Consider the following 144179-nt stretch of genomic DNA (forward strand, 5'->3'; position numbering starts at 1 on the left):
TCTCAACCATTTGTGTCGCAAAGGCGGGTGAAAACACCCGATTTTATTTTTGGCGGGTGAGAGGCCCATTGAAATGAATGGGCGTGTAAGAGGCTTGGCAGGTGAGTGAGCTGTTTACAAGGCGGGTGACACCCGCCAAAAGCGTGTGAGTTGAGAGCTATGACTAAGGTTAACAAACCTGACATCTCCATATGCCCCTGGTCTGATCACTCCTTTATTGAATTCACTATAAATACACGCAGTGCGTGCAAAACGAGCATAGCGAAACAAAACTGGATTATGTCCAACAATATGAAGAGGATCAACCCGAAGTCAACGAAGGACTGGATCATTCCCGTGTCCCAGACGGATTTGTTGTCTTCAGGGAATTTGGAGGGTATGACTGACTCCCTTCTGGACGTCCTCGCTAAAGCTACTAATACTCTAGCTCCTTCAAAAAATAGGAAGGTTATTAACCATTCCGAAAACATTTCGTTCTCAGATGACCTTAAAATGTTAAGAGTGGGGGTTGGCCACCAGGGGGCGCACGAATGAGCCCTCTCTTCGTGTGAGCTCCGTCAAGCGGCCCCATGAAAGTGGAATGATCCCCCACCTCAGGACTCCCACACCGGAAGACTCAGGAAGACTCAGGTGATTCTATCTGCTGAAGGTCCCCGCGACACCCTGGGAAAAAGTCTGACGCAAATCAGACAAGATTTAATTAAGAAAGACCAAAGGAAACCTTTGCAGCTGGTGACTGCGCAACGGCCTCAGGAACCATGATGGGAACAGTGTGCTCCTTCTCGGAAGGCCCCCTTCAAAGTTACACAGCCTCTTCAACACGAAACATCCTGCAGGCACGGGTTTATTCTACATTAAAGACATCTCACCAGCCTCACCCAGAGATATAGACCCCTCCTGGCCTGCCTCGTGCATCATGGAAGACCTCCACACGGATGCCAGAAACGTCCGAACCGCCAGACGCTTTGCCCTATCTGGGACTTTATTTGAAGTGATGACTGGTCTCTGGATAGACAGCTAGATTAAGACTGGAACGTCGTGGCAGAGCCCCGGGCTGAATAAGCAACAAACGAAGACCCAAAACTCACAGACATGGCGCCAGTGGAAATGTGATAGGAAAGAAAGAGCGAGATTCACTGATGTTCACCACACTGCCTTGCGAGATACACAAGTGCCTTCAATGTGCGATCCTCGTCCAGGTGTCTCATGAGACAGACCCTTGTCAGCCACTACAAGCGTGCACACAGCGCCGAGCTCTCCCAGAAGCACCCTGAGCTTTCCCCCCAAAAAACATGAGTAATTGAAGCCATACACTGTAACCCTCCCTATCAAACCCAATTAGGGCCTTCTGGTCTGCTCGTACGGGCCGGCTTGGCATAAGTTTAGACTTAATAATGATATTTGCTATAAGGGGTGAGAAGGAGGACGACTGACGGTAGCTTGTCTCAGGCCAAAATACACATTAACTGTGATAGGTCCCCTTTTCCTGGAACCATTCTGAGGACATCTGAACCCAGGGAGGCGTATTCAGAGTGAAGGGCATTGGCAGCAAAGAAACGTAGACAACCCGGGGTCTTTGTGCGAGATGGTAACAATTCTGTTAAAACGCTGAACGATCACCTGACATCATTGCTACCCCCCCCCCCCTCAGTATTGTCCCGCTGCGATTGCTCACACACTGCAGAGGATACTCCCTCCTCCGTAGACGCTAAGAGGCCTCCACGGCTAAGCAGACATCCAGGACGCCCTGATTCTGCCAAATTGAGGCGACATTGCTCAAGAAAACCTGAGACCGGCCTATGCCATTGACACAGCCTCATTTCGACCTCAATCACGAACTATAACTGGATAACTGGTGCCCAGTTACGCAAGACGAGTGCCCGCAGAGACTGCACTAGAGTTACTCCCATAAATCCGCGGCCACGTCTAAACCCACCAGACACCCTGCCACCTTGAACACCACGAGCATGCCCGGGAGTCATAACACCCGAGAACCCCGAACCTGATTCCACAGAGAAGAAGGAGTCCTTATGCGGATAAAGAGGACCCAACAAGTAAATTTGGAAGGCACCTTAGCACTTGCAGTATTACAGGCCTCATGAGACTCTGAAGGCAGAACGTGTAAGCTCAGCTGGGAAGTGTAAGACGGTAGACCTCCCCTTCTCGTCGTTTCCAGACTCTCCCCACCTTCCCTGCTGCAACCTGGTGTCCGGAACACCCACTGCAAATTCAGCCTATATGAATATAAAGCTGAAACTAGATAGCCTACTCCCCAGCTTCTCTTCCTACTGAGAACCTGCACATGTCGGAAGCAGCAGGAACTGAATCTGCCACCACAAAAGGAGACATTGTGGCCCTCCTGAGTGAAATTAAGAATATGGGAGCCAACATAGGAGGAACGATTGATACAATAATGCAGCGCATCAACAACACAGAAGAAAGACTTGAAGGAGTTGAGAACAACCAGGCCTCCATAGACACTCTTGAGACACAGATGGAGCATAGAATAACTGAGTTGGAACAGAGGGAGGAGGACCTCAAACTCAAAATGGACGATTTGTAAAACCGGGAGAGACGAAATAACCTGCGCTTCTTTAGTATTCCGGAACATGAGAGCGAAACAGAAGGCAACCTCAAGAAGACGATCCATGATATCATTAAGCTATAGGTTGCTGATGATGCGATCGACGAACCAAAAACTGAAAGAATCCACAGAGCAGGAGGACCACCTTGTGGCCCGAGGTCGGTCATTGCCCGCTTCCACAACTATCAGGACAAGGCCAGGATACTGGATAAGGCGAGGAGTGGCAGACCGATTACTCGTGGAGGTGCACAGATAACGATTTTTCAAGATGTATCCTCACTGACTCTGGCCCTGAGGCGGATGTGCGGCCCCCTCATGAGGTGGCTGAAAGAACGCAACATCAGATACAGATGGGGCTATCCCTTCTCTCTCTCCTTTGAATATGGAGGCAGAAAAATACGGCCGAGGTCGGAAAAGGAAATTCGGACATGTACTTCCGAACTCATGGAACCACAAGGAGAGGGAGGTGACCGAGAAGAGGCGAGACAAGACGGAAGGGAGTGGCGCATACAAGGCCCTAGGAGAAGACGGGTGAAAGGGTCGAGAGCATTTCGGAGAGGCAATGTTTCCTCTGAGGGTGATAGCTAACTCTGCCTATACGCCACTGATTAATGGATTTACTACGGAAATAAGTGATCATTAAGAATACGATTTGCTAAGATGTTGCGGTTTTGATTCAGGGATGGGTGGGGGAACAGGGGTAGAGATAATGGGGGCTCAACTGTTATTGTGGTTATTATATGAAGGGGACCGTGAGGTAACAGTCTCTGCTGGTGGCCCGATGCTGGCCCGGTGCTTCCGACTGGGCTCGATCGGATGCCATCAACCGGGAAAATGGATGGGGGGCAGAGGGAGGTATGGAGGGGGAAGGGAGAGGGAGGGGAAGACAGCAAGAGCAGTATCCTCGTCAGTTCAGAAGGTGGGACATATTGTGCTGTCTATAGATCTGCCGAATGGTCGGTCATGGCCGGGAGGCCATCATACTATAGCAATTGAAAATGGCAGCAAGTCTTGATTCACGGACTGGGGACTCCCTCAAGGTAGGAACACTTAATGTGAAGGGTCTCAACTCACCAACTAAGAGATCCCTGGTGTGTCGAGAATTTCGTAGGGAAAAACCTGATGTCCTCCTCTTGCAGGAGACAAAATATAACAAAGGTGACGAGCTGCGAATCCTGCGGAGACGTATGGGGATTAGGTTCTGGGGATCCGGGCCGTTGAGGGAGGGGGATACTGATCAGGAAAGAAATAGAGTTTATAGTTGGCAAGGTTTGGTCCGATGTAGATGGACGTGCTCTGTTAGTAACTGGCTCTATCGGGAAAGTAAATGTAATGCTTGCTACTGTATATTCCCACAACTCTGGTCAAGTCCGATTTTGTTACGCTCACCTGGTATCCAGGTGGATGCCACTCAGCCCTCGTTGGAAGATTTGCACTCTCAAACCCTCTCCCGGTCCCTCGGTAAGGCCTCTGGTTAAAGATGGGTCTGCAATATAGGAGAGCTGGATTCAATACCAGATTGTCTTTATGTTTTCCCACCTCCCTTGGCCTCAACTCCTTCCTCCCCCTTGGGCCTTCTCCTCACCTTAATATTGTAAAAGGTAGATTCTCCATCCTGCTCCTCGTGGCAGGGGCGCGTAGATGTGGGGGGCGAGCAGCGACCAAGTTACTTCACTGGTGCAAGCCCCCCTGTGGGAATCCAGGCCTGCTGCGACTCCGTAGGTTTGCTGCTTTACAGTCTTTATATGCAGTTCTTATGTTCCTCTTAGTTCAAATAAAAATGTCTTGCTTCTTTCCTTTTATGTATGGAAAGGTATTTTGGTGTTGTCATGCAGTTTGAGGATGAGCATGGTGTGCGCGATGCAGTCCGGTGAGTAATGCGCGATGCGTGGCGCTGTTTCGCCTTTTATATTGCTAACCTGTGTCTTTTCTCTCCTTGCAGGTTGCGATGTTCCTCGCTGAGCGCCGTAACGTTCCAGCGATGATACTGACCAGGAGATGGCTACCAAGGTAAGAATTGTGTGGCTTTCTTCATTCAGGAGGAAACGTGAGTAAACGCTTATTAATGCTGTCTTTCTTTCTCCTATTTCCAGGTTATGGTATTCCAGGATGCATGCGGTGCCGGATGATGGAGTTCGTACCTTCAGGTGAGTGGAACTGAAGTCGGAGAAGGATTGAAGACAGGATACTGTTCCAGGTAAGTTTTGTAGTGTTCTTTCACTCTCTGCAGGTCCTTGGTTTCAGGTAAACTGCCATCAAAGAACTGGACACGTGAGCGTTACGCTGCCCACAGCAGAATAACACGAAGCGTGTTCTGCTGTTTGGGTGTGGTTTAAATAGTCTCAGGTAAAGTAGTCCAGGTAAAATAGTCCCAGGCCTGCCACACCCAAAAGACTAGACCGCATAGCTCAGCTCCTTGTAACTGAGCCATGTGTGTGCCTCCATGTTGGCTGAACCCCCCCAAGTTAAATAGTCCCAAGTAAATAGTCCCATTCTAATGTTGGTCTTCACTGCCCGGGGGCTGGATTACCTTCAGTTTCACGTCGGTGAGCATAATGAAAATGAAAGGTGAGTCTGCACCTTTCTCCTCCTCGATCTCCAGCTGTATTTCAAGCCGGAGATTGAGGGAAGTGTCGTTGGAAAGGGGAGATTCTCCCCTTTCCAACAACACCTTTTGTGAAAGCATTGCTGGGCGCAGAGAGGGTGCAGAGCGATCGATCCGTGCCCAGCAATGCCCACTAGACACCAGGGGTCTGTCTGAGAGGCGGGGGAGATGGGGGCTGCTTGCAGTAAGCAGCCCTCTCCCCACAGCCCCCAAAGCATGGGGGAACATATGTGGAAAACCCTGAGGGTAGATGGCTGATCATCTGCCCCCAGGGAGGGGGCCAAATTGAACAAAAAATAAAAATAAAATAATGCAACGGGGATGGGGGATTCTTTTACTCATGAAAGGGTGGTGGCCCTCCTCCTCCCGCACCAAGTGAAAAGATTTCTGCCCCCAGGCAGCAGTACATGAGGTGGCCCCCAATCCAATTGGAGGGGGGGAGGGCCACCAGGAATAAGTGTGCAGGCCCCCCAAAAGATGAGGCCTGCAGGTTAGGGCCCCCTGGGGGCAGATGGCTGATCATCTGCCCCCAGGGAAGGGGGCAAAAGAAAAAAAACAAAACCAAAAAAACTAAAGGGAGAATTGGGTGGGAGTAGATATGCCACTAGCCACTAGGGATATATTTTATGGAAAAGGGGGGTGGCCCTCTCCCCCTCACCCTAAGCAGAAATGTGGACACCCCTTGTAGCCGTCCCTGGGGACAGATATCTGCTCCTAGGAAGGGGCATCTGACCCCAGGGAGGGATGCATGAGATGCCCCCCTCTGATCTGCCCCCAGGGAGGGCTGAACAAGATGCCCCCCCTGCATTTGGTATAGATGGGAGAGGGTCACCCTCCATTACATTAGAAAAGTACCTGGCGGTTTAGGGTGCCCCTCAGCTCCACCTAAAGTGCAGCCTGCCATTTTCAATTTTTTTTCTTTGTTTACCAAACTTGCCTTAGCGCAGAGGGGCACACATGTGAGGTACCATTTTCATCGGGACACGTGTGGGAACGCGGGAAGGTAGGCCATGTGTTGTTGGCGGCGTGTTTCGGTGGGTGAGCTGAGTGAAATGTGTGGAAATTAGATTTTTTTCGTATAATTTCGGACTTTGCCGGGGTTTCTGGGTAATACATTTTGGCCCGGTTTGCACAAGTCAGACCTCTGTGGATTCCCACGGATGTCCTCTTTTCGGAAATGCATGGGGTTCCCTGTTTTCCTTGGTGACTTGGACACCCTAGGTCCATATCTGTATGGTGTGCCCGTCTGAAAAAATCGTGAAATTCAGCTGTCGGAAAAGACTTGGAGTTAGGGGTGTTTTAGGCTTCCCCTTAGCGCCCAGGTTGGTGCACCCACACATGTGAGGTACCGTTTTCATCGGGACACGTGTGGGAATACAGGAAGGTATATTTGTTGTGTTTGTGTGGTTTTCATAACAATTTGCCCTATTTGCGGGTGCCCTTTGTCACACAACCCTTTCATTTCCCAAATGTGCCCTACATTTAGTCGCTACTTTAGGCACCATACACTTTTGTAACCTGCACAAGTCACCTACCCTTCAAAAGGTCTGCCTGTGCTCTTTCAGAAAATAGTATGCTTGCCATTCCTCACCACATTGGTTTTCCTGATTTACACATGCTAAGTACGCCTGTTCAGGCTGCAAGCATAAAACTCCTGTGTACCATGGCTCAGTGTTTGGCTTGTGGTATTGATTGTTTTGTGAAACACTACAAAAAATGTGTGATTTCCTAACTGCAAGAGTCGGGGAATGTAGCGGAGCATTGTTTTTCTCAAAATTCATAGAAGCCATTGCCGTACCAAGCCAACCATGTCCATACCTTTTTTTTCTGTCATTTTCCCACGTTTTCCCCCAAACTATGGCATTTTCCCCTAGCTAGTTGTTGCCAGACCTGCACAAATCACCCCTTCCTAAACTTGGAATTTTGTCTTATTTTCAGAAATGTATGCCTTTCTGTCCTCCAATTCGGCTTTCCTACCCTTTTCTTCCATTCCGTCCATGCATGTCCAATTGGCCAAAATCGCCTACCTCTCACAAAACGGTTGATAATCACATCAAAATAATATTTTTTTGTTTCCAATTAACTTGTTCCTGAAAGCCAGGACATTGGGGAATTCAGCAGAGCAACCCATTTGTTCCTAGCTCTCACAAGGAAAAAAACACATGCTTCTTTGTACATCATTTTATTGGAATGTTTGCCCTTTATGGTTATTTTCTCACCCCCCCTTCAGCAACCTAGGATTCCTGGGTGGCGTTACGACCACCTACATGTGGGAACAAAAAGGGCCAAATTTGGCCGAGATATCTCATGTAATAAAAAAGTTACAAACATTGAATGGCGACATAACGAAATCACCAAAAAAGGCTCTGGCACTGGTGGGAAAAACCCATGGCACTTAAAGGGTTAATAGGACAGCTCAGGTTAACAGTCTTGTTTCAGCCTCTGCATATTATATATGGCTCCTCTGGCATATTTGTCAATTTCTCTCCTAAAAGGGCTGCAAAACGATTGCTCGAGCTATTATCTCATTGGAAATTGCCTACTGTAGCTCCCTTCTAGTAGGGGTGGGTAAAAGAGAACTTGCTAAACCTCAAGTAGTACAAAACAGCACTATTACAGCATTCATGGGGATGCGGGATATGCGCGTGTGGCTGAAGTGCGTAGAAGTCTGCTTTGGTTGCCCATTGCCTCTAGGATAGACTTCAGGTTACTCACGATTACCTACAAATCTCTGGCAGGCCTTTTCCTGCTCATATAGCCTGTAGACTTAAAAACAAACTTGAAATACACTCTCTTCGCTCAAGAAGTGTGAAACTGTTGCGAATACTGGAAGTCTCGCTTGAACTGGTAAAAAAGGGGGCTTTTTGGGTGGCTGCACCTGCCAAGTGGAATGCCCTGCCTCTCGAGCTAAGAAAGGGCCCCTCTCTGGATGTTTTAAGAAACAGCTTAAAACGTATCTTTTTAGATAATGTCCGTGGCTTGGCATTCCCTGTGCTACCCTCTAACACCTGCCACCTTCTGCTTTATCAGCGCCCGTATGCCCCCGGGTCACTTTGGATGCGCCTTACAAATAAGCTTAATTAAAAGAACATCTAACTTTTGACATGACAACAAAATTGGATGCCAAGAAGAATTCAAAGACAGTGTGCAGGGGACGGGAGTTACCACACCTTTGGGAACTTTACTTTCGTGTTTGTAATTGTACAGACCATGTGCCAGGACTCCGTTTCCTCTCCTGCACCCCTGAACACTACCTACCATCTCTAGATCCTCTTTCCATACTTTCCATGGCCCTCTAACAATTGCATCGTAGCGGTGTGCTCTGTGCTGCTTCTTTTGTACTGTGATGTTTTGTGTCCTGCCCCGTAAACATTCTGGTAAGGGTGGGGGTGGTCAGGGTCACTAGACTCTTAAGTTGTTTAAGGTTAGCATTATGCATTGCTCTGTGTGCAGCCCTCCCCTTCTCTCTTTTCTGCCAGCGCCTCAGTTCTTTCCCACATGGACACTACTCCCCCCACCCCCATTAGTTGATGTTTTCACTGTCTCCCTTCTGCCTAAAAATGTAGGTTATGTTTTGTGATCACACTAACGGGACAGTGCCATTCCTTCATGTTGATGCAGCGCACTAGGTGAAAAGAAGCAAGTTCTAAGATTAGTGGGGCCCTTTCTATAAGATTAGAAGACCTGTGGGGCCCCGGCATCAGTACAGAAACTGAAGTCAGTGTCTGGAAAGGCATCAGTCTTTCATAGTTCAGTGCATCACCATGTAGAGTTACATTAAGTTGTGATCAGTGAACCAAGCAACACATTTCTATGTTGTGTACAGTATATGAATGGTTGGAATTGTGATACATTGTGCAGCAACACTGTAGTTTCCTGATCTGTGAGTGACTCAAGCTTTTTTTTTATTGTAATTTTATAGTTTGATTTACAAACCTTTTAAAACAATATTTCATTCATTACACTTTTAGATTTTGATTTTTCAGGGAACAGTATCAGTATGATTTAGAGTTTCGTCTAGATACTCAATGAATTGACTACATAACATCACTTTTTCCCCTCCAAGACTTCGAAACCACCAGTCTTCTATATTCGATAAAGTGTGTCAGGAGGGTAGCGAGCATCCTTCTATAAGATCAGGTTGCCCTCTGCCCCCAACATTTGTATGGAGACAATATGGTTCCAAAATTGAACGATGGTTGTTGTCAAACTCCTGTTGTTCCCTGACAGGATGAGGTTCCATCTATCACTGCTATCTAGCTCAGGCCCCTTCATAGATATCATTTCTCGGAACCAATTTCTCTTATCCGTAAGTGCAGGGCAGATCATAATGATGTGATGTAGATTCTCCACCATCAGTTTGTTCTAGCAAAATCTGCAGAAAGCTGCTTCTTCCGAAATTTGTCTGTTTTTTGCCATGAGTTCTCGTGTGGGTAATAGATTCAAACGTAGTCTAAAAAAATAAGTCCCTAATTTTCCTATCCGGAAATTGTTTGAGATAAGACTGCAGTTCATTCATTGCACGAATGTCAATCTCACATGACAAATTCATCTGGTATTGGGATTTTCCAGCCATCGTACGAATCCAATCATTTCGCTGTATATTTTTTTTTTGCGTATTGCGGTCGCTTCATTAACATTTCAAGGGATATGGAGTTTGTAGCCATTATGGGACTCAATGCATTTTTCCACGTTGTTAGGACTGTATTGGCGACTGTGATATTCCGTTCTCCAAAGACTCGATATGCTGGGATATCGTCCTCATTAATCATCTGTCTGTATAATTCTACTTTTTTCCACTCAACTATTGATTGTAGGGATTGCAACGCAACCTCATGTCTGATTCTGATGATTGGAAAGGATTTTGGTAGAGCCAATATTTTCCGCCAAAACAGACCCTCTAGGCGGTCCGAAATAGATTGGTCAAGGTTTATTAGTGTCTCATTGCCATAGGTTAAAATGGGCGTCACTTTTTGTCGATAGAAAATGACAATCGGTTTTAATGAAAATTGACCAAATTTGCTATGTAGGAATAAGCCTTGTCTTGCCAATGACAAACTTTTAGCTCTTAAATGATTTGTCCAGGGTATTTCTACTTGCGATTGGTTCACTAGTAGACCCAGATATTTTATTGATGACACTTTGCTCAATTTTTTGTCGTTCATATAGAATTGGAAGTCTTTTTTTTTGGACTTTCTTTGCGTCAATTCCAAAATCTTTGTTTTATCAACATTTATCTCTAATTTATTTTCACTCATGTATTTTGCAAGCTCCCTTAAGCTTCTTTGGAGCCTTATCTCAGTTTTGTCCAAGATGACGATATCATCTGCATACATTAGATGGTGAATTAGATGGTTGTTCAATTTAGGTGGGTTTGCCCCAAAAAAGCGAGGAGCATCATGTAGATCTTTAGTGTAGAGCTTAAAAAGTGTTGCAGCAAGAGGGCAACCTTGTTTAAGACCATTCTCTGTGTTGATAGGTGCCGATAAATCGCCTTGTTGAGATAGTCTAATTCTAAATGTTGTGTTGTTGTATAGTTGGATAATTGGCTCCATTACCTTCGACGGGCAATTCCACTTTTTGAGTTTTTCCCATAGGGTGGATCTATTCACCATATCAAAAGCCACATGCAAGTCGATGAATGCTGCATAAATGTTGTAGTTGTTAGCCATCGCTTCATGTTTCAATAGATTCAGAATCATGAGATTTACATGTGTTCCCGTACCTTTTGTGAATCCAGTTTGTCTAATGTCGAATTTTTGACTTTCTTTGATCCATATATTAAGGTTGTTAAGCAGCAGAGTTGCGAATATTTTTCCAATCGGATCTAAAAGGGCGATCGGTATATAGTTCGATGGCAATTTTCTGTCCCCTGCTTTATATATGGGTATCAAGATGGCTTTCGTCCAGGTAAGCGGAATTTGTTTCCAGCATTCGATCGTGGTGAAGAGATGTAAGCAAAATCTGGCCCAGTCCTCAGGATATTTCTTTATGATGACATTGCTCAGGCCATCAGGGCCAGGCGCTCTTGATGTATTCAGCTGTTTTATTATTGCGATGATGGCTTCGAATGTCCAGGCATTTGTCCATGGGGACGTTTCTCTCTGATCTAGACCAATTAGCTGTTTATTCGTGGTCAGTTTGTAAATCGACTCATAATGACTAATCCATGCACCTTCAGAAATCCCTTGAATGATATTATGGTGCGTGTCTATTTGTGGATTTAGAAGATTCCACAGTCCTCTTGTGTTATGCGTCTTCAATTGTGTTAGCATGGCTTCTACATCTTGTTGCACAAGTAGAGCTTTTGCATTCTTTGTCCAATTTCTGTATCGCTGTTTGACTTTGCGGATCTCATTTTCTATGTTCGGACATTTCCTTGTTTTAAGTTCCAAAATCTTTCTCCGCATTTCTTTTTTCTTTTCTCTGAGTTGGGGATTGTATGCGTGAGTATGGATGTTCTTATTGCGGAGTTGATTGTGAGTCTTCCGCAGAAAGGTCGTCAAAATCCACTCATAGTTTATTAGTTTTCCGCCAGTCTGTGTGTTGGACAGATATGTTGTTATTATTTTCCTCATTTCATTGTCATTGATACGCAGTCTAGTGCCTGCCAAGTTGATTTCCAACGGAGGTAAGTTAATTTTATCTCCTGTACTATACGGCACTTTCAAGGTGATGCTGATAATATGATGATCACTGTTAACAGATCTTGCATTCGCTGGCGCTTGTAGTTTAGAGACTAGATTTGCCGAGATGTATATGTAATCTAGAATTTCTACTTGTTTTCCATTCGTCCAAGTAAAAGAGGTAGCACTGGAATTCAGCTTGTAGATGCAGTTAAGCTGCCTCATGGTGGTTTCCTTGGTCCAAATCCTTGCACTCGCGGATAATTGTGCTTTGTCCTTAAGTCTACCCTGCTTGTCGAATAGATGAATATTAAGATCTCCACAAACTATTATTTCGATCTCCTTAAGTTCCAAAACGAGATTATCTATCGCAGAGAACAGCATGTCAATAAAGTTGTCTGTTTCAATCGCTGCCTGGTTCCAATAGAGATTAAATATCGCTAACGTCTGAGGGGTTCCTCGATGTACGCGTCCTTCAATCGTGCTAGTGGATAGAATTTCTATAACGGTTTGTTGGATCCAAGGAGAAATATTGATACTATCCACCAGACGTATATTTTCTTCGATTTTAATCAGGGTAAGGAGACCAGAAGACGGGCGTCCTATTTTTCGTGTTATTGCTGGGTTCATGGAAACGATGTATCCATCGCATCCAGGCAAAGTATCAATCCATGTCTCCTGCAGACAGATGATGTTATGTTTCCATAGGTCATCCGTATTTGCACGGAAGAGGTGAAAGGACCCTCTAGAGTTCCAAGTACAGAGGGTCATTGTGGCAGTGGTCTGCTTCGTTGATGGTTAAGAGTAATCAGTTCTTGATGATGACACCGTCATGTAAGAGGATTCTGCCTCTCTCCAGAACGGTGTATTGACAGAATTCATTCTCGTTGTTAGCGTTGGCAGGTTTGGAGATTCAACTTCTCTCCAAGATGGTACCTTAGTTAGATTTGCTCGAGTGTATTTATAGATCACTCTTTCTGCTGACGAAGGCTTCCGGCTTCCTACAATGTGTGAACATCTCTTGAATCACCGCTCCTTGTTTCTCCTGCTTATCTGACCTTTTTTCATAGCTCTGTCGGGAACACAATCCATTTCTCTTAATTGTTGTTATCGCTGTACATGAGAACCCTAATGTCAGAAAATGGGAAGCCTCCTTGATTATCTTTTGTATATTCTCTGTATTGTGAAATTGCATGTGCACTACATCCAATTGCTTCTCATCCGTGAATTCCACCAGTTTGATATGACTTGTGTTAATCCATAGAAGTGTGGGAATCGCATGAAACAACCGTAGTGTGTTTGTTCGGTTCAAGATCAAATCATGATGATATTTATCTACTTTCAATTTTTCAATTTTTAGTTCTGTATCTTGTATTAGTTCCAAAGGATTAATAAAATTAGGTTGTCTCAATTGTGACCCTGCATCTTGGTCTATACTGTTTGCTCGCAGAGACCTCTGAATGCTTTGTGTTCTCTCTTGTGGCTGCGAGATAGAACATTCACTGTCTGAAATAGAATCAACGCTGAGAATTGATAGCTCTAACTCACTATCAGATATATCTTCACAAGTGAGCTGTGTTAGTGTAGAATCAATTGTATATCCTTCTTCATAAGAGTCAATGATTATAAGAGATTGTACATTGTTAGGCATACTAGCGTCCCAATTGCCTTCTTGATCTTCTTCAGAATAAGTAGACAGATTTAAGAGTGTAACTTGACTAGATGGATCGTCATTCTGTTGGGCTTCAGTTACATGCGATATCTCATTTCCAATCGTAGAGGACTCTACTGGGATCGTTTGTTCTTTGTCTATTTTATGTACCTCTGGGGGAATATTAGATTGCCCTCCATTCTTCCCCCCTTGTTGGGTAACTTTGATTACTCCAGGGGTTGTCAGATTCCGTAAAAATGCTCTAGAGCCATTTGATTTGTTTTTCCTTGAAGATTTAATTTTTTTTTTTTGGATTGCAATTGCTGCAGAATAGTAACATTGTTCTTTGATTTTTCGAAGATGGTAAACATTTCCAGCTGTTTTTCTTGTGTTACAGGCTTGTTCTCACTGGCTTGCGGTATAGATGTATTCGGCATGTTGGGTGCACCCTGGTCACTACTGACATGCAAGGGGTCTGTTGCTTGTGGGGTAGCTGTATTGATCTCATTTTCCTTGGGGCCTTGTAAATTCGTAGCCTTCTGCCCATTTGCCAAGATCTCCAGCAATCCTGCTGTTAATGTGGCCTTCTCTTCGTGTTCTCTTCTGGTTATTTCGAATAGTCTTGATTGCCATTGGGCGCTCGTTTCGGCCTCTTGATTTAGTCGAGTGCGTATGTTGTTTACAAAGGTCTCCAGATAAATTTGTTTCGTGTGGATTAAGGCAAGTAGTGTAGCTTGATCTTTTTGTGCGTCGTGATTGTTTTCTAATAACTTCATAAATGGGCTCAATGCCTGTGATGTTACCGCTAGGAGCAGATTTTGCAGGTCCACCATAGTCGTCGGAATTACTTCAATTGCTTTTGAAGGAGGTAAGTTCTGTTGGCATTGACAAAAGCGATTCGCGCCCGAGATCTGATCTGGTAATGTAACAGAATCTTCGGGTAGGTTATTGCTCTTTGTTATCCCCAGACTTTGATGCATCTTTGTCATAGTGTGGAGGTTTGTGTTTCGTGGCGTTGATGCTAGCCATGAGTGCTCTTCCTTGATTTTAGACTGTAGATTGAATACTTAATTTCTTTTATCCTGATTGATCATTAAATCTTCAATTTCTGTGATGTCCATTGACAATCGCATCTGGCGTTGGTCTTTCTTGTTTGGGTGGTGATCTGTAACATCTGCCTTCTTGTTAGCTTTGGAAAAAGCTTGTTCCCAGCGTTTTTTTGCTGCGATAGCTTTTTCCTTTTGTGAAACGGGCAGCCTACACATTTCTATCTGTATCTTATGGGGATGCTTAGAACGCAACCCGGTCATGGCAAATTCAGTGACTGATGGGGCTGCCTCATTCACCGCCGGGGGAAGTGAGTTGTTTGCCAAAATCTCAGATTGGCCTGGTGTGGAAATAGCTCCATGTGTCTGTCGTTGTGGAGAATGTTCATCTATGTTACTGGATCCCCTGCTTACCAGATCCAAAGTAGTATTGGACTTGATTTTAGATCTGGTCGCTGGTCCACTTGCAGCAGACATCATTTAATCTACTATATTTGTTGAATTTTCAAAAGGAGTGAAAAAAAAAAAAAAAAAAAAGATATATACCAGCAGATTCACTCATAAAATACTGCAACCGACAAATGTGCCTTAGTTCCACAGTCTCCTGCTTGAATAGGCAAAGTTTGACTATTCAGGAAATATCTCTGTAGGAATAATAAAGGTTCAGTCAGGATCAAAGGATCCAATCCCGCAGTCTCCTGACTGAAATATCACCGTTTCTTGTTCTTGAGTTACTCACAGGCTGTGCCCAATGTTTCTCAAGGACAATCGCTCATGAACAGTCCAGCACCCAAAAGAGGTTGGCAGACACGCAGACAGCGACGGCCACGGCCTCCCAGAGCAGATGAGCCCGCAGGATCCTCGGCGGCACCCGCTCTTAGAGTCGGACTGGAGCTCGCGCAGAGCACACAGCTGACTCTGCGTTACCTGGTCTGTGAGCCAGCACGGGAGCTCGCTCCGGGCGCACAGCTGTAGCAGGTGAGGAAAGAAGAGGAGAGGCAGGGGAAATGGAATGGGGAGGGGGGGAATACGCTGTAAGTGTCTGCTACCAGCGTGAGGTTGGATCTATAGTAAACTCCGTTAATCCCAGTTCGAAAAAGGGCAATGCGGATTTAATCGACGACCGGATCCAAATGGTCCAAGTACACAAGCAAGAGTAATCACGGGGCCATCCCCGCTCAGGCAGGCACGGCTAAACAGTTTACGTGGCTGACACTGCCAGTTGAAACAAGTGGAGGTGCAACAGTTATTCCAGGGGAGATGAGTGCCGGCGGATGGCAAGGGCGTACAACTCTGAGGCACAAAGTCAGTCGCTCAAGCTTTTTATGTTCAGCCTTCACTTTGAATTATCCCTTCCAATGTTGGCAAATAAGGCACAGTGAAAAGAAATTATTTGCTTAGAATCACACATTTTATGTGGTGAAGCGTGAATTTGAACCCCGTCTGTAGTCCAGGCCCTTGACTGTGCTCGCAGCTCGAGCTGGTATAAATGCGTGTTCGTTTTGGCGCTATAATGCACAGATACTGTGGCCATATCTGCTTACCCTCTGGGCTTAGCCTTGAGACTCTGTGTTCTTACGCTCTTTTCCGGGTCTCCGGGGAAGAGATTGGAGTCTCTGGGTTTTCCAGCCATCCCAGCGTCTCCACCAATGCCTCCATGTGATTGGCTACAAGAAGACTTCTAGTGTCCAATTACACAGAGGTATGGGCAGAGACACTGTAAGATTACTGCTTGCGGCCACTCGTGGGCATTACCAGGCCCCATCCTATATGTGATGAGACTGATGGGTATTGTGCGATCGCTTGTAACGCCACAAGCTTGAAATCGTTTTGCGAATAAGTGCCCATAACATTAAATGCCGCAGAGCAGCAGGCGGGTCTAAGTGAATCTCCAGTGACTCACACAGGAACATCACCTCTCCAGTGAAACACACAGGTGCAGAATCTCTCCAGTGACAGACACATCAACAGCACCTTCCTAGTGACAGAGAAAGGAGCAGCACCTCTACAGTGATCCACACAGGAACAGCACATGTCCAGTGAAACACCCAGGAACAGCCCCTCACCAGTGGCACACACAGGAACAGCGCCTCTCCATTGGCACACACTGGAAAAGCCCCTCTTCATGGAAAATCACAGGAACTTCACCTCTACAGTGATCCACACAGGAACAGCACATGTCCAGTGAAACACCCAGGAACAGCCCCTCACCAGTGGCACACACAGGAACAGCGCCTCTCCATTGGCACACACTGGAAAAGCCCCTCTTCAGTGAAAATCACAAGAACTTCACCTCTACAGTGATCCACACAGGAACAGCACATGTCCAGTGAAACACCCAGGAACAGCCCCTCACCAGTGGCACACACAGGAACAGCGCCTCTCCATTGGCACACACCGGAAAAGCCCCTCTTCAGGGAAAATCACAGGAACTTCACCTCTCCAGTGATCCACACAGGAACAGCACATGCCAAGTGAAACACACATGAACAGCATCTCTACAGTGACAGAAAAAATGAACCTCACCTCTCAGTGACACACACGGTAACAGCACCACTCCAGTGACACACACACAGGAACAGCAACTCTCCAATGGCACACACAGCAACAACACCTCTCTAGTGGCACAGACAGAAACAGCACCTGCACAGTGGCACTTACATGAACAGCACCTCTCCAGTGGCACACACAGGAACAGCGCCTCTTCAGTAGAAATGCACAGGAACTGCACCTCTCCAGTGACATACACAGGAACAGCACCTCTCAATAGGCACAGGAGCCTCACCACTCCAGTGTGCACACAGGAACAGCACCTCTCCAGTGACACACACAGGTGCAGACTGTTAGGCGGAAACCTGTGCAGTTCCCTCTGGGACCACTGCAAAAGATTTAGGACTACAGGTGTTGCGATGAACCCACTTGGTAGCAGTCTGTACCACACAGATTCAATTGGTAGCTGTGGCTGAGCAGTCAGACTTCTCTCAAGGAAAGTTGGTCAGTATAGGGAGTATACAAGATAGGGCAATTCTTCGCAGCAAAACAAGCAAACACGCAACGAGGCTCAGTGTAAAGATAGTAAGTTATTTATTTATAACAGAACGTCTATGAAAAACACTAAAGCAAACCACGGCAAACAAATCAAAACACATTACTCTGCGGAATGGAAAACGCTCAATCCCCCTGAACAAACTATTGACAACTCTAGGTTCTAACGGTACCACTTATTTTCAGACAGAGGTGTATACCTCAACCTAGATGACACTCAATATTAGTGAGGTTGGGAGAGAAAAGGCAGGCAGGTAATAAAGTCAACACGGTTCACACTGAAGCGGATAAAATGCAAGGCAGGAAGGCAATAATCACGATAGGTCGTAAAGTTCAGCGGCCAGGCCCACTCGGTGAGAGGCAAGGCACAATGTCCCAGAAAGTCTCTACTGATGATGCATTCAAGTCTATGTTAGCAAATTGTTTGGCGACAGATCGAACCAGTTCAGAACACAAAGAATGAGAAAAGCTTGGAGGCAACCCAACGGAACGGAGAGGAATCAGATACCTCACTCGAACCGATCGAAAAGGGAAGCCAGGCGGTTACGGTACCTTGTTGTGGAGGCAGCTCCGGCGGGGGCAGTTGTTCCTGGTGGTGGATGCACGATGGGTCTTGGCTAAGAGAAGAGATGCTCTCGTCGTCGAAGAAAAGGTAGTCCGGTGCACCACCAGGGAAGAAACCAGCCGCGGAGTGCTCCTTCACAAGGCACCACCTTTCGGTCGCGGTACAGGGGTAGTGGCTATCCGGTTGCCGGGTGCTCTGCACGGGCAATTCGACCACTGCGTCCTAGGGCGAATAAAAAGCACAAAGAAAGACTGGTTGTTCCCACCAGCCAGGGGAAGAGACTCTCCGGCAGGGAGATCTCCTCTGTCGTCGGGAGATTGTGAGACGGTTCTGCAGGGCTCCACCGGAGGTGTCGTCGTGCAGGTCGGCTCAATGTTACTCTCGTCGGATTCTTTAGGTCCTGTGGCGACTTCTGAAGATCCAGTCCCAAAAGCCCTGCTTTTATGCAGACGACCCCCATTCATTCAGCCTAGCTGTCAATCAACACATGCTAAGTGGTGAGCGGGAAGGCTCACCACCTGGGCCAATCACTTCAGAGTGCGACCTGAGTTGGCAAGGCAACTCGGTCCAGGGTGTCTAAACCCCCTCCCACACCCCTAAGGTAACCCAGACAGAATGGCACCACTTTGGAGGGTCTCTGTCCAGAGGCCCGCCAAAAGTGGAACAAAGGGCTCAACCTTCGGTTTAGGAGTCACAGAGACGAACACAGACGCCATTTTACAAACCGAGTTCTGGCAGAAAATACCACTCGATAAACCTATTTAAGATAAGTAGATCGGTGGTACGTTAGAGATTAATGAGGAAAAGTATCAATCTCTAACAATGGGACGAATCCCATAGGGTTATGCTCGGAGTCGAACATAACAAGTAGTTTCCACTGTCACCAGCCAAAACTCGACGAGGGGGGACGGGACAGTGCCCCCTCGAGTAACAGATCCAGGAGTAATCGAATTACCCCTACTAGCACGTCCACAATAAGATGGTTGGTACTAGTTCTGTTAGCAAATTTAGGTCTAGTAAAGCCAATGGTGACTTTACATGCCCGGGGAGACAGTAGTCAGTCCCCCGGGTATGGAGTCTATGGTGGGGGGACCCGCTAGGGCGCCCCCATGTCACGACACGTAGGGTGCAGTGTGACACACATAGAAAAACATATGAGACCCTATGGAGTAAAAGACCCCATAGCCCATCGAACACATTGACATATCAAAGGAATTACACACATACATGTCCAAGAGTGGGAGAAAAGAGTCTCACTCTTGGCAGGATGGAAAAAACAAACTCCAGAAATCCAGCAAAGCTGCTGGGGGACTCACTAGGTTAGGAAATTCAGCCTAAACAGAGAATTCTCCCTAACACTCGCCCCCCCAGACTAAGGGACAGGAGGATTTAATCCACTCCTGGATGAATCTCATACCTCTAGTCGATGACATACATCCTAGAGAGACCATCAGCATTTTGGTGGTGACACCCTGACCTGTGCTCAATTGTGAAATCAATCCCTTGCAGGCAGATCGACCATCTCAATAGTTTTGGGTTTTCCCCTTTCATTTGCATTAACCATCTCAAGGGTTGGTGGTCAGTCTGAATAACAAAAGTAGAACCATACAAGTACGGCCTAAACTTCTTCAGAGCCCACACGATAGCAAAGCACTCTCTTTCGATTGTTGCCCACCTTGTTTCAGGATCCTTCAGCTTGCGGCTGATGAAGCAAATGGGGTGCTCCCTACCTTTCCCATCCAGTTGACTGAGTACGGCACCTATCCCTACATTGGAAGCGTCTGTCTGCACAATGAAGTGTTGGCGGTAATCAGGAGCTCTGAGTACTGGGGCTTGGCAAAGAGCCTTTTTCAGGTTTTCAAAAGCCTGACTGCACTCCTCGTTCCATTTAACCTTTTTAGGAAATTTGGGCGAGGAGATGACATTCAGTGGAGAAGCTATGGTCCCATAGTTCTCTATGAAATTCCTGTAATACCCAGTGAGGCCTAGAAAGGCTCTCACCTGGGTCTGAGTAGTCGGTGTTGTCCAATTTTGTACAGCTTCGATCTTGCTGAACAAAGGCCTTATTTCTCCACCGCCTACCTCATGCCCAAGATAGACTACCTTACTCTGTCCAATTTGGCATTTACTCGCCTTTATGGTCAGATTGGCTCGTCCAAGAGCCTGCAAAACATCTCTCAGGTGGGTTACATGTTCTTCCCAGGAATTGCTGAACACTGCAATGTCATCCAAGTATGCCATGCAGAAGTCCTCCATCCCATTCAGAACCTGGTTTACCATCCGTTGAAACGTAGCAGGTGCATTCTTCAGTCCGAACGGCATTACCTTAAACTGGTATAAGCTGACGGGGGTAGAAAATGCAGTTTTCTCCTTGGCATGGTCGGTCAAGGCTATTTGCCAATAGCCTGACGTCAAGTCAAATGTGCTGAGGAACTTGGCGGCGCCAAGTTTATCCACCAACTCATCTGTTCTTGGCAAAGGGTGGGCATCAGTCGTGGTGACTGCGTTAAGAGCTCGGTAATCCAGGCAGAATCTAAGTTCTTTAGATCCGGCCTTTGGCACTAACACAACTGGGCTAGACCATGGACTAGTAGAGGGCTCTATTACCCCGAGATCAAGCATCTTGCTGGCCTCACCTTTGATGTGGGTTCGTACATTTTCTGACATGCAGTATCCTCTGCTTTTGACAGGCAGACAGTCACCAGTGAGTATGTCGTGCTGGCCCCAAGGGGTCAAGCCTGGTGAGAGCGAGAACAGAGAGGCAAACTGAGTTAACATAGACTTGCACTCCTCTTGTTGCTCGGGTGTCAGATTGGAGGAGAGATTCACTCCTTCAATTTTCTCATCTAAAGGTAAGCCTCTGAGGGGATCCGGAAGAGCTTCACTCTCTTCTTCTTCCTCGGATGATGCTAGAAGCAACGCTCCTACATCAGGTCGTGAGACATACGCTTTAAGTCGGTTGGTGTGAAAGACTGTCGGAGCCTCCTTGGGATTGCCCAAGTCCACCAGATAGTTAACCTCGCCGAGTTTACCCACTACTCGGTAGGGTCCCATCCATTTATCTTGCAAGGCCCTCTGCCTTGTTGGGATCATAACGAGAACGAGCTGGTCTTGAGCGAACTCAACCATGTTAGCCTTTTGATCGTGCCAGTGCTTGACCAATGCTTGTCCAGCTTTCAAGTTATCGCTTGCTTCTGTCATCAAGTGCGACATTCTCCTCCGGAGACCTATCACGTAGTCAGTCACTCTGACTGGCTTGGGGGAAGGAGCACTCTCCAACCCCTCCTTAATCAGGGCCAATGGACCTCTGACGGGATGACCATAGAGTAGTTCAAAGGGAGAGTAACCTACTCCCTCCTGAGGGACTTCTCTATAAGCAAAGAGAAGGCATGGCAATAGAAGGTCCCACTTACGCTTAAGGGGTTCTTCTAGAGCACCTATCATGCTCTTCATGGTTCGGTTGAACCGTTCTACCAACCCATTGGTTTGTGGGTGGTAAGCCGTTGAGAACTTGTAAGTTACTCCGCAGGTTTTCCACATGGCTTTCATGTAGTGGGACATAAAGTTTGACCCCCTGTCAGAGATTACTTCCTTAGGAAATCCGACCCTAGTAAAAATACCAAGGAGGGCCTTAGCCACAGCCGGAGCTGTAACAGTCCTCATAGGAATTGCCTCGGGATACCTAGTAGCATGGTCTACTACAACAAGTATAAACCTGTTGCCTGAGGAGGTTGGAGGATCAAGGGGACCAACGATATCAATCCCTACTCTCTCAAATGGGACTCCCACAATGGGGAGAGGCACTAACGGTGCCACATTCTTGGATCCAACCTTACCAGAGATCTGGCAGGTATGGCAGCTCCTGCAGTGTTTTTCTACTTCGGCCCCCATCTTTGGCCAATAAAAGTAGAGCGAGAGCCTTTCCTTAGTCTTCTTGAAACTCAAGTGACCAGCCAAAGGAATCTCGTGGGCTAACTGCAAGAACTGTGGTCTGTTTGCTTGGAGCACTACAAGGCGTTTGTAGTCTCCAGGTGCAGACTCGGTCGGTTCACTGTAGAAGAGGCCATCTTCCCAGTGCAACCTATGTTTCCCAGGCTCTTGCCCTTCAGCCTGAGCTTCTGCCTGATGACGAAGACCTTCCATAGTTGGACATTGTCTCTGTCCCTTAATGAAGTCCGCCCTGCTGGGTCCACCTTCTGCCAGTAACGACTGCAGCTCAGGATGGTCAACAGGATCCAGATCTCCAATGAGTTCTTGGCCTTCCATTAGCTCTTCCTCAGAGTCTAATTCTACCATACAGGGTTGTACCTCCCTCTCAGCCTCAGCTGGGGGTGGAGTTACGGGTGTGACGTTGGACGACCGCGGGGAAGTCCGTGTCGGCGGCATTGGAATGCGGGCTGCTGGTTTCGGGTTAGAAGTCTTAGGTTTCCTCTTTGCTTCTGTTTTCTTAGAGACAGCGGCCGCCAATTCCAATGGCGCAGGAGTGATTTCCTTCTTCATCATCTCCCCGAGAGTACCGCGCATGGTCCTCTCTCTTGCAGGTCTGGTTAGCTCCTGTAACCGTTTACTAGGAGGTCTGGGAGTATGCGATACAACTCCGAGAGTTTTCAAATCGTTACCCAACAGTACGCGTCTTGGTACCTCACTCTGTATGCTGACAGGTATCTTTACAGTCATGTCGTTACACTGGATGAGAACTGGTAATTGGGGAAGCATTTGCACAGGCCCTCCAGCTAACTTGGTGAGGCGTTTGGGTGCCTTAGCAACATCCTCAGCCTGAAAAAACGATTTATCCAACACAGTTATGCTGGCCCCAGTGTCCCTAATGGCAGGAGTCTCCTGACCATTCACCTGGACACTGTCCTTATAATACTCTTTAGTATTATCGGGGATAGAATTATAGACATCTAAATTCTGTTGTTCCCACAACCCCAGAGATACTAAAGAAACGCTGGCTGAGACTCCAATGGGTTCGTCAGCTAGCAGTAGAAAGTTTCCACTTGCCATTTGGACTTCCTCCTCTGGAGCGAAGGCTAAGGAGACAAGCTGGACCCCTGAAGGTTTACCCTTACATCTGGGATCTCCTTTCACATGGTCAGTCGAGCCGCAAACAAAGCATTTACCGAATGCTTTCTGGAATGGTGGCTTGTTCTGACCCCCTTCCGGTTTGGCACCAGAAGACACACTATTCTGCTGTGGTTTTCCCGGTGGCTTACCCTTCTGGTTTTGTTTGGGGCCCTCTTTGGAATGTGAGTTATTCGAATTCTCCTTTGAGTCTTTTTTAGGCTGTTTTCCCTCATCCTTTTTCTGAGTTGCCCCAGAATCCTTGTGAGTATCCCTGTTGGCAACCCACAAGTCAGCAGCCTTAGCTAGAGCCCTGGAATCCAATTCCTTCGAATCAGCCAAGTGCTGTCTGAGCTCAGGAGAACAGGCATCATAAATCGACTCCAACATAAAAAGATTTCGCATACCCTCGTAAGTGTCAACTCTGTAACCCTTAATCCATCCCTCTAAGTTTTTCAACCCTTCACTCACCCAGGTAGCCCAAGGGGTACCATCATGCTTTTTGAGGGTTCTAAACCTCTTAAGATACTGGGAAGGGGTCTTCCCGAATCTAGCTATCAAGGCTAGTTTCACACTTTCGTAATCCGTCTTATCCGCCTCCCCCAATTCCATTACCACATCAGTCGCAACAGGAGGGAGCCTAGAGAACAACCAGGGAAGCAACGCATTCCCGGTGATGTCCTGGAGCCCATGATTGTATTCAAACAGTTTCAACCAATCCATCACATCCAGTCTCGGTTCATACATACCCACTAATTCCTTCGGCATCCGGGGTCTTTTGGGACTGGAGCTCCTAGAGGAACCAGAGGAGAGAGAAGCACTTTCCATAGACAACTTTTTCATTTCTAACTCGTGATTAAGTTCTATTTCTCTGAGTCTCAACTCAGCTTGCTTCTGCTCAGCCTGGGCATTCATCCGTCTGAACTCGAGCTCTTGGTTGCGTTCAGATTGAGCCAAGAACCGTTTATATTCTAATTCGAGCTTCATTTTTTCAAGTTCAAAATAAGCAGGGTTACTTGTGGGACCTGGTATGGGCCCCGTAGGCACAGCTGGTAAGGCAGGTAGAGGAGCGGGAGAGACAGTTTCGTTAGCCTCGCCGTCCTCATCAGCCTCTTCATCGCTATCATCAGAATTACGATTCAGATCAACACCATTACTGTTATCTACAGATGCTGGAGAGTTTGGTTCCTCTGAACCAGTACCCAGACTTTGGTTCGCAAGCAATCTCTCTATCAGTTCTAACTTCTTGCCTTTTACAGAAAGATTCTCTTGTCTACAGAGAGCTCGCAGACTCTCAGTATTTTGACCTGACAAAGACTCTTGGCTGTAAACTTCCATCGTAGACATGTTTTTTGAAAGTTGCTTTTTGTGCAAAGTTTTGTGGTTAGTTGTCCTACAGCGTCGAAAAGCACTCTAAACTGTATACTCGATACTAATCCCACCGCTGTACACCAGTGTTAGGCGGAAACCTGTGCAGTTCCCTCTGGGACCACTGCAAAAGATTTAGGACTACAGGTGTTGCGATGAACCCACTTGGTAGCAGTCTGTACCACACAGATTCAATTGGTAGCTGTGGCTGAGCAGTCAGACTTCTCTCAAGAAAAGTTGGTCAGTATAGGGAGTATACAAGATAGGGCAATTCTTCGCAGCAAAACAAGCAAACACGCAACGAGGCTCAGTGTAAATATAGTAAGTTATTTATTTATAACAGAACGTCTATGAAAAACACTAAAGCAAACCACGGCAAACAAATCAAAACACAATTACTCTGCGGAATGGAAAACGCTCAATCCCCCTGAACAAACTATTGACAACTCTAGGTTCTAACGGTACCACTTATTTTCAGACAGAGGTCTATACCTCAACCTAGATGACACTCAATATTAGTGAGGTTGGGAGAGAAAAGGCAGGCAGGTAATAAAGTCAACACGGTTCACACTGAAGCGGATAAAATGCAAGGCAGGAAGGCAATAATCACGATAGGTCGTAAAGTTCAGCGGCCAGGCCCACTCGGTGAGAGGCAAGGCACAATGTCCCAGAAAGTCTCTACTGATGATGCATTCAAGTCTTTGTTAGCAAATTGTTTGGCGACAGATCGAACCAGTTCAGAACACAAAGAATGAGAAAAGCTTGGAGGCAACCCAACGGAACGGAGAGGAATCAGATACCTCACTCAAACCGATCGAAAAGGGAAGCCAGGCGGTTACGGTACCTTGTTGTGGAGGCAGCTCCGGCGGGGGCAGTTGTTCCTGGTGGTGGATGCACGATGGGTCTTGGCTAAGAGAAGAGATGCTCCCGTCGTCGAAGCAAAGGTAGTCCGGTGCACCACCAGGGAAGAAACCAGCCGCGGAGTGCTCCTTCACAAGGCACCACCTTTCGGTCGCGGTACAGGGGTAGTGGCTATCCGGTTGCCGGGTGCTCTGCACGGGCAATTCGACCACTGCGTCCTGGGGCGAATAAAAAGCACAAAGAAAGACTGGTTGTTCCCACCAGCCAGGGGAAGAGACTCTCCGGCAGGGAGATCTCCTCTGTCGTCGGGAGATTGTGAGACGGTTCTGCAGGGCTCCACCGGAGGTGTCGTCGTGCAGGTCGGCTCAATGTTACCCTCGTCGGATTCTTTAGGTCCTGTGGCGACTTCTGAAGATCCAGTCCCAAAAGCCCTGCTTTTATGCAGACGACCCCCATTCATTCAGCCTAGCTGTCAATCAACACATGCTAAGTGGTGAGCGGGAAGGCTCACCACCTGGGCCAATCACTCCAGAGTGCGACCTGAGTTTGCAAGGCAACTCGGTCCAGGGTGTCTAAACCCCCTCCCACACCCCTGAGGTGACCCAGACAGAATGGCACCACTTTGGAGGGTCTCTGTCCAGAGGCCCGCCAAAAGTGGAACAAAGGGCTCAACCTTCGGTTTAGGAGTCACAGAGACGAACACAGACGCCATTTTACAAACCAAGTTCTGGCAGAAAATACCACTCGATAAACCTATTTAAGATAAGTAGATCGGTGGTACGTTAGAGATTAATGAGGAAAAGTATCAATCTCTAACAATGGGATGAATCCCATAGGGTTATGCTCGGGGTCGAACATAACAAGTAGTTTCCACTGCCACCAGCCAAAACTCGACGAGGGGGGACGGGACAGTGCCCCCTCGAGTAACAGATCCAGGAGTAATCGAATTACCCCTACTAGCACGTCCACAATAAGATGGTTGGTACTAGTTTTGTTAGCAAATTTAGGTCTAGTAAAGCCAATGGTGACTTTACATGCCCGGGGAGACAGTAGTCAGTCCCCGGGTATGGAGTCTATGGTGGGGGGACCTGCTAGGGCGCCCCCGTGTCACGACACGTATGGTGCAGTGTGACACACATAGAAAAACATATGAGACCCTATGGAGTAAAAGACCCCATAGCCCATCGAACACATTGACATATCAAAGGAATTACACACATACAAGTCCAAGAGTGGGAGAAAAGAGTCTCACTCTTGGCAGGATGGAAAAAACAAACTCCAGAAATCCAGCAAAGCTGCTGGGGTACTCACTAGGTTAGGAAATTCAGCCTAAACAGAGAATTCTCCCTAACACAGACCTATCCAGTGACAAAGAAACATCACCTTTCCAGTGAAACACACAGGGACAGTACCTCCCCAGTGAGAGACACAGAAACATCACCTCTCCAGTGAATCACACAGGAATATCACCTCTCCAGTGAAACACACAGGTGCAGTTCCTCTCCAGTGACAGACACATTAACAGCACCTCCCTAGAAACAGATAAAGGAGCAGAACCTCTACAGTGATCTACACAGGAACAGCACATATCCAGTAAAATGCACATGAACAGCCCCTCTACAGTGACAGACAATTGAACCTCACCTCTCCAGTGACACACACGGTAACAGCACCACTCAAGTGACACACACACAGGAACAGCAACTCTCTAGTGGCACACACAGAAACAGCAACTCCACAGTGACATTTACATGAACAGCACCTCTCTAGTGACAAAGGAACAACACCTCTCCAGTGAAAAACACAGGATCATCACCTCTCCAGTGACAGACAAAGGAACAGCACCTCTCCAGTGGCACACACTGGAAAAGCCCCTCTTCAGTGAAAAAGCACAGGAACTGCACCTCTCCAGTGGCAGACAAAGGAACATCACCTCTCCTTGTTCTTCTGCTTCTGCCACACGGCCTCACTCTCCTTGACCTGCCGGGTGAGAGAGGCACAGGGATGGGGAGATCCCTGGCCAAAATGAAAGACTTTTCTTAAGCCAAGGCTATGCAAGCAAACTGATGACAGAATGTCTAATTGAAGCCTTTGTGAAGCCCTACCCAGACAAGCCCCGGGCAGAAAATAAAGTAAATTAGATATTGCTTATATGCGGACATGAAAAGCTCAAGTGAATACTTTAAGCTACTGATTGTTCTATGTGACCCTCCCATGTGTATTGCCCTTTTAAGATGTGTGTCCCTCCCATGTGTACTGATTGACCTTTTAAGATGGGCCATGACTTTGTCATGACCAAAGCTAATAAAAGGAGGCCCTGCAGGCACGTGCATCAGAACGGCTGCAGACTCTACTATGGAACTTCCGCTGTCTTCTTCTCACACATTGAGCCTCATGGTCTATACCGTGTGATCACGGTCCTGAACCCTGGCCTGCAGGCCCACACTGTGTGATCACGGTCCTGCAGGTCCCTGCTGGTCTGGGCCCCTCAGCCCAGCCTGGTGCCCTGGGTCCAGCCCAGGCACCTACCATCCAGGATGCTGCTGGTATCCAAGGTGCCACTGGCACCCAGACCGTGCCCCCATGGCCTCACAGGGTCCTACCCTGCAACACCAGTAAGTGCAGGTGACCACAGTACACTAACATGGTGCTGGGCCCGCAGCACCTGTGAGGCTGGCCGCGCGACTGCTGCCAGCACAATACTGATCAACTGCCTATTGCCAAGTCCTAGGAAAGGAAGCAGTTACAAACACTATATGATTTTAGAATGTAATTAACCTTTTGTAACAGTTGAATACATGCTAATGAATAAAAAGCCAGGGAACATTGTATAAGCAGCTTCCTCATGAAGTAAATAATAAATTAACTGCTTGTAGAAGGGAAATGCTTAGAACTGCTTGGGAACGGTTATTTAAACATTCCAACTGCCTGAGGAGTTCTTGGTAATAGTTAAGCGCATTTCTCTTTGCCCAGAAGAGAGGGAGAGAGACAGGGAGGAAGATGGAGAAAGATAGAAAGAGAGGAGGGGAGGGGGGGTGAGTTAGAGAGAGAAGGGAGAAAGAAAGAGTGGTAGAGAAAGAGGGGGAGGGAAGGGGGGGAGAGAGAAGGTAGTGAGAGGGCGGAAGGGAGCGAGAGATAGAGACAGAGAGAGATGGGAATGATAATTCCAAGCCTGTCGCGATGCTCCGGGCATTACAAGGTGACATATGTGCCCAGGAGGAGCTAACCAATAGCCGGCCTGTAAAAGCGGCATTTAGCTGATATCTGGCAAGGAGATTACTCTCACTCTTTCCCAAAGTGGTTCCTGAGGGGACAGGGGGTGAGGGGTGGAGCTCTAGGAGCCAAATAATGCGGACATGGTGGAGCTGCAGTAGTGACAGTCTCTGCGCATGCTCTGGAGAGTAGTGTCTCTTAGTCTTGTGATTAGTGTTTCTTGTTCTTGGTGATGTGTGTCTCCTGTTCTGTGCAGCCTCAGTGCAGTCCTGGGACCCTCCACAGCACCCAGTCTCCTGGGATCTTCCTCTCTTCCTTAGTGGGTTTGCTCTGAATCCTGCAAGAGGTCAGTGCAGAATAATCCATTCAGGATCTCTAAGGGAGGAATCCAACCAATATCACTGGAGGGGAATCCACCCAAGATCACTGGAGGGGAATCCTCCCGAGATCACCGGAGAGGAATCTACCCACGATCACTGAAGAGGAATCCACCCAAGATCGCAGGAGAGGCTGCCATCCCAGATCACTGAGGAGGGATCTACCCAAGATCACTGGAGAGGACGCCATTTCAGATTACTGGAGAGGAATCTACACAAGATCCCTGGAGGGAAATGGCTGGGCAGGAGCCAGATGAGGTGAGGAGCCTCCTGGGTTGTTTCTTTGGGGACAGGAGTCCTTGCTGCCAACTGTACCCATGTCATGCCCTCATTTTCAGCCATCCCTGGCATTTTAGCCAACAATGCGTTGGTTTCTGGGAGTTGTAGTTTCACGTGTCCGTCAATTATGTCCGTTAAGTGTTAGTATTCCCAGCATGCACCCTGCTGTTGTCTGAACAAACAGGACTAGCTAAAGGGTCCCTTTATGACATGGGGCCTTTTTCCAGGTGTGCAGCACGTATAATTGTATTTATGGAAGGGGAAGCTGAGTGCGTCTATCAGAAACACAGTGCATAGGTTATAAGGTTGGTGAGTGGACCAATGGCCAAACAGGGCACTTTACAATGGTAGTGAATAGTGAGCAGGAAATGATGGAGGTGGCAGAGGAGGAAAATACAAGTGGAAAACCAGGGCGAAGGGCATTATAGATTGCCATGCACCATGTACATTATTATTATATATAATTCCGTGTGTAGGAAGGTGAAGTTGGGGATTAATAGGGAGGGATGATGATACAAATCACTGTCTTCCAGCTATTTTTTCCGTCCTGCTGGTGCTGCCAGCTGGGAGAGGGACTAGAAGGGGGCTGCATAACAGGCCTTCTGGTGCGCAGCTCGGGAGGCACAGAACATGCGTTACAGCAGTTTGCAATCATGCCCCAAACTGCACGACTTCCGGCAGGGCGGGCCCTTTATTGTGCCTCACGTCACCGCGTTTGATGTTTGACCTGGTGAGCTCTCTGAGCGGTTCGGACATGGTCGCCAGGTTGGGAATGAATCTGCTGAAATATGTTGCCATTCCCAAGAAACTGCGTACTTCTGTGGGTGTTGTCGGCGGGGAAGCCTCCTTTATGTCTGCTACGTTTTGTGGGTCAGCAGATACTCCCTTGCTGTTAAAGACGTATCCGATGAGCGTAATCTCTTGCAGAAATTCACGTCTGTCCTCTGGATGGTGAGGCCTGCAGTCTCTAGACTGCTGACCACCATTTCTAGGTGATGCATGTGCGCCTGCCTGTCTCTGGCGTGGATGAGGATGTCGTCACTGACATTCCGCACTTCTGGGATCCCTTGGATCACCTCCTGAATAGCTTGTTGGAACACCTCTGCCGCTGAGGATATTCCGAAGCTTAGCCTCTTGTATCGCCGCAGACCCAGGTGGGTGGAGAAGGTTGTAATGTACCTCGAGTCTCGGTGTAGCTTTATTTGGTAGCCAGCGTGAGGTCAATCATTGAAAGAACCTTCGACCGTGTGAGGTCTGTGATTATCTAATCTAGAGTGGGGGTAATGTGCTGCTCTCTTTTAATTGCTGCGTTGACAAGCACATGTCTATGCAAATTGGTACATTCCCTGGTTGTTTCGGCTTTTTCATGACTAGCATAAATTATACCCAGGGTGTTGGTCCAGTCACATGTGAAATGGAGTTCTCCTATGGCGTACTCCCCAGGGCAGTACTGATGGGTCAATATGTAGTTTTATAAGCTTGCCTTTTAGGCATCCAATGCCTTTGTGGATGCCAGGGTGTTTGGCTAGTAGGTTGGTGATGTCAGTGGAATCTGCAACATCACAGATGAAATGGATCAGTCTTAGTTCTTCAGCTGCGTCCCCGCTGAGTAGGCCTTTGATTCCAGCATTGACAACGTAGATCTTTGACTTGATGGCGGTCTCGCCTCTGCTTAGTTCAGTTCTGAACCGTCCCTCTACCGAGAGTGGTGTCTTGCTGCCATAGGCAAATAGGAGTGTTTCGGTTGTCTTGAGTTCCGGTTGGGGACGCAGTGTCCGGAAAATGGTGGTTAGCATCACATTTACGGATGCTCCTGTGTCAATTGTCTTGAGCGTCTCTGGACACTGTATGTTTACGAGGCATTGGGGTCTTCTCCTTTTCTTTTTCGGCTCAGAGTTTCCGTGGTCCAGTGCTGAGATCAGGTGGATTTTGCTCCTCCTCCTCCTCCTCCTTCTCCCAGTCCTCACGGCCATCGCTGTTTCTCCATGGTCGTCACAGACTACGCTGCATCCAATTACTGAATTAAACAATACATGGGAGTGTGCCACAAAGTAAGCCACATCTATTGACCATTTGAATGAATATCTGGAACTGGATCATCCTCTGGCAGAGCTTCACAGGCACTCAGTCTTTTCGCCATCTCCTGACTGTAACCAGGAGGCATATCACTATATCACACGTATTCACCACGCTGGGACTCTGTAGCGGTAGCACGCGGGCCTCCCACAGTACCCACAGTACCTAAATCCGCCTTAATACACTGAAGGGTCCACCTTGATCCCATTTTTTTTCAGATTGCAGAGAGCCAGCACCTGGACCTCAGTGGCCTAGTTCCAGACTTTTCCCAATAGTGTAAGTGCTACCAAACCCACTCCAGATACATTAACAAAATAAGTCTTAACACATGAAGTGTGTTTTCTTTGCTGATCCTTGATAGTATCACACAATATCGCCCCACAGGTACCACAGCATTCCGCTTCTTCTAAGCGGTCGCTATGATTTTTTAAATACCAGTCATCATTCGCAGGTAATTCAATTATCTCACCCACTAGATTAGTAACATCAACTAATCTGTACTGATTACTAAAACTATTGCATGTGTATTGCAGATGTCACACACTTCCGGATTATTTCTGTGACGTGCAACAGTTCACAATACACAGTACGTTCCCCTCAAAAGGGTTTTTTAAGAAATCAGCTAGCATTAATGCCTAATTCTAATATGTCCTGTAAATTGAACCCGGAAAGAAAATCCAAAGGATAGCATTTCATAAATACAGTATCAAGGGTTTTATTTTAACTGATACATTTTTTATTAGGTGAGTTAAATCACGATTTAATCAGCACTCAGGCAATAATTTTACATAGCAGGAAAAAATGTAAGATCACAATAATTTCATACAATTCATACTATTACATTATTCGAACATTCATCCACATACATTCTTCATACATGAATCCACTCATACCAAACATCAATAGGTACAAGATAAAAAACCTATTACAAATCTATGTTATACCAGACAATTCATCAACAATTCAACTGTTATACAAAAATTGTGCAAAACAAAGTGCATGACCACAGAGAGTCCTAAAAGTGGTCAACAGTTGGGGTGGGCCCCAGAGGTTTTCAAAAGCAGCCTCTTCCCTAATTTTCTCTACCGGTTTCGACGTATTAATGATGTTTGTGTTACGTCTTCATCAGGAGATGACAAAATAACTTTCTAAAGGGAAACGAAAACAACAAATCATTGGTTTCCTATGGGAATGGTGTAAATACCTAAAAAAAAAAATATATATGAATGTAAAATTACATCATAACAATCACAACATTATAGTAAACCAGAATGTCAACCTGCTCTCACCCCAAATCTGTGTATCTGGGGCGGACCATGGGTATCAGATGGAGAATGCTACCATCAAGGAATTGGTGTCTCAAGACAAAATGGGAATAGATCATGGCCCACAGAGTTACCAAGGATACAGGTACCAAGTGCTAAGAAGTTGTAATATAATTGACATGGTAGGTGACTCACGGTTACCATTTACCTTAGGAACTAACTACTCTATACCCTGAGGGTGCTCATAAGTATTGAAGGCATTGAAAACTAACCTTAGCACAAGCAGTAAGAAACAGGTCATTGCTTCTCAGATAGTGAACTGAAAGCGCTGTCATAAAACTTAGCAGCGTCCAGAAAGGAGTTTCCTGCGTGGCGGGTTGCTGAACTTAGAACTTCAATCTAAAAAACAATGCCACACTGTTAGGTAGCTCTTCCATGGCTGGAAGGATAAAGTACAGGCCTTGGAACAGGGGACCATAGTTAATCTTACCCAGGTGGTCTAGGTGTTGGGGAGGTGCGTGATGGAGTATTCACGCTCCTCTCAACAGACCTTGTCAGTCCCAGTAATTCAATCACAGTTACCTCTGGATGTATCACGTCTCTAAACGAAAGGACAGAAACTAATGAACACTTCTGTCACATCTCAGAGCAAAGACAGAAGAAACCCCTCCATAGTGATCAAAGCTGCGGATAAGGGAGGGGGGATAGTGGTCTGGGATGCTGCCAAATATGATCAAGAAGTAGTTTGACTTCTGAGCATCCCAGGCCACTACACCCAAATTGCCAATGATCCGTGGAAATCGATTAAAAGTAAGATTCAAGAACTCACGGAGGAGGCAAGACATGCTGGCTTCCTATCCACAAAAGAAATGTTATTTATTCATTCTTCAGAGGGGCGTATGAAACACCATTTCGATGTCATGTCATGATGAAGGCCGATGTAACCACAGCATCTGCAGCTGCTATACAGGCCGAAAACACAGTGGTGTCGACAACCCAATAACAACACAGTATATTACCCCAACACTGTATAATTAGCTGACTAATGGAGCAATTACCACATGTATACAGACCCAAGATAATTCAAAGGGACCGCTCCACATAGACATAACTTTTTATGGATCAATTTGATCAGCTTTATTGATTGTTTATATACATGTGATGTATGTCTTTTTCTCCTGTGCCACATTTTTTGTACAACATTTTTTGTATTCCATTTTATTGCTGTATTATCACCTCTACTGCTACTAATTGGGTAAATGGATAGAAAGAGTGGGCCACACCATATCCGGTCTCACTCCTATCATTTGTATATATGTATATATAATGTGTATACCTTTGCACACCGTTTTGATCACATGAGACCAAAAGTCAAGGACATACAAATAGTCCCTGCAGCCCAGAATGAAAATCATCAGGAACCAGTAGCCTCTACCTCTGAATCGGATGTTACCGAAGGCGAGGAAGAAGAACCAACTATACACCTCAATTTTGTCCTATGGGACTCAATGGGAATGGGGATCATGGAAACACCGGCAGCATCTCGTAATGCTGCCGGTGTTTCCTTGTCCGCCTGCAGGCGGGCGGTGTTAAACCCGCCAGGTCAGACCTGGCGGGAACATCACCTCCCGCCTGCAGGAGTTGTGATCGCCCAGTATGGAAACAACGGTGGCGGCGGGTTTACCGCCACCATTGTTTCCATACCGGGCGAGTTATAATGAGGCCCAATATGTTAATAACATCAAAGTCGGACCAAATCAAGAAGGATAATGGAAATACCACCAGACTGATTTTGACATTTGGAAGCCACGCACCAATTATCAAATGGATAATTAAAAAATATTGGAAGGTGCTGAAAGCAGACAAAGATATTGGCAGCCTATTAAACGACCATCCGGATATCACCTTTAGAAAGAGTACTTCTATTAAAGATCTAGTGGTAAACAGCTACATGGCTGTAGAAAAGAGTGATGCTGGCACTAATTGGCTTTCTACATCAGGAAGTGGCTTCATGAAATTCACCAGATGTAAGATTTGCAAATATGCAAGAAACTGCAAAAGTTACACCCATCCAATTTTGAAACGTCTGGTATACATAAAAAGTAAAATCACTTGTGAATCTGAGCTGGTGGTCTATGTTTTGGTATGCCCATGTCCTAAATGGTACGTAGGAAGTACCAAATGTAAATTAAAGGTATGTATCCTACAACATGTCAGAGCCATCATCAACAAAGACTGTACATATCCCATGGCCAAGCACTTTTCTGAATTCCACAATGGGGACCCAGCAAGTCTTACATTCTTTGTTATATATAGGGTAATTCCAAGCCCTAGAGGAGGTGACAATGAGAAAACACTCCGACAAGAAGAGACCAAATTTATTCTCGATTTTGAGAGTAAGAACCCTGTTGGCCATAATGTTGATGAGGAACTATACACCTTCTTGGGGACTTAATTATTGTATTATTTGTTTTATTTTTTTTATTATAGTTGTTTTGGTCGCGAAAAATCGAGACCTTTCAACTTAAAATCTTGTTTACAAAAAGCATTTAAAACAATCTACAAACAATCATACAGAATAATAGATGATTAATAGAAGGTTACAAAAAAGAAGATAAAAGACTTTAAAATAACTGTTACAGTTTTGCTATGTTGAGACCGCATACTTTGGTATTTGTATTTGTTGCAAGTAATTAACAATGGCATATCTCACTGACTTCCTTTTGGTATAAAACAATAATGCCCAGAGTTCTTCAGCAGTCGTAATTTCTTGATCCACAAATAAGTGTTTGAAATAAATGCAACGAGTTTGTAATAAATTCACACATTCGGTGCACAAATGCTTCAATGTTTCTGCTTGGCATTTACAGAACCGGCAAAGCAGGGGTGTGCCATTTTTGTTGCGGTTATTAGTAACATCATTTGTAAGCCAGAGGTTTAATCTGAATCTCAGGAACCCACTACGATGATTAGAGTTTGGGGATTTTAGCAAATAATTAGCCACAACATTGTAGCGCTTTAGTTCAAAGGGATTAGACTTAAAGTTTTTATAATATGTACATGCCACACGTGTGTGGATCCAGTCTGTTTCCCATATTTTTGTTTTTGCTTTGTCTGGATTTTCTAGCAAAAGCGTACTATTTATTTGCGCTTTATCCAAAAACTTTTGAACTTTCATGCGCCACATTTTCGGAAATAGATCCACAGAATTCAACAAGTAAGTTGCTATAACGCTCGTTATTCCTATTACATGCTGATTCATCAAACACTTGCGATATAGGGCACACAGTTTCCATTTGTACATCGCATAAACTGAAATCAAGCCAAGTTCGTATCTTATAAGTGGTAATGGTTGCGAGTTTGGTAAGTTCAGGAGTTGCCTCCAGAAACGACCTTCTCTCACCGACCAATAGGCATATGACATGATTTTTTGAGTTTCTGCACCATACAAAATTACAGGCACCACTTTTAGTTTGAAGTATGAGAGTACCAGTGACATGGAGAATTTACAATAACATGCTCTGATGATACGTGCTTGTGAGATGGTCATCTGCAGTTTATGTAGACCCTGCATGTTGTATTGGTCCACAGCACATAGATTACAGATCAACATACCCAGATATACATATACATTGGAGACAGTGATTTTACAGTCTTGAAGTGGCCAGTGCAACTGTGTCTTACATTGTCTTCTAGTCCCAAACTGGACAATATTGGTTTTTGCCACATTAATGGTTATACCATTAACCTTAGTATATGCATCCAGAGCACCCAAAAGCTTGTGCAATCCTCATGGGGTATGGGAAAATAACACCATATCATCTGCATACAGTAAACATTTTATTTCAACCCCCACAAGCCTCGGAGAATCAGATATCATATTGTCAAAGGTTCGATTAATATCGGAGATAAAAAAATTGAACAGGGCCGATGCTAACAGACAGCCCTGTTTCAATCCCCGGGCAGTTACAATCGGTGGTGTTAATAAACCTTAATTATTTAGCCTGACCTGAATCGTAGTGTTGGAATGTAATTGGATTACCCATTTGAGTATGCTCCATGGACAATTTGCATCCATCAACTTTTTATACAATAGTTCTCTAGGAACAGCATCGAATGCCATTTGAAAGTCGATGAATGCAAGATATAAGGGTTGTTTCCTCTGGTAAGTTCGCTGGATAAGGCTGGACAAGGTGATAATATTTATGCCAGTGCCTATACCTTGCAAAAACCCAGTTTGAAATGGGTCCCTTAGATTGTACTCCTGGAGCCAGTTATTACATTTCTTCAACAGTAACCTAGCAAATAACTTGCCTGGGCAGTCTAATAAAGCTATAGGCCTATATGACTTTGGATTCTCTCGATCGCCCTTCTTATATATTGGAATAATGATGGATTTCTTCCAAGTCTCTGGGATGTGACCTGTCTCAAAAATGTGTTTGAAGATGCGACATAGAATGCTTGCCCATTCATCCTTGTACTTTTTTAACATTACATTGTTCAAACCGTCTGGTCCTGTAGCCCGAGAAGAGCTCAGTTTGGAGATACACAGTTTGACATCATCCAAGTCAAAATGAAATTCATCTGATGCAGTAAATTTATGGAAGTTCAACCGCATCTCCGGAAAGGGAGTATGATAAAGTTTTTCAAAATACAGCTGCCATACATCTGATGCAATTGAGTGTAGCTGGGTGACCTGCTGATCTGTATTAGAGGTACGATTAATTAATGCCCATATGCCAGCAGTGGATTTTTGGAGGAGCTGTTTTAGCATATCAGCTCCTTCCTGTTCATACAATATTGCTCTCTGTATTTTGAGCCATCTTTTGTATTTTTGTTTTACCGTCCTGATTTCGGTGAGCATGTCACTGGAATTTAACTTTCGTAGATAACGAATGGTATGTCTCAGATTATTTTTTTTTGTTTTTATTTCCGCATCATATACGTGCGTATGTTGTTGTTTCAACAGCCTATTGCCACTAAAAACTCGTGCAGCTGTTTGTAGGGCAGCTGTATAATCTTTACTTATACCATCATGATTCTGATACAGTTCCCATAGGGTTTGGTCCAACTTTGCTAACTTTTCTCTATCCCAACTTAAACGATTACGTCCATTATTTACTATCAGATGCGTGATGTTCGGATTCTTCCATTGTGATATTTTCGTGTAACCAATCTGTAGAGTAAGTTTCAGTTTGTGATGGTCACTTAAGTCTGTTTGTACTATCTCAAAAGTTTTAACCATTTAACCATTATTGTATTATAGTAACAGAGAGTCCAGATAATATCCCTCATCATCAACCCAGAGGACCTTATATTATAATTCCTGATGTTTGGTTGTTCGTAAAGGTTTTTCTTTCTTTTTCTCCCTTATTCAATGTTTATAACATTTTTAAATCTTGGTGTATGGCTTCTTATTCTATTCACTTTTTTATGGTAACTTGTAATATATGCTCGATCATGATCAAAGGCTATTTGTACGTTGAACTGGTTAAAAAGGGCAATATACAGATTTGGAAACTATTTGAATACTTATCAATTGTTGCATAACGTACATGGCATTGTATAGAATATCTTTTAAGTTGTCTTTTTTACATCTAGGAGGATATATCTATTGTAAATATGTGTTGTTGTATCTTATACTTGAGTCTTCCCTCATGGGTCACATATGTATTATTGATTATAGGAAGGCACTATGCACTTTACATCATGTCAATGCTGCTTTATGAATGGGTAACATTCATGTATTTTAGGAATGCATTTTGTACTGCACTAGTATGTGCTTATAAATCCAGCCATGGCTCTCCTTAGTATTGGAATGCACAATGCACTAGCACTTTATAGTCTGCAATTTTGCACTGGCAAAGTAACTGTGACACAATACATAGCATTACGCTATATATGCATATGTTAATTGAATATTGTGGTAAACTATTACAGAGCTGCTAAATACTTTTTTAGTTGAACAAGGAGCGCTATATTTTTCCATGGTCTGGTAATATATGGTTTATAAAAATGGAAATAGTTTTTTAAATGCACTATGCACTTTAAATATGACCCTTAGAAATGTGTATTAAATTTCTTTACTATACAACATCCTTCGTTATGCTATCAGTTTAATATAGTAGCCCTTTGAGACGTAAAAAATCAAGCCCTAAATACACGGAGTAAAAGATGACGATCTTTGTTTAAATACCATGTCTTTTACAATGAAATAATGGCAATAACATGCATGTTTTATTATGAACATTGAAAACAATGTTTTTACTTTTTAAACTCATTTTCTTCGTTTTCCTTGTTTTGGGTAAGCATGGCCTTTACAGCCCAATTCAACATGGCTACCAACTATAGATTGACCTTTCCTGTAAGTCAACTCCTCTATGTTTATCACTATGGTGTGGTGCAGGGTTCAAAAACAAACTCCCAAGGTGGGAGGAGTATCTGTGAGCAAGCCACTAGGTTGTGGCGAAACGCGTCAAGCTGCCGTCTGGCTAATGACTTTACTAGGAAACTTTCCTTTTTAAAGAAACTTCTATGAATGAAATAAAGGTTGTTTAAATGCATACAACCGGTGCGGTTTCTTTTTCAACTCGTGCTTTGTGATGAGGTAATTTGGAGCCTCTTGTTTGGAACTGGATGGTGAGGAGTGGAGCTCGAGGGAATAGCGGTTTTTATGTTATTCTAAACGGGGCCATGGTAGTGGCCGTGTAGTTATGGTTAAGTTGCTGTTACCATAGGAAGAGCACTTTTTGGGCGGCTTATAACTTCGCTCCCCCTGGAGGAATCCTCACCAAACTTTGCAAAAAAGTTATATGGGCCATTCCGAATTTTCTTTGCAAAGTTTGGTGATGTTTGGTCTAGGGGGGGAAAATTATAGAGGGGGTCCCAAAACATATTTTTTTCCCATAGACTGAATGGGGGAAAAACTTTGCGCATGGACGGATTTTCACCACATTTGTGGCAGGGGCTTGGACCCGAAAGCGTGCTTTAGTAAATTTGGTGACAATCCATCCAGTATTTTCCTTTAAAATGACCCAAAAATATTTCTCAATAAATTAGTGATATCTATGTCCGCTCCGCGGTCACATTTCCCTGTTCGCTCCGCGGACATGATACCGATTGGCCGGGGGGGTGGCGTCATCACTGCGGACATGCAACGTCTTCACCGATTGACTACAGCGAGCCGTGATGTACGTCAGAATGTGTGGATGCGCCCGACACCTTGGATCCGAAGACAGCGCGCTACTTACCAGAGGCAAAATGCTGTTTTCGAAACTGTTTTGCTCTCCTACAGCGCGTGGGTAGGATCACAGAGTAAGAGATGGGTTAAATACTGTATTTGTTTGGCCGGTAGATGTTAATGATGTATTCGCCATGGGAAATGGTGTTTGGGAAATGATTTTGATTTCCTACAATGCTTGGGGAGGTTTAAACAGTAAATGACGGATTAAATACTGTACTTCTTTGGGCGGCAATTGTCTATTATATATTCTGCATTGGCGCCTTCTTCAGGATGTTTGTACGTGCAGAAAATGAGTGATCTGATAAGGTTACTATTTGAGTCCGTGCTGTGTACAGGCTCCTTGAAAATGTTTGCAGGACACGCGTGGCGTTAGTGACCATTGCTTTTGAGTGGATCCGAAGACAGCGCGCTACTTACCAGAGGCGAAATGCTGTTTTCGAAACTGTTTTGCTCTCCTACAGTGCATGGGGAGGATCACATAGTACGAGATGGGTTAAATACTGTATTTGTTTGGCCGGTAGATGTTAATGATGTATTCGCCATGGGAAATGGTGTTTGGGAAATTATTTTGATTTCCTACAATGCTTGGGGAGGTTTAAACAGTAAGAGACGGATGAAATACTGTACTTGTTTGGGCGGCAATTGTCTATTATATATTCTGCATTGGCACCTTCTTCAGGATGTTTGTACGTGCAGAAAATGAGGGATCTAATAAGGCTACTATTTGAGTCCGTGCTGTGTACAGGCACCTTGAAAATGTTCGCAGGACACGCGTGGCGTTAGTGACCATTGCTTTTGAGTGGATTTCCCTATTATATTACATTTTCCTATGGGTGTGTTATTGCTTAGTACGCCACCATGGTCGTGACATGCTGCAGTGGTTGTGGGCAAGGCCTAGAGTCTTGGATGCATGGCCGTAGGCGATTGATTATCGCTTACATGGTTGAGAGGAGAGTGTACAGTGTTGGGTGCATGGGCAAAGGCAAATACAACAAGTACACATCCTTTTTAGTAGCACACGTTACTGCATTCGTAATTTAGACTATTGCTGGCAAAGATTATTGCGCCTATGTACTTTACAGAGAAATAAGGAGTACACGGAGTGTATTCAAATATTTCTTTTTTTCAATTATACTGTGAAAGGTCGTTATTAACCCATTATTAACTTTGTTTACGGGTGGCTTTATGTTTTGCCACGACAATCAATAAGGTAATATGCAACCGGCATTGAGCAAAAAGGCATCAAACGGTAATATGAGTGACTGTATGTGTGGCAACACATTTTTTCTGTCTGTTATGTGCAAGGTAGCAACACAGTTTCGGATGCTTTTGCATTACACCACTGCTGCTGTTTCTTAGGGAGGAAGGCTGCATTTAGCTGATGTCTTTTTCAGATAAGTACAACTTTCCCTACCAATATATAATGTGTAGTGCATTCGCAATCGCTGCATACCAATACGTGTTGGCATTGTGTAAGGCAAATGTTGAAGGTGGACGTTCCTACATGAATATAAAATCTATTTCCACATTGCCCAACAGGCATACTTCGTTTAGGTAAGTGGGTACTGATTCTGGGACATGTCGCTGTGCTTTACAACAGTATATTATCATGTGGCATTCTTCGGAAGCTATAGACTGTTTACCAAACGACCCTTCCTAAAGGAACCTTTTGGATATGTTGCACTACTGAAAATCTGTGCCATGCAGTACAACAGTTTTTTCTTAGGTACACCTTATACTTAAATTGTACTACTAAAAACCCGTCCAATTCACTAAAAACAAAACTTTGTTAAGGGGACGTTATGGTTAAGTTGCGCTATTAAAAACCTGTGACATTCCCTAAAAAACACTTTCAGGCCGATTCATGGAATAAATGTGCGCCGAAAATTCCGGCGCAAAGGGGCCTATACGTGCGCTGCGCCGAAAAATAGCGAAAAGCGCAGGGAAACCAGCGCACGTCGATTCATGGAAGTCCGTGCGTAAGAAAAGCATAGGACGTGCGCTGAAAAAGTGCGCGGCGCACGCCGGCGCACAGGTCAACCAACGGCGTGCGCCACGGCCACTGCGCTATCACTCCGAGCGCAGCGCACAGCTCTAAAGTAGGCGGAACACAGGGCGGGACACTCGGAATGGGGAATAAAATGGGGCACAACACTCGGAATGGGGAAGAATGTGGGCGGCACGGGGAAGTACAGGAGGCAAGTGCGCGGAACGCCCACACGCTCTCCGGCAACACGTATTCATGGATTCGAGCAGGGCAAAACAGCGCTCGATCAAACCAGCGCACAGGCCCAAAAACGTACGCCACAAGTAAGCAGGCGGTAGCGTCCCGACGCACTTAACGAAAGTGCGCCAAAACCTGCGCCAACAAATACCACCCACATACAGCAATGGGCCATACCGTGACCCCAAAGGACAAATGAGGTGCAAAGGTGTACGCCATTAACACGGACACCCACTGTTCAAAAATTCGCGCGTGTGTGTACAACGGGTTGCGCGAGAAGTCACTCGCGCCATTGCCCTGGGTACGTGTATCCCGGGGTGCGGGGAAGTCCCACACGCGATTGCCCTGGCCACGTCGATATCAGGGGTGCGTGTGAAGTTCCACACGCGAAAAGCCAGGGTACGTCAATTACAGGGGTGCGCGGGAAGTTTCACACGCGAAAAGCTAGGCTACGGGAATTCCAGGGGTGCGCGTGAAATCCTACACGCGAAAAACTAGGGTACGTCATTTACAGGGGTGCGCGGGAAGTTTCACACGCGGCTCTGCTGGGTGGGTCCTCACAGGTGTTCCATCTACCACCACCCCCACCCCCCCCGCAGTCAGGGGCACCTTCCAGCAGGCCCCCACCCATGTCTACCACCACCCCCACCCCCCCCAGCAGTCAGGGGCACCTTCCAGCAGGCCCCCACCCATGTCTACCACCACCCCCACCCCCCCAGCAGTCAGGGGCACCTTCCAGCAGGCCCCCACCCATGTCTACCACCACCCCCACCCCCCCAGCAGTCAGGGGCATCTGCCAGAAGGCCCCCACCCATGTCTACCACCACCCCCACCCCCCCCCGCAGTCAGGGGCACCTGCCAGAAGGCCCCCACCCATGTCTACCACCACCCCCACCCCCCCAGCAGTCAGGGGCACCTTCCAGCAGGCCCCCACCCATGTCTACCACCACCCCCACCCCCCCAGCAGTCAGGGGCACCTTCCAGCAGGCCCCCACCCATGTCTACCACCACCCCCACCCCCCCAGCAGTCAGGGGCACCTTCCAGCAGGCCCCCACCCATGTCTACCACCACCCCCACCCCCCCGCAGTCAGGGGCACCTGCCAGAAGTCCCCCACCCATGTCTACCACCACCCCCCCCCCGCGGTCAGGGGCACCTACCAGAAGGCCCCCACCCATGTACCATCCATGTCCACCTTCACCTGGGTCACAACCCCACACAATCATGACCGTAATGGACAGTCTGCCCTGCAAGAATTCCCAAACAACTATCCCATCCACCCACATATCAAACACAATGACATGTGACACACCCAATGTAAATCATATGAATGAACACATGTCTGTCACACACAGATGTTGCAAGTGAATGTCCAAACACCCCACATGTCATGCATGAAAGCAATGAGATGATACAACACATTGAAGGATCAAATGAAAATGTATTAAAAATAAACAAGGATGGTAAAAATACAAAATAACAATAAACATGCAATGCAAACTAAATGATAAAAAAGTACAACCAAAAAAATCAGGAACACTAATTAACAAAAATAAAGTAAAATAGGGGTCCAAAGTCAAAGTCCAAAATTAAATCCAAGTACAAATGAAAGAAGAAACACATTGCCTCATGTGAAAAATTAAAACAAATATTAACATCCCTCAAACTATCAACATGATGATCCGGGTCCATGAGCCCTAATAAATGAAACCTAACTATTTACACTAAGTAAGAAAATGTCTATATACAAATATGTGGTGCATTGTCCTTTGGCAACCAAATAATAACATTAAAACAAAGGAAACCTAACTACAACTAAACTACAGAACTATATACAAAGGCGGCGGGCAAGTCCTGCGGCTCACTGATTGTTGTTCCGGGCCAGGGCATCATCGAACTCCCGCTCGATGTCCCGGAGGCGGCCCCGTTCCACAGCCCCGAGGGTCCGCAGGGACGCCGATGTACCCACCTCCAACTCCCTGCGGATGGCCTCGAGGCACTCGGCCCGCCTCAGGGCCCTCCGCATGGAGTTCTCCGCCCTGACCATAGCGAGCCGCGCCTCTTCCGCCCGCCGCCGCTCCGCATCTATGGCATGGCCCAACCGCTGCCACACGGAAGCCACTTGACGTCCAGGGTCCTCCTGCCCTCCGGCTGATGCCTGCCCCTCTGATGGTGATGGCCCCGAGCCATCAAGGCTCCCACCTTCTTCCTCCTGCTGCTGACGTGCTGGTGCCGGTGCCCTGACACCTGCTGCCTGCACATCCTCCATTGTTTGGGGTGCTGTTGTTGCGGTGGCCACCCCTGCTGGACTCACGACTCCCGACTGGGGCAGAGATGTGTCCTCCACCAGCCTGGCCCCATCGTCAGAGGCAGCTCCACAGGGCACCCAGGTGACAGGTGGGTAGGAAGATGGCACGGAGGACGACTGGCGCATAGGGGGTTCAGGTGAGGAGGGGGTCGGAACAAGGCCCAGTGTATGGAGGAACACAGCCTGGTCTCCCTGAGAATGGGTCCGGACGTGGGCAACCCTGCTGGTGCAAGATGATGCAGACACAGGACCGGGGACAGGATTACACACAGGCACCTCCGCGGCGGCCTGTGCTGCCTCCTGTCCCTGCCCCTGTGCTGCACCACTAGCACCAGTGGAATGCCCACCTCCAGACCCCATCTCAGTCCCTTGCACGGCCTCCTCCTCCACCAAACCCACCACCAACCTGGATGACTCCCTGCCATCTTCCGCCGCGGAACCCTGTGGGGTCTCAGCTGCCCCTTCTGCTGCCGAGGAGTCCAACTTCCTCCTGCGCCTCCTGGACCTCCCCTCGGCAGCTGCGACCTGGGACACAGCACCGGACTCCTCACTCCCTGACGAGATGACAACAGGGGAGGGGAGCCGGGCCTTGCGTCTCCGGCTGGCGGTGGCATCCCTGCCGCTGTGCTCCACAGCACCTTCTCTGCCCTCCACATCAGATGACGCTGCAGGCAGGGAGAGACAGGAGACAGGCATCAGGACACTGTACAATTGACTCACACACATAACAGTTGTACAAGAGTGGCATTGTCATACTCCAGACCTGGCATCACAATCCCCAACACACTTGTCTCCTCAACGCACACACATGAGTCATTCAACAGCCATATTGCTACAGCCCGCTACATACATTCACATACAGCAGCATGAGCAGACAAAGGTGAGCCACACATCACATGATACACACGGACTCAAATACACATGCACACATGCAAAGCACACATCCAAGCATGTGTACCACTCCGCAAACTGTCAGTCATGAGATGAACATCCATGTCACATTTGCAATTCACTCTCCAACATGACAGTGTCACCTGCATCCATGTAGCAACACTGTTGCACCCTTCACAACTACACACACGCACACGCTGCAGACTAATGCACCTGGAATCAACATCCATGTGTCACACCACAAGCATGCCAACTCACATGCACAGTCAAACACATGTGCCCACACACAAGCATTTGCACTGCAAGCACACACACACACACACACACATGCACCATCCTTGTCTCACACATCACAGGCACACATGTGCTTGTCTCACAGCCCTGCACACACACATTTATACATGGCCACACAAAGACATGTGCAACATGCACACTCCTGGCACACCACCACACACACAGCTTACAATCAGTATGCATGTACACTCACCGCTCGACTCCAGACGGGTCTGCCTCCCAAGGACCTGGACATGGAGCGCTGGGGATATGCGTTCCAGGACCCGAAGTTCATCTTGCGACAAGTGGCCCCGCCGCCCCTTGGCATCCACTGCCTTCACGAGGCGCCGGGCCTTGTTCAGGGTCCTGGACCTGTAGTCCTCCCAGCGCTTCTTGACTTGATGGAATTCTCGGACTGCCACCCCCTCTGCGTTGATGGCAGTCACAATGTCCGTCCAGATCCTGGTCCGTCCTTCCTTGTCGAGGCGCATCCGTCCGTAGAGGGCATCATACTGCCCCAGGACTCGCTCCACCAGGACACCAACTTCGGTGGCACTGAAGCTGGTGCCCCTCTGCCTCCCTGGCCGGGGGTTGCCAGTCGTGCCAGATGTTGTGCTCCCTGACATGGCAACCCCAGAGGCAGGAGTGGGTGGGCAACTGGGTCCTGGGGCTGGGCTGTGGAGCGATGGTACGGCTGTCGGGAGTCTTTGGTTCCAGCAGGGGTGGTCACAGCAACTGCACCCCTGGCTGATGTGCAGGCAGCAAACAGCAAGGCACGTGGGCAGCAGGCAGTCAGGCAGCAGCAGATGGCAGGTGGGAGCGTGCTCGGGGCTCTGGGGGGCAGGATTCCGGCCTTCGGGGCAGGAGCGTGGTCTTCCGTGTGTGAACGCGTGGCCAGCTTGATACGGAGTGAATTGGCACGTGAAAATCATGCACGTCTGCGTGGAATCCGAGGAAAGGCCACGTAAGCACGTCAGCACGCGTACGCGATTTCATTGGTCCAAAGGGCCAGGCGCGTAAGCGCGTCTATAACGCACGGCCGTTTCCCAACCCGCGTGATTGGTCCAAAGGGCCAGGCGCGTAAGCGCGTCTATAACGCACGGCCGTTTCCCAACCCGCGTGATTGGTCCAAAGGGCCAGGCGCGTAAGCGCACCTATGACGCACGGGTGTTTCCCAACCCACGTGAAAAAAATACACGTGCCGCGCGAGCGCGTCAGCACGCGTACCAGATTTCATTGGTCCAAAGGGCCAGGCGCGTAAGCGCGCCTATGACGCACGGGTGTTTCCCAACCCACGTGAAAAAAATACACGTGCCGCGCGAGCGCGTCAGCACGCGTACCCGATTTCATTGGTCCAAAGGCACACAGCGAGTAATCGCATATTCAACAGCGCGCGTGAAAAACGCCCGGTTACCATGTACATCTGGATACAATTACAATATTAATAACGTACATTTAACCTGGTAAACCTCGAGCATGTAGTCACACACGCTCAGCCACGACACGTGCAAAATTACAACAGGCAATACGGAAAGACGTACGCCTGCAGGAAGCAGGCGTACGTGACCCGGCACGTCTAAATATTCACGTGAAAACATCCTACAAGCTCAGTGCAAAGATGAACATACCGTTCCTAGCAGCAGTGGCTGTGGGTTACCAAAGGAGGAGGAGGAGGAGAGTCAGGGCCAGAATTTTCTCACCCAGAACCAGCCTATTCGGGATGCCTGATGACCAGGTGTATGGGAGGTACAGGTTTCCAGCACACATCATACTGGACCTGGTCAGTGAGTGGGAGGATGACCTCACATCACCCACCCTGTGCTCCCAAGCACTCAGCCCCCTGCAGAAGGTCCTGAATGTACTGCACTTCTTGGGCACTGGATCTTTTCAGCGGACAAGTGCCATAGTGGGTGGTGTGTCACAGGCCACGCAGTCACGCTGTCTACACCAGGTCTTGAACATCATCACTGCACGGCCATCAGTCCGCAGGCACATATATCTCCCCAGGACTCCTGCAGAAAGGCGGGCGTGCATCCAGGAATTCTATGGTGTGGCTCAATTCCCCAAAGTGCTTGGTGCAATTGACTGCACCCATGTGGCTCTACGTCCCCCCAGGGCAACAGAGCACATCTATAGAAACCGCAAGCACTGGCATTCCATCAACGTGCAAGTTGTATGCAATGCCAAGGGAATCATCACATCAGTATATGCCAACTATCCCGGGTCCACCCACGACAGCTTCATCTACAGAATGTCTACCCTAAGCCGGGACCTAGAGGCTGGCCGGCATGGAGATACATGGCTGCTTGGTGAGCATGAATGCCACTGCACATGCATGCATGTCAGATGCAGGGTCATGTCACAACACCACTAATGATACCCATCACCACCTCCGCAGGGGACAGTGCCTACCCTATCAGCCCCCACATGATGACCCCAATCCGGAACCCCACCACGCCACCCGAGGTAAGGTACAACACAGCCCACATTGCAACACGGGGCATAGTGGAGCGCACATTCGGAGTGCTGAAGTCACGCTTTCGCTCCCTTGACCGTTCTGGCGGGCAGCTGTTATATGCTCCCCCACTAGTGTGCAGGATCATAGTGGCAGCATGTGTCCTGCACAACGTTACAACACGCCGGGGCCTGCCCGTGGACATGGTGGTGCCCCCACATCCACAACCACATGCACGCCCGCTGCGCATGGGAGGGGAAAGGGCACGGGGGGAGGCAGCCCGTACGCAACTGGTGGCCAACTTCTTCACCTAGGAATCACAGTGCTGGCTAGTGCACACTGCTCTGGCACATACCATCTGACGATCAATGATGACACTACCTGACAATGTCACAAAATTTCTTGACAATAAACTGTCAGAAACACATCAGCCTGAGATTGTTAACATGGAAGTGTCACTATGTGTGCACCCCTACCTACACATACACCAGCAATGCATAACTATGAAAAGACACAACTCCATTCATCAAATATGCATTGGCACAGGCGAATTGCTACATGACAACATTGCCATGTCACCCAATCCCTTCACAGTCCCGCCACAGAGGACACCATGTCATGGTATGTGAGAGCAAACAAACTGACCCTCACAACATGACACCGGTGTCACAAATTGCAGTGCCCCAAATGGAACATAGCCGCACTTGAACAGCTAACCGTGATGGAGGCACTACTACACACCTGTGTAAGAGTCATTTCAATCAAATTACACACCAACCCACCCTGAAGCCCACCAAAACAAGACACAATTCATGTAATCAATGGTAGTCTCAATACCTGATTGTGCTGGTATGTCCTCACCGTCCAGATGTACAGTGATGGCGCCACGCAAAAGTGTCACTCTACCGACATGTAGTCTGACTCCAGAGAGTATGCCCGTGTGAAGAACTGTGTGAAATACCTGCAAAACATGAGTAACATATGTAAGTTGAGGCACATATCAAACCATCATGCATAGTTAGGTGCAACAACAATGTACACTATGAATGTCTACACAGTATTGACTATGGACTGCCCAACAGCTCATGGGAGTCCAATGTCACCGTGTAATTTGCTGTCACTTGGGCACACCCTTTGCAAGCCCATGGAAACGGAAGCAGGAGGGGTGTGGATGCCAGGTACCCAAGCATCGAAACCAAACTCAGGACAAGCCTGCATGTGCCCAGCCACAATACAGTGTATGCCCAGGTACCCACACAAGGCAACACACTTGAAAAAGAAAAATATGATAAGAAAAAATGGCCATGAAAGGGCCGGCGGGGAGGGGGGGCCACCTATGAGGTCCGAGGACAGGATGCACGCCACAATCCACCTGTGTGGATCATGGGAAGTAAAAACACCCCATAGGCTCGTGGCCCACACGGCTACTCTGTTGTGGGAGATGAGTCGCTATCGCTCTGGCCAGACCCTGCAGCTGACTCAGGAGGTGGGGGAGCTGCCTCAGAAGATGGTGTGACAATGGGAGGCAGCCCACGCAAAGCCCGAGTTTGCTCCTCCATGGCTGCAAGCAGGCGGGTCTGGAAGGTCTGGTTCTGGATTATAATCATGCGGAGGTCCCCATGCAGTAACTTCCGGGATGACCTGACCTCCGCACGAGTTGCCTGCATCTCGGCCGAGAGCGTCCGTGTCAGACGCTCCAGCTGCTCCTCTGTCCTTCTATGGGATGAAGCCTCAAGCTCTGACAGGGTCGACCTGAGGTGATGGAATTCTTCCCTCAGGCCTTCCCTGTGGCGCTGGGACTCCATGGAAAGTGATTCCCGCAGAGTCGCCAGTCCTGCCCGCCTGTCCATGTTGGACGCCAACATGTCCTCCCTGTGTGCCTGGCAGATGGACTCTGTAGCCTGCTCCAGTCGCTCCATCAGGCTTTCTGGGGGGACAATGGAAGTGGCCACCCTATCCATGGCCTGTGCAATCATCTCGGATGATGCTGCCTGTTGGGTGGCCATACCGTAGATGGATTGCTCCCAAGCGGTATTGCCAGGTGGCATACGGCCACCACGTTGGCGGGCACCACACCTGCCTGGGGCAAGGCGGACTGCGCCTTGCTGTGCCGGCAAAGCCTCAGGCTGCAGGACTGCATTCCCTCTCTGATCTGCAGCCCCAGGAACAGGATCAGAGATTGTGTGGTGTGGCCCTGCATCCGTAACCACCGGAGGCTGAGCTGCCGACACTGACATCCCCATTGAGGGCAATAACCCGGCTGCAGGTGGGTCGGACAGAGGAGATTCTCTCCCAAGAACACTCACCTGCGACTGCACATAGGTGTCATCCTCCGAGTCTACACCTGAATACTGCTCGGGGGAGGAACCCCCAGAGACACCCCTCGACAGCACGACCTGCAGCACTTGTGGGTTTTCACCCACAAACACACCACGTCCCTCACTTGTGGAAGGTCGGCCCGGGTTGCCCTCCTGGGACGGCTCCACCACCACATCCCCAGCATCAACAAGTGCGTCGTCCCCTGCAAAGACATGAAAGAGAGAAATGGAAACAGGCATTAGCACCATGGCATACAACAAGGGCTGATGAACAACAGAGCCAGTAGTTCAATGACACATGTCCCACATGACTGGGAAACCTCCTATGCATTCACCATCACTGGGTCTGGAGGGGAGGCTCAGGGCACACAATGATGACACAGAGAATGGAGAGCAACGCCTGCTCCCCATGCTGCCTAGCACTGGCATCACACATTGGCCGGTGATTGACATGTCAAATGCACATGCCATCACACACATGGCATGTGCCATAGCCACCAAGTGAAGAGGGAGAGGAGGGCAACTAATTTGGATTTTGGCCACTCTGGTCCTGACATTGCTTCATCACATCAAGAAGTTAACATGTTGGACATGGATCTGCTAGTCCCAATTGGCCACGATGCACAGTGCCTTGTCAACATTAACAAAATGCAGTAAACAATGAGATTCCACCTCCCCATCACCTGTAATGGATTCATATAGCATTCGTGAAGCACCTGTACAGAAATGTATGAAGGTACAGCGGAGCACTGAGGGGTGGTGGGGCAGAAGGGGATGCCATTCAACAATCCTACTGGTGCTGGTGTCATTCATGTAACGCAAGTGCAGAGGTGGGTGGCACAATGAAGTGCAAGGGGAAGTTGCGGCTGGAAGTGCTGTACAAGGTAAGTAGGACTTAACGTCGAGGGCAGATGGTGGTAGGCGCAGACAAGTGCTGGGGGGGGTGGCCTATAGGGGTACAGAGACAGTCATGCAGTACTGTGGGCTCGGAGGGGACAGGGGAGGTACACACTGCATCTGGCTCGGCAAGGTCCTTGCAGATTTCAGTGTGTCCTGCAGAGTTGTCAGATGCCGCAGATATGTGCCCTTGGATTGGGGCTCTCATCTTGGTGAGAAGGGTGAGACGCTATTGCCTTTGGAGCAGGCGGCAGGCCAGTTTGCCAGAGGATGAGCATGATGCAGGCCATTTCCTCTCTGCCACCCGGCACCTGTGTTTTGGGTTCACAAGATCCGAGTCATGCCAGGAGTCAGCATTGGCATGGGGCTTCAGGCGGATTGTCATGACCGTGGCAAAGACATCCAGTGTACCTGACATAGAGTGGAGCATGGAGTGGGCCCTGTCAGGATGGGAGTGAGCCTAAGGGGGAGCTGGATGGGGGGGAGATTTTGGCAGCATAAGCCTCGACTGACACACACTTCATGGGTTGGAATACCAAGAAGGTGTGTGACAGTGGTGAGGGTGGCTTTGCCTGTGGGGTGGTGAGGGTGAGGTGGGAGGAGAGGAGAAAGTGATCACTCCAGGAGAGAGGAGTGCAGAGAGGGATGGAGAGGGGAAGGTCAGATGAGATCAGAGCATCAAGAGTGTGCCCTGCAGAATGAGTAGGGACAGACGGGCGTTTAGAGGGTGATAGGGAGTTGCTGAGGTCACGGAAAAGTCACGTGGGGGGGACAACAAGCATGCAGGTGGATGCGTACATCACCAAGGAAGAGGATTTCAGTGTCTGGGGACATGAGTGAGGAGGAGAGGTGAGGCCACTCAGAAAGGAAGTAGTACATTTGACCAGTTTTCCGATACACAGTACGCACAGTTTGTGAATGTCGAGGTGAGATGGAGAGAGACGTCACACAAGCCATTCCAGAGGGGAGTAGGTCTACGTAGGAGTGACAGTGGCAGGAATACCCTCAGGGAAGGCAAGGGCACACCCCCCCCTGCACAGTAGTGCCGGGCCAAGGAGAGGATCTCCTGAATGTCAGGTAGGAGTGTGTCAAAGATGCAGACAGAGCTGGCCGTCAGACATGTTTCCATGAGACCAAGGATGTCAAGGTGCATTACCTCATGTAAGTGACATATATTGGAGGAATGCCTGATGCAGCGGCAGAGTAAGGAGTGTAAATGTGGAGGAGGTTGACAGCCTTGTAGGACTTACGGGGAGTGCTACAGATCAGAGGTGCAGCATGTGTAGGAGTTGGAGTGGGAGGCGGAGAAGGATCATGGGAGGGTGCAGGGAGGCAGTGCAGGATAGATGAGGAGAGAGGAGGGGGGACAGCAGGAGAGGAAAGGAAGTTGATGAGATGTGGGTAGCATTTGTCAAGGAGAATAAGGTTGGCCTGAGGGCCTTGGACTGAGATGCTCCCATTACCATACACATCAATTGTGGCCTCTGAGGATTGGAAGGAGGCCAAGAGTACACCCCAACGGGTCACACCATTGATGGTGGAAGAGGAGCAAGGAGAGAGGACTGGGACCATGTGAAGGGTCCATGGGACAGGCAAAGGCATGTATGAGCAGATGTCAGTGAGAGTTAACCTTGAGTAGGCTCAGATGTACTTGTCAGCAATAGGGTGGGTCGCATTGGAGGGCAGGGTGCCCTCATTTGACTGTTTGCAAGCAGGTGTCGTGAGTAGGGCACGATGGTCTGAACAGTAGAAGTCAGGGAAGATAGACCATGAAGAGCAGCATGGAGTGTGAGGGAATGGGGCTTGAAGCCAGACGGAACAAGAGCACACAGGTAGGAGGTGGGTGTCAAGGCAAATTCCAGAGTATGACAGCATGTTGAGTGCCATGTATATACAGAGGACGCATTAGCATGTGGTATCATTGCATGTCAGGCATGTTACGATGGAACTTGAATGGCTGGGGGAAAGTGTAGGAATGGTATGTAAGACATAAGATGAATAGACAGGGGAGAATGAGCAACAATGTCGTGACAAAATGACAATTCAAGGGGAACTTCCATGGTGTAGGGCCATATGTGCACTGTTGGCAGTAGGGATAGTGCTGTGGGCACATGGTGTTGCACTGAACATACTGGATGAGGCACATGGGTGACACTATCAACTCTGCCACACACCCCCTTGACAGGCACCCAACATGAAGGCTTCGCACACACACCATGCACATGGATATAACACACATGCATGTGCACTCACCGGATGATGCCTCGTAATCAGGGAGATCTCCCACACCTTGGAGTTGTCCCTCGGTGACGTAGGATCCAGCTACGGACTCGTGTGGTGTGAGTTCTATTTCCTGTGCTGGGACCCACCTCCAGTCACCAAGGTTGCGGCATGACTTGAGGCCAGCTTATCCTTTGCCCTGCGCTTAAGGTCATTCCAGCGCTTCTGGCAATCACTAGCTGTGCGCCTCACTACTCCAAGGGCACTTATTTTGTCAGCAATGGTCTGCCAGTGTGCCTGGCGTCTGGCATGTGTGGTCTTGGACCCTGCAACGATGACCATTTCCCTATCATGGTCTGACACATACTGAACAAGTGCATTCAGTTCGGCGTCTGTGAAGCTGGGCTTCCTTGATGGGCCGGACTGTGCAGCCGTGCCTGGGGCATCAGCCTGTGCCGGACGTGCACTCTTCCTCTTCCGCTTGGAAGGGGGTGGGGATCCAGAGTGTCCTACGCCGCTGTGGACACTAGGGGCAGGAGCCGTGGTGGACTCAGTACTGGGTGTGTGGGAATGCACACTCAGCATGGGAGTAGGTGCAGGCATTGGGGGTAGAGGGATAGGGTCAGGCCTGATCTGAGGTGCATGAACTAGGACCGACACAGTCTTGGCATGGTGTATGAGAGGTGGGGTGGATGGAGCCACACCCTGCCCACGGGGGGCAGCAGATGACCTATCTGGCATAGATGCGCGTGTCCTGATGACACCAATGTGCACCGGTGCACGTGCAGTGGACCTGCTGACCTGGATGTCAGCGATGGAGTCACCCTCGGACAGGTCTGGTGCCACAATGGGCTGGTCCAACAAGGGCTGATCAGGGTTGGTATCAGCCACATGACCCTCAACCTGGGGGGGGGGAGGGGGGGGAATGGGTGTCCCTGACTGGTCCTCCAGACTGGGGGGGACAGGGGCACCCTGCAAGTCACAACCACGTCCCCTAGTGGATCCTCCACGGCCACCACGTGTGGCTCGGCCACCTTTGCCACCCTTACGGCTTGCACGCCTCCCAACCATGGCACTGATGTTATTGTGCGTATGGGAGTGGGTGTACACAATTGTCCTGGGCAATTGGGTGTCAAAGGGGTTGGGTACCAGATGGTATTCGTACCCTAGTGCAGTGGCAAGGCTATATGACACCCCTGGGGAAAGATGACGGGTCACGCAACGCACAGGCACCCCAAAAAAGTTAAGGAACGTGCACGATACCCCTCCTAGACCACGTGTGCGTATAAAAAACCCTGCACTACGCTGTGGCATCCAGTAACACAAGAATGAACGTATGCGTGTCACACGCAGCCTAGATTGACCTCTGAAGAGGTACGTGACACACGGGGCAAGCACAGATGATAGATGCGTGCGCAACTCACCGTCTGCCAGGGAGAAATGCGTCAAAAAGACGCGCGTGTGCGCGTTGGCAACACCCCCGCCAAAAGAAGAATGGGACGCTGTCTGAGGAGACAGGACAACAGTAGAAGGGAACGCTGTGTGAGGAAACAGGCCCAGGAAAAAGAGCAAAAGGGAAAAAGCTGTCAGAGGTAACAGGGAGTACGACCTTTGAACGCCGTGAAGTAAATCGCGTGTCAACTGACAAGAAGTACAGAATACACCAACTCGCTCTCCACGAAAAGCACGTACAAGGAAATGGCGTTCTACATGTACCTTTTATGCAGGCCCACAGGTCCTGCGTCACTTCCGCGTGTAGGCGCTGAAGGGCCAGCCTCCAATCACATGCATTGACACTGGCTTGTGTTTCTTTCACGCGGGTTGGGAAACGGCCGTGCGTTATAGACGCGCTTACGCGCCTGGCCCTTTGGACCAATCACGCGGGTTGGGAAACACCCATGCGTCATAGGCGCGCTTACGCGCCTGGCCCTTTGGACCAATGAAATCGGGTACGCGTGCTGACGCGCTCGCGCGGCACGTGTATTTTTTTCACGTGGGTTTGGAAACACCCGTGCGTCATAGGCGCGCTTACGCGCCTGGCCCTTTGGACCAATGAAATCGCGTACGCGTGCTGACGTGCTTACGCGCTGAGGGCCTTTCCTCGGATTCCACGCAGACGTGCATGATTTTCACGTGCCAATTCACTCCGTATCAAGCTGGCCACGCGTTCACACACGGAAGACCACGCTCCTGCCCAGAAGGCCGAGTTACTGCCCCCCAGTGCCCCGAGCAGCCTCCCACGTGCCATCTGCTGCTGCCTGCCTGCCTGCCTGCTGCCACCGTGCCCTGCCATTTGGTGCCTGCACATCAGCCATCTGCAGGCTTACAGTTGCTGTGTCCACCCCTGCTGGAACTGAAGACTCCCGACTGGAAGAACACCACTCCACAGCCCAGCCCCAGGACCAAGTTGCCCACCCACTCCTGCCTCTGGGGTTGCCATGTCGGGCACTGAAACATCTGGCACCACTGGCAACCCCCAGCCAGAGAGGCAGAGGGGCCCCAGCTTCAGTGTCACCGAGGTTGGGGTCCTGGTGGAGCGAGTCCTGGGGCAGTATGATGCCCTCTTCGGAAGTAGCCGCGCCAACTATGAAGGACGGACTCGGATCTGGGACGACATCGTGACTGCCATCAACGCGGAGGGGGTGGCAGTCCGCGACAACCCACATGTCAGGAAGCGTTGGGAGGACTGCAGGTCCAGGACCCTCTCAAAGGCCCGGCGCCTCGTGGAGGGGGGCCGGGGCCACATGAGTTCGATCCAAATGAGGGTCCTGGCACGCATACACCCAGCGCTCCACTCCCAGGTCCTTGAGAGGGAGACCCGTCTGGAGTTGAGCGGTAAGTGTGCAGGCATTGCTGTGTGAGACAGTGCATGTTGCAGTGTGCTGGTTGTGTGATGCTGTATGTGTGGAATGGGCCTTGTAGGCATGTATGTGTGCAGTGTTGTCATGGCGATGCATGTGCGACCAGTAATTTGTGGATCACATGGTTGTTGTATGTGTTGCTATGCAACCTGAGGAGGCCTATGCAGATTGGACACATGTGAGCATGCAAGTGTATGTTCGTGGACATGGGTGTGGGTGAGGGATGGATGCTGATGCCAGGTACATGTATGGTGTCGAGGTCGGTGTGCATGACCTGCATGTCTGTGACTTTTGAATGGCATGGATGCATGACACATGTCTGTGACACTGTACAGATTCACTGATGCTGCCTAATCATCCTTGTATCCACTGCGTTTGTGATGTACGAGGCCACATGGATGTGACAGAGGTGAAGTGTGTGCGTGTGATTTGCATGACCAATGATGCATGTGAGTTACATGACATCGTACTTTAGAAGAGTGCAGTGGACATGTATGTTGATGTGCATGCCATGGACCATGGGTGTTGCGTGTGTGTATTGCCTGACCCATGTGTTGTGGAGGGACATGATAGAAGTGTACTTTACCATTGCCAGTCATCTGATATTGCTTCCTGTGTAGGGGACCATTGTACAGTGCCCTGATGCTTGTGTTCTATGTCTCCCTCTATGCAGCGGCTAGTGATGGAGAGGGCGGAGACGGCGCTGTGGAGGTAGACGGCGGGGATGCCCCCACGGCTGCGGCGGAAGGGGTGGGTGAGCCCCCACAGGGGCCAGCTACAGCGGAAGAGGGCAAGGAGCCATCCAGGTTGGTGGTTTCTAGAGAGGAGGAGGCGGCCGAGACTGAGGCACACCTGAGGCCTGGTGGGGGCATCCCTGCTGGTGCAAGTGGTGCAGTCCAGGGCCAGGGGCAGGAGGCAGCACAGGTCGCCGTGGAGGTGCCTGTGCATGTCGCTGTCCCTGACCCTGTGAGTGCACCACCATGCACCAGCATGGATGCCCCCCGTCCCAGGCCCGTCCGCAGGTGGAGGGGGTGTCTATGTCATCTGACTCCCCTCCACCTGCGGACGAGGGGACCTGTGGGCGCATGGAAAAGGTCCTGATTGGGGTCGCGTTGCGCACGGGGGTCATTCGTGATGACGTGCGTGCTTCCCGGGAGGAGCACGCACATCATCACGAAGAGCACCGTGCCGACGTGGCCCAGTTGGGATCTGCCATTGGCGCAGGTTTTCTGCAGGTGATGGCCAATGTGTCGGGCATCTCCTCCTCTGTGGAAAGTATGCGCCGGTCGTTCTCCTTGCCGTCTTCCGGCCCAGTTGACACCAGGGCCCCCTGTGGACCTGCCCCGACCAATGCAGCTGGCTCAGTGGGGATCCCATCCCTGCCACAGTCGGGAGTCGGTGGTCCAGCTGGTGTGGACACCATGGCAACTGGACCCCTGCAGGTGGAGGATGTGCCGGCATCATCAGGCAGGGCACGTGCACGACGGCGTCGGTGGATACCATCAGCCTGGATGCCGTCGTGCTGGCAGAGGCAGTGGCTGCAGAGGCAGCGGCAGCGACGTGGGAGGCGTCATGGCTCGGGGCCATCAACATCGGAGGGGCAGCCATCGGCTGGAGGGCAGGAGGACCCTGGACAGAATGTGTCTTCCGTGTGGCAGCGGTTAGGCCACGCAATAGATGCGGAGAGGCGGCGGGCAGAAGAGGGGCGGCTCGCTATGGTCAGGGCGGTGGACTCCATGCAGAGGGCCCTGAGGCGTGCCGAGTGCCTCGAGGAGATCCGCAGGGGCTTGGAGGTGGACACTGCGTCAGCCCTGCGGGCCCTCGGGGCCATTGAGGATGGACGCCTCGGGGAGATAGAAAGGGAGTTCGATGATGCCCTGGCCCATAACATCTCTCAGTGAGCCGCCGGACTGGCCCGCCGCCTTTGTATATAGTTATGTAGATAGTAGGTTTCCTTTATTTTTATTTATTATTTGGGTTGATTGGACAATGGCCCACGTTTTTTGTATATAGTTAGCATTAGTTAGGTTTTGGGTAGGTTTCATTTTATGGTTTTTAGGGATATTGGACCCGGACAATCATCTTTGTACATAGTTTGTGGATATTTTCGATTTTATTATTTGGACCATGGGGCAATGTGTTTGTTTTTGATTTCCATTTTGATTGACTTTGCACCCGTTCTTTAGGATTTCACCTTTCATTAGATTTTTTTTGTTTTTTACCTGTTACTTTGTGTATTCATTTAGGTGTTTCTTTTTTTTTCCTTCTTACATTTTAATACATTGTTCTTTTGATTCTATTGTGTGGACTTCTCTCATTGGTTTGTTGACTGTCACAATCTGGGTTTTCACAGTCATGTGTTGCCATTGTGTGAGTCTGACGGACTTGGACTCATGCGCATACTGCTCATTGGTTATGTATCATGTAATGGGTATTTGATTTTTGAATGGATGTGTACCTTGGATGTGTGTATGGACTGGGGTGACATGGGGTGGGATGTGGTTGCCCATGGGATCCTGGGATCTGTATTGTGATTTCCTATTGGCAGGGGAACATCTGTGTGGGCCTGGTGGAGGGTGCCCCATGACTGCTGGGGGGTGGGGTTGGTGGGAGACATGACTGGGACATAAGTGGGGGCCTGCTGGCAGGTGCCCCACAGTGCTGGGGGGTGGGGGTGGTGGGAGGCATGAGTGGGACATGGGTGGGGGCCTGGTGGAGGGTGCCCCATGACTGCTGGGGGGTGGGGTTGGTGGGAGACATGAGTGGGACATAAGTGGGGGCCTGCTGGCAGGTGCCCCACAGTGCTGGGGGGTGGGTGTGGTGGGAGGCATGAGTGGGACATAAGTGGGGGCCTGCTGGCAGGTGCCCCACAGTGCTGGGGGGTGGGTGTGGTGGGAGGCATGAGTGGGACATAAGTGGGGGCCTGCTGGCAGGTGCCCCACAGTGCTGGGGGGTGGGTGTGGTGGGAGGCATGAGTGGGACATAAGTGGGGGCCTGCTGGCAGGTGCCCCACAGTGCTGGGGGGTGGGGGTGGTGGGAGGCATGAGTGGGACATGGGTGGGGGCCTGGTGGAGGGTGCCCCATGACTGCTGGGGGGTGGGGGTGGTGGGAGACATGGGTGGGGGCCTGGTGGAGGGTGCCCCATGACTGCTGGGGGGTGGGAGTCATGAGCAGGTGTGCAGGGTAATCCCCTGTGGTGTGGACTGCATGCAGGGGACGTGGAGGCTGTACAGGGAAGACCTGTGAAGACCCAACGATCGGAGTAGCGTGTTCAACTATCCACGCCCCCCTGAAATGGACGTAGCCTGGGATTTCGCGTGTGAAACGTTCCCGCGCACCCCTGAAATGGAAGTAGCCTGGGATTTCGCGTGTGAAACTTCCCCGCGCACCCCTGTAATGGACGTACCCTGGCTTTTCGCGTGTGAAACTTCCCGCGAACCCCTGTAATGGACGTACCCTGGCTTTTCGCGTGTGGGACTTCCCGCGCACCCCTGGTATTCCCGTAGCCTAGCTTTTCGCGTGTGAAACTTCCCGCGCACCCCTGTAATGGACGTACCCTGGCTTTTCGCGTGTGGGACTTCCAGCGCACACCTGCAATTCCCGTAGCCTAGCTTTTCGCGTGTGAAATTTCACGCGCACCCCTGTAATGGACATACCCTGGCTTTTCGCGTGTGGGACTTCCCGCGCACCCCTGGAATTCCCGTAGCCTGGGATTTCGCGTGTGAAACCTTCCCGCGCACCCCTGAAATGGAAGTAGCCTGGGATTTCGCGTGTGAAACTTCCCCGCGCACCCTTGTAATGGACGTACCCTGGCTTTTCGCGTGTGGGACTTCCCGCGCACCCCTGGAATTCCCGTAGCCTAGCTTTTCGCGTGTGAAACTTCCCACGTACCCTGGCTTTTCGCGTGTGGGACTTCCCGCGCACCCCTGGAATTCCCGTAGCCTAGCTTTTCGCGTGTGAAACTTCCCGCGCACCCCTGTAATGGACGTACCATGGCTTTTCGCGTGTGGGACTTCCCGCGCACCCCTGCAATTCCCGTAGCCTAGCTTTTCGCGTGTGAAACTTCCCGCGCACCCCTGAAATGGACGTAGCCTGGGATTTGACGTGTGAAACTTCCCGCGCACCCTTGAAAATCGCATGGGCCGCTTGCCGTGATGGTCCAGGGTTAGCGCAGCCCCTTGCGCTGGTTTGTGATTTTTATGAGATTTCCCAGCGCAAGGGGCGTTCCTGGGGGCGTAACAGGCGCTGCAGCGAGTCGCTGCGCCACTGTGCGCCACGGCTGCCTGGGGAAGCTAAAATCCATGAATACGCTGTGCGCCGGATTCGGTTTTGGCGCACGCGGCTGGCGCAGACTATCGCACGCGCACGCTGTGCGCCAGCCGCGTGCGCTACTTGTGCGCTGAATTCTATGAATTACCCTGTTTATAATCATGACATTATGGTTTGCGGTAAAACAGAAAAAACCCTGACATTCGCCAGTTATGGTAGCTGTAGAGAATGTTAAGTGTCTCGCGGCGGTCGCGCGTGCGCTCGTGTTTTCCTTTGGAATGAGAGTCGCGTGACCGCAGCGGCAAACGGCAGTTGAAAGAAAATGAAAGTGGGCTTGTAGTGAGGAGGGCGACTGGCGAGCTCCGTTGTAATAAACCTACTTACCTGTTCCATCAGTGTGGCCTCCCTTCTTCAAGTGGCGATGAGGGGGCACACGGAGCTTGCCGCGGAGCCTAGCGACGGTTCCCTGGACGCGGAACGCGTCGTTCGCAGCAAGGAGAGCAGGTCCGGAGACTGGAAGAGACCTGTGGAGAGGTGGGGGCCTGAAGAGGGACTGTCTCCGCGGCGCCTCGGAGCGTGGCGCTGCAGGGGGACGCTCTCCCCACTTTCACTCGAGCCGCCATACAAGGAAAGGCTGTTTCTCCTGGTGGGTGCCGCCCACTCCCCCTCTCATTGGATAAGAAGGTGAGGAGCAGGGAGAGGGGGAGGCTGGGGGCACAGCCAGGGAGGAGGTACAGCCGAGAGGAACTCAGAGCCAACAAGAGCCATCTTAAGAAGGAAGTGTGTCTAGTACATTGAAGCTGTGCAACGGTGAGCCCCTAGTGGACATTTAAGTCATTGCAGTGTTCACAGGAAGAGTGCCTCCCAGAGGACAGTAAAGTAACTGCATAGACTTCACACAATACTGTGTGTCAAAGGAATACTGAAATACAGTGAACCTGTGCTCTTCATACATAAGAGTCGCCTGAGAGGGCAAGCACATGAGACTGGCAAATAGTAGGAGATAAGGAGAACAAAAGTGAATAGGATTGGAGATAAGGGCACAGTAACGCAAGGGGTGATAATTGGTGTGAATAAGCCACTATTTACAAGAAAATGGCTGCGGCTAGTATGTCACCTCCGCCACCGTTCCTGTCAGAACCTGGTGCTCCACCTATAAGGTGGGATAGGTGGAAGAAGCTGTTTGACACGTACCTGATTGCTATTGGAGGGGATAAGTTTGCAGCAGCGAGAAAAGAGGCGATCCTGCTGCACAATCTGGGAACCGAAGGCAGAAGTGTCTATGATGGATTACCGGATTCTCCACATGAAGGCCAGGGAGAGATGGACCAGTATTCCATAGCAGAAAAGAAGTTGGAAGTTCATTTCGAAGCCAAGAAAAATATAACATTTGAGAGACACAAGTTCTTCCAAAGAGTACAAGATCCGCAAGAGCCGGTGGAGAACTTCATTGCAGCATTGAGGTCTCTTAGTCATACGTGTGAATTTGGGCTGCTCACTGACTCTCTTATAAGGGACCAGTTAGTTTGTTGCACAAATAACATAAAGATACAAGAGAGGCTGCTATCTAAAGATGCATCGCTGGAGTCGGCCATAGACATGGCAAGGAGGATGGAACAGACCCATAAATATATGACCACTATGAAGGGAGACAAGTCGGAAGGAGAAGTGGCTGCTGTGAAGGGATTTCGCAAGGGTGTCTTCAACAAGGAAATTAAGTGCTACAAGTGCCGTAGTAACCATCATATTTCCACAAGCATGTTTTGCCCAGCCAGAAATATCTCGTGTTTAAAATGCAAAAAGAAAGGGCATTTCGCGAGAGTTTGTCGTGAATCAGGGACGGTGCAGAGCATTGAAGCAGGTGGAAGAATGTCGGAACAAAGTGAGGATCTGGAAATGGGAAAGAGCAACCAAACAAAGCATGTATTGGAAGTAACAGAGGTCTCAAGCAAGGGAGGTGCACCTACAGATGTATTCATGGTTGATGGAAGGGTAGTGACAATGAAGGTGGACAGTTGCTCACCATGGACATTGATGTCAAAGGCGACATTCCTGAGTTGCATGCAAGGAGACGTGACAAAATTGAAGAAGCACAATATAGAACCGTATGCATATGGAAACGTTAGAATTGGAATTATAGGGATGTTCCAGGCTTCCATCAAGTATAAAGGGAGGAGCTGCGAAGCAGAGGTATATGTTACCCAAGAAGGTTCTTCACTCCTGGGATAGGAAGAACAGTGGAAATTGGGAATTAGAATACAGGCGAACGCGGAGAGACCAGTTGATGTAGCTGAACTGAAGGATAAATGGGAAAAGGAGTATCCCATGGTGTTTCAGGAGGAACTAGGGACGTTGAAGGGTTTTGAACATGAAATTCAATTAAAGGCAGGGGCCAGTCCGAAAGTGCACAGGGTGAGACCGGTACCTCATGGATTGAATGAGAAACTCAAAGATGAAGTGGAGTCGTTACTCCAAAGGGGAATAATAGAGAAGAGTGAAAGTTCGGAATGGCTATCGCTGGTAGTAGAAGCAGCTAAGGCCAATGGAGACATTAGGCTATGTGTGGATCGGAGAGATCTGAACAGAAACATATTAGTGGATAGGCATCCCCTACCAATAATAGGTGACCAGCTATCAGTACTGAACAATGCCAAAGTGTTTTCGGTTATTGATCTCTCACAAGCTTACCATCAGATTCCGTTGAAGGAGGATTGTCAACACCTGACAGCATTTATCACGGTGTTTGGTTCATTTAAATACTGCAGGATGCCATTTGGGCTTGCGTCCGCAGCAGCCGTATTACAAAGGGTCATGGAGACGGTGTTGAGTGGAATAAAGAACATTATTGTGTTCCAGGACGATGTGTTGATATATGCTAGTTCTACTGAAGAACATGATGAAGTGTTGAGACAAGTGTTAAGCAGATTGAGTGAGGCAGGGTTGACGGTGAAGAGGAGCAAGTGTAAGATTGCGGTACATAGTGTGGAGTATCTGGGACATGAGATAGATGAGCAAGGGGTGAGGCCTAAAAAGAACTGGAAGCAGTGAGATGTGCACCCGTACCCAAAGATAAAGAGCAGGTGAAATCATTCTTAGGTTTGGCCGAATATTATCATAGGTTTGTAAAGGATTTTGCCAAAGTATCAGTGCCCCTCAGAATGTTACTCAAAAAAGGAGTGAGGTTTGAATGGTCTACAGAATGTGATGTGGCTTTTGAGTGCATTAAGCAAGCAGTGGGTGAAGCGCCATCCATAGGTAGGTTTGACCCTAAGGACAAGACTGTTTTGGTAGTAGATGCGAGCATGTTGGGACTGGGCGCGACGTTAGTGCAGTACAACAGGGACAATACTGAGAGAGTGATCGCATTTGCGTCTAGGACGCTGAGAGGGGCAGAGAGCAAATATTCAGTCATTGAAAGAGAAACGTTGGCCATGTTTTGGGCAGTAAATCATTTTAAGTTCTTCTTGTGGGGAAGAAGATTTGTGGTCAGGTCAGACCACAAACCCATGGTTCAGATGTTTGAGAGTGGCAGATGGGCCATGGGTTCTCCAAGAATAAGCAGGTGGGGTCTGGGGCTCCAAAACTTTAACTTTGAAGTGAGCTATTTGCCAGGGAAGCGGAATGTTGTGGCAGACTGCCTTTCCAGACTACCTCTCAGGGGTGAACCTATGGAGGACAGAGAGACAGAGGAGGAGTTAGTAGTAGCGGAGGTACAAAGTGCGGTCAGTAAGGAGGAATGGGCAAAAGAAGAGAATTCTGATAATGATCTCAAGCTAGTCAAAAGTTGGACGGTGAGGGGGTGGCCAGAAAGAAAAAACTTGGATTGTAAGTTCAATACTTGGTGGGAAGTAACAAATGAGTTAAACCTATGTGAGGATAGGTTAAGGAGAGGGAGGTGCATTGTTCCTCCTCATTCCCTTAGGTCGGTACTAGTTGAGCTGGCTCATCAGGGGTATCCTGGAGAAGCGGCTATGAAGAGGAAATTGAGGCAGAATTATTGGTGGCCGGGAATTGACAGGTGTGCGGAAAGGTGTGTCAAGGATTGTATAATTTGCCAAACGAGTGACAAATGCAGAGTGGTGAGAGAGGCTCCGATGATTCCAAATGTGGTACCGGACCAGCCGTGGAGCAAGTTAGCAGTGGACATAATGGGTCCTGTAGCGGGTCTGGGAGATGGTTTGAAGTTTGTGTTTGTCGTAGTGGATTTTCATTCCAAATGGTTTGAGTGGGAAGCTGTAAAGGAGGTCACGGCAAGGGAGTTGATTGGATTCTTGGAAAAAGTATTTCTTAAGGAGGGGGTGCCGGTTGAAATTGTGTCGGATAATGGGGTGCAATTTGTGTCTGGGGCAATGAAGAAGTTTCTTGCAGGATACAGTATAAAACACACAAGGACTGCTCTGTATAATCCTAAAGCCAATGGACTTGTTGAAAGAGTTAACAGGTACATAAAGGGGGGCCTGCAGATGGCCATGAAATCGAGGCAACCATGGAGGGAAGTATTAAGGATGCTGACATGGAATTATGTCACTACGCCACATTCTGTGACGGGAGTATCTCCATTTGTTTCGATGAAGCGAAGGGAGCCTGGGACAAGGCTTTGTCCAGGATGGCTAGGAATGGCCAAAGTGGTTAATGTTGACCGGAATCAGATTATGAAACTTATTGCATTGAGTCAGGAAAGAAATAAGGAACTGTTTGATGACAGGATGAGGGTGAAAGAACGTGAATGGAAGGTTGGAGAAAAGGTATATGTCAAAAATCCTAGACTAGTGAACAAGTGTGTGGAAAGTAGATTTCTGGGTCCAAAGAAGATATGTGCAGTAAAAGGTAATGTGGTAGTTCTGGAAGGTGGTGAAGTTTGGTCGAAAGGAAGGTTGGCGAGGGCGGGTGATGAGGAAAGGAGTGAATGTGAGGAACAGTTGAGGAAGGTGGAGGAGGATAATACGAAATTGAATGAGAAGATGAAAGGAGGGGTGCCGGGTGAGAACATGGGAAAGACAGGTGGGAAGGTCGGAGAAGATGACCTTCAAAGGTCAAAGAGGATTCTTCACATAGGGCTAGGTCTAAGCCGGTGTGGATGAGGGATTACGAAACTTGACAGTGAAGTGCTCACGTCATGTGTAAGGTATCCATGATGTAAATGGACACTGAAGGCACTCAGGTCATGTGCAAGCTGTGCATTACTGTCGACTTTCTATTATATTCCGGTTCAGACAAATTTTTCTGATTAACTTTTATTAATTGTTGTTAAGTTTTACATTACAGTTATAAGCATTATTGAAAGTATATTTGCCCTGTTTGAGGGGGAAGATGTGTAGAGAATGTTAAGTGTCTCGCGGCGGTCGCGTGTGCTCTCGTGTTTTCCTTTGGAAAGAGAGTCGCGTGACCGCAGCGGGGAACGGCAGTTGAAAGAAAATGAAAGTGGGCTTGTAGTGAGGAGGGCGACCGGCGAGCTCCGTTGTAATAAACCTACTTACCTGTTCCATCAGTGTGGCCTCCCTTCTTCAGTAGCCTAAGCAACCATAACTGCCTGCACCACTGTGCACTGCTAACACTAACACCAGCTAAGCAACCATAATTCGCGCCACCATTGTGCACTGCTAAAATTAACACCCAGGACATCAAAGATGACATCACAAATATCATTCATGACATCACTGATGACATCACATATCTGGCCCACTTGTTTTTATTTATTGACAGAAATAGGTCAGGTGGGTTTATTTGATGTCAGTCAGAAACTTAACTTTCAAAAGGTATTAGATTTATAGATATTGCTATTCTCACATGTTCTTACACTACTTTCCTTAGAATGTAATCGCATCTTATGCTAAACATGTATAGGGGAAAAAGTAGGCCTACAACACAGCCATCATTTTTGTATGTGAATTCAATCATGTACATTATACACAGTTGGTATTGCTATTGCCTCTTGCTTGCTTACTTTAGATTTGGCACCAGCATACCATCAAATCAAGCTCCATCAAGAACCTAGAGATCGTACTACATCCATACCGCATAAAGCTACTTTTAGAGGATCCGGTTTAGTATTATTTCTGCAGCTGCCTTTTTCCAAAGGGCTATGAAAGGTGTGTTGGGTGATATCGATGGTGTATTTTTTCTATCAACATGATATTTTAGTAATGGGGTCATCGGTGGAAGATAATGATATCAAGCTTAAATTGGTTTTAAATAAACTGTATAATGTAGGTTGTATAGTTCCCCAGATTTACTATTTGGGACACAGACTATCTGATAAAAGGGTGGCACCCAGAGAAGGTTTAGTCAAGGCCATTTTTCAAATAGCACCAACAAAAGCAAACATGAGGTCATGCCTTTTTTAGGTGTTGTCGAATATTACTCTAGATTTGTTAGAGGTTTTTCTGACAGGTGTATACACATTAGGGCTCTGTGTATAAAAGGGAATACATTTGAATGGTCACAAGCTTGTGATAAAGAATTTACAAGCATCCAACAGGCAATTTCCAATGCCCCAATCCCTGCCCCATTTGACACATCCAAGGAAACTATTGTGATGACTGATGGCAGTGGAAGTGGTTTGGGAGCTGTTCTTATGCAAAGGGATACGTATATTGACAATGAAATAGCCTTTGCTTCAAGATCTCTTAAGGAAGCTGAGGTTAGGTATTTGGTCATTGAGATGGAGGCATGTCAATAGTTTGGGCAATAAAGAAATGTAGACTTTTTGTGGGGCAAAGATGTATCATACTTAATGATCATAAACCACTCGTATTAGAATTCACATTGCTAGGACTGATTTTCTATACTCTGGCCTAGTGGACAGATGTATAGAAGGCCAACCTATATTGAGAGGAAGAACTCTGGGAAACTGTAGCCAAACCAGTTTAGGTAGCAGTGACAGGCGGTCTAGGCTAAGTTCATCAGAGGGGGTGAGCTTGTAAAGGGTCCACAATGAGGTCACACTAAGGGAATCACGGATTACACTTAGACAGGATTTATACAAATACAGTTATTTATTAATGGCCAAAAACACACAATAGACAAATGACCACTAGCAGGTAGATCAATCACACAACACTACCAAACTAAATACGTATATACATTCACTTTGTTATAGGGCATAATACCAATCAGAAACTCCTGCAAAGGAAAGGTTAGACTAGTATTATGCAAGTTACACAGAGGTGATCCCTATCTACAATTGTCTAGCCCTAGTTTGCCTGGGGCCTTGTGCCCAATAGTTCAGAATACAATTCAACAGAACTTAGGGTGCAGGATAAAATACAGGTAGGGTTTCTGGGGTCTAGTGCAGGGTTCTTATGGTTATGGTTCAAGTCAGACTAATACCCAAAAATAGCCCCTACAATCAGATGTCTTGCACAAGAAAGCTATGGCAAAGCCAAAAGTGTTAGAAATAATTATTATAAGCCCATAGACTTATAATGGGAGTATAGGGGTAGGTTAGAAACCCTGTAACTTACCCCCCCTACTCCAATTCTTCCCAAGACTTGGCAGAACACAGGAAGAGTGTCTGGCGTTGCTTTTCCCACTGAAAGCCTCAGTCTTCAAGTCCCAAGGGTTGCAGCTTTGAGCTGATCTCTAGTTGGCGTCTTTTACTGTTGCAAGGACTCTTGGTCAAAGAATGCAGAAAATCTCGACGCAGCATCCTGCTCAGGACTGGATTCGGGCCAGGTAAGCAATTTTCAGACGGCGGTACCGCGCACAGCGATGAAAAACAACTCAGCAGCCAGTCAGACTTTCCCTTCTATCTGGGGTCCCTTAATGCTATGACGCCAACATTTCGAAGCTGGTCAACCACAGGACGGTTCCAGGGCACTTCCGAAGGCTTCCTTCGGTAGGGCACCGAGCAGACGTCGGGAATGGATGGTCCCTCCACTCCAAGGGATGTAGCTCCTTGGCAGGACTACTAAAGATCAAGAGCAAGACAGTCTCCTCAAGGACAGCAGCAGAAGTTGGTTGCCAGGCCTCCTTCAGTCAGGTCTCACAGCTGGATAGGACACTTGGCTCTTTCAGTTTTCTCCAGGATCTCTGAAGTATGGGTGAAGGGGTCCTCTTCTTATCCTAAAAGCCAGGTAAGAGCTGATATTCCCACTAGCCAATAGCAGGACTAGCCCACACACACACCCCCCAGCAGTGGCCCAATCAGGACCACTGGCGTGAACATTCATGCATATCACTCAGACACACTGAAACCAGTTATTGGATTGGAGTCAGACAGGCCCAGCCCACATCCTACCAGCAAACACACACAGCTCTCCAGTAGCCCGCCAAAAACTCCTGCTTTCCTGGGCACTGGAAGTCCTTATAAGGAATTGCTTGGCCTCTAAGGCCAAGAAGAAGGCTCAAAGACAAGATGGCAAAAGAACAGGCGAGAAATCTTGTGGCACGACCATGTTTGACCAGTAGCCAAACACGGTAAATGCAGTAAAGCTAAAATGAAAGTCCCCAAAAAGTGGGGGAAAGTCACTGCTGCTACCAACTTATCCTTTTAGCACACCTAGAGTAACCAAACATCCTCTTAATGTTAGTCTAGGGTAAAACAAAAATGCATCCCATTGTACTGCAGTGTAAGCTGCTGTGCACAATGACAAAAAGTTACCACAAGTGATACAAAATTAACCAAAAGTGGTAACATAGTAACACAACTAAGGGAAACAATGTTCCCCAGTACTGACAGCCTGAAGGACATATCAGTTTCCCTATAACATCTGAGCAAAGGCCAGTGCAGTGAAGCTTAAGGCTTCACTGTACTCCAACAAGTACAGGTAAGATTCAAAAATAAAAGCAAAATGTTTGGGGGTTACATAAAGATGGACAGAAAGGTGCAGTAAAGAGAAATATTTCCTAACACACACCAAAAGGTTTATATGGATTATCTAGACCCCTTGCCTGTGTGAGCTACTTGCACCTTCCTCTCAAATTCACTCCACCATGGTACGCGGAATGGTTAAGTGGAGCGTTGACGTGGTCTGCCAGAGTATTTTTACTATTTCTATTGCCTGGAGTTGTGCCTTGCCTGTGTGAGCTACTTGCATCTTCCTCTTAAATTCACTCCACCCTGGTACACGGAATGGTTAAGTGGAGCATTGAAGTGGTCTGCTGGAGGATTTCTACTATTCTAAACTCACTGCACCGTGGTACATGGCGCAGTCAAGTGGAGTGTTGAGGTTGTCTGCTGTGGTCCGCCTAGGTCATCGTTGGACGCTGATCTGCCTACACACCTTGTAATATTGATACCAGCCTGGTTTACAGGCTTAGTTGGCTGAAGGTACAGTGATCAGTGATGGTAAAATTTGGTGCCTGTCTATTTCTGCTTGCTGTATATTATGCATGGTCTGTGCAGCAGCAAACAAAAGGGGTGTAATTCACTGCTGTTGGGGACACCTGTCGGGGATGGAGCTTTGAGCTCAGAAAAGCTAATGTCCCCCCACTTGGGTGTTTGAATGATGTATAAGGAGGGTGGGGCAATATGTCTACTGGGGGCCAGCATTTGCCTGCTGTGAACTCCCCTCATGTGGGTACCCCACACAGGGTGTCTGTGACTGCTGGAAATACTACCAGGTAGAAGAGTGCTGATAGGCCATGTTAGGGAGAATTCTCTGTTTAGGCTGAATTTCCTAACCTAGTGAGTCCCCCAGCAGCTTTGCTGGATTTCTGGAGTTTGTTTTTTCCATCCTGCCAAGAGTGAGACTCTTTTTCTCCCACTCTTGGACATGAATGTGTGTAAATCCTTTGAATGTCAATGTGTTCCATGGGCTATGGGGTCTTTTACTCCATAGGGTCTCATATGTTTTTCTATGTGTGTTACACCGCACCCTACGTGCCGTAACCCTGGGGCATCCTAGCGGACCTCCGTCATAGACTCCATACCCGGGGACTGACTACTGTCTCCCCGGGCATGTAAAGTCACCATTGGCTTTACTAGACCTAAATATACTAACAGAACTAGTACAAACCATCCTATTGTGGACGTACTGGTAGGGGTAATTCGATTACTCCTGGGTCTGTTATTCGAGGAGGCACTGTCCCGTCCCCCCTCGTCGAGTTTTGGCTGGTGGCAGTGGAAACTACTTGTTATATTCGACCCCGAATATAACCCTATGGGATTCTTCCCATTGTTAGAGATTGATACTGTTTCTCGTTAATCTCTAACATACCTCCGGTCGACTTATCTTAAATAAGTCTATCGGATGGTATTTTCTGCCAGAACTCGGCTTTTTAAAATGGCGTTTGAGTTCGTCTCTGTGACTCCTAAACCAAAGGTTGAGCCCTTTGTTCCACTTTTGGCGGGCCTCTGTACAGAGACCCTCCAAATTGGTGCAATTCTGTCTGGGTTACCACAGGGGTGTCGGAGGGGGTTTAGGCACCCTGGACCGAGTTGCCTTGCCAACTCCGGTCGCACTCTGGTGTGATTGGCCCAAGTGGTGAGCCTCCCCGCTCACCACTTGGCATGTGTTGATTGACAGCTAGACTGAATGAATGGGGGTTTTCTGCATAAAAGCAGGGCTTTTGGGACTGGATCTTCAGAAGTCGCCACAGGACCTAAGAATCCGACGAGGGTAAAGCTGAGCTGACCTGCAACGACAACACCTCCGGTGGAGCCCTGCTGAACCGACTCACCACTTCCCGACGACAGAGGAGATCTCCCTGCCGGAGAGTCTCTTCCCCTGACTGGTGGGAACAACCAGTCCCCTCTTGCTTTTTCTTCACCTCAGGACGCAGTGGTCGAATTGCCCGTGCAGAGCACCTCGCATATCTTTACACTGAAGCCTTGTCGCGTGTTTGCTTGTCTTACTGTGAAGAATTGTCCTATATTGTATACTCCACATACTGCTTAACTCTTCTTGAGAGAAGTCTGACTGCTCAGCCACAGCTACCAAGTGAATCTGTGTGGTACAGACTGCTACCAAGTGGGTTTTTACTGCCAAACACCTGTAGTCCTAAATCTTTTGCAGTGGTCCCAGAGGGAACTGCACAGGTTTCCGCCTAACAGGCCATTCTCACTACTAATCCATGCAGTTCTGGAGGATCTATTAGATCGTATGGGTACAAACATTGTCTCGGATGTGTCCATTTTGGCGCTGATTGTTTCTTCCGAGCTCGCAAAAAGAGTGTGCTTATTCTTGTGTGGTCGCTCAGCCTCTCCCTCTTCCGTCTGCGCCCCAACTGTCTGAGGGTGATGCTTTTGCTACATTATGTCATGACTCGCCAATCCTGACTGATGTCCATATCTTTTTTAATCAGCCTGGCCCTACCTCAGCACGCTGTTCATCCCCCTTTTCTGATGTGATGCTGAACTATGGCCTCAAAGATCGTACAACAACGAGACATGACTGTCAGGCCCAGGAGGAGCCAGTGGTCTACGCCTTTTCCTTTCCTGTTTTGTCAAGGATATTGGATACTATGGACCGAGGTTGTGATGTAAATATGTATGAACTGAGAGAATTGCAGTCATCTTTGAAAGACTTACTTGCAAAGGTACATTTTATTGAAGGTTTTATTCTGGCCTTGAGTGCCCTCAGCATTATTTATGAGAACTCCTTGGGTGGGGGCACTCTGATTGTTTCTAACATTGGGGTCATTACGAGATTGGCAGTAGGGGTTTAACGGGGCCGGTAGAGCTGCCGGCCCCATTAAACCCCTACCGCTGCATTATGAGGTTTGCTCGCGGGACCCGCCAAGGGTGCATGGTAAAACTAGGTGCCCTTAGCGGGTCCCGCTAGCAGACCAGGGAGCTAACAACGGGCACCGTTATTAACGGGCCCGTTGTTAGCTCCCTCCCCATTCCCATTGAGCCCTATGGGGGCTTGAATGGGAATGGGGATGTACCGGGTCCGGGTTCCTCGAATGAGGAATTACCGGGTCCTCCAAGGTTGGAATGGCACGGTAATTCCTCATTTAAGGAACCCGGACCCGGTACCCGGTAAGAGGGTAACCATGCCGCAAATCGCGGCATGGTTACCTCCAGCCTTTTAATGACCCCCATGGTCTCTGTTGCCGCCCAAACCTCTCTGTTGGTGAGTCAGTACTGTCTGTTGAAACTGGTCGCAAAAGGAAAAAGAAAGCCAAGAATGCTAAAAGATCTAGCCTAATGCCCCCTTTAAATAATAAAGGTACTCTTAAATTCTTACGATCAACTAAAGATCAGACAAAGTCTTCTCCAATGACTTTGATTCTCCTAAAGGGTAAATTCCTTGGTACACGTATCCGCCCCTAAGGTGGTGCGTAAGCGCAAGCAAGGTAAGGCTCACTATCAGAGTCAGAGTCGGGAGGTGGTCGCCGGTCAGTCTTGTACTACTGACCATGATGTGAAATCGTTGATTACAGCTTATCTTAAACCGAAAATGGCAGTAGCAGCCATTGAAGGGTTGAATGTTTCTTCCCTCTCCACCTCCTCAATTGAGTCTGATGAGGAAGCCCTGCGTCCATTTTCACCGGAGGAAGGTGAGCCTTTGGCTCAGACTTTGGTATTAGGTAAGGAGAGTGTAGGGGCCTCTGGTATTCAGACATCTGTGAAACCTGTTTTTGTGAGATTGCAGCCGACTGCTCCCCCTTTTCACCCGACCATGGTTACTTCCAAGCTATTGTCTGGGGTACCTGCTAAGTTTTCTACCATGGAATAAAGGAGAATGTCCCTGTTGCGGCCTTCCGTGTTCAGAGGCTTGCCAATGGGTCTACATAGGGCACCTAAGGGACAACCTGGGGGTCCTACCTTTTGACTGCCGGTGATGGGGGAGGTGCTTGTCGACAAACAAGGGGTGCCGCCGTTAGGGCTGGTGCTAATAGTGGAGGGCCAGCTGCGTTACTTGTGCCTGAGACGCACATCCAAGGTCAAGGAGCTGCATCCCTTGAATGGGCCATACATTTCAGCTCTGTTTGGTAACGAGCCTACAACCGATGACCTCAAAGGACGTTGCTAGAGCTTTTCTGGATTTTAGGACTGTTGACATGGTAAAAATTGACTTTTACTCTAAGCTTATTAAAAATCTTGTTGTGGCTGCAGCAAAATGTTTGTCAAATATGGGCTACTCTATGTCAGAAAAGGGGGGCAGTGTTTCTGACTATTCAATGTGGTAGGATTGGGAAAGGTGTTGAAAGAAGGGGGATACCGCGTCTCACCCATCGATGTCCCTCTTCCACTCCCCGAGGACCCACCATCCAGGGGATCCTCCCTCACTGGTCTACCCACAGGAACTGGATCCAATAGCAATGGCCGTTTCCTGGCCACCTGGATGACAGATCCCCGGGGACTAGTTAGGAAGACACCTTCAGGTTTCTCACACTACGTATAAAATTAAATTTGCTGCCAACAAATGATGTTCTAGGATCTAGATGCCTGGTCTTCTGCTTTGTCTAAAGATCGTTTGTGTTGTTGCTGTAGATTTACCCGTGAAACCTTGAAACATGTCATTGTTCATTGCTTGGCTCTTACTGCCGTACGTGAAGAAGCCATTAGGTGATCTTTTATCACTCCCCCTCTGTTCACTTGGGAAATGCTCTCGTGGAACTTATTATCAAACCCTAATGATCGTTTGCTAATTACTGTAATGAACTTTGTAAAGTTGCCCTTTCCTTTAACTGACATGTCTTTGTTTTAAGATGGGTTTTGAGAACTGTATTTATGTCTTGTGACTTTGTACAATGAATACCGTTTTTTTACTATGCTTACTGTTTTACATGGACATGTGTGTAATGTTTCTTTTTCTGTAAACTAAATAATAATAATCAATTGGGTGACTGTGGTACAGGGTCATGACTTTGAAATTAAATGTGTATCTGGCAAAGACAATGTAACTGCAGATTTTCTGTCAAGAGATTCTGTATAAAACAGTGATGAAGAGGCTGAAGAGTGTGATACATCTAAGGGTATTCTCACACCTACGCCCCCTGGATGCTCTCACCACGTGGCCAGGGGAAGGCCATTGCTTTTGGATCTGGACCCTGGTGGTGGAAAAGTGAGGGAGGATCACCTGGGTGGAGGGACCTTGGGGATTGGGAAGAGGGTATTCACAGTCGAGACATGGTATCCCCTTATGGGAACCAGCCTAACCTTCCCCCAGCCTTTATGGGCTATTGCAAAACATCTCCCCTCATTTCCCCTCATTCAACCCACTACAGTGCTGTGACAAGGAAGAGGCGACTAGGAGTAGTGAACACTAGTAAGTCATTTGACCACTTTAGTACTGACACGAGGAAGAGGCGACTAGGAGTAGTGAACACTAGTAAGTCATTTGACCACTTTAGTACTGACACGAGGAAGAGGCAACTAGGAGTAGTGAACACTAGTAAGTCATTTCACTACTCTGGTACTGAGACGAGGAAGAGGCGACTAGGAGTAGTGAACACCAGTATGCCATTTCACCACTCTAGTACTGAGACGAGGAAGAGGCGACTAGGAGTAGTGAACACTAGGAAGTAATTTCACTACTCTAGTATTGAGATGAAGAAGAGGCCTGCAGAGTATTGTGAAGGTCAGACATGTCCCAGGATCTCCTCTAATTGCAACCAGGCTATTACAGTTTGGAACTCACACCTGCAACCTGTCAGGTGGTTGAAGGTGTATAAGAAGGGAGGAGACCAGCAGCACAGAGCCCAGCAGGGAATCCTGTGTGCGAGGAGGCAGCTGTGGTGGGTCCTGCAGGAGAACCAGGACACCAGCAGGTGACCTCTAGGAACTGTGGAGCCCAGGGACAGGCGGGCCACAAGAAGACCACAGATGTGGGAGCCTCCATGGTCGGACATACACGTGTTATGGGTGTGACTAACGGTCAATGGTAACAAGTATAAGTTGAGGTAAACATGTTATATTGGGGCTAACCGTCAACATAAACATTTTTGGTCAGGTCCAGCACTTCATATATCTATTTGTTTATCTTGTTGCCATGTTTAAGTACAAGACAAGCATAACATGTTATTTGGTTTCCAGGACAACATAGAACCTATCAAGTTTCCAAACTGGATGTATAGGAGGCTGTGTGAGTGTCCAGGTGTTAGTTCAAGGGCCTCCTTTTATGAATAAAACCTACTTGAAGAAACGTACTCGGTTTCCTATGGATACTTGGATAATTCAGATCTCATCCAAAAAAGCCCCCTTTTTATCCATAAAGATATATCAAAATCTCACATCTCCTTCTGTGTCTCCTTCTATATAATATTCAATGAATTATCCATGGCTTTCATGATTTTAATATAAAAATCCTTGTATAATACGCACCCTGGCAGATATAGATTTGCCTAATTTGGAAATATTGTATAGGGGTTACATTTGGCAAGACAAGGATTGGCTGCCAATATCCCCCTTTATCTCTCTTTGCCAATTATCTGTATGCCCCACTGTCACTTCAACATCATATACAATTATAGAGTACATTATGTTTATATAAGATTCAGTTAAAAAACATTGTTAGAGGAACTTTATGGTTCAGTTGTCCTAAAAAAAACTATCACATTTAGTGCAAAAACTTCTTTAAAGGGACCTTAAACTTACTTTGCACTAATAACAACCTATCCATATTATGGTTATTATAGGTAAAACCGAACAACCCCAGAAATTCCTCAGTTATGGTAAGTTAAGCAACCATATCTCGCGCCACCACCATGCACTGCTACGGCTAACACCCATGACATCAAAGATGACATCACAGATATAATTGATGATATCACTGATGACATTACATGTCATCAGTGACAGCAGGTAAGCATGCACCAACATGTGTTACTCCCTCTGTCCCCACAGGCCATCCCCACCCCTTCTGGTCCCCCTGTGATGTTCCCTTGTGCCCCATTATTGCACACAGGTGTTTCCTGTTTTTCTTGATTCTTCTACCCTGCTCCCCCTTCACCACCCTCAAGCCTACTTCTGCAGGAGTCTGTCCCGATACATTCTGGTTTCACCATCACCGTCTTGTGGCCAATGCTGGATTTGACTTTTATGGACTTCATTCATTCATGGAGGGTCACCCTTTCTCAACTCTCATGCTGGACTTCCTTTGCATCTTGTACTCATGGTGGCCCTGAATCATGCTGTTCCCATCTTCATTTTGTATCCTGGCTTGCAACATTATGTGTTATTACTGACTTCTGCAATTGTATTCACTCTCCCCTCTTGCTTCTCCACTCTTTTGACTGCTAACTCTCTGTTCTCTCCTCTTTTCCCTTCTCCCTTTTTCTATCTCCTCCCCTTTCTTCTATGCACTTACTCTATCAGAATTGTCCCTGGACCTAGTATGATAGCAACCTCGTCTGTCTCATCCCCCCGCCTTACTTGTTTTTCTCCTTTCCCCCCACTCACAGTACTATCTGAAATGTCGTCAGACCTAGTACGATAGTCGCTTGTTTTGTTCCTCCCCAACCTTTCTGCACCCCTCTGCCTCACCTCTTGTTTTTCTCCGGCTCTAGCAGAAATGTTGTCAGGCCTAGTCGCCTGTCTGTTTCCATTTCCTTCCCACTCTCCCCCTTCCTTCCTTATCTATGTCTTAGCTCTTGCACTATCTGAAATGTCGTCAGGACGAGTACGATAGTTAATTTCACATCCTTACTGTTCATGGCCTGTAAGAATGTCATTGGCCCTCATTACGACCCTGGCGGAAATCGAAAAACGATGGCGGAAATGCAATACCGCCATCGAATAGCGCTTGGTGCGACTATGACCCGTCACCGCAAAGTATGAAGCCATTAGCGACACCGTAGTGAACGCCAACGCTACGCCAACGCTAACTGCACCAAGCACGCGCGCGCGCGCCATGCCAAACCGCAAACACCACCATGGTGCAACGGTACGCCAATTCCGACCCTAGCGGACATGTACCTAACGCCATCAGGCATGGCGTAATGTACCATTCCGCCATGGCGAGAAGTACGGCATCGCGAATCAACCGTAAACGGCCCCACTGAGTGCCTGTACACCGCTCCCTGCCCACAAAGTACAACTCCCCGTAGGTGCAATGAAGCCACAATGCAACCATTGAAATGTACAAGTCACCCATGCATGCCAACGAACAAAAGAAACACAAGAGGGGCCAATGGGAGCTGCAGGGCACAGATGGCACGAATACAGAAGCCATCCCAATGGACATGACCACAGTCCCCCACCAAGAAACGCACGCAAACACAGGCACCTGTGACCAGCAATATTCCGAAAATCACATCATTCCACCAGTCCACTTGGCTGACCGGCATCTGTTACACAAAACCCAATCCCCCGCCCCTGAGCATGACAACATTCAAACTGTCATATTGGCAGCCCCCATCCCTGACCTCACTGGGCTTCGTAGGCAAACGCGCACAGCACAGTACCACGCAACTAAACCCCGAAGCTGGAACCCAATGCAGATCTCCTCACAATACATCGCCCCCCAAATAGGCATATGCCACATCACTTGCAAAGAAAAACGCTACACGGGCCAAATCAGAATAGAAATTTTATGCACATCAAAATCACCAAGCCCATACAGCCATCAGGCCATGAACTCCAAAACACTAATCACCATTGTGGGCTGCTTCCGCAAGAAATGACCAGCCACTACCTGTGTGTCGCCCTGTTCCCCCATGGAACACAGAGCCACATTCACGTACGAAAAGGCAACATGGAAGCGCACAGAACCGCAGGGCCGTCCCAATGGGGAGGCACTAGTCCAGCTGAAAGGCCGAAATGTTGCTCCGAGCCACCAGTACTGCGTAAGGGCATGTGGGCCATTGGCGATCGTCCCATAAGATCGTAATGCTGCTCCACTGATTAACACGAAGCAGCAGGTGTCGGGAGTAAAATCCATCTGCAGGAGTGGCATACAGATGGCAGTGGCAAAAGGGGAGGAGATACCTGTCAACCAAAAGAAAAGAAAAAGAACAGAATGGCCATCAGAACTACATTCCAACAACTCACTTCAATGATCACACGAAATCCACAGCCATATGCATGCTAGCCCACTCAAAAGGATCATCACCACCCCAAAACCACTTGCGACTCTATATCGAGGTGCAAACACCATCACAAACGAGTGTACCTGTGCATGCGTCTGTCAAAACAGATTCCATCAGATGGGAATGTTAACGTGCATGGACACAAGTGTCTGAGGGCGCCTCGAGACAGGGAGGGCTCAACAAGGCCAGATGGACGATGGTCCCACTATGGCAGCCCTGCATCACATAGCGTAGGGGAGGCGGATAGATCCCAAGAAGCCCTGTACATGGCAAACTCTGTATCAAATCACCTGCCCATGCATCCATCCATCATTCCCTCATCCCGGGATCAAAATGCCTGAATAATTACTCACATAACATTAGAAACATCCATTGAGTCTGTGCGTTATGCAGCCTGCTAAATCCACAGTGCCCCAGCCCGTAATTCCAGTGTTGTGAAGTAACATGTATTTGGGAACGGGCGGCCTCATCGCCCACGTAGCTATTGCGCATCCCAAACTATTCATATCAATCATTGCTCCCTCGCCATGGGCCCTGTCTCAAGGACATAGAACAATAGAACGTTATATTTGCAGTCAGACCTGTGGGCATCTCCTCGCCGCTAGCTGGAAACCGAAAGCGCCGCCCTTCAAATTCCTCATTTGCAACATCACGTCGAAAAGGCATCTGTGGCCGTTTGAAATCACTAATTATTCCATCGAGTGCGGCTGTGTGTGAAAATGGCAACTGCCTTCACCCACGAATGGGACGCCCCGCCCGTCGTTGCAACTCGGTACAGTGATGCATGAGGGCCCACCGTTACTCGAGTACTACGTTCCACTGACCCCTCACAAGTCTGTTCGCGACTGCACAGATAGTATGTGAAACAATGGGACCGCAGCAGAATGAACATATCAACCAATCTTACACGGCCATCGGGTACAAATACATGATTGCAATAGCAAGATACAATTCCCCGAATTGCAGCGTTGTGCGCGGGACGTGCTCGGCCAAAGGGGAGAGCAGTTTGCACAGGTGGAATCAATCACCACAGGTGGAGGCCATACAGCCTGAAAACACATAAATTGCACAGCCAGTCTCCTCCCACAACCACACCGAAATGCTACCGGCAGGACTCGCGATGTTGGCCCTGGGGGACCAGATAGCACTGCAAGTGCTCCGACTCCAAGAAGAAGACGAACACCAACTACAACCAGCCGCACGGAGGAGACGCAGGAGGAGGAGGAGGCCAAGGCAGGGCCAGCAAGGCCCACCAGCACAGCCACTACCACCACGCAGGCAGCCCGCAATACCACGCCTCCGAGCACATCCGTTCAACCTCACTGATGAGCAGATCCACACCCTCTACCGTCTGGACCGGGACACCATAGCCGCCATTGTGGACATGACACAGGCTGACCTTGTCAGCATGATAGATAGCCCAACCGCCATCCCACCCCTACTGAAGGTGGTGTCTGTACTACACTTCCTGGCCACAGGCACCTACCAGCACACAGTCGGACAGTTGCATGGCATTTCTCAGCCACTGTTCTCACGGACACTATTGCAAGTGCTCGATGCCCTCCTGCAGCACGCAGACGACTACATCTCTCTACCACGCTCGGAGCAGGAAATAACCAACACAAAAGTGGGATTCCATGCACTTGCCGGCATACCGGGTTGCATTGGTGCCATCGACTGCACCCATGTTGAATTGGTCGTCCCACATGCCATGGAGGCCCAGTACCGCAACCGAAAACAATTTCATTCCCTGAATGTACAGATGGTGTGTGACTCCAACAGGATCATTACACATTGTTGTGCCCGATTCCCTGGATCAACCCATGATTCTATGGTCTTGAGGAACTCTACAATACCACGCTACATGGAGCGACACGCAGGGAACAGATCCTGGCTACTCGGTGAGTCTCATTACATGCATGATGATGTGGGGTATGTGAATTGGCAATGACCTGCCAGGAAGGGGGGGGGGGTGTGCGTACGTATCAATGGCATTCCACATCATACGTTTCTCGTCCACATACAGGTGATGCTGGATATCCACTGAAGAGATGGCTCCTCACACCAGTCCGGAACCCACGGGACCAGCATGAGGAGGACTACAACCATGCCCACTCACGTACCCGTGTAGTCATTGAACAGGCATTCGGCCTACTGAAGACTCGTTTCCGCTGCCTCAGCAGGTCTGGCGGGGCACTCCTGTACCGCCATGAGAAGGTTGCAAAGATGGTGATGGCATGTGTCATGCTCCACAACATGTGCGTACGTAGAAATGTGCCCATGCCCCCTGACGCAGAACTGCAAGCACCTGATGATGGTCATGATGAGGGTGGGGATGTGGCAGCACCTCATGGAGTCTGCGAGGAACCGGAGGCCCGTGACATTCGTCAGCATCTCATTGATGTATGCTTCTAGCACTCACGCCTGGTGGCTGATACATGGACACGGGACTCGTGGCACTGCGTGTGTCTGGGACATGCACAATATGGACTGTACGCCTATGATGGCCTAGTACACAAAGATCAATGTCCACATTTCTCATTGGTTGATCGTGCACTTTTTATGGCATATGTGATATCATGTTGAACACCCTATCGACCCGCCACCCAAGTGAGCCCAACACACCCCCTCCACCCTCCTACCTCCCCCCCGAACACCAGTGTCCAAAGATGCTCATTGTCAGTGGGCTGTCGCTATTGCATGCCCCCTCTGCGGGTATCAGGGGCACCCCTGCCTGTGGAGCGCAGGTTCCTTCCAGATCTACGTTGGGGGCTGCCCTGGACGGAACTTGCAACGGATGATGTGTCTGCCTGCTCACGTCCATGCATGTCCCTAAGGGTTTGCGAGAGCTCAGTGAGCACACGGCACACTGCGGCAAGTTCGGCACATACGTCTTTGGACGTCGCATGCAGTTCCCCCCTCAGGCTCTCGGTGCTTCTCTCAATTTGTGCCCTTAGCGTCTCTGTACCTCTCTCCATTTCTGCCCTAAGTGTCTCAGTTGATGTTTCTATGTCTGCCTTAGTGCCCCCACATTCATCGGCATGGTCCTTGAGGAGTGTGGCCAGTTGCTGCTGTTGTTCGATCAACTGGTCGAGGGACTGTTGCCTCTGCTGGGCCATGGCCATTTGCGGGGGTGTCACAGAGGGGCTGTTGTCCTCATGTTGCCTTGCCACAGGGCTTGTGGGGGATGGCCAGTCGTCGTCTTGTGGGTGCCCCTGCGTGGTATCCTCATGTTGTACGGGATGGGACAGACAGGGGGATTGGGACAGGTCATGGATGGATCTGACTTCGGCATCCCCGTTTTCTGTGTCCGAGCATGCTGCCATCAATGGGGTGTCACCTATGGTGCTGCTGCCACCAGAGGCAGTGCCTTCTGTGGCATCCATTGGGGGGACCTGTGGTGGTGGTGTTGTGGGCATGCTGGCTGCTGGGGTGCCTGTTGATGTTCCCTCCTCTGTGCTGCCACCTGATTTGTGCTGCTGCCGTGTCTTGATGCGTGCAGCTGAGGTGGAGGGTCTCTGGCCGTTGGTCTTGGCCCTCTTTGCAGGTGTGCTGGTAGGGGTGTCCTGTAGCTCGTCGTTTGGATCGGACCCTGTGGTGGAGTAAAGGAGGGCGAGGGTTATTGATGGGTCTGTGGGAATTGGAATGGCATTGTATCACATGCTTTGGGGTGGTACCTGAGGGTGATTTGGGTCGGGGCCTTGGAGGTGCTTTGATTTGTGTGTGGAGTGAGGGTGCAGTTGTTTGGCAGCCTGCAGTTAGGGTGTGCCTGCTGCACGTGTAGTGCGTGTATTAGGGGTTTTTAATTATTTATGTATTTATTGTGGGTTTTAACGTGCGCTATCAGGCCGATGTGTGTGGACGTTCTCCTGGACATGTGTTTCTGTTGCACTATGTGGACGCATGGTACTTCACATGGATGGACTGTGTGGATTTGGCATTGTTTTATCTGGCCCACCTACCTGAATCTTCGGATGTCTGCACTCCTTTCTCCATCCCTCCGACTCCCTCTATGCTCTCCATTCCGATGGTGGAGGCACAGATTTCTTCCCAGGGGGTCAACTTGATGGGTGATTCAGGACCTCCCCCGGTGGCTGTGGCAATGTTGCGGTTGGCAGAGAGTATGCTGCGGACGCGTATCCGCAGGTCGTCCCATCGCTTGCGGCATTGCTGTGGGGTGCGGGGTGCGGTCCCCACCGCACTTACCCGCTGTGCCACCAGAGCCCATATGGCCTTCTTGTTTGCAAGTGCCGTCCTGGTCATTTGCGTGGAGAAGACGACGGCAGCATTCTCCTGGAGGGTCTCTGTTAGCACGGTGAGTTCCTCACGGGAGAAGTGGACCTGCCGCTTGCGGTCGCACGCTTTCTTCGCTACTTTTCCCATTTTTCTTGGTTTCGCTAGGGTGGTTGACGGGTTGGGGTGTGTTTCAGGGTAGTGATTTTAGTGGTTGTGTGGTTTTAGTGTTTTTATAGGTGTACGCCGGGATGTTTCCCGTTCCGGGCCCATGTTTTAACTTCCGTTTCCGTATATTTCCGGTCACCGTACTTTCCGGTAGGCGCACACTGCGGTGACCGCTAAGAGGGGTGGCGGTATTGCACCTAGGGCGCCGTACGGCGGCGGTGTGGGCCGTTTTGGGGTCATTTCCGCCATCGCGGACTTTGCACTTCCGCCGTGGCGTGGTGCTCGTGCCCGATGGGTCGGAATGGGCCGCACTTTGCTCCTTCGTGCAATGGCGGAAACGCTATTTACGCTGTGGCGCTCCGGTCAGTCGCTTTCCGCCAGGGTCGTAATGAGGGCCATTGTCTTTTACCTTGTTCCCTCCCTTGCCTTGAAGCGCTTTGAAACACATTGTGTATAGGCGCTATATAAATAAACTATCGTATCATGTCATGTGCAGTTACCTTTCATGAAAAGTCCTAACAAGGGGTTGTGAGTATCATGTTGGCAAAAATAAATGAGGGGTGATTGCGAGATGTATTATGAAGTGCATAATTCAGTAAAGATTGTACTGATATAAACAACATTCCATAGCAGTGTTATTTCTAGTACAGCAACCTATTCATACAGAAACATAGCATTGGCTGCAGCATGCACCATAGCGGTACAATATTTATAATGTTGCAATGTTGCATAGTAAAATGGTGAATCCTTCCGTATCAGACTTTTACATACTATGCAAAATGTAATAACTAGCTAATAAAGCATCACTTACTACACACTTGCACTGCTACAAACAAAACATAAAGACACCGCAATGCATACAAATCTGTGGCATAAAGAGGGAATATAAAGTAACCCAAAGAGAAGCACTATCATCAGAAACTGGTTATCTTCATGTACAGATATGATAGCTCTGTTTTAGGCCTGCTTCTTCCCCTATCTATATGCATCGCAAGATACGACTGAACTCTAAAGAAAGTACTGTAAGAACATATGAGAAGGGAACGTCTGCAAATACAGTACCTTTTGAATTTCCTGTTTCTGACTATCATTGAAGAAAACCACCTGTTCTGGATATGTCGGTGAACAAAAAAGAGCCTTCTCCATGCGACAACACCTCAAATCGAAACACAAGGCAGCAGTTCGGAGGGTAGAGTGCCCTTCAAACAAGGCAGTAGGCGACGTTCCTCTACACCATTCAACTAGGCCTTGACCACAATCACTGCCACGTAATGCAGCCATGCATGCGAACATCTGGCCAGTTACCACAACCCACAAACCTAACACAGCCACCGGCACCCCAACTGAACCCCTGCAATATAATACATGCACGCTTGCAAACATCTAGCCAGTTACCCGAACCCACAAACATAACACAGCCTCCGGCACCCCTACCCACTTCCGTTCACATACTATTGTACTTCTTCCAATCAAAGCACAAACTCTTCAGAGCATTGCCACTGCACCCACGACTGTATTAAGTACTGACAACAAATACATCATAATACAGTGAAGTACTCAGTGATCTGACCAATGGGCACAACCCAAACACATGAACCATCCACTGGAACCCTATCCACGTCTCTACACACAGTATTGCAACACTTCACCCAGTGGACTCACTGCAGGACTATTGACTCCATCACCTCCAGTCATGGACCGAAAACTGTAGGACATGCTAACAATCACCACACCCATGCAAACAACAATATGTACACTGCGCAGAAACCACACACACAAGCCAACAGTGTGAAACCTACTTGCAACCATTGTGCATACTCTTCGGTAAAAGTCTTCCGGCCATGCACCCAAGGCAGTAGGGGCTTCCCATGCACAACACAGCATAGTACACCCAATGCAAATATCCTCATATCATCTGCAAACCACTCCCCATCCCCAATTGAGTCTGCCTACACTCAGCACTGAAGCTAGTCGCCTGTGGAGCTACCCGAGAATCAATTATATGTGGCTAGCTGCATACATTGTCCATATTGTAAATGTGTGATGCTAAGGAAATCCTTTCATGTCGCAATATCTTACTGCACTCGCTAAGAAACGGGTGTGATCAGGGGAAAACCATTACAAACGCAAAAGGTGGCATGTCCAGGGCCGGTCTTTCACCAGATTGCACCCCAGACGGGAAGCATTGTTGGCGCGCCCCAACCCCAAAAATGACACCCAAAAAAATGGTATGTTACAAATGTTGTAAATAGGGCACTCGATAAAGAAGTAGATGGAAATACCGACCTTAGAGTGCTGCCCCCCCCCCCCCCCAGCAACCCTGCACTCTACACACCCTAGGGTGCTCTTCCCCTCTCATGTCCGTCCATTGTCAACCTTAAAGCACTGCCCCCCCTGCAAATTTGGTGAAAATCCGTTCAACGGTTTGCCCTGTATGCGTGCGCACATTTTATGTCCTTTTAGTCTATAGAAAAAAAATGTTTTGGGACCCCCTCTATAACTTTGGCCCCCTTCACGAAACCTCACCCAACTTCTCAGAAAGATTCAGAGTGGGCCACATACTTGCAAAGTTTGATGACAATTCGTCCAGGAGTCGCGAAGTTGTAAGCCTGCCAAAAAGTGGTCTTCCTATGGGTTGAGCAACTTAACCATAACAACACGGCCGCTACCACGGGCCGTGTAATATTATATCTAGTGATAACATAAATGCCCTATATCTTTTTTCAAAGCCTCTAAGCGGTGCCATTACGGGATTTAACTTGCTTTCAATGCCAAGATCGTTAACTTTAACAAGTGCTGGTGTAAAGCCTTAGGCTCTGGCCTTCCAGTCTCCCCAGGAGCTTGAGTGGTGTTATGCAATCACCCTGGTCAGCCACTCTCTTTAGAGCTTCCAGGTCTTAACAGGTCCCGACCTGGTTTCAGCCATCTTCCTCCTTGTTTGCTCAGCCTTTCTTTCAAGCAGTACTCCTTCCAGTGTTTCTTGCTCCAGGAATCTCCCCTTCTCTTAAGGAAGCATTAACAGGCGCATCTGCTTCCTCTGGGAGTCTCTCTCCTTCTGCACATTCCCAGCCCATCCCTTTTATAGTCTATCGTGTTTAGGGCTGTTTCTGATAGGTTACTCCCATGCTTGTTAGAACTCTTTCTTCCTTAGTTCCTCTCATTATTGTATTTTAGTTAAGGCCGGGTATTGAGTGAAGACCAGAGGACCTCTGTTGCTGTTAATGATGGCCCATAAGGTTTTAAAGGCAGTGTTGTACAGCATCATCTTGGAATGAATCTGTGTGATTACTGCACCACCCGTAATTGTGCAGACGAAACTGTCAACTGCAATTACGGCACGGCCCAGTGATCAGATAAGATTACTTCTGCTCGCTTGCGCCTGCCCCGGCCCGCAATCTACCACCCCCCACTTACATTTACTGTGGCACACTCCCGTGCCGACACTCCCCCGACATGCTTGTTCCCCTGCGGCATTAGCTCCTCCCACTTACATGGGGCAGTGCTGATGCTGGAGGGTCCTTTTTAAAATATATTTTCCCCACTTACCGTAATGGTATGCGAGGGACACCCCTGCAACCCACAACCCTTTTACTGCATCCAAGGAGAGCGAGGGACACCCTTGCAACCCCTGCTCTGCTTGGCCGCAGTAATGGAGGTTGTGATTTTCGTAGCACGCTCCGGCGCTATTGTAGTAATGTCGCCACAATCGTGGTGACATGATGGTGTAATTGCTTTTGGAATTACTGGTAGCATGGTAGAGGACTCTGAAGTTTTCCCCTGTCTCTCCTGCGTCCCGAAGATTGTGCTGCAATATAAGCAGTGACACACAAGGAAAGCAACTCTTCCTTCCCTTGCTCTCGCTCAGGTAGGCTCTGAGTATTCTTTCCTGGCAATTTCAGAATATCACAGGTTTGCAAACAGTACTTCTCTAACTGTTAAATGTTTGTTGATCCAAACCCCGGGTTGCAGCAAATGGTGGCAAATCTTTCTGGGAGTTGAAATCCTTAAGGCCATAATCCCAAAGGTTTGCCACTTGGGCTGTCTTTCCACGTCTCTGGAGGAACAGTGAACCAACGCGATACCACCTCATCCACTCTTGGGGTGGATAAAATGGAGTAGCCGCTTGACCAGCTCAGTCCCTGTTGGCTCGCTTCCTCCACATGCCAAGGTGAGGAGTTCAGTTGACACACCACAACTGCCCTCAGAACTCAGCTCTCTCACACGCAGGTGAGGGGTTTGAATCTGACTTGTGTTCACAGAAGAGGTTCCTGGATGGATCTGCACCACACGGCATCTGCCAGAGAAGAGAGGAATGCAATCAAGCAGATGTCTTTCAAATGCTTTAGCAAATCAGGTGCAGGGCGGACACAAAGTCATATCATAATATTCTCCTTTTTAAAAATATAGTGTTGTGTTTATCTAAGCCCACAATCCAGTTTGTAGGATGACTAGACTTTGGGGAAGCCGATGAAACCTAATGTGAGGCTATATGGAAGTGGAATATAGCCACACATCTGCTAAGTATATTTAGGCTTTAGCAGACTGTACTAAATATTGTCAAACATTTCCCCAAGTCTATCGTTTTCCAGGGAAATAGTTGGAGGTGCCAATGGACATCTGCGTAGTATAGGCCTTAGCTTCTGTTTTCCATTGCACCCGGGCACGCACACACACACACACACACACACGCGTCTCCTTTTATAGTAATCAGGCCAGGGGGTCTCGAATGATGTTCATACTGTGCTACTGCACTTCAAATCTTCATCACCCATCATTCATCCCTTCAATCCCCCTTGTCACCCACACAGACCAGAGTTACCAGCAGAGCAGCACCACAGGAAGATGCTGTGATACTATTCCTTCCAAATACTCCCAACACATAGGAGCCTGCTCCCTGCTTCCACCCACACAGACCAGGGGTACCAGCAGAGCAGCACCACAGGAAGATGCTGTAATATTATTCCTTCCAAATACTCCCAACGCACCGGAGACTGCTCCTTGCCTCCACCCACACAGATCAGGGGTACCAGCAGAGCAGCACCACAGGAGGATGCTGTAATATTATTCCTTCCAAATACTCCGAACACATAGGAGCCTGCTCCCTGCTTCCACCCACACAGATCAGAGGTACCAGCAGAGCAGCACCACAGGAAGATGTTGTAATATTATTCCTTCCAAATACACCCAACACACAGGAGCCTGCTCCCTGCTTCCACCCACACAGATCAGGGGATCCAGCAGAGCAGCACCACAGGAAGATGCTGTAATATTATTCCTTCCAAATACCCACAACCCACAGGAGCCTGGTCCCTGCTTCCACTCACACAGATCAGGGGTACCAGCATAGCAGCACCACAGGAAGATGCTGTAATATTATTCCTTCCAAATACACCCAACACACAGGAGCCTGGTCCCTGCTTCCACTCACACAGATCAGGGGTACCAGGAGAGCAGTACCGCAGGAAGATGCTTTAATATTATTCCTTCCAAATACTCCCAACACACAGGAGCCTGCTCCCTGCTTCCACCCACACAGATCAGTGGTACCAGGAGAGCAGCACCGCAGGAAGATGGTGTAATATTATTCCTTCCAAATACTCCCAACACACAGGAGCCTGCTCCCTGCTTCCACCCACACAGATCAGTGGTACCAGGAGAGCAGCACTGCAGGAAGATGGTGTAATATTATTCCTTCCAAATACTCCCAACACACAGGAGCCTGCTCCCTGCTTCCACCCACACAGATCAGGGGTACCAGCATAGCAGCACCACAGGAAGATGCTGTAATATTATTCCTTCCAAATACACCCAACACACAGGAGCCTGCTCCCTGCTTCCACCCACACAGATCAGTGGTACCAGGAGAGCAGTACCACAGGAAGATGCTTTAATATTATTCCTTCCAAATACTCCCAACACACAGGAGCCTGCTCCCTGCTTCCACCCACACAGATCAGTGGTACCAGGAGAGCAGCACCATTCCTGACGCATGCCTGCGTGGATCCATGCAACCTGGCCAGGTGGTTCACCAGGGCCAGAGGGCAGTTCATGGACCTGAGCATATCCCACAACTTGGCACGGTTGACTTTATCAAATGCCATGCTCAGATCCATGGACGCCAGATAAATGGGCTCCCCCTTCAGATAAAGTGAATGTGCCATCACCAAATAGAGCTTGAGTACCTGTTTGGCTGTGCTCAACCCTGGCCGAAACCCTAGCAGGACCGGAGAGAGGACCCCACTACTCAGAACCCAGTGATCTAGTCGATCCGGAATGGCACAACCTAATATTTTAAACAGATAATCCTAGAGTGATATGGGTCTGTACAAAGCAGGAGAAGCCTGAGATCCCTTCTTATATATTGACTGGATAACAGCCATGGACCATGAGGGTGGGACGGCCCCACCCGCACATATTGCATTAAACCCTTTCGTTAGTGCTGGGGCCCAGAGGTCCGGACCATAACAAATGAATCAGCCGCGACATTATGCAGACCCAGAGGTCGGTTACACCGCTGGCAACCTAGAGCCTTCTTTATTAAATCCACTGAGAAAACAATACATGCCTCGGTGCCTGTCCCTTCACTACGTCCTGTACTGCCCCTGATCGCTTGCCCATCATCATCAGCCCCTCTCCCCGCACTGTATAAGGTTGAAAAGTGGTCCATACAGGCCTTATCCGATACACTATTAATCGGGGTGTCCATGTTACATTTATAATAGGGGCCCCTCTGGGCAATCTCCCAGAACATTTTGGAATCGTTATCCCTTGTGGCTACCACCCAGGCTTCCCATGCTTCTTCCTCAATTGCCCTTTTTGTAGTGGCCAGAGCTTTCTTATAATGGGACCTAGCACTTATAATGGCAGTTTTAGGAGTTCCTGCATTGCTCCGAGTGGAAAGAGGGTTCAAACCAGCCCCTTTTCTCTGTCCTCCATGTTTACCTGGGTCGCAAGAAAACACCCGGGAGAGCTTGGTCAGCATAGCTCCAAACTCCTCCGGGATAATATCACTATCCAAATTCCCTGACAGCAAATGCTCAAGTTCGCATGAGCTTGATTGGACCGGCTTTCTTAGTAGATTACCTTCTTGGTCTCCCTCCATTTGGGCCTATGCCAGGAGGTATCTACGGACACTTCCAGGGGATAGAGTTGAATCAACATGACCACCCTTGGAGCTGACTCAATCTGAAGATTGATGGGAAAATGGTTGCTACAGATTTTGTCCACCAAACCCGTTTATGAGGGCCCAGTGCTCAACTGGCACACAGAAATAGTAGATTGTTGCGCTACCCATTGTAGAGTACAAAGTAACCCTACCTGGAATATCCCCACCCAGTTGCCCATTTACTGCCTGCAGTCCCCAGTCATGGAGATGGTGCCAGAGGTGCAGCCCTTCCACACAGAGCCTAGTATCCATCATGATGGGAGGGGATATCCCTGCCACAGCATCTTCTATGTTATCATACAGATGATCAACCAACCAGATAATAGTATTCCATCCAATACTCCCAACACGCAGGAGCCGGCTCCCTGCTTCCACCCACACAGACCAGGGGTACCAGCAGAGCAGCACCACAGGAAGATGCTGTCTTATTATTCCTTCCAAATACTCCCAACACACAGGAGCCTGCTCCCTGCTTCCACCCACACAGACCTAGCGTATCAGCAGAGCAGCACCACGGGAAGATGCTGTAATATTATTCCTTCCAAATACTCCCAACACACAGGAACCCGCTCCCTGCTTCCCCCACACAGATCAGGGGTACCAGCAGAGCAGCACTACGGGATGATGCTGTAATATTATTCCTTCCAAATACTCCCAACACACAGGAGCCTGCTCCCGGCTTCCACCCACACAGACCAGGGGTACCAGCAGAGCAGCACCACAGGAAGATGCTGTAATATTATTCCTTCAAAATACTCCCAACACACAGGAGCCTTCTCCCTGCTTCCACCCACACAGATCAGGGGTACCAGCCAAGAAGCACCACAGGAAGATGCTGTAATAATATTGCTACCAAATTGTTACGCTCACCTGGTATCCACAGGGACGCCACCCAGCTGGGTTACTCGCTGGTATGCTCCTCAGCTTTGCCCTGATGTGGTCTGCGGGGAAGGTTCTGCCTGAAAATACAGGAGGACCGTGTTCAAGACTGACCGACTGGGGTAAGTATCCTCCCTCCACCCCGTATGCTTTCAGTCCCTCTGGTACCCTCTCCTCATCTTGTGGTAGAATTAGGCGTGCTCTCTGTCCTGCCTTCTTTGCAGGGGCGCGTTGTCTTTCATGGGCGAATGCGGCCCAGTTACTTCACTGACGCCGGCCCGTTTGATATTGTTCAGGTAGGTCTTATTGCTGTTCTTTAGTTTTGTTGCTATCCTGCATGCCTTTCTTTGTTTAAATTGTCTATTTTTTCTCCCTTAGGTATGCGTAGCGTCAGCGCGGCCAACTGGCTTGGTTGAGCCCCACTGGTAAATGATGGTGCATTAAGAGCGCTATGATACGGTAAGTAAGCGCTATGCACAGCGCGGCGAAGTCTTGCCTTTGCTAACCTGTGTTTTCCTTCCTTGTAGGTTGCGGTGTTCTTCAGCGCGAGTGGAATGTCCGGAGCGGTGCCAGCCGAGAGGCGACCAGCCAGGTAAGCCTTCTGAGCAGTTCGTAATTTGTAAATGTCTCTTGCCTCTATCTTCCTCTTTCAGGTCGTTCTGTCCGGGAGGCGCGCTGATTCGAGAAAGCTGTTCTCAGTAGCTGCGAGTGTTTAAAGATGAAGACTGCAGGTAAGATGCTGCTGCTAATGATGTTCCTTTTGTCTCCTTGCAGGTTCTGCTTCTCCGAGGTTTGAGGGAATAGCTGGACACGGTGAGCGTCACGTTGCAAGCTGCAAAGTAATACGAAGCATGTTCTGCAGTCAGGGTGTGGTTTATATAGCCCAGGTAAAGTAGTACCAGGGAAAGTAGTTCCAGGCCTCCCACACCCAAAACACTAGACCGCATAGCTTGGTTCTTAGGAACCAAGCTATGTGGATGCCTCCATGTTGGCTGACAATACAATAAACTAGTTCCCAAGCACATTGTTGTTCATGGTGTATGAGACTGGCCCCATGAAGGCCTTTGAAGAGGATGCCAGGCTCTAGAGGCCCGAGTCCTGACTCCACCTGGCCAATGGGTTTGCCAGAGGGGGTTTTGGGCAAGGGTCGTGACAGCACTCCCCCCTAAGGCCCCTCCCATGGTGTTCCTTGTGTGTGGCACAGGTTTGGTTGGGAAGTTCCGATGGAATTTCCTGATTAGACGTGGTGCGTGGATATTCTCACTGGGCTCCCAGGATCTATCTTGTGGTCCAAATTCTTTCCAATCAACGAGATAATATAGCTTGGTCCTAGAGTATTTAGAGTCCAAGATATCTTTGACTTCGAATTCTGGTTCTCCGTCAACAAGTATGGGCTTAAGTGGTGTCCCAATCCGTGTGCCGGATTGCATTGGTTTCAGGAGGGACACATGGAATACCGGGTGGATGTGTAGATTAGGTGGTTCAGTTTCACAGCTGCTGGGTTGATAATTGCCTTAATGGTATAGGGTCCTAAGAATCTGGGATGAAAGGTCCGGGTTCCCTTGATGGGTACGAATTTAGCGGCTAACCAAACTTTGTCTCCTACTTGATAATCAGATGCTTATTTCTGGTGTTGGTCGGTGAATCTCTTTTGTTTTTCTTTGGCATGAATAAGGTGTTCCTTTGCCCTTTTGAAAGCCTGAGTAATGGTTGTGTGTAGAGTCTTTACCGCTGTCATTTCCAAGCTGGCTGGAAGGTCTAGTTCAGAGGTACGTGGATGTCTGCCATGAAGGGTATAGAAGGGAGTTTGTCCCGTGATTGAATGCAAAGAATTTTTATATGCATATTCGGCTATCCATAGTAGGTCTTTCTAATTCCTTTGTTCGTGGTGCAGCTGGCACCGTAAATATTGCTCGAGTGTCTGATTGGTTCTCTCGGTTTGGCCGTCCGTTTGGGGATGGTGACTGGTAGATAGCCGAACGTCGACCTGCGCCATTGCACAGCATTTTTTCCAGAAGTTTGAAACAAACTGGCTGCCTCGATCAGAGACCAGAAATGAAGGGAAGCCATGTAGCTTAATCACACCCTCCAGGAACACTTTTGCTAAAGTGGTTGCGTCTGGGAGGCCTTTGAGAGGAATAAATTGGGCCATCTTCGAGAATAAATCCACAACTACAAGGATGGTGTTGAACCCTTGGCTTGGAGGTAGATCAGTGATGAAGTCAAGGGAAAGAGTGTGCCATGGAACTGGAGGACTGTCCAAAGGTTGTAGGAGACTAGATGGTTTTTGTTTCTGTGATTTATTTTGTGCACAGACACCGCAGGACTGAATATACTGAATGATGTCCTTACGCCAGGTAGGCCACCAAAAGTTCTCTTTCACCTTAGCTAGGGTTTTGGCGATCACAGGATGCCCTTCGATCAGTGAATCATGATAGTTTGAAATAATATGCTGTTGTAATTCCTTCTTGGGTAGATATAGGCGATCCCTAAAAAAGGGTAGGTGGTCCTTGATGGTATATTGTTCTCCTTGAGTTTTCCATGCGAGGTAGGCATCAGGATTCATTCTCTGTTGGATTTCTTTTTGTAGTTCTGCTTGTGTTAAGGCTGTCGTGATACCTAAGAGTTTGTCTTCAGGTATAATAAGTACTGGGTCTGGAGTTGTATATATTATTTCATCTATGCCCATGCGAGATAAGGCATCCACCTTTCCGTTTCTTACTCCTGGTTGAAATGTGTTTACATAATCATATTCGGCAAAGAAAAGGGCCCACCGTAACTGGCACGAGGACTGGGCCTTGGCTGTTTTGGAGATATTGCAGGTTTCGGTGGTCTGTGATGACTGTAATGGTGTGTCTGGCCCCCAGAAGGTAGTGCCTCCAGGCTTTAAAGGCAGATTTGTTAGCCAGGAGTTCCTTGTCCGTGATGGCATAATTAATCTCTGGAGGTGAGAACTTTTTCAACCAGAAGGCCACAGGATGTTGCTGGCCGGTTTCCGGGTCTCTCTGTGAAAGGACAGCCCCCATTGCAAGACTGCACGCATCAGTTTCAACGACATAAGGGAGGTCTGGACGAGGATGTCGCAGGATTGGAGCGGAGGTAAACCTTTGTTTAAGTTCCTGAAAGGCTTCTTCTGCTTATTCGGTCCAAGCAAACTTTATATAGTTTTGTTGTAATAGTACTGTGATTGGGTGCACAACCTGAGAGAAGTCTGCGATGAGCCGGCGGTAGAAGTTCGCAAAGCCCAGCATGCTTTGTACCCCTTTCAGAGACGTCGGTGAAGGCCATTTCAGAATGGCATCTACCTTGTGCACGTCCATTCTGATGCCTCCTGGAGTAAGCATAAAACCAAGAAATTCTACTTCGGTGACGTAAAAAAAGCATTTTTCAAGCTTTGCAAACGAGCGATGTTGACGGAGCTTGGTGAGGACTGAACGAACGTGCCTGACATGATCTTGTTCCGAGGCTGAGTATACTAAGATGTCGTCTATGTACACTAAGGCGCACACATCAATTAACTCCCTTAAGACGTCATTCATGAAATATTGGAATGCCGCAGGAGTGTTGCATAACCCGAAGGGCATGACTTGATATTCAAACAAGCCGTACTTAGTACGGAAGGCGGTTTTCCATTCATCTCCTTTTCTGACTCGGACCAGGTGGTACGCTCCTCGAAGGTCCAATTTGGTATAATTCTGGGCATCTTTAACTTGGTCTAGCATCTCAGGGATAAGTGGCAAGGGGTAGCGGTTCTTCACGGGGATCTGGTTCAATGCGCGTTAGTCAATACAGGTTCTCAAGTCTCCTTCCTTTTTCGGTATGAAGAACAAAGGACTGGCTGCGGGGGACTTCGAAGGACTGATAAATCCGTTTGCAAGGTACTGGTCTAAATAGGATTTCAAATTAAGGTTTTCTGGTTCTGTGAGAGCGTAGATCCTGCCGCAAGGGATTTGTGCACCAGGAACAAGGTCGATCTGACAGTCATAGGGCCTGTGTGGCAGCATTGTATTGGCTTGGTCCTTTCGGAAAACATCCTGGAAATCATGGTATTCACTTGGCAAGGTATTAGTTGCTCCCAGGGTTGATACTGTCGCTCCGGGAGTTATGGGGATACAGACGTCGGGTTTCTCCTCTTGGTAATAGCAGACAGGGGAGCAGTCACCGGGGAAGGTTAATTTTCGTGCTCGACAGTCTACCAAAGGTTTGTGAGCAACCAACCATGGCATCCCTAGTATTAGCCTGAACTGTGGTGCCTTGATGAGATCGAATGAAATAGACTCCCGATGTCCGTCCTGACACAGCAAGGTTACCCTGGCTGTGCACTGGGTTACTGGTCTCTGTCCCATCCACGGCCTTTACCTTGTCCATAGTTGGCTTAGAACACAAAGGAAGCCCCATCTCTGCTGCCAGTTCTTGATCAACATAATTTCCAACTGCTCCGCTATCTATGTATGCTTCAACGGCATGTATTCTTGACGACTATTGGTGGTTAATTAAGATCACTGGTATTGCAAAGTGCAAGGTCAGCAACTGTTTCTTCTCACTCGACAAACTGACCTCTGCGTTTGTCGAGCTTGGTAGTTTCCAGATTCCTTAGCTTCATCCTTCTCTGTGGCCCCGACTGTTCTTGGGGGTTTTACTGGACAGTCCTTCAGGAAATGTCCTGGTTTCCCACAATACAAACAAAGCTGTTGTTGTCTTCTTTTGTCCCGCTCTTGTTTTGTTAATGGAGGCCGTATCCCTCCAACCTGCATGGGTTCTACAGCATTTTCAGGTACACAGGGTGTGTTTTCACTTGGTGGAACATACACGGTCCGAGGGTCCGTCTTAGACCGGTCTGCCTTTCGGTCCTACAACCGGTGGTCCAGCTGCACGACCAGATTTATGAATTCTGCACAGTCTCTGGGTGGATCAACCACCTGGGCTAAGATGTCCTTTAATTCGCACCGTAATCCTTGATTGAATAACGTGGTTCTTTTGTTTTCTGACCACCTAGCTTCGGCAACCAGTCTGTTGAAGGTAGCAATGTACGTTAACAAGTCCTGATTCCCCTGTCGTAGGGACAAGAGTTCATTGTCTACTGCTTGTTCCTGGGTATGGCGAGCAAAAAGCTTTTCCATTTCTCTCTGGAACCCCCCAAAGTCATGTAATAGAGGATCGTCATGGGTTACCAATGGCACTGACCAATCTGCTGCACTACCACTCGGGTATGATAAGACAAAAGCTACCCGAGCTTGGTCGTTTGTAAATGCTCCAGGCCTACAAAGAAAATGAAGGCAGCACTGATTGATGAATGCCGCATACTTCCGTGGGTCGCCTGAGAACCTTTCTGGTGGTGCCAGGGGCACTGTTCCAGGTAACGTGATCAGTACCGGAGTGGGTGGTATGGCAGGGTTTTGCATCGTTGGATTGCTTCCAGGTAGAGGCGTCTGTCCTGCCTGTGATTGCAAGTATTGCCTGCTAATCTCTTCAGTGCGTTCTTTGGTCACTATTAGGTCTCTCCGGAGGGCATTAGTCTCTTGTCGGGCAGAATGAACCTCAGCACGAAGCTCTCCTAGTAATTGGGCCAATTGGTCCTTTTCTGATATCTCCATGTCGCCCAGGTGGATTTGTTATGGTGGGCTTCGTGTTCTGTTACGCTCACCTGGTATCCACAGGGACGCCACCCAGCTGGGTTACTCGCTGGTATGCTCCTCAGTTTTGCCCTGATGTGGTCTGCGGGGAAGGTTCTGCCTGAAAATACAGGAGGACCGTGTTCAAGACTGACCGACTGGGGTAAGTATCCTCCCTCCACCCCTGTATGCTTTCAGTCCCTCTGGTGCCCTCTCCTCACCTTGTGGTAGAATTAGGTGTGCTCTCCGTCCTGCCTTCTTTGCAGGGGCGCGTTGTCTTTCATGGGCGAATGTGGTCCAGTTACTTCACTGACGCCGGCCCGTTTGATATTGTTCAGGTAGGTCTTATTGCTGTTTTTTTAGTTTTGTTGCTATCCTGCATGCCTTTCTTTGTTTAAAATGTCTCTTTTTTCTCCCTTAGGTATGCAGAGCTAAAGCGCTGCCAACTGGCTTGGTTGAGCCCCGCTGGTAAATGATGGCACATTAAGATCGCTATGATGCAGTAAGTAAGCGCTATGCGCAGTGCAGCAAAGTCTTGCGTTTGCTAACCTGTGTTTTCCTTCCTTGTAGGTCACAGTGTTCTTCAGCACGAGTGGAATGTCCGGAGTGCCAGCCGAGAGGTGACCAGCCAGGTAAGCCTTCTGAGCAATTCGTTATTTGTAAATGTCTCTTGCCTCTATCTTCCTCTTTCAGGTCGTTCTGTCCGGGAGGCGTGCAGATTCGAGGAAGCTGTTCTCAGTAGCTGCGAGTGTTTAAAGATGAAGACTGCAGGTAAGATGCTGCTGCTAATGATGTTCCTTTTGTCTCCTTGCAGGTTCTGCTTCTCTGAGGTTCGAGGGAATAGCTGGACACAGTGAGCATCACGTTGCAAGCTGCAAAGTAACACGAAGCATGTTCTGCAGTCAGGGTGTGGTTTATATAGCACAGGTAAAGTAGTACCAGGGAAAGTAGTTCCAGGCCTCCCACACCCAAAACACTAGACCGCAAAGCTTGGTTCTTAGGAACCAAGCTATGTGGATGCCTCCATGTTGGCTGACAATACAATAAAGTAGTTCCCAAGCACATTGTTGTTCATGGTGTATGAGCCTGGCGCCATAGGCGCCAGGACTGGCCCTATGAGCTCTTTTGAAGAGGATGCCAGGCTCTAGAGGCCCGAGTCCTGACTCTACTTGGCCAATGGGTTTTCCAGAGGGGGTTTTGGGCGAGGGTCATGACACAAATACTCCCAACACACAGGAGCCTGCTCCCTGCTTCCACCCACACAGATCAGGGGTACCAGCAGAGCAGCACCACAAGAAGATACTGTAATATTCCTTCCAAATACTCCCAACACACAGGAGCCTGCTCCCTGCTTCCACCCACACAGATCAGGGTACCAGCAGAGCAACACCACAGGAAGATGCTGTAATATTATTCCTTCCAAATACTCCAAACACACAGGAGCCTGCTCCCTGCTTCCACCCACACAGATCAGGGTACCAGCAGAGCAACACTGCAGGAAGATGCTGTAATATTATTCCTTCCAAATACTCCCAACACACAGGAGCCTGATTCCAGCTTCCACACACACAGATCAGTGGTACCAGCAGAGCAACACCACAGGAAGAGCTAATATTATTCCTTCCTTCCAAATACTCCCAACACACAGGAGCCTGCTCCCTTCTTCCACTCACACAGACCAGGGGTACCAGCAGAGAAGCACCACAGGAAGATGCTGTAATATTATTCCTTCCAAATACTCCCCACCCACAGGAGCCTGCTCCCTGCTTCCACCCACACAGACCAGTGTTACCAGCAGAGCAGCACCACAGGAAGATGCTGTAATATTATTCCTTCCAAATACTCCCAACACACAGGAGCCTGCTCGCTGCTTCCGCCACACAGATCAGGGGTACCAGCAGAGCAGCACCGCAGGAAGATGCTGTAATATTATTCCTTCCAAATACTCCCAACACACTGGAGCCTGCTCCCTGCTTCCCCCCACACAGATCAGAGGTACCAGCAGAGCAGCATCACAGGAAGATGCTGTAATATTATTCCTTCCAAATACACCCAACACACAGGAGCCTGCTCCCTGCTTCCCCCCACAGAGATCAGGGGCACCAGCAGAGCAGCCCCACAGGAAGATGCTGTAATATTATTCCTTCCAAATACTCCCCACCCACAGGAGCCTGCTCCCTGCTTCCACCCACACAGACCAGGGTTACCAGCAGAGCAGCACCACAGGAAGATGCTGTAATATTATTCCTTCCAAATACTCCCAACACACAGGAGCCTGCTCGCTGCTTCCGCCCACACAGATCAGGGGTACCAGCAGAGCAGCACTGCAGGAAGATGCTGTAATATTATTCCTTCCAAATACTCCCAACACACAGGAGCCTGCTCCCTGCTTCCACGACACACAGAACAGGGGTACCAGCAGAGCAGCACCACAGGAGGATGCTGTAATATTATTCGTTCCAAATACTCCCAACACACAGCCTGCTCCCTGCTTCCACCCACACAGTTCAAGGTTATGAGCAGACCAGCACCACAGGAACATGCTGTAATATTATTCCTTTCAAATACTCCCCACACACAGGAGCCTGCTCCCTGCTTCCACCCACACAGATCAGGGTACCAGCAGAGCAGTACCACAGGAAGATGCTGTAATATTATTCCTTCCAAATACTCCCAACATACTGGAGCCTGCTCCCTGCTTCCACCCACACAGATCAGGGTACCAGCAGAGCAGTACCACAGGAAGATGCTGTAATATTATTCCTTCCAAATACACCCAACACACAGGAGCCCGCTCCCTGCTTCCGCCCACACAGTTCAAGGTTATGAGCAGACCAGCACCACAGTAACATGCTGTAATATTATTCCTTGCAAATACTCCCATCCCACAGGAGCCTGCTCCCTGCTTCCGTCCACACAGATCAGGGGTACCAGCAGAGCAGCACCATAGGAAGATGCTCTAATATTATTCCTTCCAAATACTCCCAACACACAGGGGCCTGGTCCCTGCTTCCACCCACACAGATCAAGTTTACCAGCAAAGTAGCACCTCTAACAAGACCCAGGTCAGATAGTTAATCTACATTTCTCTGATGCAATATGTGAATATGTAGTGAGTTCCAAGCATTTTAAGAATTATTTTTGTATTTTATCTTGTTTTCCTTGTGTCCTTTCCGTTCCGTTTTCTCTTCTTTCGCCTTGTACTGCATGTTACAGTTCCTTATCCAAGACCACTGTGCCAAACACATATTGGTCATAATTTTCTTTGTTTTAGTGTGTAGCTGCTGGAGCAGTATTTGGGGAATAATACTTATTGTAACATGTTCCATTTATGTATAATATATGAGATAAAGTACTCAATTAAGTATTATTGGACTCTTATTATACTAGACTGGCTAGCGGGTCTTTTATATTTCGATCCTTCATTGCACTAAATATAGTACTCTAAAAGTTCCAAATAGAAAATGGTGTGTTTGATATATTTTGAGCAAAATGAGGCAATGACCTCGAATTAGCAGCAGCGATTATTGGACAACTGCTGAATGATTTTGGTGAGTTGGGAGAAAGGATATTCAAGTGATGGTGACAGAGAAGAGGAAAAGGGGGGCAAAGGAAATCTATAATGCCCCAAATGATCTTCTGTCATGCATGCAAAGTGCACATCCATCAATTGGCAAATGTGCATCCAAGAGGAGGATTGCCTGTAGTATTAGATGAACTATAATATTTACCTCAATTTAGCTAATTATAAAGTAATATATGAGTCTGCCTCGGCTGCTGCTAGTCCCATCGTCTATGCACTGCACCCACCTCACCTTAGAGGCACACATTCCTCTGTATCCACCCGTTTGTGCCTTCTGAGATAGCACATGAACCAGCACCTGTGTACTATCTACTTGCAGTTTCATGAATTTAGCAGGATGTACACAGTTTAACATGCGTGGTAGCAGAGGGGAGAGAACACGCATTCAGTACACCATCTTACGAAGACATTATTAATAGCGTTGATTTGTTTATCAATGGCCATTTTTCAAGTCTCCCGATGCCCTATCATCCCACTGCCTCTACGACAGCAGCTTTCCTTTCCGATCGACATCATGTGATTCAGCCACACCACAATGAAGCGCCTATGGACCATCCATTGCAGAATTTGGCACTAAACCCTGTATGCCTGCATCAACGAGATTTAAAAAGGCACTCCAATTCTTCAACGACTTTTTCAAACACACGAGTGTGACTTTAAGGACCCCATTGGAGACTGCAATACTGTGATTCCAGACAGTACTCGCGGCAGCTTACTAACACTAATAGATGGTGTGGCCGGGATCGTTTTTCTTGTACTACTAACAAGACTACACGGACACTATCTCTCAGAATTGCCCGTCAAGAATAATTGAAAAGGACTTCTCACTTTTACGACAGTCAGACAGTTAATATTTGAACCTGGGCTGGGAGTGTTCCTTACCCCAACCCCTACACACAAACAACTCCTTTTCCCCTGAAGAAGTTCCTCCCAATAATCTATAGGACTATAGGAACGAAACATGTTGGGCTTTAGACAGATACTAATGCGAAGTATTTGCTTCATAGATGCACTTTAGGTATCCTTTGACCAAGGCATCTAAATTAGAGACACCCAACAAAGAAGGTCTCTATCTATGTACTTTGTGTGGTTTCTTTGTTAGTTGTATTTTGATTGAAAATGTAAATCAGACCTATTTCAAAAAAGATAGAACAGCCTACAATTTTGTATGTACAATTGGAGCCATGTATGATGCTTGTACCTTGCCCTTTTGTAGCCAGATGGCCAATAGCACTTAGCACTTTGTGTTGTTAACAATAGTCATTTTGTCAGCACGTATACTAGATTTTACATGTTAGTTTTACAAAGTTGATTTTAATACTTGCATGTTTTTTATTAAAATGTCTATGTGAATCGTATTCCCCAATGAGGTCAGGTTGTATTTTCCTTAGACTTCGATTTTTGTACTGTCTTTTAATTATCCCTGAGTGTGATTTCTTTAGTGATCCAGTAAAAACGCATGCTCACACCCACACTAGGCGCAGGAGCCCCAATTTTGCTTTTTGTTATAGTATATTTCCCTCATGCCTTCCCTTCCCACCACACCCCCTGCACTGCTCGTCCCTGGGTCCAGCTCTTGGACTGTGAAAACCACCCAGGGGTCATAGACATAACATTTTGATTGGGTAGCTATCAGTCATGGGGTATATTCCGCCTCCGGGTACCAAATGACATCATAAACTTGAGCTCCGCTTTCATTGTCTATCAGCTTTCACTCAGAACCTCCAGATGGGATGTAGTCCCATAGTCAATAGCTATTTATTGATAATTCTATTTTTTCCAAATAATTTCCTGTTTTAGGAAAATACTGTATCAAACAGTGAAAGTGACATTCATGTCCAGGTCTTATCTGTTCATATATGGGGGGAAAATACGACTAGATTTGTACACAGTAGTGTACATGTAAAGTTGTGTAGGATTCATCAAGTACATTTTTTCAATTTCTTTCTTCTGATTGCTGAATGCCCCCGAGGGTTTATAAAATACTGATTAAGGATTTAACTGTGCAGAGGCTTCAAGCTCCTGATTTAAACTCATGAAATGAATCTGAGTCAAGACTTAAAATACTTCTCACAGGATCACCCAGGGAGTTTGTGAGTGGGGGGTAAAATGAGGGTTAACAGCATTGTGCTAGAACTATTGTTTATTAGGCTGTACGATGGCATATAATAATAAAGTGTCCCTCTGCTTCTTTCAACAGAGAATGAGCAGCCACCAGAGGATCCAGGCTGGGAATAAGTCCTACGAGGGCATGGAATGTGATGAGCGCTTTACTCGCAAATCAAAGCTGAGAAGACATCAGACTTCCCACCCAGGGGAAAGACCTTTCAAGTGCCTGGAGTGTGAGAAAAGCTTCAAGAAGAGCTCATATCTGCAGAGGCATCAGAAGATCCATACTGGGGGTCGACCATACCAGTGTACGGAGTGTGATAAAAGCTTCACTCTGAGCGCAGATCTGCAGAGGCATCAGAAGATCCATACTGGCGAGCGACCATACCAGTGTTCAGAGTGTGTGAAAAGCTTCACTTATAGCTCCGATCTGGTCAAGCATCAGAAAACCCATACTGGGGAGCGACCATACAAGTGTACAGAGTGTGATAAAAGCTTCACTGTGTGCTCACATTTGCACCAGCATCAGAAGATCCATACTGGGGGGCGACCCTACCAGTGCTCAGAGTGCATGAAAAGCTTCACTTATACTTCAGATCTGGTCAAGCATCAGAGGATCCATACAGGGCTGAAACCCTATCAATGCACAGAATGCAAGACAAGCTTTTGTTTCCCCTCATCTCTGAGTTACCATCAAAGGACTCATACTGGTGAGAAGCCCTATCAATGCACAGAATGCAAGAAAAGCTTCACTGACCAATCAACTCTGAGGCGCCATCAACGGATACATACTGGAAAGCAGCCCTATTGCTGCACAGAGTGCAATAAAAGCTTCTATTTCCCCATAGCCCTTAGCATCCATCAAAGGACCCATACTGGGGAGAAGCCCTATGAGTGCACAGAATGCAAGAAAAGCTTCAGTGAACGATCAACTCTGAGGCGCCATCAAAGGATCCATACTGGGGAGAAGCCCTATGGGTGTAAAGAGTGTGGTAAGCGCTTTAATCGTGCATCAAACCTGATGACTCATAAGAAATCCCACACTGGATTGAAACCATACCCATGTACAAAGTGTGAGAAGAGCTTCACTTGTAAATCAAGTCTATCCGCACATCAGAGTATCCATACAGGGGTTAAGCCCTATCAATGCACAGAGTGTATGAAAAGCTTCAGTAACCATTCAAGTCTGAAGTGCCATCTGAGGATCCATACTGGGGAGAATCCCTATCAATGCACAGAGTGCAAGAAAAACTTCAGTGGCCCCTCAGCCCTGAGCAACCATCAGAGGATCCATACTGGGGAGAAGCCCTATCAATGCACAGAATGCAAGAAAAGCTTTAGTGACCAATCAACTCTGAGGCGCCACCAAAGGATCCATACAGGGCAGAAGCCCTATGAGTGTACGGAATGTGGTAAGCACTTTAATCGCGCATCAAACCTAATGACACATAAGAGATCCCACACTGGATTGAAACCATACCCGTGTACAGAGTGTGAGAAGAGCTTCACTTGTAAATCAAGTCTATCCACACATCAGAGTATCCATACAGGGGTTAAGCCCTAGTAATGCACAGAGTGCAAGAAAAGCTTCACTGACCATTGAAGCCCGAAGTGCCATTTTAGGATCAATACTGGGGAAAAGCCCTATTAATGCACAGAACTCAAGAAAAGCTTCAGCAGCCATCAAAGGATCCATACAGGGTGGAAGCCCTATGAGTGCCCAGAATGTGGAAAGACCTTTAAGCGTACATTAAACATGATGGGCCTCATTCCAAGTAGGGCGGTAAGGGATACCAGGCACCAGTAAGGAGACCGGTGCTGGTAATCCCTTACCACCCTACTACTAGTTCCCTTAGCGGGTCCCTTCCTTAATGCCTGGTCTGACCAGCTGTTAAGGGGGACTTCAGAGCTAATAACGGTACCGCAGTTTGCGGTACCATTATTAGCTACTTCCCCATCCCCATTGAGCCCTATGGGGGCTCAAATGGGGAATGGTTTGGTGAATGGGGATTTGCTGGTCCCGCCAAGGTCGGACTGGACCAGTAAATCCCCCTTTCACCAAACCGGAGTTGGTACCGGTATGGGAGGCAGTCATGGCGCAAATTGCGCCATGACTACCACCATAGTCAGAATGAGGGCCGATGACTCCTAAGAGATAACACATTGGATTGAAACCCTACCAGTGTACAAAGTGTGAGAAGCGCTTTGCTCTGAGAATGTGTCTTTACAGGCATCAGAGGTGCCATACTGAAGAGTGACCACACCAATGTACAGAGCGGGAGAAGCTTCATATAATTAAAAAGCCTTGAGCATATTGGACAAGGGCTTCCATGACAATGATGCATTATTTATTGTAAATATAGTCAAGAGATATTTTGCAAAGCGAAACGTGTATATCCCTAACAGTTCCACATGTTCTCCACCAGAAGGCTCGAGGTGATGTAGGGGCCAAAAAGTGGAACTCCCATGCAACCACTGTTTCATTTCCTGATGATAATCTGATCTTTTTGGAATCTTGGAAGTCCTGCATAAGCACTTGGTCGCCAGGATACCTTTTGGTTGAATGTTGCATGTTATAAATATGTTAAATAAAACAGTTCATGAGTTAAGCACCCACAGTGTGTATCTACGTATAACCTTAATGGCATGCACCATTCCCAGTATGATTGCTCAGCAGGTTGGCCAACTGCTGCATAAATTAAAAGGTCAGATATTGAGCCCTCTGCGAATCCTGAGAAGAAGGGCAAGGCAGTCTACAGCAGTCCACCACCTCAACAGCATCTTGTACTGCCACTTTCCTGTTCTGTTGGCCCTGTCCACCCCGTTCCAAAAGACACTGGATATCGAACCCATAGCGAAGCCCAAGGACAAGGGTGAGGCAATGTTCTGCATTATGCGAAAGGCTGTGAGCTTATGAGGCTGTATGTATTCTAAACAGCCCCTGCTACGCCACCTTACTATAGACCTCATCATGAGTTGTGCAGTAGCCCTTAAATGCGACGGTAACGCTAATGCTGTCGCCTTTACGAGCTGGCCCTATTATGAGTTGGGCAGAAAGTTTGGAGTTTTACCTCCCGCTTTTTGCTGGAGGTAAAAATCCTGCTTTCTGGTACTTTTTCAGCCATTTTTGGTGCTATTACTGCCAGCGCAATTACCACCTGTGTTAATAGTGCCCCCCAACCCCATTGAGTCCAGTCGACCCAATGGGGAATGGGAACTTAGTGCTCTACCGCTACTTGGGATCCAGCGCTAATAGCTCTGGACTGAGTAGCGGTAACACTAATAGTGTTGGGGCGTATCCAAGTGCAATTAGCACTGGGATACTGCCCAACCCCTAATTAGGCCCTATATCTGATACAGGTTCTTTGTACAAATAACGTTAAACGTACTCATAAATCCATTGTTAAAACTATTTTCCTTGCTGTCTTTACCCGGCAAACAGATTTACAGTGTGATCTGAGACCTGCGCCATCATTCACAACTGACTTTTAACTTGGAATACTGTAACGGTGTGGTCCCCCAAGTAATCTTAAAAATAATGCAAAGGTATTCAAAAATGGAGCGTACAAGCAGCAAGAAAACAACGTTTTATTAAAAAGAAACTGAACTTGAAACCATTTCTCAACATTATACTTCTGGGCTATTCCTTTTAAAGAGGAACATTGCAACAATTACCATAATTCTAACATGTTATTTGCTACTCAAAATCAGGCCTACGTGCTTTCAATCTTTGGGCTTCTTTTTCTTCTTGTTTCTCTTCTTCTAGCCTCTCCTCCCTTTTCAACTCATGTTTTCTTTGTTTTTCCCTTCACTTACATTCTTTGTCCCTGTATTCTTTATATAGCCTCTCTTCTTGCTCTACATTGACAAATCTAACTCCTGGTTTCCCTTATCACGATGAATAAACACACTGGGCCTCATTGACTTTACCACCATGGCGTAAACTACGTTTACGCCATGGTGGTTGGCGGACTTACCGCCCCATTCCGACCTTGGCGGGGCGGTAAGTCCCCAATCCCCATTTACCCTTCCCCATTCCCATTTTTGCCCCATAGGGCATAATGGGAGTGGGGAAGGCGTTAATTACGCCACCGTAAATTACGGTGGCGTAATTAACTCCATGGTCCCTTAGCGCCATGGATTTTAACACCCACTAAAAGCAGGTGTTAAAAGCACCATGGCGCTAGGGGAACTCGTAATTGGCTGTAAGGGGTCGGCGCAGCTAACGCTGGCGTTAACCCCTTACCACCAGGGTCGTAATGAGGCCCACTGACCGTTGATCATTACCTAATGCGAAAGTCAGCACAAAACATTGAACTTTTATTGGTTGTCATTGTTCTTAGTGCAAGTTAATAGAATACTCTGTGCTGGCTGGGCAGTTATGTTGGAGGCAGCTTCAGACAATAGCATCCCACCGAGAAGGACCAATGACCTTATGAGTGGAAATCAGTGTGTGCAAAATTGTAATCCCCTAACCCTGATTGGATCCCCCCATCCCCTGCTCGTTCCACACCTCCAGTGTCGATACATATTGCCACTCTGGACCCAACCGTCTAGTTGTCTTCTCACAATGAACAGCTGCATGGAAAAAATATGTGCACAGCCCTGCTGCTAGAAATGAATTCCTCCTTTTTATTCATTCTACCACACATTTTTATTTCTGATCCAATTGCCTTGCGGTCAGTGGGGGCAATGTTGCTCCCATCCTAGTTCTATATTTTGGCAGTGCCATGATATGTGCCCTCTCGTGCATCATACTGTGTCCTTCACGATCACTGTGTATTCATTACTTTATCGTCTGGTAAGGCACCTGCTGTCAGGAGAGTAACTGCATGCCCATACTCCCTTGCAACAATTAATTGGACCCCGTTTGGCATCCCTTTTTTTTTTTTTTTTTTTTTTATTGATTAGAGTTGTATTACAACAACTTTTTCAATTTTATACATATTACAAAAAATCCATTCTTTCAAGAGTAAAAGCAATGAATCAATAAAACAAGCATTTACAATTACAATTACAACCATCTTCCAAGTCAAATTTCACAATTTAAAAGTGTTGGCTTACATAATGTATATCAATCATTCCAGGTTTAGAGCTTTTAAAAAATTGATAGTAGCAATCCTTATACCCATACATTCAGATGCAGCCAGAGCGATCCATCTATTGCTTGGATCTATTTGTGCAAAATACCCAAAATATCTAGAAAAGTGTATATTTCGTAAACTCAAAAGTTTAGGGGCTGTGCACTCTAATAATAAATGTTGCAAGGTTTCAACAATTGTTGTGTTTTGACAAAACCTACACCATTTTAAATCTGATGAAATTTGTTTCCTTCTTACTTTAATTTCCCTAGTGGGCCAGATATTAAATCGCAGCCTTAGGATGTCATATCTAATAGCAGAAGAAGGAGACAGGCACAAATACGAAGGGATGACTTTATAAGCTTTGGGTCCAAATATTGTAGGATCAAAATCTCTATAGGTTAAACACTTTACTCGAGTCTCGATCCAGTCAATCATATGGACTTTCTTCTTTGCTCTCTCTGGCTGATCTAATAAAAGGGTCAATGAAATATCGGCCTTTACCATAATAGAGAGAACATTTGAGGACCACTGTTTCGGAAACATTTCTGCTGAGGTTAATATGTAACTAGAGATAGCCGACAAGGCAGAATTATCCTGAGTGGAAAGCAAGCATTTACGAAATAGAGCGCATAAGCGCCAATTATGTTGGGCACTTAATGAGATTAAGCCTAATTCATAACGCATCATCGCTCCAGGAATGCATTGCGGTAAATGCAAAATGGCTCGCCAAAATTTGGATTCTAAGTGATTAAGAAATCCAATTGGTAAGATTTGCGTTTCCATACCATAAAGAATAGTTGGAACAACATTTTGATTCCAAAACAAAATGGCTGCTTTGAGTGAGAATTTGCCATACTTGGATACAATTATTCGGGTCTGACAAATTGCCATAGTTAGCTTCTGTTTGACCCCGTTTGGCATCCCTTTCCATCCTAACCTTCTCTCCATGAGTCTTTCTGCCCTACAGTAAAAATAAAATTTGATTAAACGAAGACCACAGCCTTTAGCTAAACTATGATACTATGCAACTTTCAATACTGGCCAACTCCAAAATGGCTGTCCTCTTGCTCCCTACATCAACTTATAATGCCACTTAATACAGTTCAGCCTACAAAATAAACCAGCCCCACCTACCTGTTCTTTTACCTAACAATATAAGTGTGCTAACTGTCCCAAGATCACTCTATAAACTACCTATATGCACATTTGTTTTTTTGCAGAGTCAGAGTCTGACAACTCCCTGATGTGTTTATATATGTAATTCTAATTACCCTCTGATGTCACAAAACTGTGTTACCACTGCATCACTACCCAGGCCTAAGGCCTTGTTAAAATAGTTTTTGTAGGCTGTACTTGTGCCCCCCTTTTGGGACGCTGGATTTGCATCTTTACACTCCCCCTTCAGTGCATTTATTAACTAACAACCCCTCCTTATCCCTTACTCCCTTCTCTTTCGGGTTCCATATTTTACAGACCCCCACATACTTGCAGAATACTCTTTTGGTATACAAATCAGGAAACAACACCCACCGTCACCATTACAATCCACCCAATATTCATTGTAATTTTCAGAATGTGTAGGAGGGCTAGAGAATGTCCCTGGGGGACCAATTGGATTACCTCTCTGAACCATGTGGTTCTACTGTTCCCCCCTCCAGTGTTCTGCTTGCATCTGAACATTTCTGGACAGGGGTGTGGCACCCTGGGACCTTTTAACTGTGAGTGACATTATATATTTCCCCTTAGTCCCACCCCCCCTTACAACACCTTAACCCCATTTGGCATGCACAGAGAACAATGAGAGCCACAACGAGAATTGGACAAACACTTTTAGGATCTTTGTTGACCAGGCGGGGCAACCATGAAAATATTTGATCAAACTCGTCCTCTTCAGCCACTCTGCTTGTGTCCTTTTCCAAACGAGGTTGTGCAGTGCGTTTATTGCTTGAGATAAATGTCAGTTCTCAGTGTCGTTTATGGGCACTTACATGCAGCAACTGCTTCCTATCTTTGTACACAGTCCTCATTCCATTGCTGTAATCATATCTAATACGCATCTGTTTTGCAGAGTGGTCAACCTAACTGCCCTCAACTCTTCCCTGATGGCATTTAACCCCCTCTCCTTGCCATTGGCCAGCTGCAGTAATTCATAGCGGGTGATCTGCAACCATTTGGATTTTGCAGCAGTTTTGATGCGTGGTGCAAGAAGTGACATAACAAATACTGTTGCTTTACTGAAGAGGCAAAACTGTATAGGTATAGCTGCTAATCTGTCCATGGATTCCTGTGACCAGTAAATATTTCTGTGTCTGTGCCTCTGCAAGTTCAGGGACCTCTTAGCCCTACACCCTACCAACCCTTCTACTCACTCATTAGTGTATAAAACTGCACTCTCAATGTGCAGCCGTAGCCTTGTTCTACACCAGGGCAATCAGTGCTCCATGTAAGATTTTGAGCAAGGGTAGAATATTCATACACGGAGAACAGATCAGGAATGTGTCCTTGCAGTAGAAGCTCCTCCGATATAAAAATGCTGTAACCTAGCGTTCAGTGGTGCACACTCCACTGGGATACAGAAAAGGCATGCCATGGATCTCAGTAGACCATGCTTTCCTAACATAGAACAGGAACGTTGCAAGTCTCCACATTGCAAGATTACCACACTTGGAACAGCTAAATTGTGGGTCACAAAACTATAAGGTCCACTTGCATAGAGAAGACCTGCATGGGATGGAACAGTGCAAGCACCCTCACACTGAAGAGGTAAGTTAAGGACCTCACCACAGCAGTGCAAGCTCCACTCACATATAAATGGAACATCATAGGCCTTGGCAGTCCAAATTACTGTCACAAAGAACATTGCCAGCATGTGCCTCCCCGATACAGCAGTGGGAGAACCACCCACATAGAGAAGGAACAGTTAATTGCCTCAGCAGTGCAAGATCCTCGGAGATAGAACTTATGTAACATTGATAGCGACTAGCCAAAATACGTAGGCTAACTAGAATCGGAACAGCTTTGCCTAGAAGGCATGAAATAAAGAATGATTAGAAGGAATTCAGCCTTAGGAAAAAGAATTATTTCGATACCAATTCCCTGACAATTTACAGCTGGTTCCATCTTAAAACATTTTGCAGAGTGGGTTGTTAATATAATACAGGGCGATACGTCACTCAATACACCCTTCGCATTAGGTCTGGGAATTTGATTTCTGTATATATTTTAATGTTTTAGATACAAACACCTGCTCAATTACACAGTACAGCAAACATGAATTATATTTTGAGGTTTGATAGCAGAATTGTCTTTTGATGTTTAATGAAAGTCCTCATATCCTGGAACTAGTGCCTAGTGGTATGCCAGTGTTGTCATACTACAGTGCGAAGAGATAAGGGCTCAATGCTAAAGTCTATATCTAATCTCCTGGTCAAAGTTTGGCTACACAAAGTTAATGATTTGTTAGGATTTGTAATATATAGTGCTTTTGCCAAATTGCTGTACAGGGAACACATGTACGTATGATTATCACCCAACCGAGGCAGTGGTTGAAGTATACGAAAAGAAGTAGTGGAACTAAGTTCCCAGCTCGTCTGCCCCCGCTCTCCTCAAACCCCATTGCCATGCCCCCTCAACCCTCCAAACACATGCACCTGCTGTTTAAGGGAACGTTCAGTGCAGTGCACTAAAGTGAAAGTTTCAATGTCTACCTACACTCTTATTTTAAAATGAAACCATTCTGGAACGGTTTCCTTTTGAAATAAAATTATAGGAACACAAAAACTTAATAAAAGTAGATGAGCACTGCTCCCTACTGCTCCCACCCACTTTGACCACTGAACCAAGGTTGTTGCTAATTTATCAACTTCGGAAGGATAAAAGGCTGAGTTGGCCTTGCCGGGTTTCGAACCTGCTAACTGCAGATCACGCACAGATTGCAACAGCAAGCACTCAACCTGCTGAGTTATCTTACTGGCTAACATCCTTCAGACATAGGTAAACTGACTAGGGAATGAGGCATAATAATCACAGTGCTTAGAAGTTGGACTAACCATGAATGAAGCACTTCATACAAAAGTTAAATACCTATCTGGATTAGCACAGAAACAGGTTTTGCTGTGTTTCTATTTCAATTACAAATGTAAAGAGCTTAATTTTTGTTTGCTTTGGAACTGCGCTTGCGCTTCCTGGAGAGGAAGGTTTTGAATGTTTTAACATTTGGTCTTGAACATTTGAAAGAGGCTGTGACCCCTGTGATTAGTGTCATGGCAATCACTCACCCTTGAGCAAGGACTCTGCTGCCACTGACCATTTATAGTAATTTACCCCATTGACTGCAAGTTAAGGTTGAATGGATGTAACTAGACCTTGAATACTTATCAGTGCCCGCTTAAGGTTTTGGGGTGGGAGTATTTTGCATGCTGATTTTATAGTCTAAACTAAATGTAACAATAATTTGCCTCTGCAAGAGTCTAAAAAGTATGCAACGGACAACCAACACATGACCAAACTTGAAAATGAATAGGGCCCATTAGAAACAAAACAGTTGTCCACTAAAGATGTCTGGTGTCAAACAATGTATAACATTTGTGGAAAACCTTCTCCTACACAATCATGTGCATGAACACACCATACAGGTGCATCTTGATGATAAATGCACACAGCACAGGAATTCAGAAAAATACTTTTGGGCAATACAGGTTTTCTTTCACCGAAAAAACAATTTGCTCTACAAGATTCTCAATTGTAACCCAGTTTTCCATCTTATTAATGATATGATCCTAAAATGCTAGAAAAATAAATGCGCGTGTCACATTTATTTGCTCTGAGAGCATCTTGACGCAGAACACAGCAGAAGCTGAACAGAAATAAAGAATTCCTTATATCACTGTCGATACATGGTTAATAACAGGTAGTGTGGTCTCATGGTGCTGTTTGATCTGTCAGCAGCATTCGAAGGGTTGGAAACCAACATCCTCCTCCAATCACTTGAAAAGGTTTGCAGTTACTCAGATCAGGCAACATAATGGATCCACTCCTTTTTAGCTGATAGATCCGTGACCTTGCACTGGGGCGATTACCACTCCGCTCCAGTCATCATCGGCTGTGGGGTCCCCCAGGGACCCTGCCTGTCACTGGCACTTTTCAACATGTACACAAAGCCACTGCGTGATTTACTGGTTGAGACAAGTGCTGAATACTCAAATTACGCAGATGATACCCAATTGTTACTGACCGTGGATGCCGACTATGGCCATGGCTCCTCCAAATTAAATACCAGCTATCACAAGGTCAAGGAATGGGTGACCACACATTTGATGTTTTTGAATAACGCAAAGACCGAGCTCCTGCTTTTTCAGCCCTCAACAAGCCAGATCGAAACTGGACATGTAACGCCAGATTTAAGATTGACAACTGCACCATTTCTACCCTGAGTAAGGTTAAAACCTTGCGGATCCATCTAGATTCCTCTTTGAGCTCCGACTCCCAGGTTAATCACATGGTGAAGGCCTTAAGTTATTATCTGAAATTGCTAAGACAAGAAAAAGATTGTGAAACCTTGGCTAGAGCAACCATTCTCTGCCGTCTCGACTATTGCAATGCACTCCTGGGGGGTGCTACCAAAGGCTATATCCCAAAACTACATATACTGCATAACAACGCAATTCGCATCATCAGAAATGTGAGCCATGGCGCACATATCACGGAACATAGGAAAATCCTCCACAGGCTCCCAGTAAACTCAATAATTCACTTCAAAACTCTTACATAGGTACACAAGAGCACTTATGGCAGGGCCTTCTCATACTTGGAGGAGAAACTCGAAAACTACTGCCCCCAACTAAAGACTACCTTATATGAGTAGGAGTAGTCCCCTCTTTCTATTTTCACTGACCTGTGCCTTTGTTGTCTCCATGTGTGTGTTCTTGTCCCACGCCCCGATGCCGTCGCGTAGTAAATAAATAAATAAATAGACTGTGTGCTGTTTATTTCTGAAAGGCTTTGGAAAAAAAATATGTCTGTTTTGAGACTTTTCTCAATGGCTTCAAATGACATCCATGTAGATAAAAATCAAAAGAAGTGTTCTGGTTTCTGTCAAGTTACATAACTTTTGCACTTCCCTCTGGTCTACACCTGTGCGTGAATGTACGCAGGAAAAGAATAAAGCTGTCATATTTACATGATTTTAATGCGTAAAAAGGCTGGGTACAACACTTATCTGCAGGTCTAAGGGCAATGCATGACCTATTTCATTCTCACAGTACAGTGTGTGTTGTGTTGTAAATGATAGTTCCCCCTTCTCACTCCATTTGTTTCAAACCACACTACCACATTGTTTGTGTCTTCCATTTCTGCCATATTGTTTAGTTTTTTTATATAGTTATCCTCATAAACAACATCTCACTCTTCCACCCACTCTACTTGAACCTTGTGTCCCTGGAACAGTCCCCTAACTTTGCATAAACCCAGGTGAACTAAACAGTGCAATGTCTGTGCTGGTATTTCCTGGGGGATAGTTTGGGTGTGCCTGTCTCATGTGTGATAAGGGAGCAGACATAACATGTGTAATGTGTCTCGCTTCCCACTGCCCACGTGTGGTTACATCAAATGTTGTCGCTGTCAGTGTGATGCTCTCCTTTACCGCTGCCCAAAAACAATTCTGATGTTTACATCTCCCTTTTATTTATGATCACTGACATATTAACAGTCTTTGTTATCTTTAACAACAGTGGGACATGTTAACAAGCCCCATTCTATTTTGAACAAAAGGAAAGGAAGAGAGAGAAAAAAGAAAATAACAAAAAACTATAAAACATAATTCCCAAATGTTCAGAGTCCTAAAGGTCCTGTGTGTTGCGGGGTTGACATAAAGCATGTTGGGCTCCTGAAAAGACTAAATCATGTTAACAATATAACATATATATGGCATATACTTTCTTTTACATTACCCCCTTGTCTTCTCCAGGGAGGGGGGGTGTTGCTTTTGTCCCTACGGACATCTGTGATATGGATCCATACCAGCCAGCCCTCCACCTTGAATGCCATTTTTTTCATAAGTGATCATGAAGAACCCACAACGCAGGGCTCGTTCCATATTCTTGTAAAGTTCTTAATGAAAAACATCGGCCCTGAACACAGTGGTGGCTGCTGCAGTAGGGATTCTTCCTCTTCTGTTGTTGGGGTGTCTCCAGATGATGTGGCCTGCCAGCTTTTGCTAGGTCCAATCTTCTTGGCATAAACTTCAAGGAATTGGTAAGTTTTTTTAAGATACCCCTGACATTTCTCCCCCAGCACCTCTGTAGAGCTGTGATCATCTGAGATTGTACAGGCAGGAGGGAGCTGTGTCTGTGTTCTCCTGCCTGTAACAATCTTGTGCGGGGTGGGTGGTGGTCAGAGCCAGGCAATGAAAGCATGCAGCAAGCAGTGCAGCCAGATCTTGCGAAGTGTTTCTCATATCTTTGCAAGGCGTTCTTTAAAAATGCCATTGAAGCCCTCAACTATTCTTTGGGCATGTGGGTGGTATACAGATCATAATTTCTAATAATGTTTTTTTTTCCCAATAGGGTAGTTGTATATTTGAAGAGGTTGTTGACAAATGTCATCTATTGTTGGACCTCAACACCTCACAAACACCTCAGTGAGGGAAAACCTCACGCACTAGAAATGTAATTTTTGATTTGGCATCAGAATGGTCACTGGGTCCTACCTCAAGCCAAAGGGAGAATGGGCACACCACAACAATCAAATAGTGAAAGCTGTTACATCTGGTGATCATATCTATGGAATTGATATATAGATCTCGAAACCGCCCTGAGGGAGTGGGATGGTTCTTTTTATTGCTTTGAGTTTGTGCCTGGCGGTGTACCATGGGCTGGTCACACAGTTGATGATGCATTCTGCCATGTGTTCCTGTAAATTTGGATCAAACCATTGTTCCTGGAGGTCCGATGCAGTGTACTCTTTGAATGTGTGCACAGGGTAATGCAGTTGATCCAGGGCAAACATAAACAGCTCCTTGGCCATTACAGGCGTCCTTGTATGATTAAGTGTCCATATTATATCTGTTGGCTATTGGGAGAACCCTCTTTTTATCCACAGGCGCACGTCCCTATAGCTCTATTATCTGAGCCATGGGCAGAGCATTATTAGGGTCCGGAAAGGTACTTCCTGCCGTGAAATTTTCATGAACATGGCATTTTGTTCTGTAATGTGTGGTAAATAGGCTGCCTCTTTAGCTGCTGTGTTGGGGTGGTTGATAAACGTCTCAATGGGAAAGAGGGGTTTGTGTTGCGTGTGCCAAATTGGTGACTGGGGTGATGGTGATTTGGATGAGATGGTGTAATTTGGCATGTATCTATTGTAGTTAATGAGAATGGGATAAGTGTTACTATTAGTGTTACTTTGTGAATAGTTGATTCATTTTCAATTTGCAACACAATGACAAGTCTGCTGACACAATATGAACATAACGTGATGTGATGTGGTGTGCCACGTAGTGCTTACAGATGAGAAACCTCATATGCGTATGTGAGAAACAAGATTTGCGGTTCGAGAAGTCACTGTGAGGGAACGCGGTAGTCTTGGACATACATGCAGAGACATATATACGTAAGGTTCTTCAGGGCAATATATTTGTGACAGTTGGGGAAAAAGGTGTACATGGCGAACATATGACTCTTTATAACACAGGATCTCCTCATAGCTAAGGACTGTGTAGGCCGCAGAAACCTGGGGTGACACGATAAACTCTGTGTGACCTGAGAAGCAGGTTGATCGAGGTTGAAGGCTGGGGTAAGGCAGCTAACTGCATTCGGGCAGCTGCAACACATCACATGGTCAGCTGCAGCTAGGAATGGGTTTTACGATTTAGTGATATTATGGAGCGTAGATGTAATTTTTTTATGTAAATGGGAGTTTGTTATTTGATATGATATGATATGATATGGTATTTGTAACGCGCCTATACACAATTGTTTCAAGGCGCGACGAGGCAGGGAGGGGGAACAGAGGGAAGACAGACAACGATCCTACTAGGCCAGGTGTCATTCAGATCACGCAAGTGCATGGGTAGAGGGGAAGGGAAAAGTTCAGGGGAAAGGGAGAGGAGAAGTGCAGTACAGGGGTAGAAGAATAACAAGATAAATAATAAGGGCCAGCTGATGTCAAGTGCAAGATAAGTGCAGACAAGTGCTGGGAAGGGGGGCTGTAGGGATACAGAGAACAGTCCCGCAGTGCAGGGGTTGCCAGGTAGGCAGTGCAAGGGGGAGTGGCAGGGCCAAGGACTGAGATCAGTGAGAGTGGCCCAGTTGTAGATTCAGTGCAATTTAAGTCAGGAATTTAGCAGGGGAGAGGGGGAGAGAAAGCAGAAGCAAAGAGGAAGGTTTTGAGGTGCTTCCGGAACCGGAGATGGTTCTCCTCAAGTTTCAGGGAGTCTGGCCACCTGGTAGGGTGAACTTGGGGTCAGATAATAAACCTGTTGCAAGGGGTGCTTAAGGGCAGAGTGGACAAATGGTTTATGGGTTTCGATCAGGTTCTCAGGAAAGACCACGATGTGGCCAGAGGCCATGCATGCTGAAATGGTAGTCATTAGAGATTAGTGTGAAATGAGGATGCCAGCAAGTCTGGGCAGATAAGATGCTTATTGTCAGTTCAAAGGGTACATATTTGTTTCTCTCCCTCCTCATATTGTTGAAGTATCCTTGGTAAAGCCATGTGCATCACGACCAGAGTTAGAGGTCCTCAACCAGGTGGAACATGCAATAAATTAGGATTGTTGTGCAAATTTGTAACCATGCAATGTCATTGCCTACTATAGAAATATTCTAAAAAGGGATGTGCTGTAACTATGAGTTGATGCAAATGTATGTTGAAAGGGCATGGTGGTTAAAAACATGTATCCAATGAGAGTGTGGAAACTGAGGGGGATTAGGTTTCTTTGTATTGGGTTCACCAATCATGTTTGGGAGATGACTTTGTAACAAAGAGTGTGTGTTAACTGTTGCAATAATGTATATAATGTGAAATTGTGTGGTTCTAGGAGAATCGGGTTAGTTTGACTCTACGGTGCCATTTATGTTCTCCAGGCCGTTTGTACGATAAACTTGCTTTACGGATAAATTTGCACTCAATTCTTAAGAGGTGGGCCTATTTTTGGGTACGGCGATCGGAGGTCCACCCCCACATTTGGTGACCCCAACGTGATCTCCAGGCTTTCCGAAACATTGGGGGTTTCCTGTCTGCCCAAATCGGCTACAAGCGCTTCTTTGCCGGGACCAGTCTTTCGTGCACGAATTAAAGGAGAGGTCTACATGTGCCAAATTGGTTAAAGGCCTGTCTGCTCCCCAAGGATGCGGTGCCATGGTCCAGCTGTGCCAGGGTGAATTGAAGGAGCACCACTTTAGGGCGCTTCAGAAACCTCTTTAAGTGAGTGCGCTTTAGCAGGTAAAGCAAGAGGGTAATAGGGGAAAAGAGTTATTTTTCCTTTGATTTGGAATTTTCTGATGAAGGTAAAATAGGCATGTATGTGTGAAGTCAAACTAAGTTAGGTGGGTTGAAAGGGTGAGTGTTTTGGGTGAGTGAATGAACTGTTCAATGTTGTAAGTTTTATTTCCCATGTATTTTTACCTATTTTGTTGTTTAAGAGGGTTGAATTAGCATTTTAACCATACGTCCTTTATGGGGTCTCTTCAGTTTCCTTGTCTGGTTGGTGGGAGCCCTCACCTAGGGGTGAGGTGGCATCTTTATGGTAAGTCTGCCCATAGATATCTTTCTGAAGTTTACCCTTGGCACACTTCACTTTACTTGTCTGTGTGGTTGGAGCCCTCACCCCACCGAATCGATATAGTTTGTTATTTTCTTTTCTTGGTTAGTCGAAGTAGGGAAGGGTATCTTTGCATAGTCGGAAAAAGACAACATTGCAGTCGAAAATGTTGTAAAAGAGATAAAGAAGTAAAGAGGATTTGGTCCGGCATCATATTCTTTTGATGATGTGCTGTCTTTTATGTAAGAGTTGGAAGTATAATTATAAGTCAATAGCTAAGTGAGGTGATCGTGGTAAAAGCGAACGAGGTGAGTGATTGTGGGGAAGATCAAGAAATTGGCAAGGAGAAAAAATATGTTCTTTGGGTTTTAAATTTTGTGCCATAGGTTCAACTTCTGGGTTTGGATTGTTGATTGTTGGAACACAATTTAGAGTTTGACTGGTTTGGAGTAAGGAGACTGCACTGAATCACTTGTGTCTAGTACTTCCTGGGTATAAGGAAAATATTTTGAAATATCATTAAGAATGGCTGCGGGAAACTAAGTGTAAAATGCTTAATTCCTAGCCTAATGAGGGTTACCTAGGATATGGAAATGTTGGAAAACCTGTATACCTTCTTAGTTACTAGGCACAAGGGATCGAAGTAAGATAATTGTTTTTAATATTTTTAGAATTGTGGAGGGTGTCTGAGAAGGGCAGAATAGCCCAAAATGTTAAAGTTGCAGAGGAGGGATAGAGAAAAGAGGTTGCAGGGATTCCCTCTGCACTGCCTCCATATGGGTGCTATCCCTTATCGCTCATATAAGGGTATACCAAGCCGGAGTTCGAACCTCCATTCTCTCCAGCGCCCACTCCAGTGGTTACGAGACAGACAAGGGTAACGCCTCTGTCTGCTACAATTTCTGAAAGATGGGATACCGAGGAAACTGGAAGGGTAACTCCTTCAATGGTCAGGGCAGCTGAGAGATTGAGAACGGAAGGTGAAAAGGACATAACTCCCCTGACTGCTAGGTTAACAGAGAGCTTAAGGGTGCAGGAGCAAGAGAGAGTGAGACTGGCAACTGAAAGGTTAGATGAAGGCCTGAGTATGGGTGAAAAATTGAAAACCGTGCCTCCTACTGCTATCATAGAGGATAGGTTGCAGATGGCAGTGGACAAAGTTGGAAAAAGAGTTGAGGCTAGCAGAAAAAGAGGTGGAGTGAAGAGCAGGAAGAAGCACATAGACAGATAAAGGGTGTGGAAGAAGGAAGGTAGAGGCATGGACAAGTCTTTGTTAGGCTTGATAGGTAAGTTATCAAGGAGGTCACTGTGTACCTTGAAGAGGAAAGTGGTGCTATGGGTACAGGACTTTAACAAGGAGAATGAGAACCAGAATACTACGGTAGTATCGAGTATACTCCCGATTCAGCAGTGGCAGCTATATACATCACACCATGCAGTTGTAGGACACTCCGTGCTGCTCATTTGGCCGTAGTGAGAAGGATGGGAAAGAAGGGGAGCGCTCCAGTAAAAGCGAGCATAACTCAATTTCCATGGCTGGAGAAGGGACAGGGAAAGGTGTATGTCCTGTGGTCCCACATGGACCAGAATAACTTGATGAAGACACTCCCTTCTCTCACAGCAGGGCCGGGGAAGTGGATTTATGCATTGGAAAAGCAAACGGCCGATGTCATATTGGCCATAGGGGGATTGAAAAGTGCTTTGACTTTTCTAAAGGAGGAACTATCAGATGGTCTTTGGGGCAAGCATGGTATCCAGGAATTCAGTTGGATACAAACACCCATGATAGAACACTCTTTAATAATTACAGGTCACAGGTATAGGGAACCCTGTGGGTCATTTATCCTGATATGCCAGGTATAAATTCAAATCTGGTCAAAACAATGAAATTGGATGATGATGTTGCTGCACATGTCTGGTTAATTCAGGAAATGTGGACAGAAGAGACCGAAGAAGCATAGCACAAAAATGTGGCTATTTTCTATCATATGCTAAACAAGTTACTTCTCAAAGATGTCTAGCATGATTTAGATAAGGTAATGGGAATGGAAACATGAAAAAGGAAAAGGAGAATACTGAAAAGTGTTAGAAACCTGAGGGTAACCTTACTCCTACTCCCCATGTCCCCCCTGGATCCTCTTCTCAGGTTTAAAGGGAAAGACCATTGCTTTTGGATCCTGACCCTGGGGGTGGAGAAGTGAAGGAGAATCACTTGGGTGGAGGGTCCTTGGGGGTTGTGAGTGGGGTGCCCACAGGCGAGACATGGTATCCCCCTTTCCCTATTGAGGACCAACCTAACCCACCCCCTGCCTTTATAGGCTGCTGTAAAACGTCTCCTCATTTTCACACGTTCTTACTATGACACTACTGGGACGAGGAAGAGGTGACTGAGAGTAATGAACACTAAAAGCTAATTTCACCACTCTAGTATTGCGATGAGGGAGATGCCTGCAGAGTATTGTGAAGGTCAGGCATGTTTCCCTAAGTGTAGTAAGGCCATTCTAATTAAAGACTCGCACCTGCAACTTGTCAAGTGGTTTCAGATGTCTAAAGAGTGAGGAAACCAGCAACACAGAGACCAACGGGGAGGCCTGTGTGGGAGTGTCCAGCACAGAGTCCAGTTTATGAGTAGACAACCGTGGTAGGACCTGCAAAGCAGCCAGGAAGCCAGCATACGACCCAAGGAACTTGTGGTGCCCAGTAGATGGCAGGCCTTGAGGAAACTGGAAGTATGGGAGCCTCAATGGTCGGAGAATCACAGCTGGAGCTATGAACGAAGGAGAGGAAGTGAGAAAGCTGCCAGCGTCTGTGGAAGCAGAGCAGAGTTGACAGCGAGAACCGAAAAACAACAGGAGAATGAGTGGAGCTTGTGAGCAAAGTCAAACGGCGCGCATTCAGAAGTGCATTCAAAAGTGCACTGGCTGTTGGGCTGCCACGCTGCTGGAGACTGTAGCCCTGCTGCTGCATCCATGGACTTTGCTGAACTTTGTTCTTTGTTTCTCTGCCACCAGCATTGAGTCGGCAAGAGGAAGTTCCTTCCACGTTGCAACTCGCTCAACTCCGCCTTTCGGCCTTCCCTCAGGCACGCCCCCATTCAGCCTCGCTCTCACGCTACAGCTACAAACAATCCGGTGCACGCGCATTGCGCGCGCGCATTCGGAAGTGCATTCAAAAGTGCACTGTCTGTTGGGCTGTTCGGCGTCTGAGGTGGGGTGGTTCAGAGCCTTACAGTTGACACATTTAGGGCTTTATCTGTTGTCCTGATCAGAGGTAATCATTTTTGCCGCTGCTTAAGGCTGTTGTATGCGTTTTTTCTGAATTGTTTGTGAACCTTCCAAGGTGATACATGCTATCCTGTGGAGCGACCTTTTGGCATACTTAAGTGCTAAGGCGCCTTATAGGATCAACTAGTGGCTAAAACGCTATCATTCTAAAATCCTATGTAGAAATTAATGAGGTTTGAATAGATTTGGCATTGAATGAGAGGAAAAGGTATTCAAGGCACACCAGAATCGATTAGCACTGTTTATATTGTTTGATGCGTTTGCTGGCATTTTACTCGACTGAGAGGCATTGGCTTTAGGCTATATTTGCCGTCGAGCAGTTTTGCCCTTAAGTGCTATCACTATGGCCGAGGGCCTTCGTAGTGGCAAAAAATCTAACAAGCACATTCAAAAAAAAAAAAAATGAGGTGGATTCGGATGATGTCTCTACACTGTTAGACATCGCTCCACCCCCTGTGATTATAGAGGAGGATCTCGAGGTCAACCTCAACTCTATCACTGATGTTTCCCTAGAAAAAATAGCCTCCCTTGGCACAGTGTCAGGGTTGTTGGAATCTGGAAATGGGGTGGTGGATATGGTCATCAATCCCCCAGCTGGCTATGGTGTTAAAACTTCCCCCTCTGCGACTAAAGAAGCTTCGAAGGTGCCTGAAATTTCTTGCTTATCTAAAGATTCTTCTTTTCCAAAGCTTTCGACATTTCCAGCTGGTAGTGAAACCTATGAGATCGTAGATCCTAAAATCGAGGTTCACGCAGAGATTGAACATGAACCCTTAAAGGCTAAATATACAAAGCTGAACATGTCCATGAGTACCTCTCAGGAGTCAAAGTCTCCCCCTATGAACCAAAATACAATGGTTCATAATAAAATACAAGGGTCTATCTCTGTCAAAGAAGCCAACAAATTATCCCCTAGGGGATGGGGCAATGAAGAGCCCATTCTTGATCTTAGCCTCGATAGAGAGGCTATTAAAAAAGAGATGGGGATAGAGAGACTCGGATCACACCCTGCTGATTTCTCTATGCTGGCACCTGCGATTGAGATGGAACTCGGAAAGCGTAGAAGACTATCATATGAACCTTCAACCCCTGTGAATAAAAGCAAATATGGGATTGAAAATGTTTTCTTATTTAATAATCCTCCATCTTACTCTTACTCTGTTCCTTCTCAACCTAATGCTCAAAAAGAAGCACGTTCATTGGGTGGTATTCCTGTATACAGAAAGCCTAGTGCTGGTGCTCCAATCATTCAGTCTATGAGCTCTCCCAACTTAGAGAAATTGTTGCCTCAAGATTCTCACCCTTCTCCTGGTCCGGAAATTATTGGTGTTTCTCAGTATGAATTTAATGAGTCGTTATCTCCTAAAACTCTATCACAGCCTACTCATGTCCCGGAAATTGAGAAAAAATGTGATGATGAATACCAACAATGCTTTGAAACCTTCCCTGTCCTAACTCGGATCTTAAATTTGTTGGATAAGGGTCATGAGCAAACTCACGAAGAATTAAAAACTCTACAGATTCAAATGATTGATCTCATAACTAAGCAAAGTAAAATGGAGGGCATGTTGCTTTCTTGCAACATGTTCTCGTCCCTGTGTCATAAAAAGGTGGAGACTTCCAATTCCCATAACATTGCTACACAAACTAAATCCTTTGCAGAGGCAGTGTCTGAGGGCTCTCAGTCTAGACCTGGTGCCATGATTTTCACTGGCCTGCCTTTAAAGAAATCAGAGGACGTAAATGCCTCAAATATTGCTGCTTTGACAGTCTTGGTTTCAGAGATGGCTACCACCTTTAAAACCTTATCAACTCCAGTGTTCAGAGTGCACAGTCCTGGAGGTGATGAAAAAAATGGTGCTTGTCTGGACAGCCCATCCGCGTTGACTGACCTTATTGACCCATGTGAAGAGAGTCCTGAATTAAACCCAACTGGAGAAAAAATCTCTGTTGCCCTACCAGAAGTAGCGACTCCTCCATTTCCCCAAACAAAAAAACAAAGAAGAGCTCAGGCTCGTGCAGAAAAGCGAAATTTTCCTATCAAAAAAATGAAAGGAAAACTAGAAAAAAAACAAAAAAATCAAAGGTGTGAAAAAATCGATAAGCATAACACACAGACATTTGTAACTTATCTGGGGGTGACACTATCATTGATCTGAACCAATTGAACGACGAATCTAAAGCAATGCTGAACTTTCCGGAATCCATTCAGACGGCCCCACCGACTCAAAAAAAGGCACTTGGAAAGAAAAAAGCATTGGAAATTAAAAAAGAGGGTGCTTCTGATGCGTATCTGGTGTCTAAAGAGAGTAAAAGGGTTGTTTCTAACGATAAGAAAGAAGTTGTCTGTCGGGATGATGGACCAGTAAATGAGAACTTGGAACCTGTCTCTCAAGCTTCTCTTTCGTTTCAGAAACAATCTGCTCTTTCTAACTTTTATCCCTTGTTAGATCCTAAAAAGACAGAAAAAGTGATCATTGGTCTAGACAATGGGTAAAGTGCTCCCTTAAATGTAAAATATGAAAAAAGTAAAGCTAACATCATCAAGCCAACTCCTAACGGCAGCAGCGTTCACTCTGATGGGGTGAAGACTGCTGTAGAAGGTACTACGTTGGGTGGCTCACCCGTTCATGTCAAAATACAAGAAATAGGTCATACTGTGTCTAACTCTGACCGCTGGAATTCAGTGCCGCAAAACAGTCCTGCAAAGGCCCATTTTACAGATATCAAGTCGGCCTCTGTAATGGGGTGGGAAAGCGAGCCTGAACGTTATGGAAAGGCGCGTCTGAATAGTACGTTTGTGATGACTGCCATCCAAGACATTCCAGCCCTTCGTATTATCCGCTCTAATGATATTGACTGGGTGAAATTGGCAGCTGTGAATAACAACAGAATTATTTGTAAATTCATGTCTCCATTCATTCTGAAATTGTTATGGGAACACAAAGATGATTTAGCATCCATTGGGTTAGTAACCACCATTTTTGCATCGGATGAAGAAGCCACAACCTTTGTGGAAATGATGCCTCCTATAGCTGAAAGCATTTTGCCTTGTTCTATTGCTGGCAACTTATCCAATCTTGATGCCGAGACCATGAAACAATTTATGGCTTTTGTATCAGCGATAAAAGAGTCGTCATGGAAGGATCCTAAAATTGTTCAAGTGTCAAATCCTTCGAGTGGGATGAATGAATCTTAGCCTGGCAAAGTCACTCATCTTTTCATGGAATCCATGCGGTCTAAGTAATTCTAAAAAATGGTATTCTCTTAATTACCATCAAAGACCAGATATTATGCTTTTGCAGGAGACCATGTGCCAAACTAACTTTGTAATAGAGGGCTATCTTGCCTTCGTTCAGGTTGCAAGGCGGGGCCTTTGCGGAAGACCGTCAGGTGGTCTTGCGATTTTGATTAACTCAGCCTATAGATGCTCTACAGAATTGATTAGCTGTTCTGCTTCTATTTTAGCTTGTGCATTGATTGATGATGAGGACCCTTCCATAACTCTTATATTGCTTTGCATCTACTGGAACAAATTAAGTATGTCAATTAGTTCATTTTAGATGAATTGAATGCTGTGCTAGAAAAAGGTTTTATATTGTTTCCAACAGCCAGGATAATTGCAGGGGGTGACTTGAATTGCTATTGTTATGATGAAAGATCTCATCCCAGTGTTATGTGGAACAATCATTCGATGGTCTCTAAGAGATATGGGCAAATGTGGAACTGTTCTTTTCTGGAGTGGGATATGCAAACTCCGCTATTCCAACTTGAACCTTTCAATTACACCTGGGCAAGAGATGATTGCAAGTCTCTAATTGATTATTTTTTTGTTTCTTCAAGGCTATATTCATGTGTTGATTCCGTGATGATTATAGATCCAGCAATAGGAGACCACATGATACTGTCTCTGTCCTTGAATATTCCTATGATTCGTTATAATGACGACATGCTACTTGCTCTAACAGAACCTGATCGCCATGCTTTATCTGTGAAATGGAATCACAAAGTATGCCTTGCTTTCACCAACTGTCTCGAGTGTGATTATGACATCATTCATCATTCTTATTTAGGAGGTATTCCCCTCCTACAAATAGACAATATAAACACAAACAGAATTAAAATCCATCTTTTAAAATTAAAAGAATCCCTAAAAAAGAAGACTCAAGTTCTATCCCCCCATACTCACAAATTTAACCTCCAAGTGGCGCACTTGAAAGCTCAAAAAAACTCAGAGATTAGAATACTTAGAAAAGGCAACACCTCCCTATCAACCTGCTCAGACCTTATTAGAACTGTTAGACAACGCTACAGAAACAAGCTAAAATGGTTGAAGGGTCACCTGCATTATGAAGACAATCAAAAAGTCTTCTACCACCTGCTAAAACATGACTCCAGGCAAATTTGGAATACCTTGCGTACTATCTCCTGTGACTCTGCTACTACGATCGACTCAGTGATTTCTGCTGAAACTTGGGTTACCTACATCAGACCCAAATTTCAACTACCTGAACGTTTTAATACGTTAAAAGGTGGCGAGCCCAAGCTTCCTCTTAAAAGATTACCTTTGTGGTCGATTGGCGACATTATTGAGGCTATAGGGAAACTTAAACCCTCCAGGGCCCCTGGTCCGGATGGTATACCACCCTGCCTATACAAAGCTAACCCTACCTTCTGGGCTTGTATTCTTAAAATCAAATTTGATTCTATTTTGTTTTCTGGTATTATTCCCCCGTCTTAGACTTCTGCCCTTGTCATTCCTATTTACAAAAAAGGTCCTCCCAATTTTCCTCCAAACTATCGTCCAATAGCGTTAACTGACCCCTCCTCAAAAGTTTTTTCCTTACTTTTGTTACAAGAATTACAAACGTACATTAATGACTGTAACCTTTTGTCACCCTATCAAGTAGGTTTTAGGAAACATATAGGTTGTCCTCTTAATGCCACCATTCTTTGTCACCTTCAGGCCTTTACTTCCTCCTCCAAACAAAGCCCTGTTTACATGGCTAGTTTGGACCTCACCGCAGCTTTTGATTGCGTTGTCCGTGAGATATTGTGGAAGAAAATGCTGGCCATGGGGATTCCGCATCATCTGGTTGCATTGATTGCTTCGTTGCATAAAAACACATCTTATCGCATCCGGCTGAATAAAGAAGGAGCTCTTTCTGACCCCATTTCAACGGAAATGGGGGTGAAACAGGGTTGCATCATGGCAGCGGTGCTATTCAACTTATATCTTTTGGGTCTGGATGAGACATGGGTGACTGGAGAGTGCTTTCCAGCCAAGCTTGGTAATATCAAGCTGGATTGGATGGGTTTTGCGGATGACCTGCTATTCTTTGACCAAACCCCTTTTGGGCTTCAAAGGAAATTAGATCTATTTGCAAATGTTGCCCTCAACCACAATCTTTCTCCCAATCCTATGAAATCCTCCATACTTATTTTTTCGGGTGGAAAACTGAAACCGCATCGCTTTTCCTGGTACCTAAATGGTATGAAAGTAGAATACGCTGCTACGATTCGGTATTTAGGTTACCCTCTTACTGACTCATACTCTGTAACAATGTGTAAACAATTTCTTAACCAAAAAGTGAAAACTCTTGCTTCACAAATGAAAATTATTTTCCATCGATACTGCATGTTCTCCTTACTTCCTCTTATTCAAGTCTATCTTCAGAAAGTTGAACCCATTATTCTTTATTCCTTAGATATTTGCAGCTATGATATTGATGATTTCCTTAATATATTGCAGGGAAAGCTGTGGAAAACTGTACTGGGCATGGCTTTATCTATTCCAAATGTAATGATATGTCACAAACTGAATATATTACCTTTGTCAGTTAAACACAACTGGAGATGCATCACAAACTACTCTAAAATGCTAAATCCGCCTAAGAACACTTTATATTTCGAATTGAATAAAATCTTGGGTGACTCACATATAAAATCTTTACATCTTTAACCTATAAAAATTACTAACATTCTCTCAAAGATTCACGAGACTCCTGATTCTATTAGTATGTGGCTACCGAGTCAAAAAAAGAAATACCAAAGGTTTTTCTGGAGCATTATGATGGATAATATGGGTACCTATCCATCTTTTGATGAATACAACCTCTTTCGAGGCAAATGGGATTGTAGACTAAAATACTTAATACAGTTTCCTTCTGCGTTCGCAAGGAAAATCTATATGCGTTTCAGATTAAATCAATTTCTCACACGTCAACGTACAAAAAATTGGGCCGATGGTTCTAAGAGTCTTGATGCAACATTCTGCCGTTTTTGTGAAAATGTCGATATACCCGAAACGCTAAAACATCTGGTGACTTATTGTTCTTATTTTGAGGTATGGCGTATCCAAATATTTGAGAGTTCCTTTTCTTGTTAAGTTATCTCAAGGGAATCTCTCTGGAGACGCTGCATGGAAGGCTATAGTCAAAGCCTGACTCTTAAATTGATAAACTTACTTGTAATTATTGAAGCTAAAATGGTAGAAGTATTGACAACTGACTGAATAACCTTCGGGAAATGGTTTATAAACTATTTTGGCTAATGACTTGTTTCTTTTACTTTATTAGCGATTATTATTCTGTGTAATCTGTTTCTTTTGGCCATCGTATTGTTCTGAAAACGAGCTTAGATAGCTGTGCTTTTGATCATTTATATTGTGTTTCCTCTATTTTGTTATCATTATGTGCATTGAATATTCTTAGAGAGTCCAGAAACTGTTTGGTCTAACTGCAAGGCGTTGCATTAAGTACTGATGAAACACTGTCATGTGTAATCTGTATATGTGAATGTGTTTGTTCCACTATTTTATGTCATTTTTTTAATCCCTGTTTACTTTTTAAACCATTTTTTAATGTATATTTTGTATCGTAAAGAATTAACTGTAAAGGTGTTTTTCTTAATAAACCAAACACAAAAAAAAAAAAAAAAAGTCAAACCAGCCAGCGGAGCTGAACACAAGCAACGCAGCTGCCCGGAAAGATTGCCTAGAACCGGTGAGTGAAGGGAAAGGGTCCCTCGAACTAGGGAACTCCTGGGGGGCAAAGGGGAAGCAAGGCAAGCGCAGAGCCAGTAAAACAGCATGAACTTAATACTGAACCCACGGCCGTGGGTTGGTTAAAAACTAAAATGGCAAAGCAAATAGTAACAAGTATTGTATACCACACTGAATGAAAACCCAAAACAATGTTAAATGATGCACATTGAATGCCCAACTGAATTAAAACCCGAAACAAAGAATTACGCATATTGAACACCAATATGATTGAAACTTTATGGCCAAAACTAATATCTGATGAAAGCCAAAAGGGAGAGTGCACATTTGAACGCAACCTACGGAAAAGAGTGCAAGTGTGAAAGAGTGTCACAGAAAGAAGGGGAAGACATAAGACTACCTCAAGGTGACCTTTATCAATGGAAACAGTGTGTCAAGGCCAAATACTGGCATAAGACGTGTCACACATGATGGCAAAGCCAGGAGCATGTGAACCTGCATATAAAGCCAAGAGGCCGCCAGAGTGAAGCAAAGTGAATGTGAGCCTGTACACAGGGGCAGATACAGAAAAACCTGTGTGGGCTGAAGAGTCTGGCGGTCCTGGTTGCATGACCGGTGATGGGTCGACCGTGTGATCTGACAACTGCGTCTAGACCAGTGAGCCCTGAATTGTGAAAGCTAAAGACATTGTGAAACAAGCCAAGGAGACACACTGTGAATTAACTGTTAATTCAATCCCGAAGGAGTGTCAAGTTGAACTGGAGTTGTCTTAAACATTGAAAGACGGAGACCAGTATCAGTTACTACATTGAAGTCTTGGAGAAGAAAACCCGGAGACTTCATGAACTGCAAATGCTGTCTTGATGACGGAGCCCCAAGACCACTTTTTCTTTTGGAACTGTACTGCCTTGACCTTGGGGAAGGGAACCACGAGGATTCTGTGGAACTGTATTGCCTCGATCTTGTGCAAGGGATCCTCCAGAATTGTGTGAAACAAAATTGCCTTGAACTTGGAAAAGGTAATCTTGAGACATTTGTGGAACTTTCTTGAACCTGGGGAAGGGGAGTTGAAGAAGCTAAGAACTGTAAGAAGCTCAGATCTTTATGGTAATCACCATTTCTTTTATTATTGGCAACCCTACACATTGTTTAGCTTTAGTTGTGAGGGCAAGGATAGGTTTTGGACACAGCCAGACTATTAAGTTGAACTCTTTGACTCAGACTTTCCTTAGTTTCGTTCAGGTAGAGAAATCCCACCTTAGCCTAGGGCAAATTAGGCCTTCTATCATCCTTACATTTGATTTAATAAACTATTTTATTTTGAACTTTGATTCTGTTGTCTTTGTCTTGCTTCATGATGGCTTCACGACAGGTACAAAAGGCAGAAGCCAAGCTCGTTCAGAAAAAACAAACACAAATCTTTTTAGAAGGAGTGGTGATTACTAACTCCACGGAGGGACAGCAGGGATGGATCAAACCAGGTGTGGCACAAGGTTGGATGGATGGGTGTTCTCCAGATAAAAAGCAAATGAGGCCCCAGTACAATGGGCCGATGGCAGGCAACTATAGAGGATGGTATGGGATTCAGTGTTGGTCATGTGGTAGCATGGGACAAGTGGCACATGATTGATTGATAGAGTAGGCCACAGTAAGTTAATGTGGGTGCCCAGCAAATGCAAACCCGACCATGCCATATGTCCCAGGTTCCATGCGATCGCAGCAGGTATGGGTTGAACAGAAGCAGGTGCCTGGGGCTGCACAGACCTATACATTTCAGCTGACCGTGCCAGCACAGCCACCTCTACAGGCATGGGAGAAGAATCCTTTACCCCAAGGAATAGTTGCACTCTGTACAGCAAGTGTTTGCATATAGATTAGGACAGCCCACAGTGATCGCTGATGTGTCCAGTCCTGTCTATTACTATGGATCTGGAAAAGGAACCCTGGATAGGTGTAAATGTTTTCATTCATTGTCGATACAGGGGCTACAAAATCTTGCATCAAGGAAGGTGAGTTCCCCTTGTCAAGCAAAACGATGGGCACACAGGGATTCTCTGGGGCTATCCTGTCAGTTCCGTACACCGAGGATCTACGTATTAAAATAGGTACACAAAATGTATCTGCTCCAATGTTGTACTATACAGATACCCTGGCAAATCTCTTGTGAAGAGAGCTCCTAAGTAAACTCAATATGACAATCGCTTCACAGAGGACATGATATGATATAATTGGTTATTTATAACATGCTTAATGCCCAGAGGTTTCTAAGCATGGACCCGGGGATGAACCTGTGTTGCTCCGTGTCATCTTGCTTCTAAGGTGAGCACATTGCCCCTGAGCTATCCCCCCGAGGCTGGATGGTATTGTATGTTCAATTTGAGGTTCGTATCCAGTGAGAGAAGCAGAGCTTTTGCATGCATTTTACCATGACAGCCTGACAAGGGAGATGCCTGTACATTCAGCATTGTTCCTTTATGGAGTAATGGTTGTGTTAATTTGGGTCACGTGGATCAGAGATCAGACATGGCGGATACTGATTACATTTTTGTTTTGACCTGCTGAATCACATTAGGTCATGCCAGGCACCATTGTTACCGTTCTCTTAGAAGCAGTGGTTATCAAGAAGGACAGGGTAGTTCTCTCAGGTACCAATGAGGAAGGTGGAGATTGACATACAGTTTTATGCATCGATCACACTGTATCTCTGGGGGATGTGTCCGACTAGCAATTGATTGAGGATGTTGAAGACAAATGAGAGATGGTTTTTGAAATTGGAGTGTCATGCCAGATATCAATAGATCAAAGGAAGTACCATAGACCATTCACATTGTTAAAAATACATCACCATATTGGAAGGAGGATTTGGAGAAGGTGTCAGACCACTTGAGGACCAGCAATCCTCATGATGTGGGGTTGTTAAAGAGTGTTGCAGTATTTCGGGTAAAATTGAAACCTGGTGTGATATTGTCACATGTCAGGCAATACCCCATGTCTAGAGAGGCTAAGGAAGGGATTTATGAGACCATTATGATGTTGTTGAAGCAAGGTATAATACTACAACCTTCTGTGTGTCTAGGTAACAAGGCCATCTACCCTTTGAATAAAGCAAAGGTGTCCAGTTGGAGGATGGTTCAGGATTATCACCATCTGAATGTCATTGTTGAGGCAGGGTTTCCGGTGGTACCAAATCCTGCTACCATTCTCTGTAACATCCCTACTGGGGCCACCCACTTCACTGTGATTGATTTTAATAAAAACATTTTTCTTGGTCCCCTTAGGCCCTGATTCCTAGTACCTTACTGTAGTTACATATTGTGAGCAGAGATTTAAGTACACAAGGTTGTCCCATGGGTATTGTGAATCTTAGAGTGTTTTCAATAGGGTGGTCCAAATTGATTTGGGGAATTTACATGTGTCCAGTACATTAATCCAGCATGTGGATGATTTACTAATATCTGGAATTTCAGAAGAGCAGTGTCAAGGAGACTGAATAATACTCCAAACCCTGCTTGCTGAAAAGGGGGACAAAGTTGACAAAGAAAAGTTGCAATTCTGGCAGATAAAGGTAGTATATTTGGAGCAAGTGATATCGCATGCAGGAAGAAAAGTAATGCCTGAGCCAGCCACCCCAGTTAAGAATACACCCGAGCCAGTGAGAGTGAAACAAATGCATTAGTTTCTGGGACTCTGCAACCATTGTAGTTCATGGATCGTTGACTACTCCTGTTACACAAGGCTCTAACTGCAGGGAGTTAAGAAGGTGAAATGTCCGATTGAATGGTCCAAAGAGATGGTGACCTGCTCTCAGGAACTCATGGCTGCGATTAGCAATGCTCCAATCTTGACAACCCCAGATTACAAAAAGCCATTTCATATATATTTGCATTCGGATGGGCAGGTGATGATAGCGGTCCTGGAGCCAGAAAACATCATTAGGCAATAAACTGTGTATTTGCCATTCACAGATTGCCATGAAATGGAAACCGTGTCCCAGCAGGTACAGTTGCCATCCCCGTACACTGCAGGCCCTTTGCTTCAGATAGTAGAAATGCAGGACAGAGCACATGAATAATAGAAGGAACTCTGGGCAAAATAGGGGATGTGCCCTCTTACCCACGGATTTGCTGTGGAGACTGGAGCTTACGGGAAAGATAGTGATGCCTGTAGAGCTGCTTCTTGTCGCTCCAGAGCAACTACACTACCCGTCGCACACTTCTCTCTGACAAATCTCAGCAGAGCTCCAGGAGGAATGGTTTATACCAAACCTCCAAGAACAGGTGAGTAAATATGAGTGCAGTTGTGTAGTTTGAAGGGAATTCAATTCTGGAAACACCATGTAGACGGTAAGAGGAGTTTTGCCCCAGCCTTTGGGGACTTTTCAGGAGCTCCATATAGATTTTGTACATATAGTACAAAGATGCAATAATTTTCAATATCTCATTGTGGTGGTTTGCCCATTTCCCCCATGGCTTGAGGCTGGTCCCTGTCTACAACCTGATGCTCATTCTGCAGCCACAGATTTGGTGAGGGAGGTCTTTCCACAGTGGGGAATTTATGAGGTCTTGAAGTCTGACAATGAGACCCACTTCTTTAATGCCTTATTCTCCGAAATCACTTCACTGTTGTGGTTCAAGCAGATGTGTTTGGTGAACCACCCTCAAGCCAGCATGGTCATTGAGCATTTAAATGGAGTTCTTAAAGTTTCTTTGTCAAAATTGTTTAGGAATTTGAGTAAATCCATTTGTTGTACTCTATTGAAAACACTTGGGTATTCGCAGTACCCTTGTTGTAAATGACTGCGTTGGAACCTTGTCCTGTGGTAGGGACATGCAGTGAGATACTGTGAGTCTGAGTGCAATGGAATTGAGAAACATGTATTCTTTAAATCTATTACTGTGAAACATGTTGCTCATGTGGGAATATTACACAAAATGATAGTGGATTCGTCACCACTGTAAATTCCACCTCTACAATGCTATTTAAAGGGAAGAGGTCCTAAATCATCCTCCAATACCCTCTTTTTGCTTTCTTTACAGGGCTTATGTCCGTGTTGCATGGGGATTCTGATCTCTTTATAATTCCTTGTCGCCACAGAGCCAAAAATGTTTCATAAATAGCCTTGTACGCTTTCTCTGACAGTGGATATGTTTTACTCAAAGTAAATATGCCCCTTGTTTCAGCTTGATGTGGACAGCCCCTATTCCCTTTTGCATGCCGACATCATGGGGGGCCGCTGGTCCATATTTCTTTGGGCACCTTGTTTAGATCTTCTTGTAAGTGTGCTGATTTGTGATGAATATTTTATGGGGAACCTCTTTGTGTTCTACAACCAACTGACATGGCATGCATATTTGAAACATCATTTCACCTGTGTCGTTATCATCAGTAAAGAGCTGTTCATCCATAAAGTCTGCCGATAGTTGTGTTGGGTCAACACATAAAACAGTGCACCCTTCAGTACATTCATCATCTGTGCCCTGGAAAACAACCATGCATTTCTTCGTGAGTGATTCTGATAAGTGAAGAATGATAGTGGTGTTGTTTGCTACTTCCTTGTACACTGCTAGTCTGAATAAGAATTTGGTGGCTAATGGAAACGTTTGGTCCTTAATCATGGGAACCCATCCTAACAATACCTGTACTGCAAAAAAGAATAACTGTGTAGCGTGCTGTACTGCGCAAAGTGGTGTATGCGCAGAATGCTTGTATCACTGAAAACTCTGGTTCCTCTTCTAGGTCTGCAGTTACCGAAAGGACTGTGCACATCGGAGCCCTCTGTGGGAGCTTGTGGATGCTCCTGGGAATGAGAAAGGGCTTCCCCTGAGCACTGTTACATCTGTGTAGTGTGGTACTGCATTCTGGGGTAACAAATTATTGCCCCATTGCTGGGCTGGTGTTTGTGATTGTGCTTGGAGGGCGTTCAGTTGTGGATATTGAGGGAACTGCTGTTGCTGGGTAGTGCTTTGCAGACCTTGTGCTACTGGTGGCAGATGCTACATGGTGTGTTGAAAATTTACGTGAAACGGTTCTTGTGTCTGCAGGGGCTGCATCTGTGGATGTAGGTGTTGCATTAGCTGCGTCTATGGCTGTATTTGCATTGGAAGGGGCTGCATCTGTCGCTGCAGGGCATAGGTAAGTGTCTGATATGCTAGGGGTCCATCCTGGCAATACTTGTCTTGAGGTCTGCTCCTACATTCTCATGCAAAGTATCCCATATTCCCACAAAGAAAACATGGACCTCCAAATCTGGGCCTTGCCCCTCCATATCCAAATGCCTTCCCTCTCTGAAGGATTCCCCTACCTTTTGAAAAATACCCTCCTTGAAGGAAATATCCACCCTGTGGACCATAACCACCTTGCTGATAATTCCCTTGCGGTTAATACCCCACTGCTGGACATACACTCCCCGGAGGATAATACCCCTCCTGCTGTATAAACCCTGCTTGTGCTCCCCATCCTTGCACGGTGCTGAGCTCGGGTTGCCCTGGAGCAGTGTTTGTAATGACTGTCCTTTCCATGATAATTTTTTTTAACATTTTTTTATTTGTATTTGGTTTGAATAAACCTTTACAAAATTTAAAGCAGTGTAAAAATCCTACATAAAATCAATAAAAACAGGAAGCAAAATATTACAGTACAAAGGCCATCATTAAATCTGCATTTATTTCTCGAGCGAATCTCCATGATTTCGCCTGTGTTACATACATTAAAGCGAAATCGCATGATCTCGTTGTGGAGAACTCGACTAGGGTATTTTAGCAGGTAGAGTTCCACAACACCCACCGCCTTCTGGTGGGTGACTAGGTGAGAATATCATTTGGAATTAACCACCTTAGAAATGGTATTAGACCAATCTACACATTGAAGTCGTTTTTTCACATACACAGGATTATTCATCAAAGTGTCGGTATCCACCCCCAGCTTTGACAAGGTTTCTTTACTGGAGATTTTTAATTTTAACAGTTGGTCAAGTCCAGACATGCCACTTTTAAGACCTTGGGCCTCATTACGACCCTGGTGCTCCCGGAATGAAGGGGGCCGGTACGGGACCGGCCCCCTACATTACGGGAGTGCCGATTACGAGGTTCCCTTTGCGGGACCCGGATCAGACGTCTGGTAAAACCAGATGTCTTTTCCGGGTCTCGCGAGGGGAAGAGGGAGGTAATAACGGGCCATTCGTAATCTGCCCGCTTGTCCCAAGATTCTATAAAGGTTGTCTCCCGAATCATGAACAAGTCTTCTGTAGAGGGACAACCTGCGCCGCCGGATCCACAAATTCCATCTTAGTAGTCCCAGCTCATAATGCAAGGCTTTAACAGGGATAGATTTCATTATCATTCCATGATAAATGTTGCTAATTTCGTTTGTACCAGTTTCACTTCTGCTTTTAGTGCATGTTCTTCAGTATTATTCTCCTTTTCCTGCTTCGCTCTACAATGGTGCTCGTATTTTGGCCGATCCTTTTGTCTCCATTCCTACCACCTTCCCCAACTCTGCCGGCACGTCTGCGGGGGCAACCCTTGATAATATTTGATAGAAACTGGAATTTTCCTATCCCATAGCTGTTGCATCTCCACCCTCCGCATTGCCTGTATCTGCTGTATGTATTATGCAGATCCTCATCTGGTCACATAGTGTGTGCTAAAATAGACTGCATGTCTGAGGTATTTGGGTACATATCCTTTAATACTTTTCAAATATGTGCTCAACAGTTATTGAATTTGCACCATCCTGGTGATTACTGCTCAATAATCCCCCTTCATATCCTGCCCATTTTCAAATGTTGTGACCTGCTTGCCCATTAAAGAGGTGAATAAGCTTTTCATATCACCTATAGCCAAGGTAATCCTTGATGTCTCTTTCTCGAGAGCATAGATCCATTTGCCTTCTATTGTTGTGAGGGGCAGCAAGCTGTTAATTATATTTTCCTAATTCATATTTGGCCAAGGTACGTACTGTGATCCCCCTAAACCTTACTGTAATAGGGGTAACTGCTACTGAGGCTGTGATGCGCTGTCACCCGTCATGCTACTTGCTACTGCTATCTTGGGTTGCTGTTCCCTAAATTGTTACGACCAATATATGTACCCTATCTCTCTCTCTCTCTCTCTCTCTCTCTCTCTCTCTCTCTCTCTCTCTCTCTCTCTCTCTCCCTCTCTCTATCTCTCACCCTCTCGCCATCTCCTCCTGCTGCCTCCTCCCCTTTGTCCTCCTCTACTTGACAATCGTCATCTGTGGAATCACTATCCACTGGTCCTAAAGTGGGGAGTTTCACTTCTGAACTAGGTTTACTGTCCAATTTAAACATAATTTTTCCTGTCGTCCAAGTGTCTGGTGTGATCCCTGCGCGCCGCCCCACCTCCTGTGTTCCTGTTCAGCTCTTGCACAGTTTGCCTCTGCTTCTTTCAGTATGTTGTCTATCTGCCTTTTCACGCTCCTCCCATCTCTGAAAGTAGTGTGCTCCTAACAGCATCTGCTGCTGTGGGGGTAGTAGTTCTGTTACTAGAGGTACCCGCTGTAGTAGTCGTATTTGCCCCAGTTTTCTTCTTGATTGCCCCTTTTTGATCCTCAGCTGGAGGTACTGGGGGTTGATGTAGCCCACCGTGGGGTGCAATACTGAAAAGAACCCATGAGGGATCAGGGCTGATGGTATGATAACCGTGTCAGTACTGTCAACTGCTATTTTGGCGTGAGCTTCCTCCTCCTCAAACATTTACACAACTCTAATATGCTTTGTCTACTCTTCAGTGTTTTACCGTGTGCGGTCAATAAATATGAGTACATGTTCTCCACAATATCCCTTTCAAAGGTACCCTCTGCAGGCCAGGATTTGAAAATGTTTCCTGCCGTGTCCTGCACCTACTCTATGTGGTACTTTATTATTTTATCTCTATACTGTGGCAATTTACTGCATAGGTGCTCTGAGTTTCCATCATACCAATTAACCCCATCCCTTCCAGCTGCGTGTCCACCAATATTGTTCTACTGGTTTGCCTATGCCAAATTTCATTAAACATTATTGCCCCTATTCCATACTTCACATACATCTCGAACGCTAGCGACCCTACGGGTGGCGTAGCCTGGCCAGTTTCCAAAGATTGTCTACCGCAGTGGAAAAATCCTACTAGACAGGAAGACAATTTCCCAGGCATGTTTGATCTTATTCGTACCTTACCCTGGGTGTTTGATCTTGCAAGAGCAACTCTCAACCAATATCAGGGCTGTTAGAATCGGGGCACGACTCACCTGATCAATCTGCTCGTCTCTCAAGACGCAATTCGTCCGTATACAGACGCAACCAAGGATCATCGTGACTGCGTATCTGGCTCAATCTGCCTCGTTTCGGGACCCTCGCCTTCTTGCTCTCTGGCCAGACACGTCGATCAGGGACCAGTTGTTTACAGATCTGCAAAGGAGTCTCTCATCACTTTCACAGGGGCACCCCGAACACCTCTCGATTCCGGCTCGACGGCCTCGTCCTCGATTAGATTTTTTTCCGCCTTCTTCAAATTCAACGTACATGATAGAGCAAATGGGGGAGGGTCTGTATTCGGGTGCCATTATTTGATAGGCCCTGAAGACCTTCGCGCATGGGAATAAGGTGTAAACACAATACATGAACTGATACACCAGACACAAGTTTCAATTCCCAAAATCTAGGGTTTATTGCAAAGCAAATAGTCTCAGTCGGCCGACTGGATCTCAAGTCTCGCAACGTGTGTCACCCAGACCTCGTGAGACGCAAGAGAGCGAGCATTCTACAGCAGTGACATATATACAAAAGGACCATCATACAATCAGTTTGTGACACACCAAAAACCGCCCATAATGTATCTTCCAGAACAAGGGTTTGGTGATTGACAATTATGACGAATATGACACCTTCTAAGACGTTTCTTTGTTAATCTATATTTCTAGCTTAAGCAACAGTTGCAATTTGCAAAGGCACAGACAGGATTCTTTGTTACAGAGAACATAATGCTCTTGTTCAGTGAGCAAACTGTGTTCGTAGGAGAGACACATTCCAAGGCTTGCTATCTTCTAGTTTCTATTCGTGAGCTAGAGGTCAGTTTGATCTAAGAGGGCCCAGAAAGGGGGGCCGTGAGGAGAGCATAATTCATGCATTTAACGGCCTATTTCTACAGTTTCTGCAGTTTCAGCAAGACCAGCTGGCACCTGGCTTGGTGATTAAATGCCTCTCTGCTCGCCTTCAAGGAATTGTGAGGGAGGAAAACAATGTATTTCTGTCTGGGCTGGTCTGGGCTGGTCTCTCAACATGTAAATTGTGGCCTTGCTCTGTGCAGGAGCAGAACAAAATATAATTAATTTTAGCAAAGCATTTAAACAGAAAAGCAAGAGAAAGCAAAATGGCGGATTCTGTGGGCACAAAATGGATGCTCTATGGTTCTGCTGCCGATTCTGTACTGGCGATGCTGGCCATATGATATGATTGGTTTTCGGCCAACATAATATACCATCTATGCTATGGTAGGGTATTTTCTAGATTAAGAGCCTCACCTACACAAAACCAAAACTCACTCCTATATACAAAGAAATAACATTCTCCCGCACCCACTTTGCGGGCCAACAAAAAACGAATATCCTACCTATGCACAGCACGGTCTTTCATCCCCTAACAGGAGTTCCCAAACAAATTCACAATTCTATTCTACTTATGACATCATCTTTCCTCCCACTGGAGGTGTTCCCTTCAATATCTCATCAAAACTCTTACAATACTACATAGTGCCATCTTTCCCCGCAACGGAGGAGACCCCTTTCAATCAACTCTAATGACCAATATAATAATCAACAAAAACATGCACAATGTTATCTGCTTGTGTCCCAATGGAAGATACGCAGCCTCATTATGAGTCTGGTGGTAGCCTTGCTGGTAAAAACGGCATGGCTGCTGCCGGAGTCATTTTTATCCGGCGCCCGGCAATGGGGACTTACCGGGGCATTATAGCCCTGACGGTTCCAGTAATTCCCATTTGCTGGGCACCGGAAAAAATTACTCCTCATTGCCATTCGAGTGCCATTGGACACAATGGGAATGGGGAGGACGGTAGCACCAGCACCATTCATGTATGGTGCTGGTGCTACCATCAAGGTCTGCGAGCGGGTGCCGTTCCGCCCGCCCGCCAGGTCAGACCTGGCAAGCTGAAAGCACCCACTTTCAGAACTCGGAGTATGCCGTTCCGGTAACAACGATGCCGGTAGCTTACCACCATTGTTACCAGACCGGAATTCTTATAATGATGCCCACTGATTCCTAAAGTACTCTTGCTTACATCTAAATCTTCAAAATTGTAAGCAATTTCAATTAACTCATTTATATTTGCAGCATTGGTGCCATTAATGCCATTCTCATCTGTGTCTGGAATCCCATCATCTACTAATATTACATCAGGTAGCACAGCTTCTGGATTTGCTAACTGATTCTGAACCATGAGACCATTATCATCTCTATCCTGATCAGTCACTTCATTAGCCGGCCGGAGGCTTTCTGGAAATCTCACTGGTTCTTCTGGCATCTCTTGTTGAAGGTCCATTCTGTCTCTGCTCGATGTGCAATTCCTCTCCATGACTATGCTGGGTATGAAGGTCCATTCTGTCTCTGCTCGATGTGCAATTCCTCTCCATGACTATGCTGGGTATGAAGGTCCATGCTGTCTCTGCTCGATGTGCAATTCCTCTCCATGACTATGCTGGGTATGAAGGTCCATGCTGTCTCTGCTCGATGTGCAATTCCTCTCCATGACTATGCTGGGTATGAAGGTCCATGCTGTCTCTGCTTGATGTGCAATTCCTCTCCATGACTATGCTGGGTATCCATGACTATGCTGGGTATGAAGGTCCATTCTGTCTCTGCTCGATGTGCAATTCCTCTCCATGACTATGCTGGGTATGAAGGTCCATGCTGTCTCTGCTCGATGTGCAATTCATCTCCATGACTATGCTGGGTATGAAGGTCCATGCTGTCTCTGCTCGATGTGCAATTCCTCTCCATGACTATGCTGGGTATGAAGGTCCATGCTGTCTCTGCTCGATGTGCAATTCCTCTCCATGACTATGCTGGGTATGAAGGTCCAGCATGTCTTTGCTCGATGTGCAATTCCTCTCCATGACTATGCTGGGTATCCATGACTATGCTGGGTATGAAGGTCCATTCTGTCTCTGCTCGATGTGCAATTCCTCTCCATGACTATGCTGGGTATGAAGGTCCATGCTGTCTCTGCTCGATGTGCAATTCCTCTCCATGACTATGCTGGGTATGAAGGTCCATGCTGTCTCTGCTCGATGTGCAATTCCTCTCCATGACTATGCTGGGTATGAAGGTCCATGCTGTCTCTGCTCGATGTGCAATTCCTCTCCATGACTATGCTGGGTATGAAGGTCCAGCATGTCTTTCCACTCACAGCTCTTTTGCATGCAATGTTTCCTGGATGCAAAAGCAAGGCTTGGCAGGCTTGCCAACAATGTCAATTTGTAGGGGCACCTAGTACAGACCATGGTGCCATCAAAGAAACGTATGACTCTTCCAGGTTCCGAAGGCATGGTGGAGTAAGTGTTGGTGTCCCTGATTAGGTCTGGCTGCCACTATTGGGTTTTGCACGACGGCTCACTGCATTTTCAAGCGGGTCTTGTGTAGGCCTTGTAATCACCTTTGTTGCTGTGTTTAAGCAAAACAGTCAAATACAAGATGTGAATGAGGCCTTGATACCCTACTACTCAATCCACAATGCGAACACCAAAACACACCTCAAAAATTCTTCAGTTTGTTATGGTACATGTGGCTCAAAGGTAGGTCTCAAACCAAGGATTGGTTCTTCTTTGCTACGTTGAAAAGACTGGACTGTTGACGTCACTTGCCAGAGGAGAATGCTAGGCTGGATGCCCAGAACGTGGAATGTTTCCCTCGCAGGTTGCAGCTTGGATGCTACAAATAGTAGGCCACAAGCAAATGTCCACTAGCAGGGTTATTCTCTTAGATGTGGAGGGAGGGAGTTCCATTGGTTAGCTGCTACAGATGGGAATCTGGTGCCCCCCACTCGTTACCCTTTTGTATTTGGGTGGGACCAGTCTGTGGGTGTATGTCCTTTGACGGGTCTGGTGGTTCGGGCTTTGCGGAATCTTTGTGCAAGGTATAGTGGAGCGGCATTGGATATGCATGCGTGTGCTAGATAAGGTTTTAAAGATAATTCTTTCCTTGACTGACAACCAATGGATGCTCCTTCTGGCCTTGGATATGTGCTCTCCTTTGAGAATGTTAAGAGCAGCTCAGGTGGCATTGTTTAGTATCACTTGGAGCTTGTGGATTTTGTGCGCCGGTGTACCTGCAAAGAGGGCACTGCAGTAATCTAGTCTGGCCCTGATAGTGGCTCTGGCAACAGTGAGGCAACTGTTTGGTTTAGGGAAAGGTTAGCATCATTAATTAACTTTGTCATGTATGCTGCTGATGTGGCAATGGTGTTGACCTGGCGTGTCAGGGAGAGTGAAGATTCTAAGCACACCCGTGGAGTTTTCACTGATGTTGAGACAGGTATCTGCAGTCTGTTGATGCTGAAATTGGTATATTGGGGGTCACAATTTGTTATTACCGATTTTTGGCCCAACTTGTAAGATCTCTGTCTTCTCGTCATTGAGATAGAGGCTGTTGGCTGCCATCAAAGCTTGGATTGTAAGATAGATTCTGTTTAGTGCTATGTGTGGCTGTCATTAAGTGGTAGTAGAATTTGGGTGTCATCACCATAGTTTGTGTAGGAAATGCCGATGGAGTCCAGGAAAACGCAGAGGGGCTTGGTGAAAATGTTATAGAGTGTCAGAGAAAGGCAGGAACCTTGGGACACACCATAAGATATAGGGGATGGTGGGGCACAGGCAACTTCGTAGAAGACTCTGATCTGCCAGCCAGGAAGGAGGCAATCCAGGATGTGGCTTCTGATGCAAAACTGGCTGCTGATGTGAGATGATGGCAGAGTGTGTTGTGGTCCACTAGGTCGAAGGTAGCTGATATGTCTAATAGGAGGAGGAGGAGGTCGGTGTGATGCTGGAAATGCATTGGAGGGATATGGCCTGCATGTCCTTGTCCTGTAGTCCTTTTATCATATGTGTTCTGTGTTATTTTCTGCACAGGAGTCCATGTGGGACTCCTGGCAGTGCAGCTCTTCCTCTTTTCGGTTTGGTGAACAGACCCTTGGGATTCCCATATGGCACCCCTGGGTATCGGTACAACCCTGTGCCCCTAGTGTATGTTTTTGTGCATGTGTGTGTGGCCCATAGAGCAGAGTATGGGCTGGTGGCAGCTCCATGCTGAATTTGACAAGTGCTCTGAGTATCCTCCATTTTGGGATACCCATGCCCTGCCACTTGAATCAGTTGATTCCTGATATTGCCTGTTACCTTGTTTTCCCACAGTCCAGGGAACTCCTGGCTCTGTCCCTTCACCTGACTGGCTTTTAAGTGGAAGTTGCATACATGGTATTGTGGGGAAGCCCAGGCCAGACTGGCTGGAGCCTTCCCAATGACTGTATGTTGTGGGTATGCCCGTGGGGTGGAACCTGGGTGAATGGAGTGTGTGACAAATACGCATTTCATGTTATGGGTTTCTAGTTTCTGGTGTTTGACACAATGACTGAGACAGCCCTGCCCGAAACTGGTATGAATGCAGTGTGGAGTACTGAATGTCTGGGTGCTTGTCGCAATCCACATTCCTTGCTATGAGTGTCTGGATTGAGAAGAATGGCCTGAATGCACTGTGAGCCTGATTGGCTGCCTGCCTGAATGCCCTTCTGAATGATTGGTTGCCTGGTTGCCTGAGTGTGACCCAGCAGAGTGAATGAGAGACCAAACAGTATATCTGGGGACCTGTCACTGATGGAAATCGTTCAGAAGCTGAAGTCGAAACTTGATGCTTGATCTCGAAGCCGAGCCAGAAGAAGAAGGTTAACTGCTGTTTCCCTTAGATGCAATCTGAAAGCTGTTGTGCCTTCAAGAAACTGATCCAAGAGAGCACCTGGCTAGGAGACCTCTTCTCCAGCTATGAGGGACCATGTAACCTTTGCCAAGGCTCCCTGGAAATCAGCCCTCGAAAGGCTGCCAACCAGAGACGAGGACGCCGAGGAATCTCGAAGCGCAGCACCCAGACATTGATGCCATCGAAGTCCATCATCATCGACTAGGGTTTGGAGGATCACCATAACCGCTGGAGGCCCATCGAAACCATGTTGCCCAGAGCCGGGGACAGCTTGAACCCATTCCCGCCAATGACCGGAGCCGCAACGCTCCATTGCCTAAGACATTTGAATATAAGACTCCCTTGCTCATCACAGTCCCGCCGGAGAAAGTCGAGGTCGCTGACGAAAGAGGATAATCCACTGGTGGGTTTCCCGCCACCCGAAGTCCTCAAAGAAGCTAACGAAGATACAAAAGCCAGCCGTGGTCGAGTCCCGATCGCAGACACCAGCCACCTCCGACCCGACGCCCTTGCTGGGCCTAGGTTCTTCATTGACTCTTTGCGGCAACAAACTATCATCGTCGAGGTGCACTGCACGCCCGATCTTCGCAGGACGTCCATGACCGATCGTCGATGACTACCACAAGGACCGAAGCTGCTGCCTCAACACCATTGTTCACCTTTTCTTCGAGGGATATAGACGGTATGTGGCTACTGCTAAAGATCATTCACTCAAGAAGGATCCGTCGACGACCCGTCGTCAAACTCTGCTAAACCAGGTACATTGGGGGAGTAGAACATTTGTAGAAGGAAATAAGACTCTGCTTAACATTATA

At 47.0% G+C, this 144179-nt stretch overlaps 1 protein-coding gene across 1 annotated transcript; it reads left to right on the forward strand.

Moving 5' to 3' along the window:
* The first annotated feature begins 28887 nt into the window (after positions 1-28887).
* LOC138489411 (zinc finger protein 271-like) lies at positions 28888-104863 on the forward strand. The gene is made up of 2 exons (XM_069617133.1): positions 28888-29263; positions 102346-104863. Exons 1-2 carry the CDS (start codon positions 29240-29242, stop codon positions 103816-103818), a joined length of 1497 nt encoding a protein of 498 aa, XP_069473234.1. The 5' UTR covers positions 28888-29239; the 3' UTR covers positions 103819-104863.
* Positions 104864-144179: the final 39316 nt, after the last annotated feature.

Source organism: Ambystoma mexicanum, chromosome 9 (assembly GCF_040938575.1).
Source record: "Ambystoma mexicanum isolate Mex_15411 chromosome 9, UKY_AmexF1_1, whole genome shotgun sequence".
In the NCBI taxonomy this organism is placed as follows: domain Eukaryota; kingdom Metazoa; phylum Chordata; class Amphibia; order Caudata; family Ambystomatidae; genus Ambystoma; species Ambystoma mexicanum.

What these genes read in the sequence shown, in the direction of transcription:
- LOC138489411 (XM_069617133.1), top strand. Translation starts at nt 29,240, where the DNA reads ATGGCTGGGCAGGAGCCAGATGAG. An exon ending in CTGGGCAGGAGCCAGATGAG is followed by an intron (nt 29,264 to 102,345) that starts GTGAGGAGCCTC and finishes TTCTTTCAACAG; the next exon opens with AGAATGAGCAGCCACCAGAG.